The sequence below is a fragment of the Amblyomma americanum genome, chromosome 10, assembly GCF_052857255.1.
Source record: "Amblyomma americanum isolate KBUSLIRL-KWMA chromosome 10, ASM5285725v1, whole genome shotgun sequence".
Taxonomy (NCBI): domain Eukaryota; kingdom Metazoa; phylum Arthropoda; class Arachnida; order Ixodida; family Ixodidae; genus Amblyomma; species Amblyomma americanum.
Window position 1 is genome coordinate 7,605,415 of NC_135506.1, and position 141,473 is coordinate 7,746,887.

General features: G+C 45.7%; 7 protein-coding genes across 26 annotated transcripts in view; 3 read left to right on the plus strand and 4 right to left on the minus strand.

Annotated features, from left to right (window-relative positions):
• Positions 1 to 1,477: 1,477 nt before the first annotated feature.
• LOC144107516 (uncharacterized) lies at positions 1,478 to 20,583 on the minus strand. Of its 7 annotated transcripts, XM_077640553.1 has the most exons (7): positions 20,362 to 20,571; positions 17,490 to 19,093; positions 17,221 to 17,336; positions 15,500 to 15,657; positions 12,931 to 12,974; positions 5,451 to 5,534; positions 2,228 to 2,511 (listed from the first exon to the last, which is right to left on the minus strand). In XM_077640553.1, the coding sequence occupies exons 2-7, from the start codon at positions 19,083 to 19,085 to the stop codon at positions 2,374 to 2,376; spliced, it is 2,136 nt and encodes a 711-aa protein (XP_077496679.1). In that variant the 5' UTR covers positions 19,086 to 19,093; positions 20,362 to 20,571; the 3' UTR covers positions 2,228 to 2,373. The 7 variants fall into 7 exon arrangements, with proteins under 7 accessions (XP_077496676.1, XP_077496681.1, XP_077496677.1 ...); XM_077640550.1 differs by having other exon boundaries at positions 1,478 to 2,511; positions 17,221 to 19,093; positions 20,362 to 20,583; XM_077640555.1 differs by lacking the exon at positions 5,451 to 5,534 and having other exon boundaries at positions 1,478 to 2,511.
• A 3,725-nt stretch (positions 20,584 to 24,308) lies between these two features.
• On the minus strand, positions 24,309 to 34,831 carry LOC144107089 (uncharacterized). 4 transcript variants are annotated; one of them, XM_077640073.1, is made up of 5 exons: positions 29,127 to 29,248; positions 28,941 to 29,005; positions 26,256 to 26,323; positions 25,700 to 25,731; positions 24,309 to 24,534 (listed from the first exon to the last, which is right to left on the minus strand). In XM_077640073.1, the coding sequence occupies exons 2-5, from the start codon at positions 28,943 to 28,945 to the stop codon at positions 24,334 to 24,336; spliced, it is 306 nt and encodes a 101-aa protein (XP_077496199.1). In that variant the 5' UTR covers positions 28,946 to 29,005; positions 29,127 to 29,248; the 3' UTR covers positions 24,309 to 24,333. The 4 variants fall into 4 exon arrangements, with proteins under 4 accessions (XP_077496199.1, XP_077496198.1, XP_077496200.1 ...); XM_077640072.1 differs by having other exon boundaries at positions 29,080 to 29,138; XM_077640074.1 differs by lacking the exons at positions 28,941 to 29,005; positions 29,127 to 29,248 and adding an exon at positions 34,752 to 34,831.
• Positions 34,832 to 39,011: 4,180 nt separating this feature from the next.
• On the minus strand, positions 39,012 to 60,113 carry LOC144107087 (uncharacterized). The gene is made up of 8 exons (XM_077640069.1): positions 59,978 to 60,113; positions 57,688 to 59,550; positions 55,769 to 55,875; positions 52,281 to 52,321; positions 50,147 to 50,565; positions 45,147 to 45,310; positions 44,986 to 45,026; positions 39,012 to 40,841 (listed from the first exon to the last, which is right to left on the minus strand). The coding sequence occupies exons 2-8, from the start codon at positions 59,478 to 59,480 to the stop codon at positions 39,303 to 39,305; spliced, it is 4,104 nt and encodes a 1,367-aa protein (XP_077496195.1). The 5' UTR covers positions 59,481 to 59,550; positions 59,978 to 60,113; the 3' UTR covers positions 39,012 to 39,302.
• A 78-nt stretch (positions 60,114 to 60,191) lies between these two features.
• Positions 60,192 to 70,528, plus strand: LOC144107088 (uncharacterized). The gene is made up of 3 exons (XM_077640070.1): positions 60,192 to 60,412; positions 65,224 to 65,473; positions 67,385 to 70,528. The coding sequence occupies exons 1-3, from the start codon at positions 60,303 to 60,305 to the stop codon at positions 67,673 to 67,675; spliced, it is 651 nt and encodes a 216-aa protein (XP_077496196.1). The 5' UTR covers positions 60,192 to 60,302; the 3' UTR covers positions 67,676 to 70,528.
• Positions 70,529 to 71,536: 1,008 nt separating this feature from the next.
• On the plus strand, positions 71,537 to 91,485 carry LOC144107629 (transmembrane protein 121B-like). The gene is made up of 5 exons (XM_077640730.1): positions 71,537 to 71,950; positions 77,075 to 77,350; positions 78,048 to 78,201; positions 83,131 to 83,400; positions 87,095 to 91,485. The coding sequence occupies exons 1-5, from the start codon at positions 71,948 to 71,950 to the stop codon at positions 87,463 to 87,465; spliced, it is 1,074 nt and encodes a 357-aa protein (XP_077496856.1). The 5' UTR covers positions 71,537 to 71,947; the 3' UTR covers positions 87,466 to 91,485.
• A 1,426-nt stretch (positions 91,486 to 92,911) lies between these two features.
• On the plus strand, positions 92,912 to 108,988 carry Trf2 (TATA box binding protein-related factor 2). Its single transcript, XM_077640668.1, has 5 exons — positions 92,912 to 93,536; positions 98,783 to 98,865; positions 100,719 to 100,886; positions 104,912 to 105,006; positions 107,322 to 108,988. The coding sequence occupies exons 1-5, from the start codon at positions 93,219 to 93,221 to the stop codon at positions 107,582 to 107,584; spliced, it is 927 nt and encodes a 308-aa protein (XP_077496794.1). The 5' UTR covers positions 92,912 to 93,218; the 3' UTR covers positions 107,585 to 108,988.
• An 8,894-nt stretch (positions 108,989 to 117,882) lies between these two features.
• Positions 117,883 to 141,473, minus strand: part of Ptp99A (Protein tyrosine phosphatase 99A) — a 211,307-nt gene continuing 187,716 nt past the window's right edge. For 3 of the 11 annotated variants that reach the window (XM_077640137.1, XM_077640138.1, XM_077640141.1), the window contains 14 exons: positions 141,277 to 141,418; positions 139,368 to 139,479; positions 135,945 to 136,024; positions 134,010 to 134,107; positions 133,382 to 133,475; positions 132,789 to 132,868; positions 132,114 to 132,248; positions 129,556 to 130,038; positions 127,984 to 128,100; positions 126,779 to 126,949; positions 124,642 to 124,770; positions 123,308 to 123,636; positions 121,862 to 121,997; positions 117,883 to 120,264 (listed from right to left, as the gene is read on the minus strand). In XM_077640137.1, the coding sequence (XP_077496263.1) occupies positions 120,106 to 120,264; positions 121,862 to 121,997; positions 123,308 to 123,636; positions 124,642 to 124,770; positions 126,779 to 126,949; positions 127,984 to 128,100; positions 129,556 to 130,038; positions 132,114 to 132,248; positions 132,789 to 132,868; positions 133,382 to 133,475; positions 134,010 to 134,107; positions 135,945 to 136,024; positions 139,368 to 139,479; positions 141,277 to 141,418 (2,265 nt within the window). In that variant the 3' untranslated portion in view covers positions 117,883 to 120,105. Of the gene's footprint in view, positions 120,265 to 121,861; positions 121,998 to 123,307; positions 123,637 to 124,641; positions 124,771 to 126,778; positions 126,950 to 127,983; positions 128,101 to 129,555; positions 130,039 to 131,127; positions 131,164 to 132,113; positions 132,249 to 132,788; positions 132,869 to 133,381; positions 133,476 to 134,009; positions 134,108 to 135,944; positions 136,025 to 139,367; positions 139,480 to 141,276; positions 141,419 to 141,473 lie in introns of all 11 variants that reach the window. The other 8 variants (XM_077640135.1, XM_077640140.1, XM_077640134.1 and 5 more) reach the window with 5 other exon arrangements.

Here is a 141,473-nt window from a genome sequence, read left to right on the forward strand (position 1 = left end):
ACCCTTGCATGCCCCCACCTTCACGCCATTGGCGATAATAAATTAGGGGACACTCACATTACATAATGAAAATGCGACAGTATTAGTGTTTGAAGTGCGTAAAATCCTGTCCCATTTCACACTGAAATCACCATTTCCAGGCTTCACAGGCGCGAAATATATTGATAATGTAGCAGTTGAGGTCCAATTTAGACCTTGAAACATTTTAGACAGGAACTCAAAGAGTGAACTGATACCAAACATTAGCCATTTTTGCAAAATCAAAATTTTCACATTTTTTGATGATTTCAAGACCCGCGTCTCCCCTTAAAAAGGGGCATGACGCTTACAAGTATACAGCACTGCATCAGGTGCCCCGTCACGGGTCACATGACTGCTCTGATGAGAAAGCGGCGTATTTCGGCACTTGAACAAATATGCTGAACGTAAAAGCGCAAAAAACAAGGACGAGAATAAGACACACAACACGAGTGCTCACTTCCAACTGATCTTTATTACATGCAAGAAACAGATTTTTATACTCTTGATAATGCCTGCAAGGCATTACTACAGAGTAGTGAAAGATAGATGAGTCATCGAGCGTCACACTGGAATGATAAAAGATAGGACATCTCTTACCCGCCGCGGTGGCTCAGTGGTTAGGGCGCTCGACTACTGATCTGGAGTTCCCGGGTTCGAACCCGACCGCGGCGGCTGTGTTTTTATGGAGGAAAAACGATAAGGCGCCCGTGTGCTGTGCGATGTCAGTGCACGTTAAAGATACCCAGGTGGTCGAAATTATTCCGGAGCCCTCCACTACGGCACCTCTCCTTCCTTTCATCTTTCACTCCCTCCTTTATCCCTTCCCTTACAGTGTGGTTGTATGAGACAGATACTGCGCCATTTCCTTTCCCCAAAAACCAATTATTATTATTATTATTATACGACATCTCTTTTTGTGAGAGCAGAATTGAAGGAGCACTTACACTATGAGCATGACTATGTTATGAACAATAAAAAAGGGGGGCACATGAGCATTCATTGCCTAAAATGCAAAAGCAAAGGAAAAGAAGGAAAAGAGGGTTGTCATCCTCTTTTTCACAAGTGCAAAATCCTTTATGGGAACAAATGTCAAATTACGCGCGAAATTGTTGAGGCATTGGAGATAGCGCAAGCTGGGGATGACTGTGCAAGTGCTCTGTCAATTCTGCTCTCACAAAAAGAGATGTCCTATCTTTTATCATTCAAGTGTGACGCTCGATGACTCATCTTTCACAACTCTGTAGTAATGCCTTGCAGGCATTATCAAGAGTATCAAAATCTGTTTCTTGCATGTAATAAAGATCAGTTGGAAGTGAGCGCTCGTGTTGTGTGTCTTATTCTCGTCCTTGTTTTTTGCGTTTTTGCACTTTTACGTTCAGCATGGTAAACCAACTCGCCCAAACTCGGCCTTTATTGATCAAGTAGTCAGCTGTGCACTGATCGTCACAAACCAATGGCGAGTTGGATGCTTTCACTTTATTTGTGAACACACAAGCCTCGGTACATGACATAATGAAGACAGCAAACCTGACGGTTCTAAAAAAAAAAATGAAATGCACACAACACAGGAAGCACACAATCTTGAGCACACTGCAATTTCATCCATATAAAAAAAATGTAAACGTTATAGCAGTTTGTACAGTCCTGAAATGAATCTAGGAATTTCATGTAGTACGTCTTAAGCCTATAACAACACCCACGGCAGCAGACTAGGCGTTGTGTGAAAGCACTGTTGGGAATTCAAGATTACATTTTTTTCTTATTCCAGTTCCTTTTGGCACAAGGTGGAGCCAACGTTGTCAAGTAGCATGTTAGACAATGGCTTGACTGGCTGCCTGCTACGACGCCATCATAAACAAAATCTTAGCACTACGGTTCAAGAAAAAAAAAATTAACACGATTATACAGGCACATGTTTCTGAGTAAATTCACTTTAACCATACCATTAGCGACTTCATTCTGTCAGCACCACAAGCTGCAGCAAATCATGTTAATTTCATTCTCATCTGCATTCAACCCAGTGCTTTCTTGGACTTGCACAGGGACAGAAAAAAATAACCACTTGCCCCTGCACTGCTAACATAACAAATAAAATTAGGAAAAAAATAAAGCACGTCGAAGCACCTTGGAACCAGATTCTCACGGTGGTCGCAACAGGTACCAAGCCAAATATTTCCCAAGGCACAACTATCTCATCTATAGCATCTTTTTCCCCCTCCTCTCAGCCCCTATTTCTTCTCCCTTTTTTTATTTTTTTAATGCGCAAATAAATCATTATAATGCCCAAGTTCACAGGGCACCCTGCAAAGCCACATTTTTTCTCGCCAAAGCTGTGCTTCTGCTGGCGCTTTGCTACAGGACTGGACGAACAAGGCGCTCTGCTGTCTGTGTGCTTGCGTCCCGAACTGAACCCTTTGCCACTCGTTCATTTTGCTGCAGGGCATGAAGTTCTTGTGCCATTATCTTTGCCAGGCGACGAAGGACACCATCCTGCAAGCAATTTATCAATTTATTATGCACTTATTGGTTTACTGATACCATGAGTCTCTTTGGCCTGTGAAAAATAAGAAAAAAAATTTGGATACATACAATGTGCCATATATGTAAATTTACAAAATGAATTCTAGCTGTATACATTTTAGTACAAAACAGAGGCAAACAGTTTGTTGAAACGCCTCAACCACAGTTCACAAGTGCAACTAGAATTTGAGATTCAGTTTACTGCCGCAAAGTTTGAAAAAAGTATTGAACACAAATATCTCTGTGGAAGTAACCAACACTGGCAGACACACATTTTCAAGCTGGGCTGTCTGTGACTGAGCCTATAACTCAGTCTTTGAACTGTTTGACACATTCAGGCCTACTAGATTCTAGACTGCACTCGCCACTTCTACAGTACACTAGTTAACATAAACTTGCGTCTCACAGTGGCTTCAAACTGTTTTCACACCTAAAAAATCTATATGTTTATCAGGTCCTGCTAAGTTCACAGCTGCACTTGCCTACACAAAATGACAGGTGTTAAAATTTCACTAATATGGCTTTGAAACAAACTGCAATGAGACAAGGGACACAAGATACACCAGGAAACATTTAAAAAGTGTTCATACCAGCTAATTCCCTTTTGTAGCTTCACCACACTGAGCATTACCTGCCCCATTAATAAAAAGCAGCCTTATTGCAGTAAACACCAGTTGTTTCTTGTCCAAGAAAATGATGCTATTGTTATAAGCACCTTCCTTGGTTTCCACATAATTTGGTACAGAATCCCGGATGCACAACACTGTAATGTACGGCGAAAGAGTGAAGCCATCAAGCATAAAGACACAATGAGAATTTGGGAGCATGACCAAAATGATGCCCTGAGCCACCATGACCAAGCCTACAGACACTACAATAAGGCTACCATCAATCGGCTTGATGGTGCTGAGGGAGGTAAGGGCCAGCGACTGCAACCAAAAAATTTTGCCTGGCCACACCAAAAGTTTGCTGAATGCTTCAGACGTAGGCAAGAAGGCCGATTCCTGACATCGCACCCATATTAGGCCCCCTCACTTACCGTGTTTACTTCAATGCAACAAATGGCGCATCACATCAACTTACTAGCACGTCGCATTCATGTAAATGGGGTAATGTGCTAGGAAAGTGCGTCATGCATCAATGCTCCAAATGGAGGTGTATCAGAGACCAGTAAGTCAACTTTCACAATGCATGTGAACGCAATTGGATCGCATTAGGAATTATGGGAAGGAACTTTGCTGCAGGTCTGGTTGCATTTAAAAGCATGTTCCACAGACTAGGGAACACCACAGCAGTCAACAATCCAGGCAGGAAACAAAGAAAAAAAAGCGGAAATAGGATGCACTGGAAGCGCTGTTTTGCCTTCAGTATGTGTTCCGCCACAAATGTGCCAGAGATAACGCACCACAAGTAAACGCTGGTGCATTGCATAACCCGTGATGCGCTAGGAAATGAGGCACCCTACTGCCGCATTCATGTAATCCTGGCTACTGGTAAGCAAGTATGTGAAGTTACTGCTGCTGCATTTCGTTCATTCCACTGCGGCAGCAGTGGTGGTGATCTGAGCATCTGCCTCATACGCAGGAGGTGCAGGGTTCAATCCTCAGTGCCGCCAGGTATCCAGCAGCTTTCTGCCGAGTTCAAGCTTTCCTTTGGCTTGGTGCCCAGTTTCTCTGGGATCAAGTGCTTAGGAAAATAGGCCTTTTGGCCACACTTCATGCAGGCCAGACACCCGTTCTGCATGGCACTCTTTGGCCACACTGCCCCCGTGCCATTAAAATAAACTGCATTAACGACAGTTGCCGGGCCAGTTGGTACATGATCTCACCGAAAAACAGCGCGCTTACACGGGACACGAGAAAGGAGACACGCACACACTCGTGTGCCTTTCTCGTGTCCCGTGTAAGCGCGCTGTTTTTCGGTGAGATTAAAATAAAATCATCATTTTGTTAATTTATTTATTTTACTTTTGAAATTACGCCGGAGTGGCATCCCTTCTGGGAACAATACAAGCAAGCCACTCAAGACAGCAACACCCGGTTAAATAGAAACTATGAGACTTAAAGACAATGTCCCAATGAGACCTAAAGATAATGCAGTAGATGATTCTCGGAAAAGCTGCACCTGTGGTGGCTGTTGACCAGGTGACTGCAATGACGTACCTTTATCATGCTTCAGGCATGCAGATGCTGCAATTCAGGAACAATAAGACTCAACTGTTAGGCTTAACGATAAAAGAAAGCTGGCCTTGCAGCACAGCTAGGCTGCTCTCACTGCTTAGCATTAGGAACAGGCAGCAACAAAGCGAAGATCAACTTACCACTACTACAAATGCTGCTGAGTGAACATGTGGTAGAAGACCACAAGCGTTTCTGACACTTCCTCAAATAACTAAGTAGGAAGTGGAAATGTTAATCAATGAACAAGAACTGTCCCAGGAAAAAAAATCCATTTCAAGAACAAAAAAATACAGCGGTGCTGCTGAACCTGAAAAAAAAAAAAATACTTTACTTTTTTTTTCAGGTTCAGCCAGCACCATTGTAGTTTTTTGTTCTTGAAATGGATTTTTTTTCAGCAAGCAATTTGAAGCAGGAGCTCTGCACACACACTGCCAATTCATTCCTCTGAGAAAAAAAAAAGAAATTGGGGGGTTCTGTGTGCCACTCGTCAATGCTTCAACTGTTCTGTTAAGGGGCACAGATTGAAATTCCTAGATTCATTTCAGGACTGTACAAACACAAGAGTCGGCTGCAAAAAATTCAGTACAGCACACCTGACTCGAACATGTGACCAGCATGAAACCTGTCTAAAAGCAAAGCAAAACACCTACACTCCTCTATACAGGCAAACAGAACTACAAAGAGTCGACTGTTCTGCTATGAACGGCTCAAGACTGGGCAGAGGGTCACCTGTGAAGAACTGTGGCCAATCTCCTGTTTGGTGGGAGTAGCTGGCGCAGCTATGTGACCAAAGAAATGCCACACAAACCTCGTCTGCAAGGGAAGAGGACGTAGCTATGTATCCCTCTGGAGAGCCAGGAGGCATCGTCACACAGAAAAGAGTGTATGAAAGTCTTCAAAGGTTTTCTGTTAACAATCAAATTCACTAAAAGGTGCTATGAAGTAGCCCTGCATTGAAAACAGCTGAGCCTGCACCTCCCTGATGACATAGCCACTGCACAAAAACATTTCACCAAGGAGGAAACTCTTGGAAGGTAAATAAATTCTGACTAAGCAGAGAACAGAGAACAGGGTTTGTTTGCTCGTACAATATGCCCACAAATAAGCTCACGATTAAGCAGACACTTGTGTCATAGTCCCTTGCTGGCTCCTATTTCACACCTAGCTGAGGAAAGCCCTAGAAATCTTCTAGGCACATTTCATCTGCAGTACAAAGACACCTGTTCAAGCAAGTTACTCGCCCAAGACCAAATTCGTGTTTCCTTCTGCACTGGTTTCTGTGTTTGTTGGTTTGCAGCATTACGTTTCTGCGCTGTCTTTGCATGCATGACACTTGTGGAAAACCTGTTCCCCCTTCCGTTTCGACGTGGCCGACCATCTCCATCGTCGGGTGTCAGGACCGCACTGGTTGGGCTAGGGGGGAAGTGTCCCTCATGGGGGAAGCAAAAACAGCGACGGGAGCGCCATCTCGTAAGTTACGCGGAATTCTGTGGACCCGGAGAGGGTCTCTTCGGGATCTGGCCAGCGTCGTGAGCAGTTGCAGCTGCACGCTCTCGTCATCTTCCGCGGCAGGCGCACGGAGATTCATCGTGCCTTGCCGCTGGACTTCTGGTTCCAGGCAGCGAAGCGAGCGTAGCAATCGCGCGCTCTCGTCCCCTTCCCCAGCGAATGCTCGGGGATGGCTTCGCCCCAGGAATGCGGCGCGCACAGGAAAACCCGGCCGCCATTGTCGGCGCATACAAATGTTTGCCGCCAATACTTCCGAAGTCGCGTCCCTGCCCCAGCCGGTAAGTCGGAAGTCCTTCTTACGTAGCCTTCTATTTCCGAGGAATGCCTCGTTGATGTTTTGTAGCTAGCTGGCCCGCTCTGTGTATTAATTGCAAGTGTAATAAATAGCATATGAGTGTTAACGCTGTGTCGTCCCTTCCCTTTCTCCCCCGATATTTCCACAATGGCTGCCCAACGTGTGGCAAGCTCTTGGGACGAGGGACGACAGTCAGTTCAGTTCGTGGAATGCCCGCCCGGATTCTGAACAGAGTTAGGCCTGACCCGAATTCGGAGTTGCTAGCAAGGCTAAGATGCTTTCTTGACAGCGAGATGAGCGGAATAGCAGCATGAGGGAATTGCCGTACATGCTACGCTTTTGATGAGCTCTTAATCGATACACCCTTGGAAGGTGAACTTACGAGGTCCGCACATGGAGAGCGAGACCGAGCCGTCCTCGGAGAACAGCAAGCCAGAAGCGAGTGAATGCAGAAGCCTGAAGTGTGGCCCGATTTTCCTTGTACATAGTTGTAAATATTCTCTGTTCTGTCTCTCTGGCTCTGGGAGCCGGGTGCCGTAATCAGCTGATTTGCATTGCAGTCATGATTGCAGGAAAAGCACCGGGGCGCTCTGACACTGCGGGAAGCAGTGGGTGTCCTTTCACTCTGAAGTTGCTAGTATAGCAGCGAGCGAGTAGGGTCACCTTGGCAGGAACGTATCTCCGCGTGTTGTTGTGTTCTAGCTATTGTCCTCGGCCCTTTGTTGGCTCCAGCAAGTGTCAGAGCAAGTAGGCATAAGGCTCTTCGGGAGCTGCCTGTCGCTTTTGGGAGGACATAGTCGTGCCGTGGCACAAGCAAACGCAAACGGGTTTGCTTGTTTTATATGACCCTCGCTAGAACCGAGAAGTCTCGCTCAGCTATAGAAAGCTTACTTTGTTCAAATGAATTTCGTATTTTTTTATGGCTACAAAGTGAATTGAAAATTTCGCGGAACCATATACGCGCTAATGCAGTTCAAGTGAGCTAAACACCCCCATGCCAGAAAACGAACCACGAATGTGCTTCGACCGAAGAGAGCCAGCTACGTTACGTTCAAATGAACCGAGCGTTTGGGCGGTGCTGGATAGAATTGTTTGGCACTCGCATTGCTCCGCATTTTACCAAATGGTCAGTTTGCGCGGTCTCCATTAACTTTGATTCAAACATTTAGAGATCATAGGAGCGATATGCATAGTTCGAGAGAAGCTGCCCCGGCCTGCTGTCAATTGTATGGGTCCCTGCCTGCTGCATTGCGGTCGTGAGTCATCGAGCTGCGGAGTCTCCAGCGAGCAGTTTGCAGCGGCTACGAGAGCGGGCGGCCAGCCCCCCCTACCTTCCAACAAAGGCGCGTCAACGCAAACAACACCCTCCTGGTACGCTGATATTGGATGCCTGCCGCAGGACAAGGATGGGTGGCCGGTGACCTTGCTGCTCATCGGATAACCCCGGAACCCCGCCTGCACGAGCTGTCTTGCAGTCATCACCACAACGCTTGTGGCCCCTTCGTCGATGGTGTCATTGGACGAGTTCAACCGTAGGCCGACATTTAAGGAAGGAGGGATGTGGAAAACCTGTTCCCCCCCTCCGTTTTGATGCGGCCCAAGGAGGGAAGTCTCCCTCATGGGGGAAGCGGAAACAGCGATGGGAGCGACACTTCGTAGGTTACGCAGAATTCTGCGGAACCGGAGAAGGTCTCGTCGGGATCCGGCCAGCGTCGTGAGTGGTTGCAGCCGCACGCTCTCGTCATCTTCCGCGGCAAGCGCACTGAGATCCGGCTTGCCTTACTGCTGGACTTCTGGTCCCAGGCAGCGAAGCAAGCGTAGCAAACGTGCGCTCTCGTCACCTTCCCCAGCAAATGCTCGGAGATGGCTTTACCCCAAGAATGCGGCGCGCACGGGAAAACCCGGCCGCCATTGTCGACGCATACAAATGTTCGCCGCCGATACTTCCTGCCCCAGCCGGTAAGTCGGAAGTCCTTCTTACGTAGGCTTCTATTCCCGAGGAATGCCTCGTTGATGTTTTGTAGCTAGTTGGCCCGCTCTGTGTATTAATTGCAAGTGTAATAAATAGCATATGAGGTTAACGCTTTGTTGTCCCTTCCCTTTGATCCCTCGAGCACAAACCCCTCCGCGGTTAGCGAGCGGAAACGCTGCATCCGCGGTGTGGGAGTGCAGGGGCGGAAGGCCTGTGACCTGCATATTTCCACATACTGTACCTTCACTTGGAGAAACAAAAGCTTATTTTAGTCGGCTGCATTCAATTAACAAAGTTGCATTTCAGTGGTTCGTGACACTGAGGGCACCTCTTTGAAAAAGTACAAGGCACTAAGCCTCTTCCTTTTCCACTGCCGGTGTTTAGGATGCACGCCCAAACTGTCGACGTCCACCGCTCCTCATACATGCAATCTATAGCATACCCAATCTTTCACCTATAGAATGCAAAAATGCATGCAGCAGACGCCGCATTCTCTGACGTACGTGCATACAGCAGCGAAAGTCTCAGTGCAGTGTTTCTTCATCGCTTGCAAAACAAGTGCTCCTGCCACATGCAGTGCCCTTAGGTAATGTCATTGAGACCGAGCAACATGAGCCTAACAAATGCAATGGTTTTCGTCCCATGCAATTCGATAGCGCACTTCACGCATGTGACACCAGAAACGTTTCTAGTCCCCATCGCATACGTGCAAATACTTGGCTTTGCATTCAAGCGAAGAAAGTGCTGTTGCACATAGCCGGACATTATCATGAAAACAAATAAAAATACACACCTTGTTAGGCTTAGGAAAGGCCGAATTGCTAAAAATTTTGATAAAGGATGAATACTTATAGCTTGTTCTTCGTGACCTAAGGGTTACTGGACAGAGCAAAAGCCCGGCGCACCACAGCATGCCACCGAATGCATTGGACAATGCAAAAACCACTACAAATTTGCTCAAAAGCAAGCAAATGGCAAGGAGATGCCATGCTGTGGAACAAGACGAACACAGAGGTTCCCTAGGGTTTCCTTTGATGCGTGCAGAACAGCAGTAGGTTACAGAACAAAATATGTTTCTGAATTCATCTAACAACTCAAATGCACGGGCAACCAGGCCCAGGGCTTAATACACGCCTCATTACGCAGTCCTTAGACCCAGTACATTTCCATCAGAATCAGAGTTGTGCTTGATGCACTGTCTCAAAGAGCAGGATGTGTTTCTTTAATTCAGGTACTAGAGGCTGGGCCAAACCAGGACCTGATTTGTAAAAAATAATATTAAACTGCCACACAGGGACTACCACAGCAAAACATAAGAAATTCCTTCAAATCTTGGGGTGCCTTGAGGACCATGATGCTCAGAGAGTTATCTGGTGCAACTATATACCGACCTTCAGCAGATGTCTGCAGAACAATGATGGTACCCTTTTGGAATGACAAGCAGCCTGTTCCTTCTCACTGCTATGCTATATCACCATGAACTGTTTATCCCGAGACCGTGAAAACGGCCACAGAGAGCCTCAATGTGGAGAATTTGATCACTATAGTAGAACACAACTTAAAAAAAAAAAAAACAGCAGTTCGTAAAACTAAGCCATGGTTCGTGGTGTCCTGTACTACTCTGCTGGCTAATCACAACAACAAATGAAATCAGCTTATTATTGCTTGGCTATATGCAACAAGCCAGGCATCACAATTCTGGAGCTTATAATTTTCTTTCTTGTGATTAGCTTCATAAGTAACAAGGAAACTTTTAACAACTACCACTTTTTTGTTGTGGAGGAATTCTGTGCGGCAGTCCTGAATTTGGGCGGAGCTTCACAGCAGACTTATGTTGTATAAAACTATAGAACAAACTCCAAACAAGATGCAAAAGGCTTTATCGTAAAGCATGAGTCATGAGACTGGCACGGCAGTTCAATTCTGGTCTTGATATGTATCTGTCTTTTTTTTCCTTAAGCCAAGAGGTGTAAAAAACACGACACTGTGCAAGTAACAGTTGTTGCAGTGGAAAACATGTAGCAAGTGTTTGGCGACGTTCTGACAAGCGTTCATCCTAAGCCAGGTTGCACGTCTGACAAGAGGTGCATCAAGGGTCACAAGACTCAGGTCGGATAAGTACCATGACAGTTCATAATACTTTTTGAAGACTAATGTATTTTGGCATCAAGTGCAAAACAAAGCTCCATCCTTCAAACAACAGCACATACATATATCCTGCTACGACTCATCTCCCCACTCATGGTGCCAACAAACCTGACATTTTGAACGCCCGGTGAATTGAGTGACGAATGCAACGCACTCCAATGGGTACACAATGGGAGAGTTGAATGGACTGAACAAGACTCCAAGCGGCCAGACTCCTTCAAGAATCCAGAACTTTGAAGGAAGTGGCACTGCAACACATTCACAGTGTCACCATTTATCTGATGTAACACTACCAAGACGACACAGCAGTCTTTTTAATGCTGGCTACGCCGATGCTTGCATTTTGATAAATGACCTAAATGTAACTGGTTTCATCAACTATGTACAGTACCTATCACAAAGATGGTGTCATGTTGGGCTTAACGTCCCAAAGTTGCACGTGCACTATCTATAAGGGACGCCATAGCGGTAGGCTTCTCTGTAATCCCAACCTCATAGGCTCCTTTAACATGCATTAACCTTGCACAGCACACCGGCAATATTTCATTTTCATGCAGCCACCACGGCTAGTAATCTGTTGGTGACCCTGGGCTCAGCAGCCGAATGCCATAGTCATTGCACCGCCGCAGCGGATATTTACTATTAAAGGCCGATTCACACGACGGTCCGTTCGCAAGCGGCCCGCGCATCACGTGTTCATGAGCCACTAAAAACTGGCCTGCGATCCGATGACGTCAAGCGGATGCGACGGGCCAAAAGAACAGATGACGCGCTGGGTGTACCACTGTTACCAGATTATTTTAAAGTGTTTGGCAACGTTGGTCAAACTGGTTTTTCCTCACGGCCCGTGACTGCGATTGAATGGCGCAGGTGTGGCCCTTGGTCCGATTCCTCAATGGCCTGGGCCGTCTTGCTAGCCCCAGTCGATCGCTTTGTCATGGTAGCAAACGCAGTGCAGCTTGCAAAACAGCGCGCCAGCTCAACGTCACAGCGAAATGCGGCAGCCGAAATATTGGCAAGAGCGGTGGTTGCCAAAGCTAGCGGGCACATATTCGCGAGCCGCCGCTAATTCCCGTGAGGGGAGAGGCACTTGAACTACTTCCTTGGTTGTCCAGTCCGCGGGCCGACAGCACGCCTCTCGATTTGGTGACGCACAAACATGTGATATGTGGGCCGCGGGCGAATGGTCCGTCGTGTGAATCGGCCTTAAGAAGCCCACGCACTCTAGATTGGGGTTGATGGGAATTGTGATAGGACCCAGATTAGATGTATATTCAATGCAATAACCTAGACCACTACATGCCTAGTGGTACACCTGGACAGATTCTACAACTGTGCTACACTGGATTTGAGCACTCAGAGCAACGACCTCCATAGACTTTGTGTCTAAACAAGAGCTGCAAATCCAACAGCAAACAGATGCAGCCATCTGGAACCACTTCCCTGCAACAGAGGATCATGCCAACATTGTGACAGGAAGGAGGAGCACCACATCCCTCAAGTCAAATATCGTTTTTCTGTAATAAACCTGATCGGCTGACTGAACCGCCCAAGAGACAAAGACATCGTCAATGCAGCCAAAGCAGATGGAGAAAGGAAGCTAGTTCGAAATGTAGCTATAAAAGAAACGGTTGCAAGCCCTCCACAGACTTGTTTAGAAAGCCCAAAAGGCACACTTGTAGTGTGTTAGCATTATTTAAAATTGGCCTCCTCTTTGAGCAAAGCAACTGTGCTTAACATCAATGTCTGATGCAGCCAGGATGGAATGCCAAAGGTTGACTGGTCAACATAACCAGACACGTCCAATACCTCCTGCTGGCCATCATTTCACTGAACTTTAAACAGCATATGTTCCATGCCTGTGTTTTTTCCACCATATTTGTAGAGGACTAGGCAGTATGAATTCAAAACACTTGTTCCAAGTAACCCAAATCTCTGCTTAATTACAATGCCAAGCTTCATCAAAAAGCCTTAAACTGAAAGGGCTCACACATCGGCTAGTGGCAAGTGCTACAACAAGTAAAAAAAGAAGAACTGTTCAGACAGGAAACTGAGAACTGGCTTTTAATTTCCTTGTTCATCCTTCCATTGTTAAGAGAATGAAGGTGGGACGTGTATGATGCAGGCAGTCCAAATGTAAGGTATTTTGTACGATTCGTATATTGCATGCACTCGCTAGCATAACAACCCTTTTACAGCAGTAATGAGGTTCGTCAACCTACTGAGAAAGCAAGTATGCATGCAAAAGGTAATACTCGAGATCAAACGCCATGAATTGCACTTACACTTACGTCGTTGGAAAATATGCCGTTGGATCCCAGAGGATTTCCTACAGCAAAAAAGAAAAGCCAAGTGTCAAGCAATTCAGCAAAAAGCACAACTGCAAAAACCCTAGGAGACACTGACCAAATTTTTTTTGTAGCAAAGTTTTTACACATAACAAAAGAATCCCTGCCTGCCTATCGAGACTGCCAGGGCTAACAGCCCCCGGAACACATGCTACAGAGACAGGCATAAATAAAAATGCATTAAAAATTTGCACCAAATTAAACCTCTGCTCATGCTAAACATTCTGCAACAGTTGCCTGCACAAGCATGAGGGTGTGCGCTCTAAACATAGCTGCCTAGCAATGCCAGAACAAACGTTTGGCCGACACTGTCGCAGTGTGAAAAGAATTATTCTGCCCACTAACAAGCAGCTCCTACTTCGGTTGAGCTCAGCCATGGCACAAAAGCTGTGAGGTTCGTGAACCCATTTTTACATGGCCGATACATTTACTCAGATAGCGCCTTCAATAATGTAAACCTAATAATCCCGGTTACTAGTGGCAAAAGTTATGCTAAGAAAATAGAAATCTTCCTCTGCCATTTTCCCCAATTCAATGAGGAACAGGTGCCAAGCCTTCTATTTCTGCAGGGTACAGCATATATTGCTTTTACTGAATCATAGTGCAGAGTCTACCAGCATGCACAAACTACTTTTAGCAGTGTTTTTCAAGATGTGATTTTGCTCACCAAAACTGTCAGAACTAATGCAATTAGCAGTGCTGTGACATCAGAAAAAAAGGCATAGAAATCAAGTGAAACGCAAATTCAATTGTTGTGATGGGCACCCAAAGCAAAGATGAGAGTGTTGTGGTGTGGTATCTATGGGACGGCAAAATGCAGGCCAGTCGTGCCACCATTGGCTTGAGATGTCCCAGTACACTTCACCATAAAATTTAAAAGAGTATGCACACCTAATTTTGGTGGTATGTTTTCTTCTCTACAATGATGCGAGTCACACCACTATGCAGTAATCACCATGTGGTATTCACCTACGACTGCTAAATAATTTATAATCGAATTTTTTCTCCCATGCTGCTTCGGTTTCGGTTTCAACAGCCTAACGATGGCTGTGACGCCAAAGAGTGCTTTTGTGCCACGTGAGGCATGGAAAAACGTCCATAAAATTGCTGCTTCATCGTTTTAATTTACCGCAGTGATGAAGCCAGCCTTCCTCAACAGCCGGAATGACAACGAATAAGGAAGCAGCGATTATATTGCACTTTTTTCATGTATCACATGACCTGTTGGTACACGTTGACGTCACAGTCCTTATTCGGTTGTTGAAACCGAAACCGAAACAGCACGAAAAAGACATACAATTATAAATTATTTAGCGGTCGTAGGAGAATACTGGGTGGTAATCCGTGTATAATAATGCCTTATGCATCATTACAAAACAGGAAAACACACACCCAAAAATTTAGGTGTCTATACTCCTTTAAATTGAAACTGGTCAGTAGAAGAATTTCAACAAAAAAATCTGAGTGCATTCAGAAAGTCATCAACGTGCTCTACTACCAGCAATGCGATTTCTTAATATTCCAAGACAAAAAAATTAAAATCTGCATAGCATGCTTTTTAGGGAGTAAGGACATTTTTGTTTCTGCTGTTTCTTTCCAATGCTGGGCAAGACGTTAGCAAACATAGATCATAACAGGGAATTCACCTGTGTCTGGTAAAAATATTTCATCACTGAATTATCTTCTCACATGTGGTTTCAATTCAGGTTCCAGCATCTGAACAGTGGCTATGAGGCTACATGAGGCTTAACTGCAGTATTGCAATCCTGTGCCATTTTAGCTCATACCACCTTTTATGACAGCCTGCCCCAAGAGACAGAATAACATTCCAGGCATGAACAGCTATAATACTGCAGTTGTAAGCCTCATCTGAGCTCAACACTATATGTGATATCATAGCGACTCTTGGCTGAGATTACATTGAAGAAATCCAATTAGAAATTATTTACTCGATGCACGTAAATACCACAGGTCAATCGATTTTACAAATGTATGTCTTGCACGCCGTTCCAAACGAGGAAAATACACGGTGTGAAATTTGATGTCTTTATCTCTGAAGCTGGCCTGAATCAACAAACTACAGCCCTCTAATGGGCAAGGAGGCTACTTTTAGTCAAAACGGAGTACTCATCAGCTCGACAGAGTAAAAAAACTTAACAGAGGTATTGACACTGCCGCATTTTTTCGCAAGCAAACTGCAGTAACATCACGACTTTTTATTTGCTCACGGATCCCCGAGGCTAGCTACACCAGCATACAATTGCAAATAGTGATCACAGAGTTCTCTTCGATTTCCACGTCATGAGTTTAAATCGTGTGGCAGGAAAAGACAGCTGCATTTTAAAATGGAAATTTATGAGCAATAATTAAATATTTTGCTACCAAAGAAACATCAACAAAGTCAGAAAGAGGCATAAAACTGGTATTCATCAAGAAAAGAAAATTCGGGGAAGATTTCCTCGGTTCCCCTTTAAGTTTTGCAATGATAGTAAAAGTTTACACCCACCACAGACACCATTAGGCATGCCGTGGTCACCGTGAATGCTTCCCGAAGGCGATGTGGGCGATGTTTCACTCGATGTCGGTGGAATGGACAATGGACTGTGGTTGTTTCTTCGTCTCCGAGGGTTCACATCATCCGATAAGCAAAGGCCTGCCTCTTGTCTGCAAAGAAATATGTAAGAAGTAATGCCACAGTCAGCAAGAAAATCAACAATGAGAAACAGGGCAGCACTTTTCCTTCAGAACAAACGCTATTACATGAGCATGACGAACACATGCAGTAAAAAAAACCAAATGACTCCAAAACCAGCCATTTCCGGTGAAACAATGCCCTGAAATTAAACCAATCGGCGACATAGAAATTGAGGTGCCGGGTCACGGCCAGCAAACCAATGTACTCTAGTCTTAGCCAACGAACTCTCCCACATCGACAACATCGAACTCTCTCATCGACAAAAACTTTTCTCAGTACGATAGATAATTCTACTCGTACGATTATGACCCTTTGCAAGCAAACTAATCGCATACCTAAAAATCCCCAAAGAAGAGGATTACATGGGGGAGGGGTGCAACAACCTTCTTTAAGATTCTTTTGCAGTACTGTGAATAAAAAATGTGACTAGGGGACACCAGACGTCCTATCCTATGTCACAAAATAGATGAGACCATGGCCCATGCCAATAAACATAAATAATGAAAAGGTAAACAGCAAGATTCCCCTACTGCCACTGGCTGCATCAAGGTTTGCGCTGCTGCCTGCATGCTATTTGCCTATTTCCAACACATACCCCATAGCATCATACCAAGTCGGAGCATTCATCACCTCGCAGTACGTATCCAGCAACCAATCAAGTTCAATGACCTCAACTTAACCCATAATTAATCTGGCTCACATAGGGTGAGCCTCCAGCTCATTACCACCTGCACTCCTTGGTCTTGGTGAAGCAGATTTCATTTTGACAAGAAAGGAGTCTCTCCAGCGCTGCACACACGCACTATGCTCAGATACAATTCCAGAAAGCACGGGCAATTGCCCCTAATAGGAGACCGTCCAGTTAATGAAGCCGACTTACTGTCATGACATTGCAGTTCATCGCTTTACATCTGCTAGTTTTCCACCGCAGGTGGCTAGCAGGTACAAGGGATCAACCCCAACATCGTGAAAATCTCAACGGCCAGTGGGCCTCCTTTGAGAGGCACTTGCCGTTCCGTTCTTGATTTGTATTTGACCATAGTTTCTCTGAACGTAACTACACGCTTTAAGTAAACAGCTAACATTAATACAGGGACCAGAAAGGCCAGACAAACATAGTGCAGGCTGTCTAACAAGGATCCAAACAGTCACTGTATATATAGTCACAGCGGGACACCAAGCACACAACTGTCAGAAAGAAAAGCACGTGTTCTACAGGTGGGTGAGCTTTTCTGCTAAAACCGATATCGAAGGCACAATGACAGTCATCAGTTCCTGCAGCAAGCTTCTTGGCTTCTGTAACTGCCTGCATCAGTTGGTCTTCCGATTTTTAAGAATGGTGAAGCCTGTAAATTGAGATGTGCACCCACACGTTACAGTGCACAGCCAACCATCCTTCATGGCCACTTCTGATGCCATTGGCACACTCCCGATGTCTTTCATAGGTGCTACTCTGGCGAAAGACTGCAGAACCATTTTAAGGAAATCACCAAAATGCAAATAGTGGAAGCCAAGTCTGTGTTACTACTCACATTTCTCGCTGGAAGTCGTCATACGTCGGCCCTCCATGATGCACGGGCGCTTTAATCTGCAGATGCTGGCCAAACTCTTCGGGGCTCATCTGGGGAACATCATGGGGCCGCATCCCCTGCCAAACAAGATCGCAACGCACTTCCTCGCGCGATCCGTTGCTGCCCACCATGTAATCCAGGGCTACTGCATCGCCTCGACCAAGCACCTGGCATAGCTCCTTCACACATAACGAACCATCCCGGTAGAAAACTGCATTCGAAAACTCTACCTGCCTCGATCCGGATGAGCCAGGACTTGCTTGATCCTGAACCTCAATTGTACCACCATAGTCTGTGACATTCGTGACAATTCCAGTTGCTCCCCGGTAAATCACAATGGATGGCTCGACAGATTGGGGCATGTGGCCAAAGGCTTCGTCCTTGTGGAGGTCTCTAAAATGATGGTTGAAGTCCTTTGGAGATGACAACAGGTCGTGGGTCTCTACACGGAGGTGTTGCCGCAGTCCATCAACTAATGTTTGCGAAGAGGCGAGGGGCAGCCCTGAGCCTGCTCCCAGGCCATCGTCCTCCAGGTCACTGGCATTGCCAGCCGCAAGTCCATCTTGGATCAAGTCCATGATGTCCGATTCGTCGTCAGAGAGGAAAACCTCGTTGCCGCTCTCATCAGCAGAGTCCAGGACATCCTTGGTCCCCAAATCCCCAAGCCACACTGTAGTCGCCTGCCATTTGACCTTCTCGGATGGCTTTTGGCTCGGCTTGGCTTCAAAGCGCACTGGGTCATTGATAGTGAACACGTCAGGCAGACTCTTGATAGTGTCACGAGGAGGCAGCGCCACGTTGTTGAGGTGAAAGAAGGCACGGTCACGGTAGTTGGTGCCAAATTTGATGAAACCAAACTCTGGTTTGACCATCTGTATGAGCCCCTTCTCCTTGATTATTGTGCCCGGAGCTATTTCACTTCCCTCCGTCTCGCTTCCTGAATGGCACGGAGGCACATTTTGTATGTTATGTATGGTGGTCACCACCCACTTCGCCCTAGCAGTCGTGTTCTTGTTAAGGTCAGCATCGAACCGAATCTTGTCTCCAACGGCCAGAACCTCTGGCAGTGCGGGCACAGCAGTCCCAAGATACCTCTCTATCTCGGCAGCGTGAAAAAATGCGCACTCCTGTTCTTTCTCCAACTTAATAAAGCCAAACTCATCTTTCAGGGTCTCTATCGCACCAATTCTGTTCACAAGAGGCAGAAGCACAGTACTTTGGGGTGCCGGCGATGACGAATCAGACGGTGAAGCCGACGCACCTGCACCTTTGATGCGCGTCACTCGGCTAGCCCGAAACTTAGCCTCACAGTCATTTGGGCCCACCTCAGCGTCAAGAACAACGCCATCACCTAGTTGCAGACCAGACGAAAGCAGGCTAGAATGCTGTCCGTTCTCGAACGAGCGCAGACTAAAGTAGACGCTCGTGCTGATTGGATGCTGCACAGAAATGAATCCGTACGTCTTGAACATTCGGTACACTTTTCCTTTTGCCCCAGTTAGCGTAGTGGTGGTTTCATCATCGCTGTTCGCCCCCGACGATGCCCCCGCCTGTTTGTTGGCAGTCTTCGAATTTGCAACATGTACTTGATCGTGGTTACGGATGATGAAAATCTCAGGAAACTGCTCAAGCACTCTGCGGATGGAATCAACATTGCCGCCATACTTCAAGCGGATCTCAGCCGGGAGTTGAGAAAGATGGCCAGTCAGCTTCTGAATGGAGATACCCGGATGAGACTCAACCCGTTTACGAAGAAACTCCTTCAGCGTCTCACGGGATTTGCTTGTCCCGTTCACCATGGCTTGGCGAGAGGTTTGTAGCACCATTCGATAAGCTGAAAATAAAATAAATTATTGCATAAAAAAAAACAGGTCATATTGTTGGGCATTATAAGGCTCATCAATATCTCAGCTCAACTAAAATTACATGTAAAAAGAAACCATTAATATAGCACAGTTATGACGGGAGGAAACAGGCTGCTAAAGATAAGTTACCTCTCTGAAAAAGACAACCCCGTGGAGACAACTTGGTGACAGGACAGCTTTATTAATGATGGCACGTGCACAAACAAATGTTCTTACTGCAAATGTTGCAAGTACAGTAAGAGGCTCCCAACAATGCATCATAATTCTGTAGCTCCCCTCGAGTCAATTCATGCTTTTCCCAACAGCAAAAAGGTACAGATTTCAGCTTGATAATTCAATAAAAGCTGCCATCTCGATCGACCTTTTGACTGCCAAAGCATAACTTGCCGGTCAGCTCAACTACCATCCAAATTAACGAATTTCGAACTAAGCTGCAGTGGCTCTCGATACCTTTTCTTTCATCTTCAAAGAGGCTGAATTTCGCTAGTTTCGCCTGAGAAAATGCTACTATCCTTGCCAATTAACCGTTTCCGCGCTCTAATGCAGTCGAATTAACCCGCAACCCTCCACTACTGCGAGCCCACAGCGCTGCTTCTATGCTTTTACTCAAACTTAGAGACATAGAATTGCTCCGCCTTACCAGCTGATCGGCGCCTAAACGCGACGATCCAAACACACACGGCAAACGAAACCTATCCAACGATTAAACTACAAAAATAAAATCGTTTAGCGCCGATCGAACTACCAGTGCCAGCTGATATAGGAGCAGCGGCTTCTAACAACTAGAACAAAACAGCAGCTACGCAATGTACAAATAGATGACGTCAAGTCAAACTACGACTAAAAGATACCACGTGTTTCGAACACTACCTGCCCGGAAACGCCGCTCATCGCCAGTCAACACTAACGCCCGCAGGTAGCCGAACAGTTGTAATACGTACAGTTCGCTAGACGGTAAGCGATTTGAATTTCCGCGGTCCACTATACTTCGCTAAACGTAGCCCTGCTGGAATGCGCCGCCGAAAAGCAACAAGTGGCCTTTCGTTCGCCCGCTAATAAGTTGCCGCCGAAACAAAGTTCCCTTTGTCACGGACAACGCAAACAGCTGCTTGAACAACGAAACCCTGTACGCCACAGTCAGGGGCAAAGGAAAGGCATGGCACCAACGAGATACGGCGGCGCAGCCAAAGATAACGCGCTGCGCAGCGCATTCGTTCTCGGGTGGCCGAGTACTTACCCGCGCGATGGGCGTCAGCTCCTAGTCATGAAACTACCACGTGTCCTCGAGACTTTTGTTTTTATTCCTGCACACGTGGACCACGCGAATTCGACGCTCAGAGGGGCCGGCTTCTCCAACACCACAATTCGATCGCAACTTTCTACGCGGCTGCCTAGATAATCCAAAGGCCAGAGGGCCGGGCCTTGAACCCGTCGCCAGGCGGATGTGGACGCCGCCACCGCCACGCGCGTATTTCCGCCCGTGCTGATCGGTCGCTTTCGCCAGGACATTTTCGCGCGTTTTCGGTTTCGAAATTGCGCCGTCGTGCAGCTTTCTTAGCGCCGGCGCGATGTGTGACATGCTCCAGGGAGATAATGCGAGCATGCTTTTCTACTAGTTGCGATGTACTACCGTTTAATCTTAATACAGTATATGACGCGAAAAACAGTTGTCAGTCTTCGAGATTCTCCGAAGCGCAAAGTTGGACGAAGGCAACAGCACATCTGTCACAGTTTTTGGTCTCCTCGTAAAGGACGTCACGTAAGGTTGTAACGAATGGGCCACTATAAGGCGTCTCGCGTAACCCAAGGGTAGAGTTCTCGTCTTATGCTGTGGAAAAGGAATTCGGAGTAAACTGTTCAATACATCTGTAATTTTGACATTGGTGGTATTTTCCGAAAGCCTAGAGTACGTCCTTTAACTCCAATAAAAGTGCTCAAGAAACAAAAATTTGAGAGTGCTAGCAAACTTTAATTTGGCACTGATTATGTCTATAATGTCGCGCTATATAGTTGCAAACTTTAATTTGGCACTTATGTATATATAGCTGCGGTACAGCAGCTGATGAAGATTTTCGATTAATTATAACCGAATCAGGCAAGTACCCCACCTAAATGTAGTATAAAACAAAACTAACCACCAAATGCAACCTATGAGCGAAATTTTTAACAAAATCTTTTTAACGAAAACCTCTTGTTGTGTGTCAAATAATGAGCAACATGTAGCTGTGAATTTGGACCCAATTGGAACATCCTATTGAACTTTCCAAATGGCTCACTTTTTTTGGTTTGCATTGTTCAAGGCATTCCATGTGGAGTTGGAACACAGCTGTGAATTTTATAATTGGAAAGTCTAATTAGCAGCCAATTTTTTTACTAGGACACCGACCACCATGCACCTCTCTAGCTCATCTTAATGTCCAATTGGAATCTAAAGAACCAATTGTCTAGTTGGACAAGCTCCTGCCAAACTGGAACCCAGTAACTCCATATTGGTTCCACTTAATACCATTTGGAATTCCAATGGGAACAATGGACTTTTTCAGCTGGTGCTAAGCTTCCCAACAGTATAATGACTGCGTACGCTATAGTGCAAAGTTTGGTTCTAACTGCCATTAACTAGTTAACGGTCCGGTCACTATATAAGTAGCCCAGCGCATCGATGTGCTGTGCTACTTAGTGACTGCATGCACTGCACTCAACCTAATTAAGCTTTACTCCTGTATATGACTCGATGCTATAGTGCAAAGTTTGGTTGTAATTAAAATAACTCATTAATGTTACTAATGCAGGTCGCTAACTAGAACAGCGGATTTGCATTCAACCTAAGCTTTCCAAAGATATATGACTCAATGCTATAGCACATGCAGTTTGGTTTTAAGTGCAATTAACTAATTAAGCATAATTAATCCAGGTTGCTAACTAGCACAGTGCATTTACATTTGACCTAAGCCTTCCAACGATATATGACTTGATGCTATAGTGCAATAGGACAAGTTGGGCTAGTTATTGCTGCTGATCCATTCTTGTTGACAGCGCTTAAAAAACGCGGACAGAAGACAGTCAGCGCCTGTGACGTCGTCTTCCATGTTTTCTGTCTTGTGTCCGTGTTTTTTAAGCGCTGTCAACATGAACTATAGCGCAAAGTGTGGTTTTAATTGCAATTAACTAATTAATGCACATTAAGTTGGTCCCATAAGTAGTTGACATAACTGCATAATTAACCCATGGTCCAAACTCATGGTTGATCACATGACATTTACTGTGCTTAGAGACATATATATAGCTAGGCAACAGCGAAATCGACTAAGTCCCGCTTTGACCTTAATTGGCTGATATTGAAGGTCAAAGTACAAGCACGAGGCATTTTCCGAAGTTGTACCTCGGTGAGTAGAGGTAACGCCCTGAAAAATCGCCTATCAGAGAAGCAGAAGAAGACACAGCCATAATCCCCTCCCCAACAAACCGGCCAATTTTTCCACACTGTTGGTGAAAAATTTCCAAGCCGCCGTGCCAGCAGCCGGAGCAGCTGCTCCCTGCTGTCGCGGGGCTGCCAGGTGAGTGCCAGCTGCGAGGGCAGCAGACGCTGTAAAGGCGCATTTCCCACTCCCTTTCTTGGCATCTTCGATAACAAAATCAGGAAATTAAAGCTAGTGTGGCGCCTGCATCGACTGCTTACGTTCCGAATTCCGCGGCTTTGGGGGACTTGATTGGCGATATTCCGAATTTTTATGCTCCTTCACCCATTCACCTGCTTGCTTGTTTGTTATTTTGTAAGAAACGTAGGTACACACTCCGGGAGGAAGAAGGCAGTTTGCCTGACAAGGAGGCATGAAAACATGACACCTTATTCGTTACGATTTTTTTTATGTAGAGGGTGTATTCAGGTATAAGGGAATACTACTCTTGCAGTGTAGCAGGGGGACAGAGGAAAATTAGGTGGGCGGACACAACTGGCACACGACCGAGTCAGTTGGAGAGGTATTGTTCTGCAGTGGACATATAGTGCTGATGATAAATATATAGTTTGGGCACCTATGATAAAAATGAACTGTGCCCAATGGAAGAGGACAAATGAAAGAGCACTGACCTGATGATATGATTACTCTTGTTCGAAAGGCAAGCAAACACATCAGTGCACGCATAGAATAGATACGTATAAATTGTGTAGAATACATTATTCACTGGGCAAGAAATGCTTGTTGGTGGTCCTAAATATTTCACGGCACTGATTCTGTATCAGAGAGCGACAAATATAAACTGCCAAACTATGTGTACTTAAGAAATTTCCGAAAGTGAAGTTCGTCGAAATGACTATTCACTGCTTTTGGCGTTGCACTCATTTCAGAGAACTCCCTTGCCTCGATCCTTTCTTACATAAGTGGTGCTGGATTTCGCACATTACTTGTCACTGCTTATTGCCTTATTCTCTCTTTGTACCTTCCTTTCGAGCCCAGGTTAACAAGCTGTTCTAACATATCCACTGTCTACAAAATAAAAACCACAAAAAAAGACACAAAGCAGGATAAAGAAGTGACCAAAGATAGAGCTACACACAGCAGCGAGCTATGCAATTAAAATTCCACTTCCTAACCAGATTGTTATTGTTGTACCACCTTGCACAGCTATGTGCGACACAAAGTAAGTCACAGAGGCATCTGTCCTAGGCAAAAGGCAAAGTAAATGACGGCAGCACAAGTGTACCTTAGTAGATGCCATATGAGCGATGGGGCTCCCATAGTAATGCTTTAGTGCAGCCAAATATCTCCACGCAAGCCACTCTTCCTAATGTCACTTTAGCTCCCTCGATTGATCAGTTTGCAAGTTCATTTGCTGCTAGTGGCATCCCATTTGTGTGGGAAGGACTGGCAACAGTTGCCTAGTTTACCTCAGCCACTGATATCTACAAAGTCTTTCCTTGTTGTGCCAATCACTCCAACGCAGCGAAATTAGAGGATCAAATAGTCAAGGCAGACGTCACGCTACTTTTCCTATGACTTTATTATCAAGAGTGGGAGAGAGACATGCACACACCTGTGATGGCAGACAGTAACTGACCCAGCCACCAGCACGGAGGCCTGCAAACTTCAGACAAACGCTGCACATTGTTCAAAACCAGGTGTGGTGATTGCAGATCTCCCATCTGTATTAGTAGTCATGATGCAAAAGGAGATATGAGGCAGGCATGCTATAGGAATGGCATGAATTGGTTTTATTTAGTCTCGTGCAGGCTCGTGAAGAAAGTCCTCAGTTTGGAGCGCATGAAGTCACTCTCTTCCTCCCCGGCTGCAGCAGGCTGCGATCGCACCTTGGATGACTGTAGACATTCTCTCACAATTTCTCGAGTTAGTGCTCGAACAGCTGGCCTGAACCTTTCGGCGACTGTTGTTACAAGCCGACGCAGTTCCTCACCCTAAACACAATGGAACATTGCTGTTACTGAGAGACAGGAAAGGCTTCACATGAAGAGAGAGAGAGAACGTTTTCAAACTAGAAACCAACATTTAGTCATTTCATCAGATGCACTTATTTTGTCATGCACGAGACAGAAATGCAAAACTATTTTTTGATGTTTAACGTCCCGGTGTGACATATGGGCTATGAGGCTACTTATGACCACCTGGGGTTTTTTAACACGCACTGACATTGCACAGCACATGGGCATCGCTTGAGTTTCGCCTCCATCGAAATGTAGCTGCCAAGGCCGGGTTTGAACAGGTGTCCTCCAAATCAGTAGCCGAGCGCCCTAACCACTGAGCCACGTACAGCAGCGAGGCCAAGCCAGGAATGCTTATGGTGCTTTCGAATTTATACAGCTTAAGATCATGCGCCCTTCCTAAATGCATAAAAATAGAAAAATTATGCTCCCTTGAGCCACTAAGCTTACTTAGGTCAATATGCATTTAAATGAAAAGGCTGAGCTCCTTTGATTCCGACCTTCACTTTCTCATAAACTGCAGAAGGTTGCAGAATTTGAAACATTTCAATTCTGAATATAACACCCTAAACCTCTAACAAAAGCAGGACTCAAAACTCTCCAAGCTACTTTTGGCAGACTCTTTATATCTGATAAAACTGATGTTTTAAATCTGATAGTATGCCCTGCAGCAGCTTTATAAATAAGACCTTTGCCAAAACTTTGCACAACCAATGTAAGCAAGATATTAACACAATAAAGTGTAATGCAGCATGCCAGTTTGCCTGCTCTAAATGCTTTAGCTTGTCCAGTTACAAAACTTCCTGCAGCGATTCTCACAATGAGGCTATGAAGCTATAAAATTGTATAAAGCTGTAAACGAAAATGCTCGCCTGTTTGAAAATTGTGATTTTAGGCAACTCTTGTTTTTACAAGACAATGAGTGGTCAAGTAATTTCATTAATCACCAAGTCTTGCCTGTAAAAAAGAAAAAAAACAAGAAAATTCCATCGCAGTGCTATAGCTGCCTAATGAAGGCTCCTATTCATTCACAGTTTTATTTCACACAAAAAGCTGGTGGTACGTACACCTAGAATGAAATTGTGATGCAATATTAAAAGTGTGAAGGGCTATTTTAAATCAACAGCTATATTGTACTCACATTCCATGCAGTGTCACCAGCACCCCTTGGTCCTTTGAAGAAAGCAAAAAAGCAAGTAAAAATTAAAAGGTGCTTATAACTTTGGAAAATTTTGCCCTCTGTCACAATAAAATCATACGTCAGGCCCATACTATTGCAAGTGTACATGACTACTTCTAGTGTAAATACTACTACTGCATAGCATACATGAGCCGCCAACGGTCAGTGAAGCGCACCAAAATTTTTCAGAATTTACAGAAACAGAACAAAGCACTTTCCCAGCACTTCTGAACTGCAAATGGACATTTTAAGTGCTTATTTATGCTTTTTTTTTTCCTTTTGCTGTTTTCTTGTTATTGTTATTCATGTCTTGTTTCGCTTTTCGGTCTACTTTTCTAGTGCAATTATATTCGTTTTCTTGCTTTTTAACCTTTCACGCTATATGATTTATCTTGTATTTTGTACTATATACATACCTGCCGCTTTTATGTTCTGGTTTTGCTTTTTGTAACCCACTCCCCTCTACAAAGCTTCGGCGATTGAGTAATACCATACGCCTTTGAAAATTTCTGCAAACCTGGTGCAGTTGGCGAGGTGCCCAAGAGAGCTGCCACGTCGCTGTCCGAGAGATATGCATCCTCTTCGCTAAAAGAAGCAAGAGACAAGAGATGCAAATAAGGACTGTACATACCTGAGTGAATCAGCACTCATGCATCGGTGCATAAATGTTAAACCACAACTAGCTGAGTAGATTCACCACTTCTCTTATACTGGAAACCTAGGCCAGGCCAAACCAAATATTATATGACTGGTGTAGCAAAAAAGGTACATATTCCACCATGAACCAGGCATAAGGGATCCCCTCCCCCCCCCCACCCCCCCCCCCCCCCCCCCCCCAAAGCCCTGCCTCTTCTCCCCCGGGCTTTGCCCTGTACAACTGCCTCAGGCCCCTTCCAAAAAAAAAATTTCTGGCTAGGTACCTACCATAAACATAAGCACCAAGCAAGGCCAAGCAAAGCATCACATTCCCATGCACCTTACTTTCCTCAAAACTACAATGCACATTAGCACGCAGCCAGTTCTCAAACTATGTGTAACCTATGTGCCTAAAGCTTGGACACAAAATGAGTTAAACTAGGCGGCAGCACCATAGACACACAAAGGCAGCATATAGGGGAAACAGTTTAACAAAAAGGTAGCATAGGGCAAACAGTATACAGCCGGACTACTCTGTCAGCAGCTGGCAAAATAGCCCACAGACAACTTTGCCAGCAGCCTGACCTCATTGGCTGATTCCGGTCACATCACAGCACATAGCCAATGAAACAGCACTGCCAGAATCACAGAATGCTATGTAAAGACGACACACCCCCAGGTGAAACAAATATATATTTGTCCTGTTTTCTTTTTCCATTTATAGAAACAAAAATTCATTTTCAAGAAGGGGGGGGGGGGGGGGGCTATGCACGTCATGTGGCCACATTGAGGCAATCGACCAACATTGCTGACAACCTAACCCGACAGCTATTCTGCCGACTGCCGGCACAGCAGGCACTCCCAGCAGTATAAATGTAGTGCAAATGCTGGAAGGCAGTAGGGGGCCTGCCGAAACACCTCAAATTTACTTCCCAGTCAAAAAAAACTATTGGGACGAATTGGGAATTTCAATTAGATCCAAATGAACCTGACCAGGAGATCCAATATTTTCCAATTGGATTCAATGGGAAATAGCAAGTTCAACTACAATTCTAACTGGCTATTCTAATTGATTCTAAGATTCCAATTGGTCATGTAACTCAGTTGGATAATCCAAATGGGAAAATTAATGACACCAAATTTTGGAACATTACGAACCAACCGGAATTTGCAAACGATTTGGATAAATATCAAACATGTTAAGATTCCAGTTGGACATTACAATTGCTTCCAGATATTCCAAGTGGTATACCAGTAAATAAAAAAAATTGTGTCAATTAGATGAGAATTTAGGCCAGTTTAACTGGGACCAACTGAATCCAACAGGAACCAACTGTGAACTGTTCCATAAAAAAGTTAAACTGGTCAAGATGCAACAGAAAAATTTCTAATTGCAAATATATTAGAAATTTTTCAGCAGTGTATATGGAAGCAATTGCAACCTCCAACTGGAACTGCAAGAGATCCAAATGGAATGCTCGACTGGGTGTGAACTCCACTTGGTTTAAGATAGACAACTGGAAATTTTCCAACTGAAAAGTCAAGCCAATGAGTGCCTTGACTGGGACCTGCATATTGCACACAGCACAGTGTACTAATTAAGTTTTTGTAAAAATGATACAAACAGCTTTATCTGCTGCAAGTGTTAATCCTTTCCACCATCCCAAGAGTGTGAATAAAAAAATAACTCCACTCAACTAACAAAAAGCGCCTGCGTGTGTGTGGTGTGTGTGTGTGTGCGCGCGCGTGTGTGTGTGTGTGTGTGTGTGTGTGTGTGTGGTTTATGGGGGATGAACGTCCCAAAGCGACTCAGGCTATGAGAGACGCCGTAGTGAAGGGCTCCGGAGATTTCGACCACCTGAGGTCCTTTAACGTACAGTGACAGCGCACATGCAGTACACGGGCCTCTAGAATTTCGCCTCCATCGAAATTCGACCGCCGCGGCCGGGATCGAGCCCGCGTCTTTCGGGTCAGCAGCCGAGTGCCATAACCGTGCACTCAGCCACCGCGGCGGCTGCTTGCTTGGCTTCATTTCTCTAGTAGTATGGAGATTGCATGATTTCAGTAGGTAAGGTGCGTTTCCGAAGGGAACGCAAAGAACCATGGAAAATTCGTATGTCAGCCACTTCTCGTTCCAAATACCCCCCCACACACACACACACACACACACTGCCTTTTGCATTGCAATTGCCATGCATGCGTGCGTCATTTATTCACTCTATTATTTGTGCTGTGACATAGCTTACTGCGCAGCATCACCGTAAGATCGATCAACGCGTCCTGCGCAGAAATTGACAATAACAAATGGTAAGAGTGGTTGTAATTATTATGCAAGAGTATGCCGCTGGCCTGTGTATGCACGGCAATCAGTTTCACGTGCATTTGAACTAGTTTAACGGTTGGTCATTACATTATATAAATTTTTTCACCGCACTGCGAAGGCAATGAAGGGAACGTGCTGTTTAGCAGACGTTAGATTATTTTCCTCAGAGCATGTAAAAACTTCCAGTGGGCTAGCAAACTATATCCATGCGTGTATGAATCCATTCATTTTACACCACCTTACATCATTTTGGTTGCATATCATGCGAAGCACATCACGAAGTAGAGAGAGTCGATGTCGTGTTGGTCCTGCGATGATTGAATACAATCAGCAGTGTTGCAGTGCAAATAAATTAATGTAAGAAACGATATTAACACAGTACGTGACTGCCGTGATCAAAGCAAGCGAGCAAGCGGAGAAATTCGGCACCGGAAGTAGCGGTAGCAGACGACCTTCCCATGATCCTCTGCACTGAATCTGGAAACCAATGCTTAAGTGTACTAGAAGAGGGGCGTACGGTATTTATTTATTTCGCATACCCTCTCCTAGTACACTTTATCAATGCCTCCTGAAGAACATGCCTGAAGTACAGTGTACTAGAACTGTACCTGAAGCGTCTCCTCGATTTCAATGGGCCCCGAGATCGCCGGCGCATTGCGAAGACTGGCCGCTAGGGGGCGCTAAAAGATGACCCTCAATTTCGGTTTCAATGGCTGGGAGACTGTGATGCGCGGCGTCCGATCATGCTGTTTCATCATTTTTTCGGGCTTTGAGCTACAATTTTAAAAAAATGTTTTAAATGTCTCAGAGTGCAGCAAATGCTTAAGAAGTCTGAGCTGACTTCCACATAATACTGAAAAAGAATCATCAGTTTCGATTTCGAAATATGAAAGCGTGCTGAGCACGCCGTTCTATCATGCCGTTAGGACCTTTTATCTTGTGCATAATCAGTACTTTTGGTCGGTTTACAACAAAAGGAACACGTTCGAAACATCCATATTGCAACAAGTGCTTGAAGTGGCTATAAATGTCGCGAAATAAGTAATTACACTGCATGATGCATGGTTGTATAGTTGTACTGCTGCCAATGGCAAGAAATCAATAACTACTTCGGACAAGCAAAAAGGGAAAATAATCCATGAGATGGAATAAGGACAAGAGGAAGTCCGGAATTACCTGGGCTCTCAACTGCAACCAGGTGAGCAGTGGGAAAGGACTGCATGGCGCTCAATGGATGGAAGCCAGAGACGTCGCGGTAACCTGCCTGGGGAGTCGTTGGCCCGCAGGGGGCACATCCCTCATATCTAATGTTCTTAGAACTTTTCGAAGCGCGCGTCTGTTACAAGCTTGCTACGGAGCATTGCGAGAGATGTTTCGATCGGGTGAAGCAGATCTTTGAAGGCCCAGCCTACGCTGTTTCGGGAGTTTTTCCGACGAGCTTTCGACGAACGGTACCTCCTTGAATAATGTTGACAAATTTCAGATAAACCCATGCCCCTCTTCTTTATTCTTTCCGCAAGAAACACAGCTCACTAGGTTCATGTGTCATGCGCACGCGCGCAGTGACTTTGGGAGAAACACAGCAGGCCTGGCTGACCGGATTTCTCCAAATGACAAGCACGTGCGTTGATGAAATGACATGGAACAAGGGGAGTATCATGGCGAGCGACTTGTGAGTGTATATATATATATATATATATATATATATATATATATATATATATATATATATATATATATATATATATATATATATATATATATATATATATATATATATATATATATATATATAACTGCGCTTGAAGGCACAGACACGTACGTGTGCACTTACAAGGAAAAATGGCATGCGTCGGTGCGACGAAGGCGGCGGAAATCGTTTTTTACTGCAGTTTCAAGAATTTTCGAGAAATAGGTTTCTTGTTGTACATCTTCGCAACTGCGTTCTTGTTATGTCAAGTGCATGGTTTGTTAGAAATGGTTTGATTAACTTGTAGCAGATAATACGCAGTGGTGCTTCCCTGTGGCCGCTATCCTTGTTCTCACAGGTCAGGACAGGAAAACCCGGCCGCGATTTCATTCACACTAGTTGTAGAGCAAGCATGTGTCCAGTGGCCATTGAAGATGCGTTCGGTTTTTGAGCATGATATCGACGAACTTCTTGAGGCCATGTAACTCTTAGGAGCGCTGACGTCGGGTAAAAGAGTCCACCCCAGTCTTTGTGGGCAGTCAAACTGTCTAGAGTAGCATTTCCATGGCTGGAAATGCAAGCTACAAACTGTAGAATAATTTGATGTTGTGTTTGGCTGCCAGTTCTTTCTCCGAATTACCTTGAGCCGTCTTTCCCGGAGTTTTAAGTAAGCAGGAATTTCGTGGAACGAAACGCCGGGCTTATTGTTTTGCTGACTCGACATGCAAAACGGATCACAACAGCAATGCGTTTTCGCTCGCTACTCCCTCCAGCAACTGCAGTCATCGACGCGTCACTTGTCAAACGGTAATACTAAGCACACCAGACAAATAACATAAGAAACAGCGCACCAGAAGGCATACTTTTTGCTGCATCGGCAGTCACAAGAAAATTCTGTGCTGCCTACGTGTCATCTAGCTGCCAGGATTATGGATGGATACGGCTGAACCCTTTAAATCGGGCGGTGGCTCAAACCACCTAGCCATGACTTATGAAATTTTACTCTTCTCTTGATTTTAGCCACCAATAACCTTCGCTTGGTAATTACTTCTACCCGCTTAAAATCTAATTTCCCTTCACTGTCCTTAAACCCGCAATGCGTTGGATAAATCAGCCCCGCTGCTTTCCACTGTAGGGTGGAGCACTTTACAGAAAAGTATCAAGTGTTCACTCGTTTCCTCCTCCTCTCCGCACGCAACGCACAACGTGTCTATCTCGCGGTACCTGGCTCTATATGTCTTAGTCCGCAAAACTCCCGTCCTGGCCTCAAACAACAAAGAGCTTCCCCTACAATTATCATAGATATTTTATTTGGCAATTTCCGGCTTAAATATCCTGTATGTTCCCAGTGCTGATTTCTTCAGTATTCCTGTTTTCCACAGAGCCCTCTCTGTTTCTTTATTTTTCTTGACCGATAATTGCTTATTTGCCCCCCTACTGCTGTCCAGATATTTGCCTGTCAATTTTCCGGTTCGCTTTCTTCATTTCGTATCAACATGCGATCCTTATATACAGGTATCTGAAAACTTTCCTAGCCCACTGCTTTTCCCCCATTTTTCTCAATCGCTCCTCAAATGCTATCTTATTCCTAGCTTCTCTGCACTCGAACGACGCCCATCCCATATCCCCTTGTACCCCCTGATTTGGTGTATTGCCACGTGCTCCCAAAGCTCCGTTTTGTCAAGTTTTTGTGTTTTATATTAGATTAAAGAAAAAACAACTCGTTTGCTCTAGATAAAAGCACTGTGAAGCAAATAAAACAAAAATACACTACCAGAGGCTCTGGCTACTTTTTGCATCGAAGGAGTTTGCGCCTCTCTGTAAACATCCTACGACCTAGCACTCAACACTTATGGTTTCTCTCTAGTATCTGAGAGCGGCTTTGCGGAATCGATCCGATCGAGCCATTGAACTCTATAAGCGTTCGTTTCGGTCCCAAGGAAGGATGCGTTCGTTTCACATTTAGCAGACAGTGTGCATCGTCAGCTTGTGTAGGATCACCGGGCGGCGGCGCCAGATGGCGTCAAGTTCCAGTCAACAGCGCGCGCTCCTTGCTCGCCGTGTCAGTGCACGTTAAAGATCCCCAGGTGGTCGAAATTATTCCGGAGCCCTCCACTACGGCACCTCCTTCCCTTCTTCTTTCACTCCCTCCCTTGTCCCTTCCCTTACGGCGCGGTCCAACGATATATGAGACAGATACTGCGCCATTTCCTTTCCCCAAAAACCAATTATTAATATTATTATGACCAACCAGCGCGCTAGGATCCAGCGACGGGCGATGGCAGGCGGTAAGCAGTAGCGGTACGCGCTATGCTAAATGTGTCTGATACCTTGCGCAGGCTGTCACACCGTCGCAGTATCTCGAGCTCGAGTTCGGATCCATAAGGGAACGTCATTGATTACTGTTTCTGCGCTGTCGACACGACGGTGAAGAATCGCTGGGTCAGCTGGGCGTTCACATGGTTGTTGTAACCTTGCAAACGGCGCTTCCAGCCTTGGCATGAACGAGTTACAAAGAACAGGCAACCATGGAGTGCAAACTTCCACCACGTGCTCAGATAGGCTGTTTTTATTGGCCGCACTGAGTGTCGTCATTGGGAGAGTGAAATGGGAATGGGAAGCTGCGCGAAAATCGAGTTGAGGGCAGCATTGTTTGCTTGTATTTTGAAATTTCTTTTAATAACTCCCGTTCCTATGCATCGATTCTCGTCATTCTTTTTGAGTCAGCATCTGTGTGACAAAGAATCCATCTGAAGTGTAACCGGCATCCGTTCAAGCACTATTCACAGCCCCTTTAAGAACATCCGATGGGGTGATGTGAAGCCGCGTGATGACATCCGATGGGGGTGTCCTAAGACCATGTGATACCACGTGCGCCATAGCCACGTGGTCGTGTGGGTATATGTAGAACGGCTGTCGCGAGCGTGTAGCGGATCGAGCTGCCATGGACGAGCCTCAGACGCGTCCCTGCTTTTCACTGAATTCCAGGGTTAGCCAAGTTAAGCCACTGCGCTTTTTAACGCGACACCGTTAAGGAGCTCGTGTCGCAGAAAATGCGGTGTCGTCGGCCGTGAGCGAGAAATCCCTCCTCCTCCTCGCAATGTACGCCACTGCCCCAACAACAAAATTGGAAAGTAAATGGCGCAGTAACTCTCACACATATAGGTGGATACCTGAACCGGTTTTGAGGAAAGGGAATGGCATAGTAACCACGGTGTAAGAACATGGTAGTAACTGCATCGCATATATCGGTGGACACGGGAATCGCGCCGTAAGAGGTTTGACCTTTGGCTCAATTGAAGGCCAACATCAGCGCCTCCCGCTCGTCTCGTTCGGGCGCAGTTGGGCCGTGCGGGCACGCAGGAATCACGCGGTGAGCGGCGAATAACGCAGCGCACATCCAAACCGCGTTCTACACACGAAGCTTGCGACTTGCTGCCCGTTCGTTCGGCGCGGAAATGCTGGCGTTTGTGGCATCTGGTTTGTCGCGAACGATTTGCCAAGGAAATATGACCACAACTCGAGTCCCGCGCGTTTCGGCAAGGCGCCTGGCAGCGCTTCTACGTGGTTTGCCGCTCCGCGCGTCCGTTTCACCAGCAGAGCGATTTGTCTAACGGGCAAGGCGTTGCGCCGAACGGGCGACTGCGTTCCGTGGACTCCCTGGCAGTGCTGCAACACGCTGTCGCGTTCCACTCTTAAAGGCGAAGCTTAAGCGTCCTATTTTTTTTTTTCGCGGCCGACGTTCACATACCTGAAGGTGCCCATCCGGTGCGGCTGCATGCGTCCGGTCGCAAAAAAAAAAAAGCTGTACGACTCAACTCACGTGCGCCCGGTTCACAACGTCTACGATACTAAAAATGACGCAGCAACTAACAATTCGCAAGAAGTGGCACGCGTTCGAGGAGCACATTGTAGGCTTAGCGATCCATCAAATATGAGTCTGCGAAATTAGAAATAGCATAATGATAAGCCCAATAGCGGCCGCTCAAGGAAGGGCTGAATAAATTGGAGTGCGAGAGAGAACCAGCGACTGAATGTTAAGCAGCTAACCAAACAACGCACTACGCGAAGCCGAAGGAACGCAGCGGTGAACAGCGCCATTTATAGAAGCTGCAACACCTTTTCCACGACTGCCTAACTCTGCCAGGGAAAAAAGGCAAAGCAGATTACTTAATTCTTTGACACTAACTTGACACAGAGGACTGTAAAAATGCCTGAACGTTTATCGCAGCTCCTGCATCATGCGTATACGAGAGACGCCGCTTAGAGTCGCGGCTAGCTGTACCTGGGAGAACGCGCGTATTGCCACCTTAAGAGTGAAGCCATTACGTAAACGAACACAGCGGGATTTGGCAACTCATTACCTCATATCGCTGCAGAAGAAAGCGAAGGGCAGAGCCGGAATCGACGCACCACCAGCCACCAGAGCGCTGCTGCTGCTATGGTTGTCAGAAAAGAATGAAAAGGAAAGTGCACGGGCCTGCACTTACGTAAGGCAGAACGACGACGCCGATTGGTTATTTTTTAATGTGTTTCAGTTTCGGACACGACGCTGTTTCGGCTGTGTGTGCTTTTTTTGGTGGGGGGGGGGGGGGGGAGGAAATGGCGCAGTATCTGTCTCAAGGACACCTGAACCGCGCCGTAAGGGAAGGGATAGAGGTAGTGGAAGAGGCGCCCTAGTGGAGGGCTCCGGAATAATCTGAGGACCCTACCAACAGATATAGCAATAGCCACTGATGCATCGCATTATGCAATGAAAAAGCAGGTGGGAATATTTTGCTCGCATTTAGACTGGTCCTTTTCTCTGCGCCTTCCAGATTTCACCCCTATTTTTCAAGCAGAGTTTCTAGCAGTTGTACTTGCTCTACGCAAGCTAGACCCCTCTATTACAGCAGTTGCAGTAATTACTGATTCTTTATCTTTGTGTTCGTCGCTCGCTGCACAGGTTGACGGTCCCATTTTATCAACTTTCTTATCCCTACTTCCTCCGCATTTGAGCCTTGTTCATTTAGTATGGGTTCCCGGCCGCAGCAGTGTGACAGTAAATGAGATTGCTGATAATCTCGCAAAGGCTTCCCTCAGCGGCCCCGTGTTGCCAATCATCCCGGCTACAGCCTACATTACAGCATCTAGATTTCGGCGACGTGCGTTTTTAAGCACGCAAGACACATCACTTCTAACATCGGCGGATTATGAGCACCTTAAATATTATTGGAACAGGAAAATTTTTTGCTCTCGGCAGCTTGAAGTATCACTGACGAGGCTACGCTGCCGCATCCCCCCTCTAAATTTCTATTTACACAAGTCGGGTTTGGCGCTCTCTCCCCTTTGTGCATTTTGCCGTGAGCCAGAATCTATTGAACATTTTTGGCTGTATTGTCGCCGATTCAACTCACTGAGAAAAAGGTTGCTGGAGGAGCCCTTGCAGCATCTTGGCCTTAGTTTGAGCAGCCCGCTCTTGCTATCATTTGGCGCCACCACATTTGGGTTCAGCCACAGATCTGTTAGCACTGCTGTTCAAAATTTCCTGATAGAATCTCACCGACTGCCTTGCTAAGTGTTCCAACCTTTTCTTTTCTATCAATTATTACATTTTGACTAAATAATTAATATTTAATCACTCTATTATTATTCTTAAAATTTTAAAATCAAAACACTCATCCCTTTTCTGTTCATGACGAAAAATTCACCGGTGTTGCGCTCCCACGTGCTTTTCCTTTTTGTTAACTGCGTTCAGGTGAATAGCCACCCGATTCTTGGCCGATCCCCCAGTGTGGGTATGTGCCATCTTTTGATAGGCTAACAACAACAACAACAATAATTTCGACAGCCTGTGGATCTTTAACGTGCACTGACATCGCACAGCACACGGGCGCCTTAGCGTTTCGCCTTCGTCGAAATGCAGCCGCCGCGGTCGGGTTCGAACCCGGGAACTCTGGATCAGTAGCCGAGCGCCCTCACCACTGAGCCACCGCGGCGGGTACGTAGGCTTTGTGGAGAGCGCTTCCAGTGTGTGGAGGAGAGATGCCGTAGTGGCGCATCGTTCCGCGTCAGAGGAAGCAGTAATGGCTTGCTCAGGTTGTCACGGAAGAAAACTGTGAGAGAAAAACCTTGGAATTCATGGCAATACACGTGGTTGGACTTCAAGGTCATTCTCCGCCCTACGCTACAGCTGCTTCACCTAGAGTAGCGAAGCTTCTTGCTTCGAAAAATTCACTGTTTGGAACTGATTTGCACTGAGAATTCTCACATGGCGACGCTGACAACGGCGGGCTAAATATTTGGAGAAAAAATTAAGACAGTCAAGGTCGGATACAAATTAAAAATCTACACGTGAAGCTCCGCCCACATTCACGACCGCCTCACAGATTTCCTCACAAAAAAGTAGCCAGTTAAAACTTTTCTTGCTGCCGAAACAAAAACTAATCACAAGAAAAAAATTACAGGAGCTAGAATGATGATACATGGCTTGTATAATACAGCCAAAAGTTGATTTCGTTTACTATTACGATGAGCCAGCGGAGTAATACAGTACGCCGCGGACCGTGGCCCAGTGTTAGCAACTGTTTTTTAAGTTGTATCCCTGTAGACTGCATTATTTATAAAAAATAAACTTCATTATTGACCACAAGATTTTACAGGAATCTATTTTTGAAGCGAAAAGCTTCACTATGCCGAGACTGGGGTGCGCTACAATCAAGACAAGGGGACAACACCACATAAGAACACCATGAGACACTAGCGCAGTCTCAGTATGTAAGACCAACTATAACTATGCCAGCTTTCCGAGCCCTCAGCGGGGCCACAAGTTTGACCTTGAACGTAGCTAGAGGCCAAACCATAAGCATAACTTAGGTTTGACACATGACGTCAGCTACAGCACCGACACCAGCGGCTGTTACACCAACTATCTCGACTTTGACCTTGTCAAGCTGGAAGGCGTCTGCTGTAATCGCATGCAAAGGGCATCAAAGTGGTTTCTGCATAAAACGCCGATGCACTTTGATGCGTTCAGCGGGACGCTAGGTGTGATCGATGCGACGCTTGGCGTGGAGACCGCCAGTCGCTCGACCACAAACATAGCATAGCTACAGTGAACTAGTTCACTAGCAGCTTTTCGCTTTCGGCCAGGGTTAACCACCAGCAATTTTTCCCCCAGGTGAAAGTATAAATGGAGTATAGACACCCAATTTTGGTGGCATGTTTTCTTCTCTATAATGATGCGGAAAACACTACTACGCATGAATCACCATGTGACATTCGCCTCCGAGCATTAAATAATTTAGAATAGAATTTTTTCTGTCATGCTTTATTGGTTGCAACAGCCGAACGATGGCCGTGTTTTAGCATAGTAGTCGAGAAAGAACTTTCAAACCAACCGTGCAGCAGCTTCCTCCCCCTTGCATTTCGCCGCGGCCTCAATGAAAGCCAAAGGCAGAGCGCTCGTTTCTCCGATGGGCGCAGATGGCGCTACCAGTACCACTGCCTTGAAAGCTTGTTTGGCCCTGTATCGCTATTGACACCTCAGACGAAGACGATTTTCGATTAATTCTGACCGAATCAGGCAACTCATTCAAATGTAGTATAAAGCAAACAAAACTATCAGTTAAATCCAACCTGTGTGCGAAATTTGAGCCCGAACAAGCAGGCAGTTGCCGACAAATTGTTTTTAGATTTTCTCTGAGCGACGCAGCAGCCGGTCTAACCACTGCTTTGTAGTTTTAATTTATTCACACGTTTAATAAGCTAAACTACCTGCTCCAGAAGATAGAATGGCAGGAAAAGAACAAAGATGCACTTCATTACATTGAAGCTTTTGTATGCTGCACGTGATTACTTATGACGTGGCAATAATCTCTCGACTGCTGAATTTGTGACTGGTGAATAAAACCTAAGGAGAACAAAACAAACGAAATACGAAATGCAACACCCAAGCAATGGCTAAGGCACGGCTACCAGCTTCTGCCAAGCTTGTATTTCTTGCTGTCTAAGGTCTCTGCAACTTAGAAACACATTTACACTGAACATAACCACTTCATCAGCGTTGCCATCAATTTAACAGGGATGTAGCAGTACAGGAGCAACTCGGCTAGCTTGACAAATGTTCAAATAAACATGCTCTCACTTCTGACTATGCCACTGAGTATGCCGCACAGTGCATTCTAGTACAAATACACTTCTCTGAATCCAGTCCTGGTAGAACATAACTGCTTGCCTTAGATAGTCAGAAACTGAAAAAGTATTTTACTGTGTGAACTGCTAGTTTTAATGAGTTTGGGGGCAATATGCTTAGGCCTACAGATCTGGAAAATGTTTCGGATGCTTCACTGTTAACCTGTATTTGGTCACGTTAGCGTCATAAAAACATAACATTTCTTACCAGGGCTCTAATTCAGTGATCAGAACACCACCTCCAATGGACAGGTAATCAGATGCTGCACTTCCCTTGGAGGCAAGAACAATAATTCATATCATAACTGCCTTCTGTGCAAAGATCAGTCACCCCATATGCATGCTGTGCTTGCATGCATCCTCTAGAGCCATGCTAGTTCTCTCCGTCATACTGGAAGCATAGTACAAAGAGCCAGTCACAAACATAATGCAGGACCCTGCAGCTCGTCAAATTTAAAGGTCCATACTTAACTTTTTATTACTGACAGTACCAATAACTGCTCTCAAAAGCACACACGAGAAAAAAAGGAAGTTGATGCCTTAGCATGAAACGCAGAAGAAAAAAAAGGATCACACTGTGAAGCAATCTTTCACCATCCTGGACAACCAGCTACTATGAAGAGATGTTATCCGCAGGTGGCTCCACAGTTTCCAGAGTCTCAAGCAGTGCAACATCAATGGAAGCACTTTCTGGTGTATCTGAAGGCAAGGGCACTTCCTCTTGAGTGAATGGCCTCCCCGCTCTATACAGTTCCCCCCCCATAAGAGGCGTTGCCAGCAAGCTGCACCTCTGAATCCTGTGTCAGGCTTTCGGTACGCATGCTGCAGGTTTCTGGAGTGAAAGCTGTGTGTAAAGCCTGCAAAGAGTCTTCACCAGCACCAACTGCACCTGGTGCCTCCCCGAGGTGGGTGCTGGTGCCTTCACAAATTGTGTCTGATGTATCTGCACCTGGTTGTGAATAAGCACTGTTGTCTTCAACCACTGAACTCTCAGATTCCACTGGTTGTAGAACGATGGTATCTACAGGTGCTTTGTCAGCAGCATCAGGCAAGAGTGACATATTCTCAGAGGATGGTTTGTTCGATGCTCCTTCTGCCTTGAAATCAGCATCACCTGACAGAGGAGCAATGTGATAATCTGGTGCATGCACCATATCCGAGGGCTCTGTGCTGCCATTATCACGAAGGTGAGAACTGCCTTCCTCAGCCTGCACTGTACCCAACTCCTCAACAAGGTGGACGCTGGTGCCTCCTCCACACGGTGCATCCAATGCATTTGGTGGTTGAGAACAAGTGCCATCTTCTACAAGCAAGCCTTTGGCATTCACTGGTTGTGAAAGACTGGCGTCTATAGGAACCTTGTCGGGTTCTTCAGGCAAGCTTGACAGGCTCTTTTCAGTAGACTGTCTGTCTGATGCTCCTTCTGCCTCAAGAATGGTCTTGTCTATAACTAATGCAATCTCACAATTTGGTGCATGCAGTGCCTCCGAAGGCTGTGCGGTGTCCCCGTCATGATGATGCTCACCTGGACTATCACAGCTGACTTCAGTTCTGAGTGCTGCAGACAGTTCCAAGACACTGTTGTTCGCTGGCACACATGAGCCCACAGCTTGTATGACAAAAACTCCATCTCCAGCCGGTTCACTTGGAGAGACTTTGGCACATGAAGGATCTTTGCTCCTCGTTTCAAAAGATGACAGCGCTTCACTTTCTGTGCATGGCCTGTGTGACAACTCTGTCAAATGCAAAGCAGTGTCAACAGCCAGATTTTCAACACTGACAACCTGTGTATCCAGACCTTCCGTTGGCTGAGAAACGCTGACAGCCATTTGTGAAGCATTGACCGAATGCAACGTGGATTCACTTTCCAGGAAAGCAAGTGGCTGTGAGGTACTGTCAGTGACTGGTACATCAGATCCATCATCTGAATGCGGAGAAGCGTTCAACCCAGTTGGCACACTTAATGCTTCAACTGGCTGAAAAGCACCAAAGCTCATGGCACCCAGCTGCATTAGACTGGAGTTAGCTGTTGGAGGTGGCATGTGCACAGGCTCCAGCTCCTTACTTGGGCTGCTACATGGGCTGAAGAAAGGCGGTGTCTGGTCTCCACAAGAGCTCAAGGCCACAGCAGTGTCTTCTCTGTTGGTCTGTGCTTCAGCGTCACGGACCACTATGACCTTTGGACGCTCCATGAATGTCTGCATACACTTCTGCAGTTCTTCTCGCAGCTTGGCCTGGTACTCCTCGACAACTGTCCTGATGAGTCGAAGCAGAGTCTCGTCCTGAACACAGCAGAATTTTACTGTTACTAAGAAACTAGGAATACTTCACATAAAAGCAGCACATCAATCTGTGACCTATAAAACAGCTGGGTGATATATACTTGCACTCTTTCAACTTGCTTTACATAAACTGCCATTTCCAATCCACTGCATAAGTATGTAATGATTTCACTGATTCAGACTTCTTTAGATAGAAATGGAGAAACAGTTCTATTCAGCAGCATCAAACAGATTGCGATGAAATTTTCTGCATCCAAGTGGAAAAGCTACCTTAGTGACTAATCAAAGAGTGCAACTGCAATTTCAATCACAAGTGCAATGTCAACTGCGCAAGGTGTGGTGACATCACAGGAGGATTTCAGAGGCCCTCTCTGTTTCGAGAAGGCGTTGGCCAAGGACAAATGTAAGGAGCATGTGAACCCCCAAGGTATGGGGCACTCGAGCTTCAAACTGCCCATGAAAGATGGCAAGACCCTCAAGTACCGTATTTACTCTAACCAAGGCTGGCCATGATTCTAAGCCGAGACCCAAAAGTTGAAGGAAAAAAAAAGAAGCTTCCCTCATGTGTAAGCTGGCCCAAAAAATTTTCCACGAACCTGCTTCTGCTCACTCATTCCTAGTCATAGGTGACCTGCTGATCACTGTCCTGCGAACACAATCTTCTGTGCCATCAAGTGCATTAGAAATTCTGCACTTACGGTTCAAGCATGCAACCAAGCTTTCCAGGATGTCATCCCAGACTGCAGTGACACAGCTAGCTACAACTCCTAGCAACACTCGCTTGATGCGGCCTGTTAGAGTTAGCTCGCATGTTTCACTGGTCCTGTGCAATGCCTTGCTCTCCAGCCAGCTTTCTCGCTTTGGCGTGTAGCACTTCTGTGGTCACTGGAAATGCTGCTGACCTCTACAATTTCACCAACTCTGCCAGTGCCAATTCCACTTTGGGATGATGGCCCTCCTTCGGGCCTATGAAGGGCCTTCTCGTTGTGGCGAGGGCAAAAAGTTCATCACACTCCCCCCTCCAGCGGCAAATATTTTTTTCGTCCACGCAAAAGCCTAACCAGCTGGCAGGTTTGCAAATATTTTTTTCGTCCACGCCAAAGTCTAACCAGCTTGTAGGTTTGAAGACTGCTCTGCAGCAAGCATAGCTTTTCGTTTAAAGGCGGCACTATAATGACACCATCTGCTTGGTGCCATGATGTCGACACAAAAACCATGGGTGAAAAACTTTCACTGCCGTGGAATATGCCCACGCCCACATGAAGAGAAAACGAGATCAAAACGGCAGCAAATGCTTGTGTGTGCTTTTATCAGCATCAGCTATGGATAGTAATGGCTACAGTTGTGGAGAACCTGTTCCCCCTTCCATTTTGACGCGGCCCATCTTCACCACCGTGCGTCAGGACAGCACCGGCTGGGCGAGGAGGAAAGTCTCCCTCATGGGGGAAGTGAAAACAGTGACGGGAGCGCCACCTCGAAGGTTACACGAAATTCCGTGAAACCGGAGAGGGTCTCTTCGGGATCCGGCCAGCGTCACGAGCGGTTGCAGCCGCACGCTCTCGTCACCTTCCGCGGCCGACGCACGGGGATCCATCGTGTGCTGGACTTATGGTTCCAGGCAACGAAGAGAGCGCAGCAAACGTGCGCTCTCGGCACCTTCTCCAGCAAATGCTCGGGGATGGCTTTGCCCAAAGAATGCGGCACGCACGGAAAAACCCGGCCACAATCGTCGGCGCATACAAACGTTCGCCACCGATACCTCCAAAGTCGCGCCCCTGCCCCAGCCGGTAAGTCGGAAGTCCTTCTTATGTAGCCTTCTATTTCCGAGGAATGCCTCATTGATGTTTTCTAGCTAGCTGGCCCGCTCGGTGTATTAATTGCACGAGTAATAAATAGCATATGAGTGTTCACGCTTTGTCGTCCGTTCCCTTTCTTTCCTTGAGCACGAACCCCTCCGCAGTTAGTGAGCGGGAACGCTGCGTCCGCGGAGTGGGAGTGCAGGGGGGGGGGAGGCTGTCCCTCCCCATATTTCCACACCGTGCAGTCTTCTGTTGGTGTTTCGAGGGGGCACCACTTGCGTGCTACTTTTTTTCGTTTTTATGTGTTGTTGACTCGTCATCGCACTTTATGAATACGACAAAATCGCCAAATGTAAGCCAAACTAAGTTTTCATACCTAGCGTTCTTAAAAGAACTATCGGCCTAGATTCGAAATAAATATGGTACATATAAAGTAGAACCTTACTATTACATTCCTGGGTGCTGCACTTTCCTGGCTCCTACTTTTTTGTGAGCTACTCCCGTCCAGGCTTTCACAGAAACCCATGTAATGCAAGCTCAACTGTTACATCACAACTATGACAGCATTCACGAAATTCATATTGCGAAAGTCACTTTGCATAGTGGTTTACCTTGCTATCGACATTTGGCAGCCTATGTTTAGCAGGCTTAAAAACGGTGATGGCACACCAGCCAAAGCGTGACTGTAGATTCTATCAGTGCGTGGTCGCCACCATGTTATCGATGGCTTCTGGCGTGTTGCACCCACGGCGGAGGTGCAAAAACAAAAACTATATTGCGGCAAATGCCACGTAGGCAGCGCTGAACGAGATGCAGTTGGCGCGGGTGGGCTCTGAGGCATGTACTATTGGGGACAAAAGTTGTATACTCCCTGCACCGGGTGCCAGAGGAACGAAAAACTGCATCGTAGCGCCAACTACAGGCAGCATCTGGGATCGAGACAGCCAATGGGAGCCCTTTATTATCTGCAGGCATGTCGCTTGACTCGTTTCGATATTTCGTGCTTTAGATGGCGTTACGATGCAGTTTTCCGTTGCTCTGGTTCCCGCTGCGTGGAGTATACCACTTTTGTCCCCGACAGTACCTGTTATGTGCATTTGCCTTGTTGCCCAGAGCTTTAAAGCAACAATTTCTAGGTTAAAACAGACAAGGACTGAGCAGGATTAAAGCAAATGTCGCAAAAACAGCCCAGAAGTGTGCATGCATGCCTCAACATCACTAGTGCCTCCCTTTCCCCAACAGCTGCTCAGGCAGAAAGACAGCCATCACAAGGCGCTTAGGACATTCTGTGCACGTAAATGGTCGTGACAGCTAAAAACCCATGCTAATTCCAGAGAAGCTTGTTGTCCATACAAGGAAAAAACAAACAAACAAACATGGGAAATGCTTAAGCTCCGTTAAGAGTGAAACGCAATAGTGCCCACTCTTTATACCATCCAAATGAAGGCGTCACTCTGCACTGCTCCTAGAGTCCCCCGTGCCCCATGTGCAATGCAAACTTTCTACTCTGTTCTCTCAAGCTTTGCAAGGCCTCTGCTGCTGATGGCCCTGGGATTTTTCATGCACTAACGACATGACAGCCACAGCAGCCTAGACTCTTGCGATGCCAACGATGCCGGCTTTACCACCTCACGAGCTTAAGCGCCCTTTCGTTAAAAAGGTGCCAGACAACAACGTGCATTTTGTTTTATGCACGCTTCCTGGCTACTATGTCTCCTTTCTGGTATGACTTTGCCACGGTCCCATGAAAAATGTAACAGCGGGGTTCTACTGTACAAACTTGTCAAGAAGAATCCTCCAGTGAAAGAAGCCAGGATCCTCAAGTTCTAGCTCGTGAGGCTGAGGGCCCCCGTGAAAAGAATGACAGGCTAAGTTTGGATGCTGCTTCCATTAGTAACCTCACCTCACCTGTCTTACAAAAAGCAAAAATTTCACTCACACCAGCACAGCAGCTGCTAATGAGAGTGTTTCTGCATTTCGCATGCATATGAATAGGAACAAGAGGTGCTTAGTAGGGTACACTTCAAAGGGACACAGAACATTTGCTCATTACCTGTGCGGTGTACGACACTGGGGATGCAACAATGCCATTACCGTCATCCGTAGCAACAATATTCAGGTATTTAATATTAATGCCCAAAACCAAGCTACCGGCACAAAACGTGGCTGTCTTCAGCAATAGATACGACACGTCTTCAACAGTGCGGAAGTGCATAGAAGCTTTTTTTCTAAACTCTTTTTAAAACCTTCCTGGTAGCTAAAGTTCAACATTCTGATAACTATGCAAAGCCAGCGCTAAAGCTACCAGGAACAAAAAGACATATGCAGGGCAGGTCACTACTTACATCAGTGCTAGATGCAACATGGCGGGGACTGTCAGCAGACACTGCAAGGAGCAGAAGAGGCAAAAGAATTAGTGCCATCTATGAAACATTCATCTTGCAAGCAAGATGTGCAACACACGCAATGTATCAACAAAACCCTAACCAAACTGACTCAGCCTCACCTGCTGGCATTGGAGACTGTTTGATGTTGTTTGCAGCTTGCTTGCGGGACTCCTTTGGCAAAAACGTGTTCACTTCCAATTCACATGTATTGACTTCACCTACAAGTTGTTGCTGGTCTGGAGCTGCCAAATTGTTCTCTTGTAGACTCTTTTGCTGCCAGCCACTGCAACCAAAAGAATTGATAGCATAAACTGCACCAATGAAAGCCAAAACCGGACAGTAGAAAAAAAGAAAGCAAAAAATATCCAATAAATATGAGTAGCCACACAAGCTACCTCTGTAAAGTGGGGAATAAAAGCACGGACTGATTTTTTCGTGATAAACTAGACAAGCAAGAATGTTTGAATGTTGTCCCAAATCCAATGGCAATCATTGCAGTCTTTGCATTGTAGTCTGCAGCTTTGAAAAAGCTTTGCAAAATCATGTCAGCCTAGAGCTCACGCATTTTTAATTCATAAAATAGTGCTCAATTTTTATATGTTTCATTACGAAGCAATAAGCTTCTTTTACAGAACACATTTTTTATTCTGTTTAGGTGACTAGGAACACACCAAATCTCACCATAAGTCACTGCACAAAAAGAGCACATAACTATGCCAAAGTAAAACCAAAACACCTGCCCTGTTATAGCTACTAAGCTGCAAGCAGTACAGGGAACTAATAAACAGAATCAAAACCTGAAGGAATGCCAAGCATTTGAGTGGGAGCCTGCTTCTGCAGGCGCGACTCCATGTAAACTATGGTTACCTTAGCATGGCTGTAATGCCATGCTACAGCGGCTACATAACAACCACAGTCCTCCGCAGGCACAAGCGACTCCATGTAAACTTTGCTTACCTTAACATGGCTGAGATTCCATGCTACAGCGGCTACATAATGACCATAGTCCTCCATAGAGAAAGTAATGAAATATCAATCAGGAAAGGTTTGCTTTGGTTTAGGGATTCTAACATCCCAAAGTGACTCAGGCTACGATGGACGCTGCAATGGGGGGCTCCAGATAATTTCAACCACCTGGGGTTCTTTAACCAGCTCCGATATCGCACAGCACGCTGGCCTCTAGGATTTTGCCTCCATTGAAATGTGACTGCTGTGTCCGGGATCAAGCCTATGTCCTTCGGGGCAGCCAAGCGCCATAATCATCCAGCCACCACGGCGGCTGAAATCGGGAAACACGTTGACCAGGAAGACACAGCCTCTCCACTGCTATTCACGGCATGTTTACAGGATGTATTCAGAGAACTGGATTGAGAAGAGCTGGGTATACGAATTAATAGGGACGAATAGCAGAAAATGATTGAGCACCTAGACAGGCAGACAAGAACAGTGAACCTCAAAATCAATAGAGTAGACTCTCATTAATTCAAACTTCAAGGGCTGAATCAACAGAAGTGCACCTTAGTATGACCACAAAATAAATGAGATTTGTTTTAGGGATATTTAAGCATACAAATCGTTTTTTTGGATTTTTTTAAAGAAAATGCAGCGAAAAGCTTTAGCGCAACATAAAAAATTGGTGAAAGGCAGTGATATATGTTTACTCAAATGTGGTTCAAGAAAAGTTATGAATAATGCGCTGGTCTCCCAATAGACTAAAACAACATTTCTTAAGACCTCTAGAGACAGGAAAAAAGGTTTGAATTATTCTAAGGTCGAATAGTCAAATGGCTACAAAAAAATTTCAGAAACAGTTTTGCACCGCAACAAATTTAAATGATGCAAAAATAAGCAAGAGTCGTCTGCTTTTAAGAGAAAACTGCGAGGCAAAAACAATGTTTTGCAATTCCATCATGGTGAACTGCATGCCTACTGTTGGAATATCAAGCCAGAACTGCTCCAAAATAATAAGGCCTTCCACGGCCTCCTTCACAGGTGTGACGCAGTAGCAGTGCAGCCTCCTAACTAGCTGCGGTGTCCTTGTAAGGACGTTTCACCACACAATGAGCAGCTAATGATAACACGCATTATCAACGCAAAGGATCATGCGGACCGAAACAAGAGGACGGAACATTTGCGCCTGAATGGTACGACGCCTTCTAAAAAGGAAAAAAATAAAAATAAAACACCACCAAATCGACAGTTAGCGTCCAAACCAGCGAGCAGCTGGGTTTAGCTTGCCGAAACGTGGCCGCCAGCCACAATCGTCACGGGCTGGTAACGAAGCTCAGAAAACGAAACTACGCCGTTACGGGGAGACTCCAATCAATGCGACCCCCCCTTTGGACTCCGTCTGAGTTGACCAATTGGAAGGGGCTGGATTTGCAGCTCACGAGGCGCCAGAAGCCTGACGTATCCAACCTCAGTCACTGCTCTTTCGCACGCCAGGAGTGTAACAGCAAGACAAGAAGGCTGAATTCATCGAATTTAGAAGAAATCGCACTACGAATTAAGCAGCTTTAAAATGCATCGAAAACATAGCCAGCCAACTAAAATTTTGAAATCTGCTTGAATTAACTGAAGGAATGCCTTATGCGAGTTTGTCTGAATTGTCGCGAGTCTACTGTATGAAGATAAGTAAGGCAATCTTCAAGAGCCCGGGAAGGTAACAGTAGTCTAGAATAGAAAATGAAGCACTGGAAGTGGTAAGCGAATATATTTACTTAGGGCAGGAAGTGACTGAAGAACCAGACCACAAGAGTGAAGTAAGTAGAAGAATAAGGTAGAGACACTCCCAGGTGATGAATAGCAGTTTACAAATATCCCTCGAGAGAAAGGCATATAACAGGTGCATTTTGCCAGTACTCTCATAAGGAGCTCAAACTTGGAGACTAATCAAAAGCCTTGAAATTAAACTGAAAACAGTGAAGCGAGCTGTGGGAAATGGTAAATGTAGTGTTAAGAGACAGAAAGAGAGCAGAATGGGTCAAAGAACAAACACGAGTTAATGACATCCTAGACAAATATCAAGAAGGAATGGGCATGCGCAGGGCATGTTATGCAAAGACAAGATAACTGATGGTCGTTGAGGGCAACGACTGGGTTCTGAAAGGCAGGCATAGCAGGAGCCGGCGGAAGTCAGGTGGGATGTTTGTGATTAGGAAGTTTGTAGGGGTAAGGTGGTTACAGCTGGCACACAGTACGGTTAATTGGAAGGATGTGGTAGAGGCCGTAGTCCTGCATTGCACATAGCTATGCTGATAATGACGATTATGCATCCCTCTATTAGTGCTGTGTATTTTCACATTTACAGCTAGAACTTCATGAATTACAGTGCCGTAGCGCAGCGCCTCTGCTTGCACACCACAAGTCGAATTGGTTCATTCAGTAACTATTTCATTCGATTGTTAGCTACGCTATTTGTAATCAGTTTATTTTTGATAAAAGTACTCTTCACACAACACTAGCACTAAACCAATGTGACTTCATTCACGTGGATTCCTGTGGTACATGACTTTAATTCAGTAGCTAGGATGCCTTTCAAATATTTGAATCCTCACACGAAAAGCTCTCCATGATGAGAACTATGCTAGCTTTTTTAATCCACCATCACACAAGATTTAGTAGGCACTGGAAGCTTACGTCCTGAAAGATCTTTCGTAGCTGTAAAAGTGTAAGCTTAGTGGCCATCCGCCATGAAATGCAACAGTGCAAAGAAAAAGTAACTGCGACAGGGAAGGGCACAACACAAGCACAGACTTTCAGCTAAATTTTGCCTTTCATCTCTTCTGGGATTGTATGCACATGAGTAAACTCTGTTACCTTGAAAAAGTGCATACCTAAGAAATAAATTTATTTCATTGCATACGTATGTGCTTCCTGAAAAAATGAAGGCAGCTCACACATATCTGCAGCCATGGCTAGAATGACATGGACGACACTTCCATTAACACTGCTTAATGGAAACAGAAAAGTTTGCTGCCTTTATACACAAGTGAAATTTACTTGCACAAGTACCAACCACCATTAATTTTCAGTACGCAAATGTCAGAAGAGTAACTGCTGGAGTGCAGTCCATATTTATTCTATTCCATAATTATTCTGACTGTGACTGCATTTTTGTAAAGCGGTCGAGCAGTGTGTAGCAGTTGATAATATCTGAAATAGGACAGCAGTTTGTAGTGCTTAACTTAAGTGGTTGTGCTCAACTGGCCTGCAGGTCTATGCGGCTATTCTTCCACTCAAATGTGGCCTTACAAACGAACTGAAGGCTGCCCAGCGCCTCTTTGTTTATAGGGCAGTGCGCTACTTGGGAGTTTTACACAAGGGTGATGCAGCCTGTACATGTCTGTTGAAGATAAATGATTAAAAACCAAACTGAAAGCCGGCACTTGATTTCTGCCTTCCCTTCTCCTGTATGTATAATTTTTTCAGTGCTGCGCAATGCAAAGGAAAGATTACAGATGGAGAAACTGACCTCAATGCTTCTATCTCTTCTCTGCGTACTTTATTTGTGCAGCAGAAGGGTCAGAAAATTGCTATCTATTTGATGAAATGGAATATCACACCAAGCTAATATTTGCTGTTCAGCAATTAGCACTGCAGTCAGGCTTTTAAATGTTAACAGTACAATTGTCACTACTGACTATCGCAATAAAAAAATTTTGTACGCACAGATATTCTATACTTTTTGCCATTTACGAAAGCCGTTGCGCCTGTGCATGTAATTTGTGCACCCATTTTGCTTTTACATTTGCAGACTGATGATACAGAGATATGCATTTACTGCGATAGTGGCTTTATTGATGAATCTTTTCTGAACTGTTTTGGAAAGGTAAGACCAACTGCACAAATGTTTGCCACCTACGTGCTATAAATATATTTTTCCACAAATTGTTGATTGCTGGTGCACCTGTCACATCATACCTGTCAAGCTAGCTTCATTTTTCACCCCACCTCTCCCTCCTCAAAAAAAAAAAAAAGGAAGAAAGGAGGACGGAAACTGAAATGTAATGATAATTGAATTTATGGCATCTATGCATGACCAAACAACTTCAATCACACCCCGGCACCAAGTAGTGCCACAGAAAAATTGCCATTGAGACGGCCACCCACAACCTGCCTGCAAAGGTCGTCGACAGAGACTGTGACACCAGTGGAAGGCGGCGCAATGTCAAGTTCCTTGGCAAAGTCATCGGGGCTGAGGCAGTGTGCGTTGTTTGGCCTCTTGCCCTGCCAGACAATGTCGCAGCGGACAACCTCCTTGTGACCAGTGTCACCCACCATGTAGTCCAAGAAGACCTCGTCCCCTACACCAAGAACCTCTTTGAGGTCATCCATGACAATGATGCCGTCCCTGTAGAAGCAGTCGATGGAGAACTCTACATCCCGCGTTTTCTCCACCTCTTTGACTTTGACCGTAGCAAAGCAGTCGAGGACTTGCGTGATGGTACCCTTTGCATTCGGATAGACTGAAATCGAAGGTTCTGCCGAGGGAGTTGCCGTGGCTGCATGCTTCTTTCTTGATCGGACAACATCCCCCTGCCAGAAAAATTTAGAGAAAAAAAGGTCCAGTTGCTCAAGCAAGTACAAGAACGTGATAGTATTGGTAAAGCTCTTGAACAGCATTTGTTTGAGTGAATGAGTTGTAGCTGCTATTGTTTCCAACCTTGTGGAATGCTGTTTCTTATGCCACTGTTTTCATGCTTTGCATAGCTCCTCCTGTATGGGCCAAAAATGCTTGCCTACAGTATTGAAAAATAATAATATGCTACTAAGACAGCTAGCTCCCCAACTCCAGGTCTAGCTGGTCTTTGGAAAAAATTTTCATTAATGAAGTCACAATTATGCAACCTTCAGGGATCATGTATTTAGAGTTATGAAGTTTTGAAGTTGCCACTACAGAAATGGGAAGTTTGCATCCGTTTTTGGAGTGACAACTTAAAACCCTATAACTAAAGTTCTATAATAGCCAGGATAATAATTTTATCCTTAATCCATTCCTTGATGTGATGTCATGAAAAAGTAATGCCATGCATTTAAGCAAGTTTCCTAAAACCTCTATTAAGAAAATTATATAACACATTGTATAAGTACACAAGGACTTGTTTTAAAATTTAATGACATATTTAGAATCGCCACATAAAAATACACGTTCCTTAAAGATTGCATAATTGTGACTTCATCAATATTTTTTTTTTTAAAGGCCACTGTCCTCCCTTGGCTCGAAACCAGGTCAAGTGAGGAGAAAATTAAATGAACAAGAGACCAACATGTCGCGGGCCACTTCACTGTAAGAATATTCTTAAGTTTTTTCTTTATCTATTCTACTCTAAAAATCTGAAATGCCAATGAAGTGCTGAACTTGCGTTAAAAACCCACAGCCAGCAAACGTTAGTGTGTTCTACTGTTGGTACTACCAGCTCCTCATATAAAGTCACAAGTCAGCATGGGGAAAGAGTGGGCTGGCCAGCACTTAAATATCGTTTTTTAAAGGCGAAAGCCTTTAACGGCTCATACTCGCGGTGACCGTCCGTCCGGTCAGGTGACCTCGCGGTGTCCGTCCGCTACATCCTAGGTCACGTGACCTTGATCACAACCTGCCAAATGGACTGTGACCAAACTGCCCACTGTGGCGGGTGGTGTGATCCGCCGCCAAGCAATAACTGCGCATGCGCAGCGTGACATCCCCGCTCAAATTCAAATCAGTGCAATGAGTCGCAAACGGCTTTCGCCTTCCCGCAGTTAAGAGATATCCAAGTGCCTCCAATGAATTTTTTTTTTCTTGATCAGGCAGACATCAAGCAACGGATAAAACTCGGGAATGAAGCTGCTCTCCGAGGAAGCCTGTCAACCAAAGACATTGACCTACTGCAACAAACCTCCCTGCACCCATCAGCCACCTGCAATGCCAAGTTAGGAAGAGCTTATAAGGCGGCTGACCACAATGTCAGGACAAAGGCCGACGCCACTGGTTGAAAGGCCTCCTGAGGGGCATATTTCCATTTCCATTGCATTCTTGCCATAGCATTTGACTAGAGGCAGAAAGTAGAAAATTGGTCAGAGCTTCATTTTGCGCATCATTCAGGAAAAATGGAGCCAAGAGGGAGGAATTGAGCTAAAGGTATCCCCAAGCTGCCGTGCACATGCGCAAAGACAGGGACCAGGCAAAGTGGTTCTTGCAACAGCTACATGCATGAGACACAGGAAGGAGATGGCACGCTTTGGCAACAGGCACTGGGTTGACGCAGGCTTACACTTAAACTGCGCACGCCAGATTGCATTGGTGCGGTGGCCCCTGGAAGACAAAATATCAATGAGCATAACAGTACTCTACAGCATCCGAACACCTAGAACACTGTACACAGCAGAGGCAGTACAGTGCGCCGAAAATTGGAAATAAGATGGCTTCTCGGGAAAAAGGCCGGAGCAAGGTCCAATAAACTGTGCAAGGACACAGAACATGAAGGGAGGTGACAAATGCCACACACACACACACCTGCCACTTACAACAGCCACTGTGTGGGATAACATTTCTTCTAGTTTCCCTATTGTTCCTGCCGTTTTTCAGATAATTCCTGGACTGCCTGACAGTAACTTCATAGGTAAAAGTAACACTTGGAGTTGTATTCATGTATCTATATGAAAACTGGGACTCTGAAACGGTGCCTTAGACCACTCCTTTGAACTGAAGGGGAAAGGAAATAATGCTCAAATGTCTCAACAGCAAATTCTCCAAGTTTTGCTAAGAAAAACTGGAAAAGGATGGCCCTTGCCAAAGCAAAGTGCTGAATTGGGCAAGATAATGACTAATTTGCCAAGATGTCTTGTACTTTCTAAGAAAATAATCTTTAAAGTAAAAATGGTTACACTACTAATTTCCCAGTGATTAAGACTACAAATGAAAAAAAGAAAACATTCTCGTATTCTTTCCTTTGTCTTAGTGACTGTTGACTACCTTCCTATGTAAGTAGCAGTGATGACAAATTAAAACTACAGCAGAACCTCGATTATAAAACTTTGAGGGGACTGCAAAAAACCATCGTATAATCTGAAATCTCGCACAACTGATGCATTCTCACAATAAATGTACCCACTACACTGGCTGTTAAAGTTCTTTTCCCCGCAAGCTGTAACATACATCTAGGCCTTTCTGGGGTCCAGAGGCTTCGTCCGTGCGCTCCCGTCACTGCACGTTAAGTAAGTGTCACACACATGCACCTCGAAAACGATAAGTTGGACGGCGTGTAAGAAATATGGCTGCTTCAACTTTTCGAAGATGTTTTGCGATGCGCAGTGCGACCATATGCCAACGACTTGACTTTCTGTTCAAATCCACCTAGAATTGCTGTCACTCTACGGCAGCAGGCTGCAGTGTCTGTATTTGGCATTCATGTCATAAAGGGGGGGAAAAAAAAAAGTAGAGATTTAGCCCACTTGCCCAACCGCGAAGTATGTGTGCTAGCATGTTGCATTTCATTTCGTTTTTGTTTTGAGGCTAGGGTTTCAAGGTCAGGCTACAGGCAAAGATAGGCGAAATCGGTTATTGGGCACCTTAGTGGAAGCACAATAAAATTTTGGTACCGCTTAACACATCTTGAGAGGGCGCTGCAATAGTGGTGTGGTCAGGATCCATTGCACATGGATGGAAGCTGATGAAGACGACATGCAAAGCGCGCGAGAGTGGCAGTTAAACACGAGAGGTGACTGGCTATGGTGATAACATAGTGCTCGCATTCAGTGGCCAGCAAAGCTGATCTGTTCGCGCCGCGATTCGAAACCCAGGCGCAGTTATATTTAGTTTATTTCTGCAGGTCCAGCTGGCTTCAGGCACTCAAACAGAGAAAGGGCTTTTTCGAGATCGGAAGCCTTGGTGCTAGTGCACTAAAAAACAAAACCATGGTGTACATCCGTTTGCTTGTGGTGCGAAAGTGGGACTAGAGTGCCTTCACAGCCCTAGAACACATTTCCTGCATCCATGTGCGGCCCGCCGAGCGGCAGCGTGCTGCTCGCTCGGTGTCGCTAGGCCTAACAAGCTCCGCTCTGAACCTGCAGAAAATAGCGCTCTTGAACTAGCCACCACTGATCATAGAAACGTCTAATCTTGTTACTGCCTGCATAGTTTAACGCTGGAATGAACGTACAATTGATTTCCTAAATGCCTTCGTCAGCGAAGCATGCGGAGAAGCGAACCAGGAAGGAGCCGCCTCGTACCGACGGCCGTGGGTCGCACGCGCAGAATCCGAGCCGTCGGCAGAACTGTTATTACAGGCTGTCATATGCTGGATCGCATCGTTGCGCGCACGTCTCCATCTTGATTCTAATTTGGAACACCCTTGGTTGAGGCGACGTCTGCCAACAAAGTGTACTGCCAGCCTCTCATTTTGAATGGCTCCCACCGGCAGTCATATGATTGAGGCTTTTAGTGCATTATCTCTCTGAGGGATTCACCAGGCCCATGCCAATTCGTCGTAAAATGTGGATCGTCGCATGAATGATGGATGCATAATCAGGGTTCCGCAGTGTGTAGTTGGGTACGAACCTGTGTCCACAAAGAAACAAAGGAACTCAACAGCAGTGGTACTGACTCTTGCACTAGGTGGTCACTGGGATGAGAATGACTCTCACTCTTGGTTGGATTCTATTAGCAGAACTTTCCAGATTGCATCACTTTTCGTGTTTGGCGCTCTTTAGCCTCAGATGCCCTTGTGCCAAAAAATCTATCATCATCAGATTGCTCAACTGCTCAAAAATCAGAGTGAAAAGTCCCGAGAAGAAGCCGTGTAACCGTGATCTGTTCAAAACAATTCAGCCACATTAAGGAAACATCGCATCAATAAGCCATTAGCACTGCATGTTGCTACTGTACTTTTTTTTCACCGTTCAAATATAGTTTGAGGCTGCCATGATCAATATAATCAATGCTACGAAATTTCCTTTCCTTGTGTGCGGCTACAGACAGCACATCTTGCAAGGCAATTCATAACTTTCATATGAAAGGCTCGCCCCATATCACTTTTCTACCGAAGGAACACTGCCTGTAAATAAACAAGAACAAACTGCACTGCTGTAAAATTCTTTACAGTAACTACAGTGCAAGTATATAACGTAATAGCAATATGCTGTTCACTGCAGACCATAAAAAAGAAGATGACAGAAATGCACTTTTCATAAATAAAAGGCAACAACAATTCCCCCTCCCTCCCCACCCTCCTCTTCGCTAAAGTGACTTCAGCGAGTTGACATATGGTCCGAGTAGAAACCAGCGAAGATATACGGGACAGAAAACAACACCGACAGAACAAGCTATGTCATTTTGTGTCTGCCATTTGCAGGTAAACATGGTTCGAATTGACAGATATAATACAGTACAGTGCTGAAACCAGGAAATTAGTAGGCATAGGCCTAACACAGCAGCTGATTAGCCATTTGATGTGGTTCATTCAGCCCAGTCGCCCTGCCACCAGGGTGCAAAAGCCACGTCCCCAAGCCATAGGCCCACCAAGGCCAATATTAGCCCAGAGGCTAAAGCCTTCAGCATGTTAGCAATTTGGACTAGCTGGCGGTGAAACACAGTAAGGGTTACACAGTGTGGGAGGAACAAGACATATGAAGGGGACATGGCACCTTGTCTTACTCTTTGTGGCTTTTCCTCAAGCACTGTATACTTCTTACTGTCCTTTGAGCAGCAACTTCTCAGGCTGGTAACAATACTTCACGCAAAGCTCTGCAGAGGCATCTTTACCTGTGGCTGGAGCCTCTCGCTGTGGTTGATCTGAGGAAGACTTGTTCAACGGCAATTGCAGGCCGTTCTCCTGCTTTGCAGAGCGGACCAATCCAGTAGAACTGGAGCTGCGGTAACATAGTGTTAGATCATTAGCACACGTTAATACCCCAGTCAATCTTGTACAGCGTGCAGCTATAATAAGTGAAATTGAGGCACAATTGCGTGCCCTAGGGCAAGCAATGAGTGCACCCCAAGTAGGATCTAACGAGGAAGCCACTTACTCGTGTTAGGCCAGTCATGCCCCCGTGACAAATGCACTTTGAGACAATGGCCATTCACCACTCATTGGGATTTAGATATCATATTAGCACAGCCATGTGACCACTAGGTTATTTGCATGCCTTGTCAATTTTGTTAGCACAGAGGTGCTGTATACAAAAAAATCAAATCTCAGAAGTGCATTTTTCGCCTCCAAGCTGCCCTGTGCGCCATAAGAGACACTTTGCCGGAGGTCTTCAGTTCAATTTCGGCCATTTTGGGTTACTTTAAGTGCAGCCAAATCTCGGCACTCATGCATCCGAGGATTTTGCCTCCACCAAAATCCAGCCGCTCAAGTAAGGTATCGAACCAACGATCTTGTGTTCAACAGCAAAGGGCAGCACCTGTCTTTTGTTGTCCCTCCGTTTAAGGTGCACTGCATCTTTAAAGTGCCACAATCCTGAACCATCATGAAGAGGTAAAACTGCAGTGTAAATACAGATGTACAGCAGCAAGCCACGAACAAGATGATAACACATAAAGCAGTAAAATTCATGCACGAAACGCCTGAAATAGCAAGATAAGGCACCTTCGCAGTGCCGAACCTCCATTGTATTTCAGTGGAAATATACTCAGCCCACAACCCGCCTACAGTCAAAGACTGTCATATTCCAGTGATTGCAAGGCATCGTGCAAGGTACATGTCCACCTAAAATTTTCCGCAAGGACTTACCACTTTAGTCACGCAATTTCACTGTTGTATAGGCTATACCTTCCCCGAGTTTATCTGAGCAACTAGCCTCTGCAAGCAAGGCTTCCCCACAATCCTACTATGAGGGAGTTGAAAGTTGCATCATAAGTCGACCCCATGTGCTCTATCTGCGCTATGACATATTCCCTCCCTAGACATGGCAGATAGATCGCACTATTCCACTACTGGTAAACAGACGAGCAGAAGATTTAGAATGCACCCATGCTTATTGCTCCATGTAAGGGTAGTGCAATAAACCCACAACAAACAAATGAATACAGTGAAAATACAACAAAATCCACAGGCTTCAAAGATCATGAAAGAGACTGGAAAGAAAGCTAGAGTGCATGCTTTTTTTGTTCAGAAATGGAGAGCAGGCCTGCAGCCAGTAGTCACGCAAGCATGCCATCCATCAATCAGGATGATCAACCAACACAATTTTTGGTACCATTTGCATAGTGTGGATTTGCCCATGTTCCATCCCTAGCAAAAGATATGATTGGCTCTGCTGATAGGAAGTGCAAGCAGTCAAGTTTTTGCTGTCTTTCACAACATGCATGTCTGTACTACCTTGCAGACAACTTCTCAATCTACAAGTCATGCTTTCTTAGTGACCAAACCTGGCGGGGACCCGTTAAGACAAGGAATCCTAAAGCTGCCCTAAGAAGGGTGTTGAAACTGGCCGGGCAGTTCATGTTCAGAGAAGAGGGAGGGGGAGGGACAGTGTGGAAAAATGGGACAGAGAGCTGAAAGTGGTGCTCTTAGCTCGCTCTGTTCCACTTTTTGTGCTGTTTTGCCCACTCACTCTCCATACATCCTGCACCAGGAAGTACTACTAGAACTTGGCAGCACTTTGTTTCAGTTTTCTTTTTTGTTCTTTACATTGTATTTTTGAGTATCACGGTTGCTGAAAACTAATGGCACTTACGATGGCTGGTCTTGGCTGGTGGCTGATGAACTGGCACTGCATTGGGCTGGCCTCGCACTTATCTGTTTCATAAATTCTTCTGGGGACAGCTGAGCTGCATCTAATGGCTTGCGCCCTTGCCAGACAAGGCCGCAGTGGACGTATTCTTCGCCACAGGATGTGCCGACCATGTAGTCAACAGAGACAGCATCGCCTATTTGCAGAATTTTGTCTAGATTTTCAACATGCACAGATCCATCTTTATAGAAATTTGCGAATTTCAGCTGTCTGCCACCGTCAGACTCCTGCACACTGCACATTGCAGCACCCGGAAGTACCTTCGTCACAACTCCCTTTCCACTGGGAAAAATTGTGATTGACGGCTCCTCTCCGGATGCCGCTGATAGTGGACGTGCAACGCCCGTATTGTGAGGCTCGCATGAAATGGCTTCTGCCCTCACTAAGGCAAGAACACTGTTGAAAATGTGCTCACTATGGTTGACATGCAGTTTAGCAGGCCGTTCGCCCGTCCAGACAAGCGTTGCCACCCACATGTCATCGGCTTCAACAGCATCGAAGAAGACCTCCACGCCACGCTCAGAAGAGTCCTGACACAGCTCATTGAAAGATTTGACTTGTTTGCCCATGTGGTACATAGTGGTGATCACCACTTGTACGCTGACACCCTTGTCAAGCCATAACACAACACCAGTTTTTCCCGTGTACGGCACGAAAAAGCCTTTCACCCCGGACACCTTCCTTTGAGCCGGCCAGTCTAGAAGGGACTTTGCTTCACGAGGCTGATCACCATGATGTGCAGGTCTTTGTGGGAGGTCATCCCAATCAGGACACCCAATAGGATAGTCCTCAACATCCACATCAGACGATTCCTGTTCACTCTCATCATTGAGGAACCCTTGTATTTCGTCTTCATCCTCTGACATGAACACTTCGTCACCACTGTCAGCGTCTGAGTTGCAGGTACTATTCACTGGTGTAGGAGCGTGCCAGACCCTAGTGGCTTTCCATTTGACCCACTTGCTGGGTTTGTCGTCCGGCCTGGCATCAAAATTGACCTTGTCTCCGACAGTGAAAAACTCCGTCAAATTTTTGCTACCCTTGGACACTGCCTTATCCACGGTGCTGCCATGAAAAAATGCACAGTTTTTTTTCTTGGGCCCAAAGACAATAAAGCCATAGCCTGGCATTACACTGTGGATAACGCCACACTTGTTGCTCAACCTGTTGTCCTCATTTGTCAGCTCTTCCTTGGCAAGTCGAGGTTTGGAAGCAGAATTAACAGGTGGGGAGTTAATACGAATAACACGCATTGCTTTGAATGAAGCCTTGTGTCCTTCACTTTTGGTTGCGTCTAAAACGACACTGTCACCTTCAGAAAGGCCGCAGGTCAACAGATTGCTGTACTTGCCTTCTTCAAAACACTTTACGGTGAAGTAAACAGTGGTTTTGGTTGGACGCGTCACCGCAATGAACCCAAACGCATTAAAAAGGCGCAGCACGTTGCCCTGAACATCGTACAGCGCAGTTACATTACTTGCAGTGACATCACACAGCTCATCCGTTGCTGTAGGCGAACGCTTGTTTTGTGGCCGTGTAAAAACGCGGCCAGAGTTGTCAATAACGAATACCTCCGCGTGATTTTCCATGAACTTGCGAATTGCAGGTTCATTGCAGCCGTATCTTGAGCGGACTTCCGCAGGTAGTTGGGAAAGGTGCCCCGGAAGCAAAGAAACTTTGATCCCTTGATTCGCCTCGACACGCTGTTTTAAATATTCCAACATTATCTTGCTCATGGCGCCTGCGTACTCGAGACGACGGCCTCGGCGAATGCAGTCCGACAATCATGGGACGAAGTCCTAGCACCTGCAAACCGCGAAGTGAAACGGTTAACACTGATATGACAAAAAAAACGGGAAAAAAAATTTTCGGTAAGTTGCACTGAGAACCTGCTTAGGGCCTCAAATACATCTCGAACGAAAGGTGCCAGCGAAGTTCTCAAGCAGCAGCGAAACCACCATTTTCGGTTATTTGACAGCGCGTGACCGCACTCATAACAATGGCAATTGATAAAGCGGACAAACGTGCTATGCGTACAAAGCAAGCGACACGCCCGCGAGGCGCTTTTGAAACAGAGCGGAGCAGCGCCGCACGCGCACTGCAATGACAGCCGTGCTCGAAAATATACTTTCCGAAAATGTACTGTACAGGCTACCTCGTCCACTTCACACCTTCCAGATCACTGTGAGCTGTGTCAATGCCTGTTCACAAGTCAACAAACGCGCTGTTTTACCTGAGCATAGTTTCGGGTTGGCCCAAACGCTGGACGTGCAAGAGATTACTCCTTTAGACAACGTAACCGCCGGCCTTCCGGCACTCCGCAACTCCGTCCGCGCATTCGCCACATTTTGCCGCTTCCGCGCCTCCACCGCCTACCGGGGAGCGCGAGTAGACTTCCGGTTACGTTTTCGACTCTTGCGAACAAAACGAAACCGGAACATGATGATCGGTTGTTCTTGCCGATTTCCGGGCGCCGGGCCAGCCGTCGGCAGCTCAAAAAAAGGCTTAGCGATTCCTTCTCTGCGTTTTTGATTAGCGTCGGCTTCGTTTCCCCAGCGATGTCGGCGATTTTTGCTGCAGTGGTATCCTTCCTTCTGGAAATAGCCTTCCAGTACTGCATATTCCTGCCGCTTGACCTGTTAACCAAGCGCGCGATCCGAACGCACGGGTGAGAGGCGCGAATTTTTGTACGCAGGTGTTGGAGCGCTGGACTTCCTTCATTTGCGAGCCGCAGCTTTGAAGCGTTCTTTGCTGTAACGTGCCTATGTTACGACTGCTTTACGTGCTAATTTAGTTGTACGCCTGCGGGTATCTGCTACCTGCTTCGTCGATCATCGTTTTGCTGTGTGCTGTGCGCGCGAAAGGAAGAATTCGAATACGATACTCGAAATGGGTGTGCAAACGCGCTTGAAGCGGTGCACCTATTGCGGTCGTGCATTCCTATAAGCAAGGCTGCAGACCTTAGCTACGTTATACGAGTAGAATGCTGCGTGAAAACTGTTGTCATCGACATGATAACAACGTGATAACTCTCTACCTTTCGCACGCCGCTACTGCCGGCGCTATCAAACATTGATAATTGGTTTGCTTTAGTTATCGTACGCCTGTGTGGCTTATCACAAGTACTTTCGATTAGAGATTTCTCGAACTCTTTTGAGACTAGGCTTTAGTAACTGTGATCCATACTACTTGCAAGGAAAATTAAACTGCAGATTGTACTTTCCGATACGTTACCGTTCAGCAAGCAAACAGTTGGTAGGCAGAACACGTCATGTCGCATGAACATCACCACGTGGCGTTGCCTCTTTCCAGTAGCTTCGCCATTAATGCCCGAGACAATCACGAAATTGACTTGATGGCATGCTTGTGTGCAATATCATACCAAGGCAAAAATTTGCAATCTGTGCAGCTTATTGCCTGCACTGATGCATTATCCGTGCATATAGAACGAAACTCTGATCTAAATGCAAGACATGCCAGCAAACTTGAAATGCTCATTTAATTGTATTGGCAGTAAAATGTATATATATGGTTAGCATAGTCTAAGTTGTGAAATAGCACATCTCTGGCATACATGAGCCGCAAAAAGTTTTATGGTTAGGCTGGCTGGTTCATTATGCACATTTAGGTGCGAGGAATAGTATATAGCCAACAGTGACGAAATTAGGAAAATGCAGTCACTGTTTTAACACTGTACTACTGCCACTTTTGCTCAGTGCCACCCAGTCAGAAAAAAACATTGGAATTTTAAGTTAGAACCAGTTGGACATTCCAATTGGCTGCAGTTGTGTTTTTAGCCACCCAACCAATTGAACCGATTAGTCCCTAGACAGTTATTGCATCCAGAAAATATTCGCAAAGTGTACCTCACAATTAAGTTGTGCAAAATACACGGTGTGAGAAATATTTTTACAATTTAACACATGATTAGGCCCGTGTACTGTGCGATGTCAATGCATGTTAAAGAACCCCAGGAGGTTGAAATTTCCGGAGCCCTTCACTGCGGCGTCCCTCCGTAGCCTGAATTGCTTTGGGGCATTAAACCTCCCCAAAACCAAACTTGAATCTAATGTGCAAAATGGAAACTAATTTGGAGAGACTGCCTGGTGCCAATTAACATTTTTACCAGCCGCCGCGGTGGCTGAGTGGTTATGGCGCTCGGCTGCTGGCCCGAAAGACGCGGGTTCGATCCAGGCCGCGGTGGTCGAATTTCGATGGAGGCGAAATTCTAGAGGCCCGTGTGCTGTGCGATGTCAGTGCACTGTAAAAAACCCCAGGTAGTCAAAATTTCCGGACCCCTTCACTACGGCGTCTCTCATAGCCTGAGTCGATTTGGGACGTTAAACCCCCATAAACCAAACGAAACCAGCATTTTTACCAGGAAATTGAAAATTACATGCTTTTATGAAAATCAAAGCCAACAGGCACACATACATCACGCTTAAGAAGCACTATGTATTCAGGCATTAATAGCATAAGCTGAATATGTACATCTAGAGAACACACTTCCGCTCCCACTTAAACACCCAATTTATGAGATTTTCATGCGGGGGCCAGTGACGCTTACCCACAAAGTGCAGTTATTTAATTTCGGCCCCATTTATAGTGCAGATGATGAATACAATTTAGTAGGTTAAGCAGCCGATATTATAAGAGCCATCTTAGTTCTGTCTTGTTTGTCAAATATACAAATGTTCACATGGATACATTAGGTGCAGTCGGCCATCCCCACTGTATGCAGTTGGCAAGACCAGTGTGGCTCACCAGTCGGAAACTCAATTGGTCCTTCTGGAAGTCCATTTAGACTATTCATTTGGAATGCCATTCCAGTTGACACCAGTTGGAAGCTTAATTGGTCCTAATTTTTATTTATTTACTGGGCACTGCTACTTGTACTGCTTGCGGGCGGTACTGTTTTCTGCGCTAGGAAATTTGGAGATCTGGCTTATCAGCAAAGCATTCCAGAGCTTTATTGTACTTGTAGAGTATGGACTTGTTTTTAGCTCTTGTAAGTGTGATTTTAAATCTCTTGAAATCTATTCATCCTTGCCTTCAGACTTCACCTTTACACCGTCATATGACGTTTATAAGCCAGCTTTCATGCCAGCTGCCTTTTACCCTAGTTGAAGTTTACTGAGACAGTTTTGTAGAATCTGAAGAGCAGCTGTTGTATTTAATTAATGAAATTATACCTTTTATTTATCCAAAACTTCGCTAGATTCAGTGCGGTTTTCCAATTAGCAGCAAGTGACAGTTTGCATCGTTCATCACGAGTCTCTTATTAGGTGGGCATTTGTTACGATGAGCAATGTAAATTCAAATTTTTTTATGAGCAAAGGAAAGTTGCAACAATTGGTGCACTCTTGGCAGGCGCCTGAACTGTACCATGGGGGGAAGGGATAAAGGAGGTAGAGAGAAAAACGCCGTAATGAAGTGTTCCAGATGAATTTCGTCCAGGTAACCATGTGCTACCAGTCTAGTAAACGTCGCAAGTTCTGGAAATCATGCAGGAGTGATGAAAAGAGAGCATTTTAGTCTTTTGCCCCACTGGTAATATAAATTTCTGCTTTCAATGCCGTGCTTTCGGCAAGAACGTGGTGTCCAATAGTGTACTTGCAAAATTTCATTGAAGCTAACAGATTTGGCTTTCACTTAATAGCTGCATAGGTTATTGTTGCCATTTGTATTAGAGGCAAGATTTGGTTAAACAAAAAAAAAAAAGACAGATGCTGGCTGGTGCAATGGTTCACACACAGTACATGCTTTTCGAATTTGCGACAAAATGACTTAGACTTTTGATTAGCTGCACCAAGACACTGGTGCAATGTGGCCATTTTGTTGGGGGCAGCTTTTATACCTTTTTCACATCTTATGTGTATCATGGCAGAGCACAGTTTTCTCTCTTGATTCCCAAAAACTGTGCTACTCCTGTAGTTTAAATGCAGTTTGAAATCTCACAGTACTGACATCTCTGCTCTGGTTACCTTTATCAAGGATTATGTGACTATTTGAGCAACCTTCCGAGCTGGTTACTCTTTCTAAACTAGTGTGCTACTCACACCTGCCATATAAGTGTGAAGTTTCTAACTTTACATGAGTTTATTTCCAATTTTTGTATGCATCTGTATTATTCCGCATGTTCATTCAAACACTTAATGCTGCACAGGTGGCAGCTTATTGAAGGCCTGGAATCCCATAGTATTCAGCATGAAGAATGGTCACAAAAGAAAAAGTGTAAGGGGCGCTCACGTAGTGGGACATGAGTTTAAGCACCATCTATATTGTTAAGGAGAATGTAAAGAAAGAATGTGATAAACGAAGGCATTTGGGAGGTTTAGTTGTGAGTCCTTTAACTGGAACAGTGACTGTTAAGTGAAAGGATGATTGTAATTGGTCACGCTACCCATTCGTCAATTGACAAATGAAAATGGATTGTGTGATGTGACCACACTTAGTGGTGACGTCGTATCATGTGAATGACCATGAAAGCTCTGGGCTAGGTTTCTGACTATGGACCAACACTCTGTTTGCAATCATTGGGGCACTTGTGGACGCAGGAGGTGGCCGAGGGTTATTGTCTGTGCCGTCGTCTGCTAGGATGCTTTTGGTCACTTGTCATGTTTTATGACTAAGAGGCTACACTCCCTGTAAACTGGCCTTATTTAAGCTAGAAAAGATTTCAAACAGTAAAGTACAGTGTTACCAACACCAGCCATTTTTGCAAGCTAACTGAAGACGTCAAGACAGTTCTTAGAGTGAAAAGCTCTACACCTACCATGCTGAGCCTGAAGGTCATCTGGCTCTTAGATTTGACCTCTAACAGGAGGCGTGCTGCATGTGCAAAATTGTGCATGGCAGGAGCCTCGATCTCTATCTTCACCTTTGTCGCCACAGCTGCGCACTTGGCAGTCATGTCCGCCACTGCACTGGCTGCTGCTTGGCCGCTCTTCCTTGCCAGTTGTGGCAGCTGATGTGTTTCATGATTCGCTCCCGCGCTTGGCAGCCACGTACGCCGACTGCCAGTCTGGATGCTCGCTCTTGCACTTGTGGCACATGATGCATCACGTGATTTGCTGTCGCTGAAGTCTTGAAGCAATAAAGATGAACTAAAGCTAAACTGTGCTTAACTATGCTTAACAAAGCTTTTGCCCTGTATATCTTCGCTCAGCTGAGTTTAGCCACAGCCACTTTTTTGAGCTTGGATTCCTGAGGCTAGGCTTCACTGCCGTTCACTTCCAAACAGTACTCGCAGAATTCTTAACAGCCTTAATATCATCGATTCTAATCGAGCTGTGCGGGAAAAAAATTCTCAGTTTTTAAACCGAATTTCTCTAGTGATTACATTTTTTGTCGCTAAACAAACCACAACACAGCCTAGAAGATCCATTCAGTAAATTTTTACCGAGAACAAAGATTGGGTGGAGTTGTTCTTATTATTCCATTACCAAACTGATCCAAGCTACTGTTTTCATTCTGCAGGTCCTCCCTGGCTGAGCGGCTGCACATCTGGCGTTCGGAGGCACAGATCCTGGTGGTGCTGTCGACGCTGCTGTGGCTGTGGCGGCTGCGGGTGCCGTGGCTTCTGCTGCTGCTGACAGCGGGCGCCTATTGTTCAGGGTGCGGCTGGAGCCCTAGCCTGGCCCTCGAGGCAGCTGCGTCTGGCGTGTCCACCCTCTGGTTTGATAGCATGGAATGCATCGGCCAGGCCATTGATGGCGGCCTTCGCAAGGTGACAACCCCAAGCTTCCTCGGGGGACTGCTTGCCTTAGGGGACATTGGGGGACTGTGGGACGGATGGCGTGCAGGGCAGATCTGTCAGACGAAGTACGACTTGTAACAGCCCTTAGTTCTGGAGTAGTTGTTTTGCAGCGGCACCTGTTACTTTCTTCGTTCTGCGGTGTTGGCGTAACATGAAGGAATGTGAGGAGGAAAGAGGCGAGGGAGTAAGCAGCTGCAAGATGCCAAGCTGACTGGTCAGAATTCACTGAGGCTGCACGTGACATCTTGATAGTGTGTTGAGCTACCCATGCCTGTCCTGCTGGATACCCGCCTTAAAGGGGTTGGTGACATCAAATTTTTAGGCTATAAAATGCTTGTTATGGGCTTCCTTTGTGTGTAACGTCACCCACAGCCAGGTATTGGTTGTGACCAACATTTGAAATGTGTTTTAATTCAGCTCCAAGATTTCTTAAATGCTCTTTCTCGCAATAGAGATCCACCACTAGTGCGATAGTTAGGGACGTAGGAACTTGGGAACGATATCAGTGAATATTAGAGACATCACAGCACCATAAAGTCACATAATTTGAACAGCGATGCATGACATCAGCCATGAGCTGCGTCTGCGACTGGGTGGTCGGTTGTCTGATCAGCAAATATGCCGTTGCTGACACACCAGCCAGTGCCAGCATTGGCGGCTGAGTAAAACCTTTATGTTGATGAGATGACGACCTGATCAGTTGCTCTTGTCTACACCTTCTTTCTCTGTACTACGAAAAAGCTAAATGAATGACTGCTTTCTGTTGATAATCATCAGCACTTGTATTAGCATTATAAGTGTGTATGCAAGTGGAAATGGCAACCCCAGTCACGCGTAACACATACGCAATGCGAACCTTGTGATGCCACCACAACCAGACCACTGTGGCAGGTGACCTGCGACCCCTGTCACTAGGTAAAAAAAAATAACCTGGCCACGTAGTTTTGGTTTCTGAGCTTCGCCACTCGCCCGTGGCAATGGCAACTGTCGGCCCACGCATTCGCCACTAGTCCAACCTCAGCACCGTGCCGCTTTCAGACGCTGACTCACACGCCGCTCGTCAATTTGTTTTTTCCTTTTTAGAAGCAGTCTCGCCATTCCGACATCATTGTGTGTTCCCATCTCGCTTACGTCCACGATGTCTTCCAGCATGCCAAAACTTGGTGCTCGTCACGTGATTACAGGTGTTTGCATGATAGAGTCGCCTCATAAGACTACCGCATTTTCGGTAGTTTTTTGGGGAGGGGGGGGGGGGGGGGGGCATTTTATAAATCGACCTTCAAATAACCCGGGCATTTCTGTTGGCTCTTTGTATGCAAGTGGTTTCTATTAGTGAGGTTTTACTAATTAATGAGGTTTTACTAGCCATCATGTTATTTTTGTTTCCAGTCTTGTCATGTTATGGATTTCATTTTGCCTGACCACATTGCCAGTTGGATACTGTTATGCTGTTCAATTAAGTAATATACATTTCTGCGCACATCATGTTTTTTTTATACGGTGCTCAGACAGTCAAGTTTCGTTTATTTCAGTTGCAATGGCCATGCACTATTTTAAAAAAAATATGGGCGGCAATGTTTGCTTGTTTATCTTTTCTGAATTTATTTTTTGTGCTGACCAGATATTCGATATTCGATTCAATATTCGAAGCCATTTTTTTTTATATTCGTATTCGATTCGTATTCGAAAATTTCAGTATTCACTCACCCCTATTCAGAATACATCACAGGATTTTTGCTGAACGCGGGCTTAAATGCTAGCACACTAAAACAATGAGCATGTGCTTCATGAGGATGAATGTTGGAAAAAAGTTCATCAATACTGAAGGAAAAATTGCACTGAAGTGCAATAAACAATTTTGCATGTTTCCTTTGTCCGCAGGTGTTTCCGCAGCAAGGGAAGATGGAGCAGGCAGCCACGGCCATCCTGACGGGCACACGGCGAGTCACAGTTTCCGGATTCTTGGCTGCAGCCGGATTCCTGCAGCGCGTCTGGCATGCCCTGGTCCACTGGCGGCGAGAGCTGTGGGAAGCGTACTTGCACCACACAGACGCTATCAGTGTGCCTGCCGAAGCGAGGGGGGGCTCGCCTCCGCGGCTCGCTAGAAGGGCAACATTCTCCGGCGTGGTGGACCGCATGGAGGTCACCGACCGCGTTCCGCCGGAGCGGTGACAACCACTGCCTGTGGCGCGACCTCCGTGGGCAGCTTAGCGTGCCGAAGAGAGAGCACCATTCAACGACAGCATCTTTTTGCCACTGAAGCATGTGGTCTTTTCGAGGTGTGAGCCTGAGAGAGTGGGACCGATGCAACAGATGACCGGTGCATCAGCAGGTGACTGTATGAACAGGGGACCCTGTCAGCAGGGGACCGTGTCTACAGGGGACCGTGTCAACTGGGGACTGCTGTTTCTACTGTGCCAGTGGTGCCATGCTGTAGTGGCAGGCAGCCTTTTGATGTGATCTTAAGACAGTAATAGAGTCAAAGAGCTAGCTTGGCATTTGGTGTGAACTTGAGATTGTGGTGGTAAGAAAGGATTGCGTTTGTTGCAGCAGGTTCTTGTTAGATGGCAGGTGGGCCTATGGTTCAGAAACATAAAACTGCACTCTGGTGCGAGTGTTGACAGCATGTAATGCAGATATTTGCAGGTAGCTGGCCGCTGAAGCGGCTTCATATCATAACTAAAATCGTCTATTGTGTCTTTAATGGTGCGCTGATTCTGAGGAAAGCTTCATTTTTGAGTGCTGGTGCATCGTGATCTAAGCAGTTAGTTTCAGCTAGATTCACAGTGTGCAACTACATTAGTCATTTTCTTGTTTATGAGTTCGAACGCTGGCTTTTTTTTTATAGAGGATGCGTTGTTCAGTCAGCCATAATAAAGACACTGAAAAGCACTTGTGTCTTGGCACCCTTAGCATTTTTTAAGCTGATGGTGCATTGCAGTTTCATCCAAAGCACACTTCAAGTACAGCTCAATCCAGTTTTTTTTTCTCAGTAAAACACAATTGCGGCTCTGTAGACATTCGTTTGGAAGCAAAAGGAATATATATATCTAAAAGATTTGTAGTTTCAAATGAAATATTTTTTTCCTCCACTGAGATCAAACTTGTGGTGATGACGTTGTGAGAATTGCAAATCGTGGTCTCCGTGATTTCTGGTTGGAAGTGGGTGGCGGTGTACTCTAGCCTCAGAGATCGACAAAGAAAGAAGCACTTGACTTCATTACAGTTTTAATACGTAAGCACTAATCCGATGGCTACCAGCCCCGAGCAAAATCATCTGTTTTCTGTTCCCTTGTCTGTTTGCAGCTGGCCTAGCGCGAGTGCTCCATCCCGGGGCGCTGCCCGCTCATCGTTGTCTTCTACATGGCACTAATCCAGTGGTTTTGACCAGAGCAAAATCATCCCTTGCGTGTCCGTAGCTGGGCTAGCACCGCCCGCTCGTCGTCTTCTACATAGCACACATCCGTGCTTTCGTACTGATTCGAATGTCGGAAACATTCTTTGTAGTTCTTCCTCGTAAAAACAGCCTGAGGCAGCAATAGCTGCATTTAATATTTTTTTGTCTTTTCTATCTCATTTCCTTTGGTTCTTTTTCTTTGGCCCTTTTTCTGGGAAAGGAGCTGTCATTAGAATATACCAATAACCAATCAGTACAGGTCAGCTTGGAATTGTCCTCAGTGTTCCTCTTAATGGTACGTTCGAGTGACTGTTGGGTTATTTGCCCAGTTTGGACATAATGCTAATGAGTAACATGCAGGCTGTGATGTGATGCTTGTCACAAATTACATATTTGAGTTAGGAATTTCAAAAATAGTACTTTAGGCCTTTTTTTTTTTTGTTCTGAGCTCAGTTTTATGCAGTGGCAGCAGTGCAGAAAAACAACACGAGAGCTAGGGGGACAGTACAGCATAACTAATTTTTTATTGGCATGCATGTGTTGCTGTATGTTGCACACATGCTCAGAAACATGGGGAAAAAAGGATAAAACAAGTGCATGGTCGACATGTGCCACTTCGTCATACTTTCTCGAGGTGTGTTATATCATTATATGAGAGAGCCACAGATGTTTTGCTCACACATGCTGTTTTGCCCTTGTTGTGAATGAACTCAGAATTTTGTTTAGTGGAGATACTTGGTAATATTTTGTTGACACAACTTTTCAAGCTCAGTAAAATAAGCTGGCTTATAACAGCAAGTTGATTTTGTGTGAAAATTTCAATACAGCCCTTCAACTACCCAACAGATTAGACTTTCAGTTTTATACTACTATAGTGTGAGAATCTTTATATGCACATTTTAGTGAACACATACGACTTAAATGTCTGAATGCTGTGTGCATGCAAGTATGCATTATTTTCAGGATCAGTTCTTTGTAAACACAAATTAGGTTCTGGAGAAGACTGTGATCTGCTGGTGTCATATTTGATTATAATTTTTTTTACTGAATTAGCTGCCTGTCTAACATGTTAGTTCACACAATAAAGCTTACTTCTACATATTCATTGCAATAGCACAAAAACAAATCATAAAGGTACATTCTTAGTGATGGTAGTAATCATATATTGCTAAGCATAATCAGTTGGGCTAGTTGGTGGCTTGTAACACTATGATTCATGTTACTAGTGCATAAATCGTAGAATCATATATCATCATTGTCAGGCACAACAGCTGGTGAGGAAAAATTCGTGAGGTTGGTGTACTTCCAAGTATAACAAATAGCAGCATCTAGTTTAGCACAAAATTGACATAAAATTGCACTAAACTTTACTGGATAAAAGTAGTTTTGGCATCCTCATGCCATTTGAACATGTCGTATGCAGTCAGCACAAGCAAATGACTTTAAGCTCCTCTGCAAGGACCAAGCTGCATGAGCTAATGTAAAGGTCACCTAGAGTTGAGCACAAGTGATATTTTAAACTGCTCTGTGAAAGCATAAATTGTAGCAAAAGCGCAGCTGCGCTATTAACACAGTCTGTAAATGTGAACCTCAGTGTAGCGGTCTTGCCGTAAAACTGCGGGGAATGTCGGAAACCATTAGAGGAATAAAAAGAAAAATTTGCAGTGGCCCAACTTGGCTAACCTTGGAATTCAGCGAAAAGCAAGCATGCTTGCTAAGCGTCTGAGGCTCGTAAATGGCAGCTTCGCTACACGCTCGCGACAGCCGTTCTATATATACCCACATGACCACGTGGCTATGACATGGTATCACATGGTCCTACGGCACCCCCATAGGATGCCATCACATGGCTTCACATCACCCCATCGGATGTTCTTAAGGTCAAAGTTCAACTAAAGGTAAGGGGTCAAGAGTTCGACACCATAACTGTACCACATTTGGGCATACACTGTTATATTTGTTTGGACTGAAAGTCGTCCAAGGTCGTTGTGCTGCCTACCCGAAGACTGCTATACCTAGTGTAGTGAATCTTTTCGCTTCAATAAGGGAAGAAGAGTTGGACCTCCTCGTGGAATGGCGTCTTTTGGAATGCCCAGAAAAGGAGATGTACAGAAAACACCCCATTCTGACAGCGACGCGCCATGAGCAATGCGGCGATATTCGCGCTGTAGATTGCACAGTTCTGCTTGTGGCGGTGAAATTATGTTTAGGACAGCCCGATGTGTCTCGTTCCAGGGACACATACGGACATGCGGGGCACAGTGGAATGAAAAGTACGCGGTAGGCGGCGGCTAGCACAAGTGTGTTGTTTTCACGCGCTCGCGAGCCAACTGAAAAGCCTGGAAGCCGTCTTGTCGCGCTTGTAGCACCTCCTTTACTGTCAAATTGCGCCTGACATGAATCGATGACATCTGCAAAAGTACCCCTGGCACTGCATTCAAATTTCCCGCTTTCAGCCTCTGCACGAAGAGGGTTACCAGCAGCGTTGGCGTGACACTTGCTGCTAGTGAAATAGAATAATCAGGGAGAAAAAATAAACAATTTATCATGACTGGTTTAATGGCCGGAGTGAGGAGAAATGTGATTGAATTCAGCGGTCGGCTGCTGAGGTATGTAACGTTTTGGCCGTCGAAATTGCGGCGTACTGTCTCCTGTGGTTGCCGTCGACATAACGGGCCCGAGCTCCCCGAACTTGACGTCGCGACGCTGAGGAAAAGGCTTTTTCTTGTCTTTTTTTTTTTCTGTCAGCGGCGGCGCGCAGCAGCGAAGAGCCAGCGGCCTTTATTTCGCTCCTAGCACTTTCAGGCTTGTTTCTTTTGAGAGGGCACGACGGGTGATTCACATCGTCGGGTGCGCGACGGTCAAAGTCGCGACAGTGCGCCGAGCAGTAGTGCGGGGAGAAGCGACAAACCGAAGGGAGCCTTGATGGATGTGGAGTGCTCTCCGCGCTCTCTACTACCACGGTGGCAAGACACTCATCACCAGTGCGGTCAGCGTCTGTGTTTTTGACCATCATCGAAGCCGCGTAGGCGAAAACGACGATCGCTATGGTGAGTCTGAGTGCGAAGTTTTCGTGCTCTCGCAGGACCGCCCGCTTGTGCGCCAAAGGTCTGCTTGCCACTTGCGCTTTGATAATGCTTCGCCTTGAAACATCGTCGCGCGCAGCTACCACGAGGGCTAGCGCAGTTTCTTTTTCTTTCATTTCTCTTTCCATTGTGCGTGCATTACGCAACCGACGCGGGCGCATTGTTCACTGTCCGAGCCCGACGTGCTCGCCGTCCTGCTCCGATGAATCAGCCTCTCTGGGCGTCACCGTTTCGTCACTACGTAAGGCACCTGTGCAGCAGGTTTATCAGCTGACAGCGCGTGGTTGCCACCGCGCGCAGAACGCGTTGCGCCTGCTTTGGGTGTGAACGCATGCTCCTGTTGGCATCAGTAACGCTGACAAAGAACGTATTGTTCATAACCATTCTGAAGTATATCATTAATTCACGCCCCATTATTTCTTCGCGGCACAGTGTTTTTTTTCGGAGCCCTTGACGACAGTTATTGTTGCGCCAGGAGAACTGTCGACGGGGTAATTAAATTGGGCACAAATGTTTAGTTTGCCGTCTGCTTGCTGCACTTGTGCTGGTGCTTACTTTGCTTTAACTGCCATTAACGCAGTGACTCATGCAAGCTCGTGCACCTTCAGACGTATGCCGACGTAACGTGTGTGTGTCAAAACAAAAGCGCCTGTGTGGGACGCTGCGTGTGAGGCAGCAAGGCAAAGCATAACCTTTTCGTGCGCCGCTAATCATCTTGTGGCTTGTGTTCATGGTTAGGGACATGCTGAACAGAACTGTCAAACCGTTTCATCACAGTGTGTGCTAAATAGATTAGAAGCAGGTTTGTGCATTGTTGTGTTATTGCCGTCTCCGGGTGCACAAAATAAAAAAAAATTGTCTCTCAAGCTGTGCAGTGTACAGACTTGGAACAAGCTTGTCTAGAGTTGAGCGATGCTCTTCGGAGCAAACGAAGCGAAATTTTAAATGAGGTAGTGGTTTTTACAGACAATTATTGCGCTCAACTGCTGCTTCCGCATATCTATAACAATTACAAAGGCACATGCGCCGGGCCTCCAACGTAGCACATGCTCCAAGATCTTGCTTTACCTCGCTTGCGGGAGGTGCAGGGTTCGATCCCCAGCTCCGCCGGGTACCCAGCGGTGATATAGTGGGTACAAGCTTTTCCCTGGCTTTGTGCTCGGCTTCATTAAGGTGAATTTCTTGGGAAATGTGGCTTTGACCCCACTTTGAGTAGATGAAAAAACACCTTGTGCCATGGTGCTCTTTGACCACAGATGCCCTTGCACCATAAAAATTCAGCACTCTAGACAAGTGTGCTCACATCTGTACTTTTGAACATTTATAATGTGTTTTAATCTACACAGAAGGTATTTTTGTATGTCTATTTTACTGCTAAATTCATTACTACTAAAGCATATCAACGTGCTGCCAATGTGTTCATATTCTTTCTTCTTATTGCAACAGCTTTGTCTAGAGCTCCGCAGTGCTGGACTGCTGATTCAGGCTATTATAACAATCTCATTGTGGTAGCAATGTCTTGCTGATTTTGATTCGGTGTTGCTGGTAATAATGTATGTTATCTGTGGAAAAGTAGCCTGATAATAGAATAAAATACTGCATAAGCAAGATTAAGAAATTTAGTATGGATCGATGCATGTACAGTACTCACGGATTGAAATAGGACATTCGGAGCGCGTGGCCGTCGCTTCATGGAGCGCCGCCCGTAGACGCTCATGGAACCAAGGTGGTGCATTGTGGTATGGCGCGAGAGGGAGAACATCTACAAAGCAGAATTGTTCCTTACAGTAGCCAATGAGCCGGCCTGTGGTTTACCACATGCCTGCGTGGCACTGCAAGGCTAGCGCTCCGAATGTCCTATTTCAATCCGTGAGTACTGTACCTTACTGAACCAAATGCTAGAAAGTGTGTATAGTTCATTTTCGGGTGCAAAGCTTGTTGCCTCTCTTTAGGACAGTGTTCACACAACTGTAACAATTTCAAACAATTGTCCGACAGGTGGAGCTCTGCTTCGTTAACATAGTGGCCATGTTGGTATGCAGTCCTTCACACTACAGTCTAGTGTTTGTTTGCATTCACTGTCACCATTGTAGCTTAAGGCCTGCGTCTCGGGTAGGGAATTTGCTTTGAGAGATTTCCAGAAAAGATAAAAATTGCAGGTTGTTGTTTTTAACTGCCTGCAACTGTGATAAAAAACAAATGTTTTACAGTCGACTGTCGATAGCTCAACTCCAAGGGGACCGAAATTTTGTTCTAATTATGCAATGTATTGAATTAGAGTTGTTTTAATACACTTCTTAATGATAAATTCAAGTGTCAATTTATATTAATCAAAAGTTTGAGTTAGGCAAATTCAGATTAATGAAAGGCAGCTCTAATAGAAATCAAGGTTCCAAGCCTACCAAACAAATATTGTCACCATTTTCTGGCCCACCTCACTTTCTTCAGGAAGTGCAGCTTTTCCTTGGTTCATGTCTCTTGTGATTAAAGAGAGAGACGGTGTCCCTTGAATACTCACAGGAAGTGAAAACAACCAAGAAAAACATACAGGAAATGTACTTTCACCCTGTCCAATCAGCAATGCTTGGCTTGTCATTTCTCTTCTGTTTGACCTTTCTTGTCTGTGAGGAGCTGATATTATGGATACGCAGCAGCTTGCTTAGTGCCCTGCTCTGGAAATATTGCCTTAATTGCGGTGCTTTAAATGGAAGGGTACAATACACCAGACAAGACCACAGTTTGTGTCCCGCCAGTATGATAGCTGATGTTGTCATACTCTTTAACCATTTTCCAGGAATAATGGTTCGACCTATAGTGGTAGGAAAACTGCAGAAAAATCACAGTTATCCTTCACAAGCAGACTTCTGTTGAAGCTACTGCCTCTACAACATCTTGGTGTGGCCACGTGAACACCATCCACTCTTCCACAGTGCTCCTTGTGAATAATGCTACTGTAGGTATCTCACATGTCGACTGACACCTAACCCAACTGAGTGCTTTAGCTTTGGGTGCCACCTGATTTTTCTGTTCAGCAGTGCGTGAGGCATTCCTACGTGGCCCGCTGATGCATGGGGAAAACTTTCCTGCTTTAAATTTATCGAGTAAGCTTCATTAAATTGAGTTGGCACAAAGGCCTATTCACGGGAGAGAGGGAGTAGGGAGAGGGAGATCACATTAGGAGGTCAGTTCCTGCTTCACGTGCAAACTCCCTGTTTTGAAATGTGAATATTCAGGAAACAGTGACGACTCGGAGACGCATTCTTTAACAAACAAACAAGGAAAACTATTGACTTTATGGATACGCAAAGAGGCGTCAGACAGAACACCCGCCACAAACCTCTCTTCTTTGCCGTCTAAGAAGCCACTGTCTTGCCGAGAGTCCAAGGGGCCTGGCCGCTTTCAGCTGCACCCGGCCGTTTTGCTGCCCAACTCGCCTCCCGGGGCGCCGCCGTCGAAATCCGATCCCGGGCCAGACACCAGCGCTCCAAAAACGGAGTGTCCCCGCACTGCTCTGGTCCCCAATGGCACCCCGTCGCGCACACGAGCGTAGGAAACACACACACACACACACACACACACACACACACACACACACAAAACTCAAAGGAGGGCACACGGGCGACGAGAAACACAGGCACTAGTAAACGATGCTGTTCCTGGAAGACGCACTCTCCCTTCCCCAAAAAAAAGAGAGAATGCGCAACACTCCGAAAGGGAGAGCAGCGTGGGCCGGGCCCAGGCGTCGTTGCCCAGTGTAGTCAAAGCACTGAAAATAGTGCTTTGTGGTACTGAATGTAATGATTTGCACAACAATTGATAAAAGATGGAACACAGTGACAATATTTTCCTTTTCTTTGGTAAACAAAAACGCACGAAAAATGACAAATGACAGAGGTGGTTGTGCGTTCTGGTTCCACACTTATATGTATAGCTTGAGTTTTCACTTGTGGATAAACAATTGGAAGCCTGTGCTCGTGGTGTTGTTTTCGTTTCTGTGTCTCTTCTCCTGTCTTATCCACTCATTCCTACCTTTTATTGAAATGAACCAGCAAGCCTGCAAGAACGTTCCACAGTTGAACCTCATTGTAATGAAATGGTTTATAATGAAATAACGGATATAGCAAAGGATTGACAATTCCTTTTGGGAGCTCAGCCATCATGGGCTATAACGAAGCTATGGTTTCGTTTGTGTGAAGGATTGTGCATATTCGAATAAGAAAAGAAAGTAGGATGTCCTCTATTTGTTCTAGTTTTGTTACATGGCACAGGAATAGCAACAAATAAATCTGCGATCAGGCCTGTGCAGGAGACACTCAAATGTGAGTGACAGAATGGTCTTTGAACGCAGCAATGCAAAACTGAGCTGCAGTAAAACTTGAGCCTCAATATAAACTTTTATAGTTGCATAGTCTTGCCCTGGACGGCATCTCGGAGGACATAGAGCAGTATGGATAGTGTGGTGGATGGTGAGACAGCATAGATGGTTGATAGGTGGCACTGTCGCTGACATGCAGAATGGACACTCTAGTTTGTCATATGATTCAAGTGTTTGGGAGGCGGCAGCATATATTAATTGTAAAGGCTGCACGCCGACGAAGTGTTTTTCTCTCAACCAAAATGGTATCAGGGCTTTTGTTTCTGTTTCTTTCTTGCTCTATGACACTGATTAAAGCACTACCAGCCAACTTTATACTTATTTTGCTGGGTCTGGTAATTTGTTGTATAACTGTCTGTTGTAATACATGATGGAAGAAGAACCACCGAAACCTAGGAGCATGGGGGAAGTTTTTTTTTCTTTTTTAATTTTGGTGTTCATCAATGCGAAATTAATAGCGCAATTAATAATAGAGCACCAACTGAGCTACGGCGATGGCTGTGCAATCTTCTGCTTTCGGGGATATTTATATGTAGTATAACCGAACGTCAGAGTTGAATCAGAATTGAAGCTGAGTTCACCTTGTGTTTTCGAGATTACAAAACCATTGAGGGTGTTTGCAAAGACATGTTTTGATGTATTAGTGGGAACTGAGTTGGGCGATATAGAAGTTCACCCTTGTGACTAATCTCTGCTGTCCTCATGTGCTGTAGCCCTTAAATGCGGACTCCGGCGGCATGCGGAAGCTGCTCCGCGCTGCCGCGGCCCGATGCTGCTCTGCATCGCATCTGGCGGCCGTTCTGGACGTGTTGGTGCTGCTAGTGGCGGTGGTGTTCCAGGGCTCGACGCTCGACTTCTATCTCATCCAGCACAACCAGGGGTCAGTGGCCTGGTACTTCTGGTTTCTCGCTGACTTCCTCGTGCTGATCGGCATCATGTCAGCCGTCTTCCTTGCCCGGCGCCACTTCCGGCAGTCCACACCCTCTCCTGTAAGCAGGCACCCTTTTTTTTTTCTCTGATTGTGCAGGAATTTGTTCGTCATGCTGATTATGGATCTATAGTCTGAAAGCTAGGCATCCCCCTTGCACAGCTTTAGAATGAGAATAAGAATGCTTATTTTGTAAGAAATTTTAATACAGGAGCAGTAATGAAAGAAGCGTTTGGATCCTCAGACCATGGGCTAGTTATGCATTTGTTCTTAATTATTAATAATGATAGCTGACAATTTGTTTAAATTGTGCAAAGTTCAAATTAACGGGCCTGGACTAGACCGTCAGTTAAAATTAACAAGAGTATGCTGTACATAATGTGAACCACTGTATATATATATGTGTAGATATTGATATGGTAACAGGGCAAGGTTTATTATTTAGAGTGCAGATACTTTAATGAACACGAGAAGTTAGGCATTTAATTCCGTGCCTTCATTCTTACAAATGATATTTCTTGGTGCCCGTATGCATTATATACCTTCGATAAATTAAAATTCTTATTGTGGGTTTGTCTGGTTTCATATTCAGGCATGACTAATGGTGATGAATTAAATTATTGGTGCTAAGTTTAATAATGTTTCTTTGCTGTAATTAAAATGGCAAAATGGCAGGTGGTTATTGAAGGTAGAAGCATTGTCTGTGAGCTCTGGTGTCAGATTTATGAACAGTGTTGGGCACATTACGTTGTACACAGGATCAGCCGGACGATGCCACGCCAGAGCCGGAGCCTCCGCACCCGATCTTGGGGCGCTTCCCCCTCTGCTATATGTCGTGGCTCCTCTACTCCCTGCTGCTCGTGGCCAAGGTCGTCCTGCTCTTTCGGATGGACGTGGCACAAGTCCTCAAAGGTGCGTGTGTGTGTGTGTGCGTGCATGTGTGTACATGCGTGCGCGCGTGTGCGTGCGTGCGTGCACGCGTAATGTACTCATTCAATGTCGAAACTGCTCTGCCCACAGGTTGCCCATGTGGCACCCATGTGTTGAGAATCATTACACTGAGCTGCACCCTTTAACCAGTCCACATGCACCAGCTACTTGTACGTGTGACGCGTATTAGTTTTGTCTCTCTCTGTTTGCAATGGGCTGTCCGAGTTAAGGCAAGGTGCTGGAATGCTAGTTTCACCATGCGTCAACCTGTGAACCCGAAGAAGGCACTTTTATCATTTTTCATTTCAGTGGTTGCTGGCCTTGAATGTGTTCATACCTGTTGAGCATGAGGGAGATAGGCTTAAAAGTATTGAGGTGACAAAGATTAGTACCATAACTAAGTTTGACACTGAGTCTGGCTTGTTTTGTAGGCATGCAAAAAAGAAAAAAAAGCACAAAAATATCACTCCATGTGTTGTCCTCTTACGCAGACAAACAGAGCTTCCCAACAGTTAATTTCTTGGATGGCAGTGATTCTATCAGTGTGTTGGACATAAACGAGCACACACTTGTGATAGTGATAGTGAGCTTGTGATAGTGAGGCATGAATTTTAGGGGACTTCTCTGAAGGGCAAACATAGCAGTTAGGTGGGCAGATGGGATAAGGAAGTTTGAGGGATTAAGGTGGCTGCAGCTGGCACAGGACAGGGTTAATTGGAGAAACACGGGATAGGCCTTTGTCCTTCGGTGGGCATAGTTAGGCTGATGATGGTGACAGTGACTGAAGAGCAGTATACCTAGTTGAACATTTAGTAAAACGAGCTTTTGGGCAAGTTGGTTACTTTGCTTCCACATAACTGCAGCGTAAAAAATTACGAGCACGAAAAAGGGGAGAAACACATAATTTTTTACGCTGCAGTTATGTGGAAGCTAGTTGAACATGTGTGGCACCTGGGTGCTTTAGTTGAAACTTTTGGCCACTGAATTTCTCAGGCAGTGTTAAGAGAGAGACACTACTCTACTGAAGAATGGTCCAACATTGGAGACATTTGCCATGGTTACATGGTTAAAATGGTCGGCCGTTGTGAGGTCAGTTGCAAAGGGAAAATTTTGCTGGTTTCATGGTTTAATGTTTTTCTCCGAGTTTTTTTATGTTCATGAAGTGAGAACTTCTGTTGGAAATGACTCTTGTCATCCTCTGTTTCTCAGTTTTAATTTCCACCAGTGCACTTATCGTACTGGTTCACTGAGCTGAATGTCCCATTGGAAAAACGGCTCTTGTGCCTTGCCAGATAATGAAGGAGCAAACTTGTTGCTATCAATATTTTTGAAGTGACATCCAGATAGTGCATTCCTTAGCACATTCACTGTGTCGTGGGTCACCAGTGGGTCACGTTATGTATTACTGCCATGTGGTACAAACACGAAAAGAAAAGAGATGAGACTTGATCCGAAACTAGCCTTCTGCTATGGATCCGCTCAACTTTGTACCGTATAAACGCGTGTAAGGGCCGCACTTTTTTTTCCAGATTTGAGGGCCACTTTTCGGGGTGCGCTCCATATAGTGTACGCAATGTACGCAGTTTTTTTTTGTAAGGGAGAACACTTCAATCAGGGAATGAGTGGCATTTATTCTACATTCAGTCATCACTCTTGGAGTCTTCTAACTCCGAGCTGGTGCTGTGCTCTAGTGCAAGTTCATGCTACAAGAAGTCGTGCAGCGTAGCCATTGTTCCGCACTTCTATCACATAGGAGAGCAGCTCTTCTTCCAGTTTGGGGAACTTGCATGGCTTGCCTCGGAAAGCGTGCTTTTTGCAGCTTGTGCTCCTCAATACAACCTTTTGGTTGCACCATCATTGGATGCACTTCTCGGCCACGTCAAATTTCCTGCCCGCCGCATGCTTGTCGTGTTCGAGAGTAAACTCCCTGCCATGTAGTTAATCGTGCTAAAATTGCAACGCTCGGCGGCAGCGCACAAGCCACAACTACAGTGAACTATGATGCTACCACATATCCCGTGCCTTTGACAGCCACAAAAAGCTGGAGCTGGTGATACTGATACTGATGCCGATACGGATAACGGGAGCTAGCAGCGGAGGAAAAAATTAATGATGATGATGACCCGCAGCCTCCGCGGCCAGGTGGGTGGCAGCTTGAAGCTCCTGTGCGTGTGCATTTCGAAGGCTATTCCCGCATGGGTTGTGGAGAGCTTGAATCTGGCCTTTACACGGATCCTTTTTTTTTAAATATTTCCTTCGGGAAAACGGGGTGCGACCCTTACTTGCATTTATATGGTATATTAGAAGATGTGCTTTAGAATGACAAAAAATTAAATTGAAATTGCATTGAACACTGAGTGCCGATATGAAGCAGTGGGACAACTCAGCGTTTTCAGAGAGCCTGCAGAAGACACACATTCCAGATTGCTATTGCCATCTATTGTTGATTCCAATAAGCTGACTTCGTCGGAGGCTGACTGGTTAATCACGGTGCACTCAAGAAAATCTAAGGGTGGCCCACCAGGTGGCCTCAATGCATAGGGATTAGGGCCCCGAAAATGTCTGCTGCAGTGAACACTTCAATCCCAGAAAAATGTTGGAGTACTAGTTACCATATCATGGAATTGGGGGATATCGTTCCTGTGTTTCCAACCAAATTCTTCCTAAAAGGGTGCTGTTGTGGTTACTGCATTAGGTGTCACAGTGTCATCAGAAAGACCCACCATGGTGGCTCAGTGGCTTTGGCATTTGGTTGCTTACTGCAAGGTTTCGGGATCGAATCCTGGCCACAATGGCTACATTTCGATGCAGGCGAAATGCAAAAATGCCCTTGCGCTGTGCGGTATCAGCACACATTGAGGAATTCCAGGTGGTCTAAATTAATCCCGAGTCCTCCATTATGGCATCTCTCATAGCCCGTGTGTCGCTTTGGGACATTAAACCCCATGCACTAGGATGGTGCTGGAAGTGAGGGGACGCAGACACACTCATGGATTGGTGGAGTTCCTGTTTGCTAACACATTACATGCATTGCTGTCTTGTTCTGTCTTTATCTCCCTGAAAGCGTTAATGGAAACCTATCAAATTACACGTCCTGCTAGTCTGCACATCATCAACCTACTGTGCCGTGCCAGTTGAAATGTTTAAAATCTGCTTTGACACATGGTGTATGTGTGGACCACAGCAGCAGTTTGCAAGTTGAGAGGACGGCACAAAGCACTAGAAAATGTTCGGCCTTTTATAACTCGCTGTTCAGCAACAAGCGTCAACCCTCTCATCTTCCTGCCCGTCTAATCTTTTTTCGTACCTCTAGAATGTAACTGCTGAGTTGGGCAGCCAACATGTTGCATGCCATTTTCTCTCAGAAGAATCCACTTTAGCGAAAAGAAACCAGAGTTTTGCATGGTTCCATGGTGCCTGAGGCGTTGGAAATTTGGCTTATCTGTGAACGGACGAAATTAACAGGCTTCACTTTCGGAAGCTTTTTTGTGCCATGAAAAACACTGTAGCGGCAAGCCCCATCTTTATTTTGACCATTTAGGTTTCTTCGATGTCCTTAAGAGTTTGAATAGGCAAGCATTTTTGTACTGCTTCTCATCTAAATGTGGCTGGCATAGCGGAGCAGGTTCCTAATCTTCTGCTCAGCAGTAGTTGCTCATATATGGCAGCTGGTTGAGGTTCTGAAAACAAGCCTCTTTTTTTTTTTTTTGCAGCATCAGCTGTTATGACCGTATCACCCCCCCCCCCCCCCCCCCTCCCCACCCCCCCCACCCCCCCCCTGAAATCTTGTGGTTGTCAACGGCATGAAATGGTGTCATCATATAGTGACCTCACAGGACCTGTTTCCATCAGTCACATGACCTGGTCATGTGCCCTCGCTATGTGATCACATCATTTCATGCTAAACCCTCATTCGTGATCATGACTAAGGCTCCTGACATTCTGCAATGGAAAATTTCAAATTCCGCTAATTCAGTATAAAAAATTCGCAATATTTTGTGAATGCAAAACCCACAAAATTTTGCAGGAAGCATAAAACATATGAAAGAAACGGGCAGGGTTTATTTTTTGAATACATGCCTTGCAATCTCCAGACATCCATTTTTTTCCAAAATTGAAGGTGGCTGTTATAGCTCAGCATCAAGTAATGTTTCATGTTGTCTTCACTCAAAGAATGGCGCTTGTTTGATACAAGATCTCCATAACGACTGCAATGAAAGGGAGTGTTGGGTCACTTCTTTTATTACAGCCCGGAAAGGCAGAACATCGAAATCTTCACCTTGTTCATCTTGCTTAGAAAGAAACAGTGCGAGTTCTCTGTCACTGGATTTCAGTCGTCAAGCAGTTTTCAGGTATGCTTGACACTCGGCATCTGGGGCTGGTGATCCTTGACCAAGTCCAGGCATGCTTGCAAGCTCTAATCTTTTTTTTTTTTTCTGGTAAAAATCTGACCTGTAGCAGATCCTCCACTGACTATAGTTGGCTGGAACGGTTTGTGATTTTGTTATAGTCGTTCATCGTGATAATAATTTTCAAAATTTTCATGTGACTTAAAACTCCCCATATGTTGTGCCCATGCAAATACGGTAAATTAGTCATTTTCTCATCATTCTGTCATTCCTACTGATGTCTGTAACAACAGTTGTATAAAAAAAAATTAGAATTTGGCTGCCAGTGCAAAATTCTATGAAAAATGCTTAAATCCGCAATTTTTCAGGAAGTTGTTGTGGAACTGTGGGAAATTATGGGCCTTATTTGTGACCCATTACGCATAAATGACCCCCTTATATAACATGATCCCCTTGTGCCACATTACATGAATTCCCCTTCAAGTTCTTTTCTACATGCATTACATTTGCAAACTGGAAAGCAAGTGCTTGTATCAAAGAGCATGTGCACTCATGTGCGCAGATGATGACCGGTACGGGATCCAGTTTCTGAAGGCGGTGCTGGCAGTGGCGGCTGTCATCTTCCTGCTGCTCGTCGAGAGCCACAATGAGGCCGGCGCCACCTCAGAGCAGCGCACGTATCTGCACTCGCTCTGCACGGGCACCACGTTCGAGGTGCTGGACAGCGTCACCTTCCTGGGCCTGCTGTTCCCCAACGAGACGCACTTGGCACTGACGTACCCACTCGAGAATGCCGTGCTCGCACTCACTTGCATCAACTTCTTGCTGCCTAGTAAGTTGCTTAATCATCATCACCCTTTTCTTGGGACGGGGAAATTTCAGTTCACCTTCTTTTATTGAAGGAACGCTGGAGACAACTCCATCAAAATTTTGTTCTCTGTGAAAATTGCTTCTGTGGCTTTTTCATTTGTCCAGCAACAGAAGACAAATTTATTGCCAAGAAAAAAATTCTGTTAATCCAAACTTGTGACGTCACAATCTTAAAGGACTCTGTGATCATTGTTTGGAAGCGGATGACGGCCTAACCTAGCCTCGGCGACCTGCGAGCAGAAAATTGGCTTGTCACATTGCAGATCATTTGCGAAAACATCCAATAGGGGTGAGACCTGTTTATCACCTTTTGGTCCTTTCTTGTTTATATACCGTAAAAACCCGGTACAAAGTCGACTCGCATGTAATATAAAGTGCAATTTGGAGATAGCAAAAATGGAAAAAAAAAAGTTTTGATTCGCTTATCATGCGAGTAAGGCAGTCAGTTCGAAGAATCCCAGAAGTCTCGAAAGCTGAACATCCTTCGATTATTTGTGTACGCCAGCACTTTGGATATTTGGTGCCGCGCTCGTGCCTGCTCGTGTCCTGCGCAGCGAGCATGCGCAGACAATTCCGTCATACGAGCGGGCGCACAGGAGCGCACGCTTCGGAAGTGTCCGTAGGTGGTGCTTTTGTGATTGTTGTCGTTGGGCGCACTGTCTTCAGAAAAAAGCCCTTGTCAGAGATATCTTTGCACAGCAACACGTCTTCGGTACCATCGAGCACGTATGACATCCCACATTTCTTGAAATTACAACCGGTGAGCTCCTCGGGATTGCTAGACCAAGCGTCCACCATCCAACTGCACAGTGTGGCTGGAGAGGCCTGTGTCCGGCGGCAGTAACTGCAGGCTCTCCCTACCTCATCCAGACCATGTAGCAGCGCTTGATGCGGTACTGATGCTTTCTGATGCTTTCGGCAGCTACAATTACTTTCCTTTTAAAAGCAGTCATGGACTGCTTTCGCGGTCCGGTACCATGGGAGGTGCGATCATCCTGTGCGTCGCGAGGTCAGGTCAGCGTAGTGATATGGTGCCGAAATCGAAACTACCGACCTACGCCACCGTTGGATAGCACCTCCTCTCGCTCAAAGTGTGTTGGTAATGGCGCCCGATGATAGTGAAACCGGAACTGCGGACTTTGGCCAAAAATTGTTTGGATCCGCATGTATTGCGAGGTCGAAATTTGACGTGCTAAAATGGAAAAGAGCCTCGTATTATACATGGGTTTTTATGGTAAGCTACGTCTTCAGGGCAAGTAACATCCTTGTTATGAGAACACTTTAATCTATCATTACAGGCCAACTTCAATTTGTCCTCACTGTCCATTTAACTCGCTCACGTGAGCTCACTCATTTTTGACATTCCCTATATAGGGTTTATATGAGAACAAAAAATTTGCACGTTTTTCTTATGCTGGCACCACGGATCGCCATAGAGAATGTGTTGGCTTGGCGAAGACTACTTGCAAGAGACGTGGTAGCAGACGCAGTGCTGCCACTGGATGGTTCTTGATTGCACTGTTGCCGAACCTTCGTACGGTGCTCTAGAATCTGCATTATAAATAATGAAGATATTTGCAAGTGCAGGTTTGCTTTGCCGATTACCATGTCACTTCGTTTGTTGCACCCAAGGTGCCCAGGTTGCTGTAACTGAGAACGGTAACGAGCTGTGTGGCAGCGGTGAACCACGATTCGTGATAGCCACAGTTAAGTTCAGTGTTTGTGGTTATATCTTGCTGCAGGTGGATTGCCTGTTGGACGCAGGTGTCAGTGTCATCACAAGCAACAGCATAGTAAGGTCGAGCTCATTTTGCAAGAGTAGACAATAACGAATAAACTATATTCACCACTGCAAACTATAGCTATCACTGAATCTCTAGTTACACAGTTGCAACTGTCCTGTGAGTTTTATTTTTTTGTGTGCTGATGTCACTTGAGAATTGTAAATGCTGTCTGTTGTTTTGTTTCTTTAGAGTGTGTGCTAACTACATAACTAAAGCTTTGACAATTGCTGCTGGGTAAGTAGTGATTGCAGTGATGATAATGGTGTGTGTGTGTTAATTACGTATCAAGGTTCATTATTAATATTATTACTTGGAATTGCAACACAGAAACGTGCACAGGAGATGGCAATAGGAACAGGCTGCCAGTGGCCACCCGAAGAATTACCAGGCCTGCCTGTCCCAGGAGGGGGAGGGAAGCGAGATATAGAAGCAGTGAGGACGAGCGAAAGGAAGTGATATGCCACAACACGTGTTACAAGACAAACAAAGGAAAGAAAAAAGGCACTTATGACGAACATAAAGGACCAAGGCATGCAGAACAAAAGGTTGTTGGGTTTGAATTGGGGAGATAAGTACGTTCTCCCCGCTCAATCGCGGCTGACACGGTTCAAAGCCGCCCGGACCCCACCCCGTGATCGCGTACGCTACCGAGCGCTCGCCGACCACGGAGGGCATTGCTCTGGGGGAACAAAGGAACGACACATTGGCTGACACAAACAGGCATTTATTGCTACAGAAACAATAACGCCAGCTAGCAACAAGGTACGCTAATGAATCGAGGTCGTCCGACTCACCAGCAAGGTTCCAAGCGAATGTTCGCCCGCGCTAGGGCAAGGGATATAAACTCCGCAGGCCGGACGGGACGAGTACGGGAGCCTGTCTCCCCGTCGCTTCTTCGCCCCGCCGGCGAAGAGCGGAGCCCTGAGCGACGCATCCGCTCAGGCTGATTATCCCAGCCGAAGAGATCCCATCTCCCGCGGGCGGACTTCAGCAGTCTCCCGCACAGCGACGCTGGCGCCCTCTCTTGCCAGTTAATGTAACTGACAAGGGAACGCGTTCATCCTGGGGTGAGACTGCTGCTGCACGGTGCCTCGCGGGAAAGCAAACTCAGGGGCTGCAGGGCAGGTCCCCACAAGGTGTATGGTACGCAGAGCACCAATCATAGTACACAGGTGGTAGGGACAAAAATTGGCATGTAGCTGCGGTGGCTCAATGGTTATGGCGCTTGGCTGCTGACCCGAAGAATGCGGGTTCGATCCTGGCCATGGTGGTGGCATGTCGATGGAGGCTAAATTCCAGATGCCCGTGTGCTGTGTGATTGAAGAACACATTAAAGAGCACCAGTTGGTTGAAATTTCCAGAGCCCTTCACTACGGCGTCTCTCATAGCCTGAGTTGCTTTGGGACGTTAAACCCCCATAAACCAAACCAAACCAAAAAAAGCCATGCAGCATCAAGCCTGGTACACAAAGATCTTAGCACACAGATACAAAGATTTTATTGCACAGGTTTACTAAGTACTAAGATACTGGCATCAAAAGTTTGCGAGTCATACAAGTCACTGAAAAACCTGTCTCTTTGGAGCCTGGGCACACAGCCTGAAAATGACACACTCTGCAGTGTCCCCAAAATAAAATGCAGGCTGCAAGTTTCGATCTCAAGTCGCATGCAGTGGGTTGCACAAAATTCACCTGTTTCACAGCTCGCATGCCCCATAAACTTTAGTGCATGGGTTCCAAGGTGTACTAGTGGATGGCAGAATGGTTTAATTGACTGCCTTAACCACTCGCCTTTAGAAAGCTAAAAAATCCAAGGGACGCTTGTGTGGACAAGTAAAAATATCTATTTTTATTTTTTCTCTTCACTTGCGCAGCCCTTGCCCTGTTCAAGTTGAGCCAGTGCGAGTTTGGCCAGCTGCCACGCCCTCTGGGACTCAAGCTCCTCTACAAGCTGCTGCACATGTGCCTCATCAACGTGCCCTACCTGTCCATCCGCATCTACCTCTGGAGCTTTTTTGGCCACGACGTCTCGCTCTTCCTCATCAAGAACCTCCTTGGCATCTACTCGGCACTGCGCACCCTCATCCCCGAAACGCAACTGTACTTTTTTCTGCTCTCCAACCGCCGCCGAAGCCACACGTGCATCGCTGCCGACCCCATCGAGCTCAAGGTTATCTGTGAAAAGGACGATCGCCACGGCGATGACGATGGCCTGCCAAGCCCCTCAGTCGGAAATGTGCTCTAGTGGCCATGCAGGGGGATTTCAGGAAGGCCTCAAGAACTCTTCACGTGCTGCTAGAGTTGCTGCCATTGCATAGCGGTCTTGATGGATGCCTACACAGAGGCCTTGAGAACTTTGCATGGGCCGCTGGAGTGGTTTTCGTTGTCAAATGGCCTTGGCAAAGGCCTTCAAAGAGGCCTTGAGAACTTTGCGATTTGCATATGCTGTTAAAGTGGCTGTCATTGTCTAGTGGCCTTGGCAAAGGCCTTCGCAGAGGCATCGAGGAGTTTGTGTGGGCTGCTATAGTCACTGTTATCGGCTAGCAGCCTCAGTGAAGGCCTTCATGGAGGCTTTGAGAACTTTGCGTGAGCTGCTAGAGTAGGCTGTCATCATCTAGCGATCTTGTTGAAGGCCTTCAAAGATGCCGTGAGAGCTTTGTGTGTGCTGCTAGATTTGCCGTCATTACGACCTTAGGGCACTCTGAGATGAGCGGACTCATTGTGAGTGCATTGCAACTTTTTTTTGTGTCTTTGTTGTGAACAATGTGGCACCACCTGTCAAATTGTGAGTGCTCTGGCCAGGAGCACATTTTTATCTCGTTTACGGCTTTCCATCTAGCACTGTGGTGTTCCGCCAGTTCTTGCCAACTTAGTCAGTGACTGAAGGTCACCTTTGACAAAACAAATAGAATATGCTGGCCATGATGGGTCACAACCCTATGATCTAGCTTTGCATTGCCAGCCAAGAGCATCAAACACACCACTGTAAGTTGGAAAGAACCAGTGATGCATTTTTAGGGGAGAATCTGCCCTGATCGTAAAGCAGTGACGTCCCGTGGAATTTTTTTCCAAAAGCTATTCAAAGTCCTGGCACTCGGATGTGGTAGTGCTTGCCACAAGCTGTTTCTCATCGTTCTCTGGCTTGAAGCATGCCCTTTCTATGCCCGTCTCCTCAATCTGTATGTAACTGCCATGCTTTACTGGAAAAAAAAAAAACTAAAAAAGTGGATCAGTGGTGAAGTAGCCTTGAGAGCTCTCCATTTATCTCTATTCCATGAAAGCATTGCAAAAGTATTTCTTGGCAGCTGTAGACTATATGTCCTCTCAAAGGTGGCGCATTTTAAAGCATCACAGCACCCAGCTATCACCGCATGACATTATTGTTTTTTGTTCTTTTTCTGAAAGTATGCGTCTTCAACTTGTGCCGTGTGTATGAGAGTTAGGTGTGAATCTCCACTGGTTTCTACTTGAGCTTAAAACTTTTGATGAGGGCAAGGGGGAGTGGGAAGGCTGTTAATAGCAGTGCTGAAACATACAGAGTTTGCCGTTTATAAATCTGCATTGGAGTAGCTGGCTTTATGGATCTTCATGAACGTTGCGCACCATTGAGGCTACCAAGCCGGGACAGTGTGGGAATTCGAGACCAGTAATGGATTATTCATTCCCATTAGCCTGTTGACTGCATGCTTCCAACAGCAGTGTGCACTCTTTGTTGCAATATTACCAATTTGCCAAATTGAATGAGCTTTGAATAACATGCTCAATCTACAGCACCACTACTGAATATGCTTTTGAAGTTTCCGACGTCCCGTTTGTGATGAGACTTGCAAGAATGCACATTGCATTGCATTCAGGCCAAGTCGTTGTACAGACTTGTCGCTTCTGGCAAACTATACCTCTATGTAGTTATGCTTATTTGAAGTTTGTTAAAACATTTATGTAAAAGATAGGCAAGAGTGCATATTTTCCTTTTCATAGTACCATTTCTTAAAATTTTTCCGGCAGTGAGTATTATTCGAAACCTGGGCTAAACTTAAAAATTGAGTCATTCTATCAAACCAACGACTAATTATTCCTGTCGTAGACGATTTCAAGAAGACATTTCGAGCATAGGCACTTGACTACTGTTTATCTGCATCCTACTTCAACTGCATTTGTTCAGTTGTTATTTGCAGTGAAAGGATCTCTCGCTTTGCGTAATGCCTTATTATTTGGATGCGAGTTGCTGAATGTTCTCGGCGTTCGGTATGTTTTCATATGAGGGACATATTGGGAAAGACATTGGCATGTAACTTACGTTACTTAGAACTTTTCGCCTAATTGACGCACCATTTTGTAAGGTTACTCTACATGCTTCTATGTGGGAGCAGTCAAAAATATTGGAGCAGGACTTAATATAATGTTTTTAAGATTTTTGCTGCTTGGCTACCTGTCTGAAGCTGCTTTTTTACATCCTGTCCTGTTTGAACAAGAATTGATATGTGTTTTGTGCACTTTTAGGAGATGCCAGTATTTTAAAACGGTTGTCACACCTATCTTTGGTGGCGCCTAGTAAGAACGATCTGCGTTCTAACCTTTGTATTTACTGCCTTGTCCCAAATGGCAGATGCATTCCAGTTGCATGCCTGCAACCAGTTTTCTGCAGTTGCACCAGTGAAGAGAGACTGCAGGGTTGACCCCCTCACAGCGGTTTGCAGTAAGATACTCAGCTTACACGAGCTTTAAAAGTGGAGCAAACCGTCTTGTCCTCTCAAGCTCACAGGGCATGGTGAATAACTGGCCTGTCACTTGTCCTGTGGCTGTCATCTTGCACATTGCTGTGAGTACGCACATGATGTTAAGCCTGATCAAAAACTTGCCACATGTTGTGTCTGTTGAAATGGGAGGCATTGCGTACTGTACAGGAACTTTTTTTTTCATTTCTATAGCTGCTTACTTTTGACACCCACACAGAGCCTCTGGAACAAAGCTGATTATGAAGGCCCCTAGACGTGGAAAGGTTTGTGAGACTGAAGTGAGAGTAGTCTGCCGTTTCTTGGGGCCCTGTCTAATGTAAAGGATGTTAAGTGTTGGGTTCCATTTGGCCCTCTGCATTTCTGTGAACTAACCCATTGCTTCTTTTGCATGTGTTGGGGAAAGGAATAAGTGGCAGTTTCAAATCTGAGACCATCTTCAAAGGTTGTTTTAATTAGATGGGCGTATGACACAAGACTTGCCTTGCGATAATGAGTTGCTCGGATAAGTTTTAGGTGTACTGTGTCCTCCCACCTGAACCCTCCTTTTTATGTGTGCTTCATTGCTGATGGTCGCACACACTAGGGTTAGCCCCGTGCTAAAATAGCTCTGCACTTTCAGCCAACACCATAGCATATGAAACGCAAATTGTTTAGAGACTTTTGGATAGAGCACTGATCAATAGAAGAACGATCCTGCAGGTTGGCCCACTTTGTGAATGTGCAACTTGCAGTGACATGCATCTTCTGAGTGGTGTCTTGAGATCTGCCGTGTTGATAAATCGGCCCCACACTTTGCACCGCACAAAAGTGCATCATTGAGTATGTGTAGAAAAGTTGTACCTGATATAGAAGAGATTTCGCTCATTGATGTGTAGAGAGAGAGTTGAGCAATGCTGTTTATAGGGCTCATTTAATGGTAACCAGTTGTCTTTCTGGCCTGTGGCTTACTTAAGTGTGGCCATTTTGTGAAAATGGCTTGAGGGCTCTTGCAGCAGAGTAGCTGTGTTGGATACGCACTCTTAAGGTTTTTTTTAGTGTACATACTTATTCACCGTTGTGTTTATATATTGCTCATTGACTCGTGCCACTAACTTTTAACGTGCTCGTATGTACGCTCAGGGGTTCTGCACTTTTTCTTGTGTGCTATTTAAAATGTGTCCACGTAAGATAAGTGACGCAAAATCTAGCGATGGAATGAACTTGACTCAGAAGGTGGTCTATTGCATTTGCTTTTTGACTTGCTTGTTTGTCAGCATCTGCGAGTACAGCTACCTTCAGTCTACTAACATTGCTGATCCATGCAGTAATTATGCCCAAATGTTCGAGCATCTGAGCTGTGCGGGGTTTTTTTTTCTTTCTGCTGCCTGTTAATTGTTACGAGGGCGTTATTAGCGGTCTGTTTTATTCCAGTGCGGAATGAGGGAATATGCCAAACCTAGATGCCAAAGAAAAAGTAAGAGTACGTATTGCGACGTTCATTGCTCATGTTATTCCACTGTTCCGCGTTTAATAAAGTTACGAATCGTCGGTTCCCGCGTCTGTCGTTCATTCGGTATCGCGAAGAAAGTGATCTCGTGGAAAAGTAAGCCGTTTATAACGGTCCGACTATTCTGTGCGTCCCAACATTGTGTTACTTTAGTAACATTGGTGTGTCCTGCATACTGTCAAATAAATGGTTAGTCGAAGTCTGCGGCCTTTAATATATGAAGCTATTATTTACCCTTGACCCTCTACCAGATTACCCATGCGTACTGTGTGTATGTCGTCCTTGCTGTTGATCAATAGCTGGAGGTCTCATATTTAGTGCAAGAACCGTTTCGTTTTTGAAATTTCGAATAACTTAGTTTGCTGTTAATCCGCGAGGGGGACATGTCGCATGGGCGGGCGGCGGCGAGCATAGAATACAGGAGTTCGTGCTAAAGGTAGTGAATGAGTACAAGTATCTTGGGGTGTGGATAAATAACAGTGTTGAGTATCTGACAGAGCATGAAAAATATATAATGAATAAAGCTAGTAGGAATGCAGCTGTCATGAAAAATAGGGCACTGTGGAATTACAATAGGTATGAGGTGGTAAGAGGGATCTGGAAAGGGGTGATGGTCCCTAGCCTGACCTTCGGGAATGCGGTCCTGTGTATGAGGCCAGATGTTCAAGCAAGGCTGGAAATTAGGCAACGGGGAGTAGGGAGGTTAGCTTTGGGAGCACATGGCAATACACCAAATCAGGGGGTACAGGGTGATATGGGATGGGCGTCTTTCGAGAGCAGAGAGGCTAGCAGTAAGATAGCATTTGAGGAACGATTGAGAAGGATGGAGGAAAAGCGGTGGGCTAGGAAAGTTTTCAGATACCTGTATATAAAGAATGTTGACACGAAATGGAGAAAGCGAACTAGAAAATTGACAAGCAAATATCTGGACAGCAGTAAGGGGGCAAATCAGCAATTATCGGTTAAGAAAAAGGTTAAAGGAACAGAGAGAGCTTTGTGGAAAACTGGGATGCTGACGAAATCGGCACTAGAAACATACCGGACCTTTAAACAGGAAATTGTCAAAGAAAATATCTATGATAATTGTAGGGGAAGTTCTTTGTTGTTTGAGGCCAGGACTGGAGTTTTGCGGACTAAGACGTATAGAGTCAGGTACCAGGAGATAGACACTTTGTGCATTGCGTGCGGAGAGGAGGAGGAAACGGCTGAACACTTGATACTTTTCTGTAAAGGGCTTCACCCTACAGTGGAAGGCAGCGGGGCTGACTTACCCAAGGCATTGGGGTTTAGGGATAGTGAAGGGAAAGTGGATTTTAAGAGGTTAGAAGTAACCAAGCGAAGGTTAGCTGATTGGTGGCTAAAAGCAAGACAGGAGTAAAATTTCACAAGACATGGCTAGGTGGCTTGAGCCACCGCCCGATGTAAAGGGTTCAGCCGTATCCATCCATCCATCCATCCAATACCCAATCAGAACGCGCCTCGAGCACACCGCTAGCAGACGCGTAGTGAGAATTAGAAGAGTTACTGTGTGTGTGTGCCCTTTCACGCGTTTTTGGGTGGTGTTTGCGCGCCGAAAATGCGTCGCGACGCTTTTTGAGGCCCGCAATTTTGTGGATTGTGCGGCGGCGTGGCTTAATTTTGGAAAAAGCACTGCTTCGGAAGCCATTCTTCCGCGTTTGGGCTAGGCCTACCATAGGCCTAGCGCCCAAACGACAGGTCTGCACTGTGACGGTCGCCGGGGCAAAGTAGTTGTGTGCGAGCGGCGGTGCGCCCGTGATGGCTACGCTGAGCCAGGGGAGCAACTTCGCGTTCCATCAGTTTTCGAGGGACGTGGTTAGACCCGAAACAGAAAACGCGTGCCCCGGGGAGCCGCTGCCGCCGCCGCAACAACCGCAGCCTCCGCCGGCGGGACAGGATGTCGCCGCGGCTGCCGAGGTGATGGAGCAACCGGCCACCGACGGCGACTCAGAACCGCAGCCCGTGATCGACATTGTGATAAACAACGTGGTGTGCAGTTTCAGCGTGCGCTGCCACCTCAACTTGCGCCAAATCGCTTTGACTGCGACCAACGTCGAGTATCGGCGCGAGAACGGCGTAAGTCACCCCCATTTTTTCTTAGGTTTTTTTTTTTTCGTTTCTCCCGCCCGCTTCTTTGTCCCGGGCTCTGACGAACGAGAGCGTGATGTGTGCATGAAACTCAACGGATTCATGCTCGTTCGAGTCGACGGCGAAACGCTGACTCGCCGTCACGCGATTCGCTTGCACCGTTCCGGGCGCTGTTTTTTTGTGGCGGTCCTTTGTCTGCAGCGTACCGACGAGCTGCAAAATAGCGAAAAGAACAACCTTGAATCCGATCCGCACGTCGCGTGTCTTTCTTGGCCCTCGCTTTCGAAACGGGAGTCCCAGCGTCGAGAAGGCGGCAATGACGACTGGGCATTGTTTCACGATCAGCGCCATCAACTGTGTACCGTAGGCTTTTTCATTTTCTTTTGAACGGCGGCCTCCCTTCCCCCACCGCCTCCCACACAGTTCCCCGCTGTCTTCCTCTTTAGTGCACGTCGCCTAATTTGCTGCGATTGCCCGAGACCCCAGCAGCGCGCGCATCCATCCTGTTTTATTTATTCGCTGCGGTCGCGCACGGCGCTTTCCTAGCTACTTTCTTTTTCGCACACCCGCCCATCATCCCTCCGTTCTAAAAATACTGACTTTAGTCCAACCCATTTCTTTGCGGTAGTAGGTGCAGCTTGCTCCGAACACGAAAAGTAAACTGTTGGGATGGGGCGATTGCGCGCGAGAACATTAGTGATGGTCAGGCAAGCCACGGCGTGCTACTTCGTTTATATCTTTAATTTTTTTTGCGCGTCTGCAACAGTGTTGAACGTACGGTGGCGGTGTTGAACGTAGTGCGGTGCATATAGAGGCGGGTCTCTTTTTCTCCGTGCTCTCGTGTTTTGTGTGCACGCGCTGCCCCGTTTATTTTTTTTTATTTTTTTCGACTGAGTGGCGACTCGCGTCAAGGTCTGAGCGAGAAAGCGGACCACCCGTAGTACACACACACACACATGCCTCCACGCTCAAGAGAGTCCGAAGAGCAGGAGGCCGAAGCGAGCTGTGACGAAACGCGAGAGTTCAGGTTTACGTAATGTCGCTGCTGTGCTGCGGTTTCTGCGGACAGTTTGGTAATCTTGCGCAGCAGGGTTTTCTGATCCACGACGTTCCAGAACTGGCGGCGGAGTCGGTCGGAAGGGTTTGGAGCTGGCGTGTCCGTTGCATTCTTCTTTTTGTCGGCAGCGGAGCTTCGCTGCGACCAATGTGCACGTTTTCGAAGCAGGTACGAGTTCAGGGAAATATACAGTGTCTACCGCGTAGTACCGTGACCTCCCAGGTCGTGTTTCGACTGGGCGCTCACCGCGTCCCGTGCTGCGACTGCGATGAACGTTCGCGAAGCCCCCACCACTGGCTGCTCCCAATGCAGCAGCCCTTGCTGATGCTTTCGTTTTGCCAGCATTGGTTGTCCTGTTTCGGACATCGTCTGCTTCCACATTGGGCTTACGGGGCGTTTTGTTGCTGGTCGTCCGAAAACCGTGCACGCCTTCTTAACCGCCGGCCGTGTTGCTTTGTTCTTGACCGGAAGGAGGAGCGTGTGGGGTGGAGGCTAGAAGTGGTAGGGGGGGGGGGGGGGGGGGGGGGCTGATAGAGGGAGAGACTCGCAAGCGGCCGAGAACACGACCGGCGCCGCCGAGTTGCGCAACGGTTTGTGTGGAGGTGTTTCTCTACTTCCAGAAAGGAGGCAGTGGTGGTGGCCCTGCCGACGCAACTCTCCGAGGGGTGGGGGAGGGAAAGGAGGATGTGTCGACGGTGTGATTCACGGAGGGTTGAACCGGCGCGAAGGTTCGCTAGCGGCACCCCGTCGGTACGATGACCCCGAACTTCGGGGAGTCCGCCCGCCCGTCCGTCCCCTGGTTCCGGAGACGACCTGGCGATCCGCGGAGAGTGAGGGTGTTGTGCGTGCCGCGGACGCAACGCTCGGCGTGATACCTTTTTTTTTCGCTGTCGTGATGATAAGCGACCCGTTAGCTGGCGAGGTTCGCGCATGATCAGAAAGGAGTCGCCTTCGTCGTGCCCGATGACTTGCTCGGCCGCTGGCTCTCTATTTCTCACGCCCCTGGCGGTGACAAACTTGTATAAGTGGTGCTCCATCCACGTTAAAGGGAAAGCAGCCTTTGCTGTAAACATTGTAACCTACCACTGACTCGCAGGAAAAAAAACTCTCTTGGATGCATGCGTATGGCAACAGTGGGGTTGTTGTTGTTTCCCTCACAAAATGGCACATACCCACAAGGGGGATTGGCCATAACCAGACGATGACTATATAAATTGCAGATTGCGTATGGCAGGCGTGGGATGATCTAACAAAAATTGTGTAACTGTTTCCGTAGCAGAGGAGGTTAGGGCGGCCTAACAAACTGAAAATTAGGTAAGGAAATCAGTTTTAAAAAAAAGAGATTGAGAGAGAGAGAGTAGGAATTGCAAAAAGTAGTTACCCAAATACGAAAGCTTATGATGGCATGGGCAGTACGAAAGCTTATGAAGGTAGACGTTTTGATTCTAGGAGATAATTTTGAACGGCAGAGCAAACATTCCTACTGGTATGGCGAAGCATAGAAGCGCCAAGGGACAGAACAACTGCAGAAGACAGACGCAAATTTAGACTGCATTGCGACCTCTAATAGTCGCCTCCGGATCGATGAGTAGCGACGACAAAAGAGAAGAAAGTGCTCTATTGTTTGCGGCTCAACACAATACGGACACAATGGGGAGATCGCCAGACCAGGCCTGTAGGAGGCAGTGGTGGTGGGGTTGTATTGGCAAATGACTTGAGACCTACCAGGTTGACTGGCGTTCATCTTGGCTATCATAGAAGTGTTGAGGAACGGGCTGTCATTAAATCCCAGTTCATTTGTACACTACACACTTGTGACTTTATAATGAGGCATTCTGCTGCAGTGTTGGAGAAAATTGCTCAAGAAATCGCATAGCATTGACTGGGACCACTTCATTTTCTATTTTTTCTAGGGTTGTGGTAGGTTTGTCCTGCTTTGCCCAAAATATCAGCTCTGCTATCTATCAGTGCAGGGACAGATAAGCACCCATTGCGTTTTATCTTTGTGGGTCACTCTTGGTGATCAGACCACTTAAGTGACCTGCTGTGGTCAAATATGGTTTACTGTTTGAAGTTGTTATGGCTGTCGCAGGGCCAGGAGGGAAAATTTCATCCTTTGCATGGGGACAGATATGTGTTGGCCGCCGCTGTGGCTGAGTGGTTATAGCGCTTGGCTGCTGGTCCGAAAGATGTGGGTTCGATTCCGGCCGTGGCGGTCGAATTTTGATGGAGGCGAAATTCTATAGGCCTGTGTACTGCGCGATGTCAGTACACGTTAAAGAACCCCAGGTGGTCGAAATTTCGGGAGCCTTTCACTACGGCGCCTCCTGTAGCCTGAGTCTCTTTGGGACGTTAAACCCCCATAAACCAGATATGTGTTGACTCAAACTTTGGCTTTTCCTGTTTTCACTAGTTGTTTGGCTAGACTGCGGCTAAAGCAATGAATTAAATGTAGTGCATTGTTGTCTCTGGCATCTGTTTCCCCTCCTGTGTGCTGCTGCCTTGGCGCCTTTGCAATTTCTCCTCTTGCAGGCTTTTTACTTGATAGCCTGACAAAGAAGACATGTTCACGTTTTAGAGGCGGGATAAAACATGAAGGTTATGTGCAGGAATGAGGATCAAATGTACATGGCTGCATGTATAATATTTGGAATAGCAATAACTTTAGAGAGTAATACCAGTGCCAGATGTGCGTGAGAAACGGCAGTAAATGCTTAATACCATAAATATTAGTGCCATTATTTTTGGAGGTGGTGTTGCACATCCAGGTTTTGTCATAGTAGGTGCTTCACGAACATGGCCTGCAAGCCAGTGAGATATTTTATGTGGTAGTAAACAGAGCTGACTAGCACAAAGTGTCATCAATGTTGTCCTTATGCAATATTTAATTTTACCTTGAGGGAATTAAAGCTTTTGTTGCTTGGCAAGCTGAAAAAGTTGCTATAAACTTGCGTGTGAGCATGCAAGCAGAAAGAGCCAGTCAGAAATGCCAGTAAAAATGGCGTTTTAGCAGTGAAAATGTTATACCCCTGTCACACGGGCACCTCAAAGGCCTTTAAAAATCAGGTCCTTATATCCAAAGGCGTAAGGAGTGCAGCTACACGGCACAAATGTTGCGCCTTTGCCGCTAAGGGCCTTAAAGGCGAAGGCGCCCGTCGGAGACCTTTGGAGCCCAAAGGCGCAGCTTATGAGAACCTGCGATCGCAGTGCCACTCAACATCAAAAAGTAAAAGCAATAAAAAAATAGATACAGCCAACAATGTTTGAAAACATCTTTTTTTAAATACTAAAGGTATGTCTGGCTTTGCTTTTTCTACAGGTGTTTATATTTTATGCCCATATTTAAAGACAGTGAAAGTGTTGCAGCAACACCGAGTGCCCCTGGTGGCCAGGGCAATACACAAAACCTGCTGTTGCAGTTCTTTTAAGGAAGCAGTTAGAATGAAAAAATTGTCTGAGCTCAACGAAGGAACAGAATACACCACTTTAATTTTAAAACACTCACTTCAGCCGCCTCAAGCACAGCAGCAGGTGCTAAGCCTGAACAGCAGTTTCACCTTTGGGCTGCACCGTGTAGCAGCGTCACTGCTCCTCTAAGCTTTCGCTTCTTCGGTGAAAAAAGGTGCCTTTGCTGGAAAGGCCTTCGAGGAATGCCGTGTGACAGGGGTATTAGTAGAAGTGCCTCAGCTTTTTAGCTTCGAATAAACATTTGTTACTTGAGAAGAGGTTGTTTCGAGCAAGGATGTATGTTTTTGTGCATGAGGAATACAGACGAGAGAACACATTTCTCGGGTGAATGAGTTGTGGCGATCGCAGTTGATCACAAATGGTGATATGGCTCATGGCATTAAACTTGTGCATGTGGCACTGCGTGAATGGCATTAAATCTGTCGTGTGGCATGTTATATTTGGTTTGGAGCGTGCAAGTACATATTGAGGGAATACACGGGTAAATTCTATGTCATAGCCTTATGTGCGTGCATTTTGCACCCCATTGTGAATTGTGCCTCTGACTTTTGTGTCTCCGCAGTGCCCCTTTCAGGCAACAAACTGACAAACCCAGTTGTTTGGATTAAGAAACTTTGACAAATGCTAGTGGGTTTTTTTGGTTGTGACTCGTGTTCCGTTTAATGTAGCATGATTAAGTTATAGGGGATTGTGTCTTCCATTGCTGCAGATGCTGACAATGAAAATTAGGACACCTTACACCACGGCCAGCATGTGGTCTTCAGGGAAAGTCACGTGCACTGGAGCCACCAGGTGGGTGTCCATCGTGGCATAATTCTTTTTTTGACAGCTTGCAGTTTCATTTAATTTATTGAAGATTTAAGGCCTCATAAGGGGATATTCCTAATGCTGGTTCTCGGATAAATGTGTACATTGTGCCTGTTTCAGCAGCTGCAACTTATAAAGGGTCACCACAGCCACCTATTGCTCCTAGTTCAAAAAAAAAAAAGAAAAGGAAAGGGCCCACAGAAATGGGTAGCAGTGGTGTTTGGTCGGGAAGGCTAAGCTTTGGAAATGTGTGAAAGGTGATGGCAGTTATTGAATTATTGAAAAATGCTTTGCGGGGTCTTTTCTGCCAAGTGATTGAAAGCTACTTTGTGAAATGTGCTTTTGATTGCTGTTTTGAACGCCTAGGTTCCCCTGTCATGGATTTCCGATGTGAAACTGCCCATTAGATGGGTATCTCATCCAGCTAAAGTGCGACTCAGTTTCTCAGTTTCGGGGCATAGTGAAACAAAGCATTTGGAGGGCACATGCAGTGTTGCAGCTTTTTTCTTGCCAAAGAACATGAAATGCCAATAAAAGCGGTAATTGATGTTGACAGCCATCTGTCGACGAAACTTGCTTGCCCATCCTTTGACAAGATTCTGGCCTGTTGTGCTTGAGATGCGTTAATTTGACCCTTGTGGGCCTGCAGATATTTTTTAAATATGTAAAGGGCAGTCAATTGTAGCTATGTATTGTTGTTGGAAACAACCATTTGCAACAACAAAAAAAATCCTGCAGCAGTTCTCGCAGGTGTGAGTAAGAACACAATCTTGAAATCCGAAAGCAGGCCGCAGCTGCTGTTTCGATGGAGGAGCAACGTAAAAACACCCATGCGCTAAGATCGGTGCACATTAATCCTTGAATGCCCAGTGTCACGAATTCACGATGTACTGTTTTCAGGCTATATGTCGATTGCTACATGGATCTTGCATACAGTTTGATGCCAGAATGTGTGGTGTCACTGCTGCTTGAAATAAATAGGGGGGCGAATGTTCGAATTTCAGCCAGTGTCTAGGAATTCCTTGTCTGTCATTTTTGGACAGATGTTGGGGGCAAAAAAAAAGGACTTTTTTTGGGTAAAAAAATCACAGGGTGGTTACGAGTGGTCATGCGAATGAACGTTGATAGTGCTGTTTTCACAGGCATGGCCTGTATTTTGTCACTCAAAGGCAGGCAGCCGGAAGTAATGCAGACTTGCCGAGGACAGCAGGATATTATACGTTGGGTTTCGGTGGGTTTCGAACCAACCACCTCCCTCAGCTGAGGCAGGCGCCCAAGCGACTGGGCCACCCGTCACTTCCCACACTTTCTCTTTCTTCCCCCTCTTCATTATCTCCCCCAAAGCGGAAAGTGAGATTTCCCTCTCCACTTTGCCATGTGCCAAACAATGCAGGTGACGCTGTGGGTGCCAATGACAGCGTTGCGAAGCTGACGAACGAGCTAACAGGAGCTAGTGCTCTTAAACTCATTTACTGTACCTAGGCCTTTGAGGTTGTTCAAGGCCTTCGATTTAGTCTTTCACACAACTAGCCTGCACAAAGTGGACCAAGTGCTAACTTTCGCTTATTAGCGACATATCAATTTCTAAAATTTTTGCTGCGCCAACAGCTTCAATATTGGCTTTTGATTGTGGATTGGCTGGCTTAATATGGAGGCAGCAATTTTTTTTCTTTGAATCCTTCATAATTTGGGCATTAAAGGGTTAAGAACCCTGGTTGTGGCGCAGAATTTACCCAGAGCACTGCCTCGCGACCTAGGCATAGCTGTTGTCAGTAACAATACTTTTTTGCTTTTTTTCATGGAGTGTTCACTGTTTTCCTTCTTTTGGGTTGCTGCAGTGAGGAGACTGCCAAGACGGCGGCGCGTCGTTACGCACGCATTCTCCAGAAGCTGGGCTTCAGGGTCAAGTTCATGAACTACCGGGTGGTGAACGTCCTAGGCACCTGCACCATGCCGTTTGCCATCAAACTCATTCCATTCTCTCAACAAAACCGGCACATTGCCAGGCAAGGGGCCCTTTTGTTAACTTTTTTTTTCATTTACTATACTGGCATTAGACGTGGTGTTGGGGTCAAATGTTAGTTGAAAGGTAATAAACGAAACTGGGCACAAAATGACACAATCTTGGAGCATGCCACAATGTAGAAAGGGAAGCCATACTGGGAGCGTGCCCACCGCCATCTGCAGTAGGAAGGCCTTATATTTTCCCTTATTTGCTTGGCTTTGTCTTATTTGATTCGATAAATAAGCTACTCTCCATTGGGGGCAGCAAGATCAGCCAAGGTTCTGGGTCTTTTTAATAATGGTATTGCAGCCAGTAATTAGTCTATCCTGACCATTACTTCATTTTTATTTTATTTGTGCTTTATTTATTATACAAAAAATGGATGGGGCCAAAGATGGCAAGAGGCACATTTGAAGAATTTATGAGCAACGTGCCAGCACCTACAAGGTAGCAGTCTAGTTATGGTTATTGGGTGTGGTTGTTTCCTGTTCATTTGCAGCGTATGCACGTTAAGGCTTTTGATTTCTCTATATTTCTCTATTTGGTCTTGTGAACCGACAAGGTGTAGAGCATAAGGCATAGTTACCTTTTCTTAATTGATTCTGGAGCTTGCTTCTTGGTCTTCAAGGACCCTTGCCTCTATGCTTTGTGATGTGATAATTCTTAACTAATAAATCTTAAAACCTTAATTTGATTTGGAGCTCCAAACAGAACTGCTGCTAGTCTTATTGATTGCAATTTCATGTTGCTATTGAAACGGTTAGTTCTCAGTTCTGCATCATCCTCAGATGCTGTGTGGACTGTGTGCATTGAAGAAAAAAGAAAGGTCGGCAGTAATTTTAATATGTTCATAAGTACTTGCCTTCAGTGCATCATGTTGTTCTGGATGCTTTCGGGCATTTTGCCTTCTCAGTGAAGGTTGGAAAATGGCAGCGTTACAGTTGAACGTTGCAGACCAGAGCCGGCGATGAACCGCAACAGTTTTAGTAGCACCTTTCGTGGGTGCTTTGTTCATAGTAGACCAGGTAAACTGTATTAAAAAAAAGCAGTTCTAAGCTATCCAGTGTTGTGGTTGTACCTGTTACTTGTTTGTCGGTAACAGCAGCTGGTTTGTTGAGAAAACATTTTAGTGTCCTTGCTATTTTTGTTTTAGTTTCTTGTTTTGTTACTGCCTCACTGGCATGTATGAACATTGGTTTAATTCAACAGATTTTGGCAGACATTCTAATTGCAAGATCTGAAGACCCATCATTTCTTATTGCAAGTGTACATTCGGGATGCTTACTAGCAGATTAATCTGATAATCTCTTTGAATGTGTTCCAGTACACTCCGTTGCACACTTGGCTTGCAATATCGTGAAAAGTGTGCATGTAATGCGCTCGCAAAGGCGTGGCACTCCGCTGCCACATATCATACTTTTTGAAGCCTCACTGAGGGTTTTGATGAAAACACAGTGGTACAAAACTTCATGCTTGGCATTTCAAATCATAGACAAGGCTGTCAAGCGTTATTAGACCGTCTGATAATAAAGTCCGTGTCACACTGCGGAAACACAACTGGGATATCAACCAAACACATTCTCTAGCGAACTGTCAACATGTTGCCTAACCAACTTGTTCCACAACTTTTTTTCACACTGCACGACCGGCAGAGAAAAAAGACAGGTTGCTGTAGTGTTGCCTCGGTATGCATGACAGCTTTTGGGAACCAGAACAATAAACAAACGGCATTCGTGGACCCGGTTTGCCCTGATCACTGGCCAGACGAATTCCCTGGAGACACTGCACCAATCAAACCAAGCACTTTGCAGCGATTGATCGCTTTTGTGCCTTTCATGCTTGGAAACGTTTGTAAAGTGCAAAAACGAGGGATTCCTTTCGTCGCAATGCTGTCTGCCATGGTACAGCTTCTTTTAGGGGGTGCATGCAAACGGGCAGGCTGCCGTGGCCACCGTCAGCTCGCAGATGCGGCCTCCGTGGGGAAGCACATTTCCTGTGATCCCCGTCGCATTCTTGTGAGCAAGCGTACACTCCTGATGTACACAACTTTGTGCGGAACCAAATGGAATGTCTTGTGCGTTATGTAGAGACTGCTTAGTCCACGAGCTCCAGCAGTTTCTTGACGGGGTTGTGCGTGAGAACCACTAGTGCGGATGAGGATTCATAGCGCACAGAATACACGGAACACAGCACAAGCGCTTACTTCCGAACCCTGACCCTTATAAGTTATATCGCTAGTGCGGGATCCAGCAGATGAGTGTGCCAGTTGCTCGCGTGAACGTGTTGCCGTCGTTCTCGTGCCGCCAGGAAAGTGACCTAGTCGCGTTGATTGAAGGCGCTTCCTATGTGACATAACACCCAAAATGTCATCGGCGTGATCTGAAAGAATCTTCGTTTCAAGATATCGCTAGTTGGGACCGGATTTCACAGGTGAGCGTCCTACTATTTTTGAACTGAGATGAATAAGAAAGCAGTGCTGCATTCTTTTTTTCGAAATAGCAGTCAGAATAATTTTACTGGGTTCCCATTTCACTGCAAGAATGTAAATCTGCCGAGATTGTGGCGTGATGTGTACTTATGGTGATAAGTATTACTTCAATAGGGCAGAAAACCGGCCGGGGTGGTAATGCACTGTGTGACAGCAGCACAAAATACGAAATGCTTAGAAGTAGGCACAGGGCACAGAAAGTAGACTCATTTAGCCTGCGTTTAATTCTCTGGCATGAAGTTTTCTAAAGTGCCTTGCTCAGATGCCCTTTGCAGCCAGTCCATCATCCATTTGGAGCGCGGTTTCCTCTGCGGTGGTGGCTCGTCCCGAGTCAGAATCGATGGCATGGTATAGCAGCCGCGCACGGTGATAGTTCGTCCGATGTCCTGCAAAACCGCCCGTAGCTACGGCAGCGCAAGGTGTCTACAGTTTCCACGGCTGTGCACATGCAGCAATCACGCACGGAGGAGAGCGTGCGAGCAAGAGCGGAGAAACGGCGGGGAATGCGACGGAGCTGGTTTTTCTGGTGCGACAGAGTTTCTGAACAAGTGGTGCGCATGTGGCCAACACATGCTAGCGGGCGGCGGCGACAAGTTTCCCATTTGTACATGCTGACTCAGTGTGACAGGATCGCCAACTTGCCTAAACCACTGTTTTGTCAGATGAGTTGGCTGTTTCCGCAGTGACTCAGCCTTAAGTTTCAGTGATGATGAACAATTTTTTGGGTGTGTATGAAACCTGAGCATATAGTCCGCACATGTCACTTTTTCCGTATATTGCCACATACAATTCGTACCCCCCTTTTTTTTTTAACGAAACTCGCCATCCGAAACAGGGCACTCGACCTATTTGTGGAATCCAAGGTAGTTTCGGCTGAGCCGCTCATAGTATGCGCCCTATGCCGATGTTTGTTGCCGTTAGGTTTGCATGAACCTCTCTATGTTAAAAAAATACCAAAAGAAATTGTTTATTCGTATGCAAATAGATTTTGCTAATGAAAATTCAAACTTATTCCATTCGAATTCATTACCATTACATGTCTGTTGCTTTGAGCTGTGTGTGCGCTGCTATGCCATACATTGGGAAACTGTATAACACAGAATGAAATATATTCACATACCCCTTCCACCTTTAGATAGCCATGGCACCAGGAGCATTGACTTTTATCTGGAGGCAATTGCTTTTTTTGGCCAGTGAGGGGGTGCGTGTTGGTGGGTTGACTTAAACGTGGCAATATACAGTATCTCTTGGTCTTGCTGAGCAATGGAATGAAAGCGTGGTAAGCGATGAAGCGAAGTGCAGGACATGGGCAGTTGTGGTACTTGAGCTTTGCCATAACGAAAAATCCTTGTCTGTGCTTTGTGCATAAGATGAACTAGGTACTTTTCAGGTGCTGACGTAGCCAGTGCAAAGTGGCGCGCTAGCTTTGGCAGCGGAGCATGCGCCATGTGTGGAACAGAGTATACAGACTGTGCATGTGTTTAGCTGCCATGGGAGATGCTCCCCCAGTGAGCGTGCGCTTGTTGTGCCCTCTGCAGCTATGAGCCGGAGCTCCACCCGGGTGTCACGTACAAGATCAAAGATCTGAAGGCCACCCTGAAAATCTTCTCCACTGGTAGCATCACAGTCACAGGTGGGGTGGCATTTGAATTGTCTATGCATGCGTGTCGTGGTTTGTCTGTGCTGATTACCACCATTTTATGTGCATTTGCGATGTAAACCATTCCTGAGATAAGCCGGCCATGGACACTTGCAAGCTGCTGGCATGAAGCCTGCAGCTGAGCCCATCCATGTTCAACACAGAAACTCCCGTCTATTGGTTGTGTGGAATCCGTGCCTAAAATTTGGGATTCCATCTGTTGTGCACCTAGAACATCATCAGATGCGGTTAGCTACTCCAGTGCTGCACAAGGAGTGTACTTCGCTGTCATTTGTGGTTTAGGTAACTTGAAATGTGAGTGGTTGATGGCTCTCACCTGCTACATAGCTTTTGTCATTGTAAGTGCTGCTATCCCATGACTATGCTGCGCTGCGAGCAGTCAAAGTGTTATAAATGGCTTAAAGAGAATTGAATGGGCCAAGTGGCTGAAAACCTGCTTTGCCCTCCCCAATTGACACTTCGCATACATGGCAACAGGTTTTATGTCAACAGACAACGCTAGTCCTATTCTAAGGTTCTGCCCTCCAGTGAGGACAACATTGTGGTTTTAATGCTCTTTTTTGATTGCGGCAAAGGTTAAAATGCAGGTTCATAAAAAGCACTGCATCATTGCCCCAGTTCAAGTGTGGAGGAGGATGCAGCAGGTGACTTGTGATCTCATGGATAAGGCCCCTAACTTTATGTGGTGGAAAATTCTAAATTCTGCGGATGCAGAGTGAAGAATTCGTGGACTTCTGCGGGAAGCATGAGACAAATGAAACATGCAAGTTTATTTTTTGCGCACACGCCTTGCACGCTGCAGATTCCCCTTCTAAAATAGGGTGGCTGCTCTAACTCAGTATCAGGTAATTTTTTCCTGTTATCTATGCTTAAAGTGTGGCACTTGTTTGATACTAGATCTCCATAATGACCGAATTTATCCCTTCATGTCAACAAGTTGATTGTGATATGCACATATCTGAGAGCAATGGAAGCCAAGAAAGACAGGACGTTGAAATCTTCACTTTGTTCGTTTGCTTAGAAAGAATCGGTGTGAGGTCTCTCTCACCATATTTCAGTTCTCGAGCAGTTTTCAGGTACACTTGCCACTCAGCAGCTAGGACTGGAAATTTTTTACTAATTCCAGGCATGCTTGCAACCTCCAACTTTTTATTTGATAGAAACCTGACCTGTAGTGGATCCTTCTTTGGCTATGGTTGGCGTGAACAGTTTGGGATTTTGGTATAATCGTAATGATATTTCTTTTAAATTTTCCTGAGATGTCGAACTCCCCCTTGTGTTATATTTGGGCAAATCAGGTAAATTGGTCATTCTCCTATTGTTTTGTTGTTCCTACTGATGTCCATAACAACAGTTGTATAAAAAAATTGGAACATGGTCACCAACACAAAATTCCGCGAGAAATGTTTAAAGCCGCGATTTTTCATGGAATTGCGGGAAACAGGGGGCTACCCATGGAGATGTCTTTCGGACCGGGGTGGTGTGCTCTGTTGGCAGCAGCTGCATGCACTGTGCAGATGTGCCCCCCCCCCCCCCCCCCCCCCCCCCCTCCCGGCAGTCATTATTTCAATGTTGTTCCCAGACATGGCACCCAAGGGCCTACCATTGTATATGCAGATTTCAGGGCCATACTTACAGATCGAATGTTGATTTTGCCGGCTTTAGCGGTTGCATTTCTATGGAGGCGAAATGGTAGAGACCCGTGTACTGTGCAATGTCAGTGTACGTTAAAGAAAGAACTCCAGATGGTCGAAATTTTCGGAGCCCTTCACAATGGCATCCCTCATAGCCCAAGTTACTTTGGGACAGACTGGAGTAGAGGCTGGCTCAAATAAGGACCCAGAAAGCTGATTGCACTTATGTGTACATCAACGCATGTTTCATGGTGTGTGCTTATCATTTGTAATGCAAGCGTGTGGCCATCATTGCATTTTTTAGAGGGGATTCTTGCGAATGTTTGTGTAGCGGTTGCCTTCTCATAATTAGTACTACCATTTGAGGCTTTTCATAAAGCTTTACAGTGCTTTGGTTGTGCTTGGCCACTTATCATTTGTTGACTAGCTTACATTTACAGATAGATCTCATGGTCAGGTTGCTGCCTCCATATTGCTACTCTGTCTGGGGTGGCTGCAGTTGGGCTGTGCTTTCTTCTTTGTTTTCTTTTCTGTTTTTGTCAGTTCTCAAAACTAGCTGTTGCTTGAAAATATAGTACCATTGCCCAGGTTTGACTCAATCTACTTTGAGTCGATAAGCTCCTTGCAATTTGGCCCACCTTCTGATTATTGCAGCTCCCAGTGTTGCCAACGTCCAGCAAGCTATTGAGCAGATCTTCCCCCTCGTCTACGAGTTTCGCAAGGTGCGAGGACCTGAGGACATGCCCCGCACCGCAGCGCGGTCTCAACGTGGCTCTAACCGTGCTGCGACGCGGCGGGATGGTCACAAGTTCCCCGCTGCTGACGAGGACGAGTTTGACTCTCTTGACGACGAGGAGGATGACTTGGCTGACGAGGACTTGATGGACTACCCCGATTCTGACGAGAGCTGGGACTGAGGGAGTGGGTGGGAGAGAGATGCAGAGAGCGTGGCCTTTTCTTGTCACTACTTTACTTTGCTCCCGTTACTGCTGCTGCTGCTGCTCCCCTATCATCGACACCGCCGACGGCGACACTCCGACACATTGTCGCCTTAGAAACAGCGTCGCGACGGAGCAGGCCGCCACCCTGCACGTGTTGCCGACGATTTTCGAGCGTGTGCGTCGCTGACCGTTGCAGCTCTCTAGTCGTCGCAGACATGTGGAAAAAGGTGATGGTGACCGAGCCGCATGTTCTTTGTTTTTTTTTTTTTTATCTAGGTGAGGAGGTTGGGGTTTGTACTGAGATGAACCACGTTGGATGGAGGCATGTGCCTCTCTCTCTGGGCGGTGGGGTTTTGTTGTGTGTGCAAGTGGTACGGAAGTGTAGAAGGCGACCGTTGGCCTGTCCTTCTGGGCCAGCGTTTCTCATACCAGGAAAAACGGAAAAGACAAAGAAGAGTGCTTGCATCTAGAAATGGCGAAGATACCATCTGTGACTGTGTGCATAGCTGCAACTCCCCCGCAGAGCGCACTCTTCTTGGCCTTCGCCCCTCCCCGTTCCAACACGTCCCTGTCTCCTTGTGAATGTGTGCGTGTTTGTGTTACCTAGTTGCGCGACGTTTCCTATTATTAAGACTGTGTACTTGACCACGTTGCAGCCGCTGTGCTCAGGGCTGTCGTGGTCGCTTGACTGTTTCTTTTTCCTCGTGGTCATGGCATTAGGAGGAGGCGATGTGTTTTTTCTCATTGCGTGCAGTTCTGGGGCAATCCCATTCTCGGAGGATGAGGAGGAGGAGGCGGCGGAAGAGAGGCGCGTTATCAGTAGCGTCGGAACAAAGTGTCAGTGAGGACAGGTGTTCATATTTCTGCAGATGTGTGTGTTTTGCGAGGATCCACTAGTTTTTCCCAAAGCACCCAACCAAAGTGTCACCAGAGACCTCTGCAAGCTGGCCGCTTGTAGGCTATGACATCTTGTCTTGAGACCATGGCGAAGTGGTTCATTGTGACGTGTTGCTGGCAGGTAGAGAGCAATAATAATTTCAGTCATGGCACTAAGGGTTTTCATTATTCGTAGGCCAACCTTGGGAGGAGATGACTCAGAAGAGGTGTTCATTTTCTGCGTGGGTTATGTCATCGCGTCCAGGACCCCTTTGCAGACTCCTTTCGAGCGAGCAAAGTGAAACTGCTATCTGCATTTTATAGATGCGGGTGTTTCGCCGAGACAGGCACAGAAAGCTTAATTTTTATAGCAGATGCCATCTTTTGCTTGTGGGTTGCACCAGTGCAGCGGATGTGCTTGTGTTGGTTGCTTGGATGTAGTGCAACTTTTTTTTTTTTTGAATGTCGACCGTGAAATAAAGCTTTTTTTTACCATGCACTCAAGCTGCCGCAAAAGCTGTCCACTCATTTCCTTGAAAGGCCATGCACTGTGTGCAGTTACCCTTGTACACAGATGTCTATTGTAAACATGGCAGTACGTTCTTGCATCAGTTGCTTCTTCCTCAGTCTGAGTTTTATTTTTTGAAATGCAAGAACTCCTATGTGCTGAGCTATGTTAGTGCTCGTTAGAGAGCTCTTTGTGGTGGAAATTAATCCTCTTGTGGTGGAAATTAATCCAGAGCCCTCCACTTGAACATTGAACCTCGCACACTATATTATACCATATCACACCAGAACTTTCTCGAGGCAGACTTGCTTAGCGAGAGGTGCTCTGCAGTACTCCCTTTACTATCCTATAGAAAAGAAGGGTAAAAAAAAATGAATGAAGGACTACTATCTGTTTGCAAGATGCCGGAGAAAAGAAAATCATACTGCAATATTTCCCTAATAATGATTGTCTGGGTTTCCCACTTTGGAAGCGAGGTCTGTTTGCAAATCAAGTTTTATTACCCACAATATGCTCTATGTACAGCTATAGCACTGCTAAATATACCAGCAAAGGAAGTTTCCTGTACTGTCGGCATCAAATGAGACAAAAACAACTGTTGAAGCATGAACAGGGAAATGAGATCTTGGTTGAGGGAGGAATGTTAGTGCAGTTGATCTTCACTTTGAATGCACAAAGACAGCTGCTTAAAATTAAAAGGAGCCATGCCTGTATCCTTTCCAGCAGCAAGTTTTTTTGTTTTCAGTTGCCCTATTTGTATGTTGTTTGAGGCTGATGGTGCGTTGCAGGTTTGGCGAATTGTCACAATCCACCTTGGCAATTTGTTCTGCAGAGGCTGAAAGAGTTGCGTTTTTACTGAAGGAGCCAGTAGTTTGAATAGATGTGTTGGATTAGCAGATTGGTTGAGTTTTCTGTTATTTATTGTGATCACATCACTCGTCTCTTACGGTGAAGAGAGCACCCTACCCATGCTGAGGGGCACGCTTTAGATAAGCCCTGGAAGTTCTTTGATTCTGAAGCAGACATGCAGCGAGCTGTGGTTGAGGAAAAAAGATTTAACATATTTCTCTCTAATTTGTGGCTAACTTTAGATAGCAGTGGCATTTTTGCTTTAGGGCTCTGGTACTCGTGGCTCCTAGGTGATGGACCCTGCGAGTTCTGTTGCAGGCTACGACTTGAAGTGGCACCGTGAAATATTTGTTTTGGTAAAATCTGGTAGCTGGGTCATTTACAACTGTTTGGCAGTTTTTCAGCAGCATTAGACACTTCCACTGCTGAGAAATTGGAGTTCGCTTGTATATATTTATATCTTTTTCGAATTTGATGCCAGTGATGACATCTTGCTTCCGTAGTAATTTATTGTTTTTGCCTTTGTTGTGCACAAAAAAAAAACATACTGGCAGCTGCGATTAAAAAATTTCCTTAATGTTTTGGCATGCGATCCTTTTTTTTTCTACTGTGCAACAAAAGATCTCATCTGATGTTACTGAAATTCACTTGTGAAACAGCATGTGGTTGCAATGCGTAGTTCGTTCATTCTATGTGAAGGGAACCTCTGTCATTTAGGTTGTGGTAATCTGTCTGAGCCAGCTTGTATTTGCCCTCAGCCAAGCTTCACTCGTCAACTTTTTCACGTGTAGAGCAAGTGATTGCTTCCACTCCGCAATTACAGAATTGGTTACCGGATTCTCAGTATTGTGGCCTTAAATGCAGCATAGCTGGTGTTATGAGGTGTTGGTTTTGGAGAAGCTACCGTATGTACATTCAAAAGCTTCACTACTAGGCTGCAATGTCCATGTGAATGGAATGATGTGATAGCTCTTATGATAGTGGAATAACTTCAGTGTCGGGCTTGTGTGCTCCTTTTAGTCGGTTATATCTGCAAAAGATCAAAGAAATGGGATGAATGCACAAGCAGTTCATACGAGAAGTCATTTATTTCATCTTTCTTGGTATCCTTTATTAAGGAGTCCCAGAAGCTTGCATTCAATGCTAATGAAGACAAATTTATTGCTTTACAAGTGTGCATTGTGCAGAGAGCATAAAAGCTACAAAATTTAATACTGAGCTTTCCAATCTATGCCAATCGAGCTGTCAATTTGGAATGAGGAGAACATTCAAGATTCTGAAATCTAGATCTAAAGGTGCACTTCCGTTAAGTGAACAAGGGCCATCTGATCTACACGCCCTGCTGAAGCTAGCTGCCTCCACCACTGGGGAGGGGGGGTTTGGTAGCAGCCAGTTTACCCATAATGCATTACATTGGTGGGTGGGCAAGGAAGACTCGTGGGTATATGCTGAAGGAGGTAAAGAGTACCCAATGCATCATGCAATAGGCGGGATTTTTACAGGATCGCTTGCCCTGTTGTGACACCTCGACTCGCCTTCGGGCGCCTCACGCGAAATTCTGCAAGTAGGCTTTCCCGCATAGCGTAGTTGACCAAAACAAGATGGCGGTGGTCACTCTCAGAGAGTTAAGGTGACAGAATGAATGACATGGGTGTGGGCATTAATTAGATAACATATTACGGAAGGATAAAAAAAATAACCGCGCTTTCGCGTTGCAGTTGTTAGAAGCGGGTCGTCCCCCATCTTGTTTGCAGCACGTGTGGTATGTGGGGAAGCCCACTTGCGGAATTGCGCACAAGGTCAAGCCTAGTGGCATCGGAATGCGATCGGTCCACGTGATAAACGATGGAGAAGAAAGAAAACAAGGACTTTATATTGTTTTCCTGGAACTTTAAACTCTTTATTCAGATAATTTGTCCAGATATTGCGCTTTTGCCACAATCAAATTTACGAAAGTCGGCGCGGTATAAGATCGCTGCGAGTATTCGGGAATTTTCGAATATTCAGAAATTCACGAATATCATTTCTCGAATATGAATTTGAACCGAATACGAAGCATATTTGATTCGTATTAGAAATTTCGAATATTCGCACACCTCTACTATTGACACAATACTTCGAGGCTACTTGTTCAGATTCGATATAGCACACACGACTTTGTAACGTTCCATTCACCGATTGGTTTTACTGATGTGGCTCCTAGGCTTGACCACATTTCAGTTTTGGTCGATACCAGTGCAGTTGTGAACATGCGAAATATTAGTCGCAGAATGTAACTATATTTTAAAGCAAGCTTTGAAATAAATTGGGCTTAGCTCCAGAAGCTCTGGAGGTCTTATTAAAAAATTAGCTTCTAAATTTAACTCCTATTCTAATGTCTCGGTAACAGCTTCAGTCCAGGGCTCGCAAGCTGCTTAAAACCCATGGTGATTTTGTGAATGCGCTGCCCTGGCATGAACGGCATAACCACCCATGTTGGTTGCTGTAATAGTGTTTGGTGGGCTCTTTGACATGCCACAATTTTTTCAGATCCCCGATTCTGTGGGCACTTCTATTGAGCCAAGTAGAGTTTCAGTGACTTTTCAATCTTAAATGCCGCAAAACCAGACGATGCCAGATTTCAAAGAAAGCTTGAAGGCTTGTAAAAGGTGGCCAACATGGAGAGGGGTTTGCAGCTCTTCCTGCAGGGTGACCAGAGAAGACGATGTAAAGGGTGGTTGGTGATTTTCGTAATATGTAATCTGTATATCATTGCCTGATAACTGTGAATAATAGATACGCAATAATTTTTCTGCAGAAAAGAAAAATTTCAGTTTCTTCCTTCTGAGGCTTGTCAAAGTTGTCTGAAAGTTAATTTTTTGTTAACTTGGGAGGGCGTCTCTACAACCACAAAGCACAGAAAAAAAGCTGGAGAGCAAATAAATAAAAAGAAACCGCCTCTGATATTTTTATATTCTGTCCAGGTATTGTATGTTATATGAATATTCATAAGCTTTAGAAGAATGTTGCATGTAGCCCGATACCTGCAACCACAAAGCACAGAAAAAAACTGGAAGGGAAATAAAAAGAAACCGCTTGTGATATTTTATATTCTGTCCAGGTATTGTACGTTATATGAATATTCATAAGCTTTAAAAGAATGTTTCATGTAGCCTGATACCTACAACCACAAAGCATAGAAAAAAGCTGAAAGGCAAATAAAAAGAGACCACTTGTGATATTTTATATTCTGTCCAGGTATTGCTTGTTATATGAATATTCATAAGCTTTGGTTTATGTTTGCTTATGTTTTGCTTATAAGAATGTTGCATGTAGCCTGATACAACTTAAGTCTGCTGTGGGCCTCTGCCCACATTCATGACTGCCGCACAGATTTCCTGCACGACAAAACTTGGTCCATTGTTAAAACTTTTGTTACCTAAACCGATGAAACTATAGGCTCAAGAATTCTGACACCCCTGGCTTGGTTAACACAGTCGAACATCAAAAAGCTGATTTCGTTTACTGTTGTGGCCCCAGACCATGGCCCGTTTTTACCAACTGCTATTTTTTCTTAAGTTGTATCCTACTATAGTGGCAGCCTACGGGCGCGGGCTGCCGCTCATTGCTGCTGCTGATTATCATCAACCAGTGGTGGTGTGCCTAGCAGCCGCTCTTGTCTCCAGACCAAACTTGGGCGGAATCAAAGCTGTCATCTGCAACTTGAAAGTTGCTCCTTTCCAGCAGCAAAACTGTACTGTCAGTTTACCGCCCTTCAAGCTTGTGCATGTGTGCTAGAGAATGATAGCATAGTTGCTGCTCCCACCTTTTGGGTGCTTTTAATCTCAAGACCAGCAAGCCATGCAGTTCCTACACCCGCACCACCAAACCTGTGCAGTGGCGTCAGGGCAGACAGCTACTGCTTTTTTTTAACCTGATCACAGAATTTCACAGTGACAGCTGCCACATTTCCTATATATGCAGTGTCGTTGAAGTTGTAACACATGACAACATGCCATGCTGAGTGGTCATGATGAAGTGATGTAACGACAAGTCGACAACACGCCACGCCGATTGGCCAAAATGCCAATCACTGATTGGTCCAAACATGACGACACTCATGACTTAAAAGGAGGAGAAACATTTATTTGGAACAATGAGATTATTGATCTCGTTCGAGTGGCCGAGTGGGTGGCTTCCGTATTCCAGGACTCCGTTGGCCACGGCTGCTCGACGAGCGCTTAGCACTTCTTGTCCTGCCAGGGTATCGCCAGGCAACTGTACCTCCATGTACCATGTGCCAGGCATTGGGGTTTTGGGGTTTGCACCAGCTCTCCCACAAAATGTGGAAGAGTGTGCGATGTGTATTGGTGCACAAGGTGCAGATGGCACGATATGTTAGCCGGTACGTTTTGCTGCATCTTTGTATGCTTGGGAATGTATTTGTATGAATAAGTCTGAGAGCTACGGCGTCTTCAGTGCTGAGCTTCCCGCACTACCTCCACCCGCCGCAGTGACTTTGGCATTCAGCTGCTGGTTCCAAGGTTGTGGGATTGAATCCCAGCTGCAGCGGCCACATTTTGATAGAGGCAAAATGTAAAAGAGACCGTGTGCCGTGCGACGTCAGTGCATGTTAGAGAACCCCAGGTGCACGTCTAAAATAATTTGGAGTCCTCCTTTACAGCGGGTCTCAAAACCCATGTCATTTCAGGGGCTTAAACCCCACAATTTACATAATTTTTCCCACTCCTTCCCTTTCCCGCATCTGTCAAGCCGATGGATGAATACATACCCACTCCCCATCCCAAGCTCCACACCTCATGACTGGTTAATTTACTTCTGAAATTCGCACCACCGGAAGTGTAAATGCCTGGTAGTATTTTTTTTTTGCTGGTGCAATTCAGCTGTCGAAGCCGCTCATTGCCTTCTCCCTTCCTGCAGCGCTTACCGGTTTGATTATTGTTGTCAATCGGTGAACATTTACATGCGCCGGACAAACATTACTAATGGCACGTGTTCGAATAAAAAAATCCCTTTCTTTCAAGAATCCAATTCTCGTCAGCCAAGTTGCCATGAACCATACTTGAGCACAGCTGGGTCTGTATTCAGAATTTGGTCACAAAACCCCATGACAGAGTTCATGTCACTGTGCTTTGGCTCACACAGTGAACGAGTACTGTAACGGTTTCTTGAAACACCATGCAGTACCTTCTTGGTGTACAATGAAGAAACCCTAATGCTCCAACTGGTTTCAGTTTGTCATAGTGTATGGAACTGCACTGTAAAACAAATGGAACCTGGTGCACAGCCAGCATGAACCTGGACTCCTGAGTTACCCTTTATAATTGTTTTGTGTTACCTTTATCCAATGTTTATAGATTAACTTTGACCTGGGCCTTGTCAAGCTGATATGACAGCTTTTAGCCTAGTGACCCATCAGAAGCTCCTGAAAAATAAAGGAACTCTCTCTCGGCTCTCCTGTACACATGCCTCACTCATGCTTGGGTCTTATATTGCCCTGCAGCATCTGCTACATAATATAAAGGGTTCTCCAAGGAATGAGCCTTTGCAGTTGAGTTTGTGCACAAGTGCATGCAAGGCTGCCATTACCAATTTTATTGAAACGTTTAAATGTTCCCACTGTGGTGGCTCGGTCGTGGGACTGATTCCAGCCATGGCTGCCACACAGGCAAATGCAAGGATGCCTGTGTATTCCGATGTTTCAGAGCATGCTAGAGGTTGTACTGCAGCAGTGGCCTAGTGGTGTGAGCATCCGCCCTTACATGTGGGAGGTGTGGGTTTCGATCACCACTTCTGCCGAGTACGACTGGTTATACAATGGGTACAAGCTTACCGCTGGCCTGCTGCCGTTACCTGGGGGTGGAGTGCTTGGAAAATGGGTCTCCGACACTACCCTGTGTAAAAGAAAAATAGCTTGTGCCAAGGCGCTTTTGGCTACAGCTGCCACTAAAATTCAACATCATCATCGTAAAGGGTGGTTGAAATAAATCAGAAATTGTCTGCTAAATGCCTCGGAGCTCATAGTGTTGCTTTCGCAGGGTAAAATTCTATTAGCTAATTTACCAAAAAGCTGCATGTGTTATGGGACGGGCCAGCTTAGAAATTTTGAAAAGAGTCCCCAGAGAAGCATTCTTCACCATGATAATAGGACCTTTTCCTGTCAAAAACCATATCTTAAAATGTCGGTCTTGTGCAGTGCTTACCATCAAGCCATGAAAGGTCACACTGGTTTATCCATATTTGGTCTTTGTTTTATTTTGAGCAGTCAATACATATCACATATATTGATTTCTTTGTATATAGATTTATGTAATAGCGTAAAGTAGACATTAGAGAAGACTTCTTGGTGAAGAAGTGAAAATTTCTAATTTATCGAATCTATTGCAACAGGGGGAAACAAATCCAGACAACTGAAATGCGGAACAAAAAGAGAGTGGTGACATCCGCAAAAAAAAAAAAAATGCAAGACACGACTTAGGAAATCGTGAGGATAATTAATTCCACCGAGAAATGAAACAAGCATGATGACAAGCACAACTTGACATGTTCGGCAAAAACCTATGGTATTCATTACGCACACAATGCAGCTATGTGTATAACACACTAATTATAATAATTAACATTCAATATATATATGTACATGTGAGATATAAGCCAGTTGGTACAATCAGACCTCACGAAAGAACTCCACACTCAATTCGAGAAGTATGAAGTTTACAAATAACAGTGGCTTCTAGGCTCACAATGGCTCAACACAGAAGAACAATACTAAACAAACACGTTTTGTAGCTGTCTTTTCAATGTTTGATGTCTCTGTGCGTATTACAGAAGATAAATAACATGTAAATCATTTCACCAGATGACAAGGAACATACACATACAAAACGGGACACAAGGAGTCAACACTGAAAAGCAACTCTAAGGATACCCCTCAATAAACAACGTGAACTGAAAATTAGGATGACATAAACTGCACAGAAATCTTGAAGCAAGAAGAATTACCTGGAAGCTAAGTTAACTGAGGGAAACATTTTTTTTTGCTAGATGGAAACGTGATAGATAGCCATGACAGTTGGTCCTGTAGTTTATAGTGTTACTTCCAATGAACCTGCGAGAGGACTTCAGCATTCAGAGTGTAGGAATGTAAGAATACTGGTTTGCAGACCATTGTCGGTGAGCTTATTAAACACTCTACACCACATCCTATGAGAAATTGATGACCGCTAGTTGTATGTAACGAAGCTATCTTTGGAGTCTGTGAATGAACCAACTGTTAAGTAGGGCAGTATTATGTCCAAGGTCAGAGATGGCTACCAGGGCCATTTAAGAAAACGTGCCGCAGTGAAGCCCAATTCCAGGAGCGCTGAAATTACTGACGCCGCACTTTAAAAAACTACGGAATTCCAAGTTATGCGCAGGCTTAGTAGATGTGTATATATATCTGAACACTAAGTCAACAAACTCGAAGCTCTCTCGTCCAAGGGGTTACTTATGCGCTACTAACAAAGTTTATATGCGTATATGTATATTGAACAACAACACCTTGGCATACTGGTTACTTATTTGGCGCGTGTCTGTCTTTGGGAAACAACAGCATGTCACAAAAACAACACACAACCATTACCCGGGAAACACTAAACATTCTGGCAACATTACCAGCAGTGGAAAACACTGCTGGTAACACTGCAACAACGTTTAGGCGCTGCCCCGAGCTTCGACAGCAATGCCAAGGTGCTGCACTACAAGGCAGCACTGCTAATGCTATCCTGCTGAGAAAGCGTTTTGTGTCGTTTGTGGGCCGCTTGTAAAAAAATGAGCATGCTGAAGATTAAGGACCGGGGCTCGGAGGGAAAAGGTGCATTCTGTCTGCTCGCATGGCGACAGAAGGCAGATTGAGAAGGGGAATTCCTGTTAAGCAAAAGATGCGGATACAAAAAGAGCACAATGCGCTCCCGAAAGACAAAACAGCTGCACCATCGAGTATTTCCACGGCCCCGTGCGTGCCGAAATCAGTGGTGGGAACAGAGACGATGTGTGTTAGTGATGGGGTAAACAACGACACTGAGAAAGCTGGGGCAGAACGCAAAGACAAGCTGGAAGCAGGGGTGGCAAACTAAACACTGACAACACAAAGCGCACGCCTATGTGCGCGCGGCAGGATGAAGAGTCTGAAAATCCATAAGTGAGAAATGTGGAGGAGAGCAAAAACACAAGACTCTGAGAGAGCACGAAGATGATGTCAGACTAGAAATTGTTGCTGCTAGGTCAGGGTGTCGTTCTTTGAACGCTGGGAGAGTTGGGTGGGGTGATCGACATCGAGGCGGTGTTTTATAGAACCTTTCCGTCGAGCTGCACTCCAGTGCGTGTGTTGCGCAACTTGGCACGTCCCTATGGACATTGTCATTTCGGCAACGTGCCCCTTTGCGCTGTTTGTCGCACGCAAGCCATTCTTCTTCCGCGGCCTCATAGCCCCATGCCCTCCGCTATTGGCTCTTCTTCTCCCATTTGATCGCACCACTTTGTCTTCGTCGTTGTTTCGACTGCTTTGTCCATCCATGCTGTGTCATCATCAGAGGCACGGAAGTTAAAAAACACACCTCCGGTTCCACTGAAAAGGCCTCGACAGCCATTCGGAACTGTCCTTCCTTCATTCAATCCCTAGCAAAGTAATGGCAAAAAAAAAAAAGAAACTACACAAATAATAATAGTAAAAAAAACACCCAGAAATGGGTTTTCATTCTCTGAAAGCACCTCGCCTGATGGAGAAAGGCACAGTCAGGTATAAATAAAGCAGGAGGCGATGGACAAACTAAGATGCAAAAAAAAAATTCAGCGGAGAAATAAAACGGCAGTGCTAATGAAGTGGTTCTATGCAAATGTGCAGAGCCACGCTTCTCTGTGCTCACCGACTTTTTGGCTTCCCAATTCATCACTTCACCAGGGAGAAGAAAAGCGATCCACTCCTTCTAAGACTAAAGGCGCCGTGACATATAACGCCTGGCAGTGACTGTCCTGTGCGCCCTGCATTCGCCCGCTGTGACGTGCCTTCACATGCCACGAGCAAATTCATACAGAAAAACAAAATAAAAAGTGAGCCACCTCTTTTCAAAGCAGGCTGGCCACTACGAAGCACTGAAACAATAAGGCAACGAAGGATGTCTCGGACAAGTGACTCGGCAGACCGAAACTGACGAGATAAAAAAAAAGCAGCAAAGAAACAAAAGCATCAGCACACTCTGGGGATGCAGGGGATGACACATGACGCGCAATAATAATGTACAAATTAATGTCTACTATCTTACACCATTTACAACATAACGCCAGCACAAGGTTGAGAAAGCGCTGCAGCCACACGCAATGCTGCTGTAGTTTGTCGTCTACGCTTCCTGCATGTTCCTGCACCCCTTGTAAGATCCACACGTTCACCTAATGGTGTATGAAGTAAGGTGCTGCCTAACAACTCAATTTTTAAGTTTTCCAACGTGGCATTCCAAGGGAGGCTTGAAGAGAAAATAAAAAGCCTTAGCTAAGTGAAAATTCATAATTACGAGGTATTTAACGTTCTTAGATCATTTTATCTTCATTGCTCTTACAGAGTGAAGGAAGACAACCTTTGAGGTTGAATGGCAGCAGCACTTGCTTACGTGCTCTATCTTTGACTGATGAAGTACATTGCTTTACTGTTGCAGAAGCAATTGTGCGGCACACATGCAACACAACAGATACCCGAGGAAAAACCCTCTTGGAAAAAAAGGCAGCTCCTTAATTTCTGGAGGGCAGATTAGCCAGCTGCACAGATAAGCCAAAATCATCTGAATTACTTCTGCTAGACACGCAATAGCGATTTCAAATGAACAAGACACGCAGGTCTGGTATCCCTTCTTCCTCCCTCAAGATATTAGGCTTGGTGCAAGCATTATGATTATGTTGAACAGTGCTTTTTTTGTGGGAAGTGGATCAACCATTCAAACACGCTTGCCCGCATACGCTAGTTACGCATCACAAAGCCTGCTTTCTGCGGCGTTCACGTGCCCCCAGTTCCTGGCTTTTTCTTTTCAGTCGTCAAACAGAAAAGGAAAGAGCCACGAGTCATTGCAACCAAAGGGCGAAACGAACTTGTGTGCGCAAGCGGCAGCAGCCTGGGGTGAGTAGGGGTGGGTGACCAGAAGCAGCAGTGGTGGTGGCGGTGGTGGTGGTCGTGGCGCAGCAGCGACCGGTGAAAGAGGAGGAAGTTCCTCGTCGTTGGCTGTACTCGGCCTTTTCATCAGTCGGGGCTCTCAATCTTCCCGGCGACTTCCTCAATCTTGACCGCATGCCCGTTGCTGGTGAGCTGGCCATTGGTGGCGTTGGCGATGGGTGCCGCCGGGCCGTTGCTCACAGCCAGCAGGCTCTCTAGTCCACGGTAAAGGAATAGGAAGTCGTCCTGTTTTTGGCGAGAAAGAAAAAGAAAACAGAACTGCAATGAGATACTGAGATACATCAACTGACAAGAGATGGTGCAAAATGGATCATTGTTAGATGTAACGCAGGCACTATGCTAATTTCAGCAAAATTACTCCGACAAGGATGGGTCCATGGTGTATAAAGTATAGACAAGATGGAATTTTTAGTTTTAGAGCACAGCTCTTTTTTTCTTTATTCGAGACGTTTGCCATTAGTCATAATGAGACCGGGAGAGAAAGAAGAAAAAGTGTAAACAAGCGTCGCTCAGCTCTAGAGCGTACGTTCGTGGGTTAAGTGTTGGCAGCGTAACCGGCAGAGCAAATGAGGAGCATAGCGGAGGATGAAAGAGAACAAACGGGAAGCGCACCAGAGGATGAAAGTACAGTGACAGCGAAGAGAGCACGTGAAGGAAAGAGGACAAGGCGAGTACAGCGGCAACGACCCACTAAGAGATGGCGCTAGGGAGTGCATGCTGTTGTCCATCCACTCGAGGCGAGGCTTAGCGGTGGCGGATCGTTATGCACGCTGCCCGAGCAGAAACCCAGAGTCGCTTATGTTCAGTACTGCATATTCTTTATGTGGTCATGTACAGTTCAGGCACCACAGCGTTATTACTCGAAAATTGCATTACTGAGAAGTGTAATCATTGGCCAATTTTTTTTCTGGGTGGTGGTGGTGGTAAACTTCGTTCAATAAATAGCTTTGCGCCCCCCGAACTGGGAGGAGCCCTTAGTTGAGGGCTCCTACGGCCTTAGCTGTTTGCTGCACCCGCTGAACCAGCTCTCTCTGGCCCTCTAGCATGGCCTCCCACTGCTCAAGTTGTGGGTTCGGGATTTTCAGGGCGGCCTGCATGCTTACAATTTCACCAGCGCTGCGACTAGGAACAAGAACAGAGAAGGAAGACAAGGACAAGCGCTTGTTCCTAGTCGCAGCGCTGGTGAAATTGTGAATATGTACCAACTAGCTCAAACCACCATTTTCCTGCATGCTTTGGTAAGCCCATGTAGTTTGATACAGTGTCAGGTGTTCCTTGCATAGCGGGGATATGTTTGAGCATAATTTGGGCTGTATGAGGTGCAAGGGGCTAATGTGTGGGTATGTGTTTGTCTGTAGCTGCCTCCAAGCTACGCTTCCTCCCACATCAGCTTCTTGTGTGATGGGGGTTAGATGTGTCGCTTTAGCTTGTGGTAGGTAAGGATGTCACTGTACTGTTGCAGGACCAATTGCAGGGCCACTGAGTCTTCTGTCAGGGCCCGGTTGGCAAGGCCTTGGGCTATGGCATGCACATTCAGATTTTCACTTACAGTCTCATGGCCTAGCGTCCGGATGAGCACAGTTTCAGAAAGTTCGGGAGCAGTACTCAAAAAACACGGACTGCAGCTTTCAATTTCAAAGCTGAAACTTTCAGTTTTGTCTGACTATGCCTAAAAGCAGAGGACATAAGAATCCTGATGGATCAGTTCTATGGCAAAGTGAACTAAGAAGGAGGCACAGTTAACGTCGTGTGCTATTCTGTGCTCGACAATCTGGTTGGTGCTTCGCGCCTCCCATGAGCGAGTACGTGTGAGGGTGCATACCTGAGATTTCCATATTCCAGGCCTCCTCATGTGATACAGCTTTGCATACAGGTACACATCCACGCATTTTTCACTCTCCATCTGCTTGTACAGTGCCGAGAGACAGCAGAAGGTGGCCGCCTCTGTGCCTCCACACCTGCGCACGGGAACAAGACAAGCGTGTTGCAGGAGTTAGCAACTCACTACGACGACTGGTACCATGCACGACTTGAGCATTTTACCATGGGCCACAGTCAACGGTAGCTTGAAGTCACCTGGGGCCATATTATGATAACAAATCAAATACGAATAACGTACTTTCACTTCCAAATTGAATACGAATAGTGCAGCTAAAAACCGAACTGAATACGAATCGAATAATGATAGGGCCAAATCGAATATGAATCGGACGTTAGTACTAATATTCGCTACTTGTGTGAATATTTGTATGAAATGAGCAGCTGTGCGAAACACAGTGCCAGTGGTTGTACCGGTCTATGGTGGTGTAAGTTTAAAACTTATGAAGTTAGAGCTATAGCTGCTGAAAGAGGCAACACCAATATCCATTGCTGGGTCGCAACACAAAGTTTCTATATTAACTCTAAGACCGTCAAGTTATGGTACAGGAAAATTACCCTTTGCTTGGTTTGGTCAAAGACCGTTTTCCCAAGCATTTTACTCCAGAAAAGCCGAGCACCAGGCCAGAGGAAGCCTTGTACCCATTAGACAACCGGTGGGTACCCAGTGGCACTAGAACCACACAGCAGGAAAATTATTTGCGCACTTCTACATCCGAATTAAACGGGAAGATAAGTTCGTCTGCACTGATAGGGTGCTGCGTTCTGACCACAAAGAGACGACTCGTAAAAAACGGAGCATCCATAACCTAGGAAAGAACAAAAAATGAAATGCAGGTGTTCCCATCACTGGCTAATTTGTGATTTCGCAAGTAAAATGCATGTGTGGACACCAATTTCAGGGTGTGGATCCCAGAGGCTAGGCTACACCACCACTCACATGAGAATGATGGCAACCCGTCGTTTTCGCTAAACACGTCACGAGTTTGGTTTGGCTGGTGGGAAGATTTTTAAAATCCGATTTTCTCAGCAATAAATGTGTCTTTTGCTGCCGGAAACGCAGCCAGAAAGAGCCAGAAAATCAATATTTACTGAGGACAATAGTTGGGTGGAGTTGATCTCAAGAGTACCTTTAAACCGAAGCGAGACTCGCAGTGTCCGATTTAGCGAGCGCCTGATGCTGTAGTCTTACACAGGCATTGGCCAAGAGCATGTGGCCTGTCCGAATTATCCAGATTTCCAGATTAACGGGGCTGGAAATCGAAGGCTCCATTTTCAGCCGAAGTAGCCTTTGCCATTTAAACAGACACTCCATCCATACAGGCAAACTTCAATTTGTCCTTTTCCGTGCCCCTTTGGTGCAAAGTGGAGATGTAAAAAGCGCACGCACTTGTCCACGACGACGACGGGTCCGTTCTGGTCCTCGGCGTGTCGTGCGGCCACCGTGCGGATGAGGTCGAACAGGGTGGCCATTGGGGTGCAGGCCTGGGGCCAGCCCGGGCACTGGATCACACGGCAGGACAGCTCGTAGTCGTCTTGCGTCGACTGCAAGATGAAGTCCCGGCTCACCAGGCCCGGACCGCCGCCGCTGGTGGGCTTCTCGTCGGCTGGCGCCGTGTCCGTGGACGCCGTTGTGGCCGTCTCGTCGGACGTCGGCTTCACCTTGAAGCTCCCATAGTCCTGCTCCTCGTCTGTATCGGGCCAGAACTGCGGGTACTCCTGCACCGTTGGGAAATGGACGGGCAAGGGGGCCTGAGTAATGTGACCGCCAGTTTCACCATGACAGCGCTGCTGCGGACATACCCCTTTCAACATGTGCAAAAGATGTGAAGGTCAAAAGTCAGAGGAAAGCAATACAAACGTAACTTCGCATACAGAAGATACGGGGAAGCTCCGTTTTCAGTGGAAGTAGCCTTTGTCATTTAGGCAGGGAATCTATCCGTGCAGGCCAAATTCAATTTGTTCTTCTCTGTGCCCCCTTAGTGGCTGCACCAGCCAGTGCTCCAACAGCGAAGACATGCTACGGCATGTGCCAAAGTACTAGCTCTGGCAACAAAGCACACATCTTGCCTCATGCAGATGGACTGTTTTTTTCTTTTCGTTGTTTTGCGTCTCTAGTAAATTTGCAGTGCATTGGTACTTGCTATGGACAGACTTCTATCTGCGAAGAGCGGTAGAAGCCAGGGGCCCAGAGTTCAAATTAACTGCTGTGGATACCAACATGTTTGAATTATTGGGAGTTTTCCTACAAGGTAAATGTAAATTCAATATAACATTCGTAGAGGCCAAAAATCTTCAAAACAAGCAGCACACACAATGCCTGCACATAAAGGGCGGGTCTTGTTCATTTTTCTGAAAGTGATGCAAAAAATGATATCACAAATATGTATAGCCTTGACGTGGATTATGAAGCGTTTTTTTTAGCCTACACTTATAGCACTCTCAAGCTGTCCTTCTAGTCGAAGATTTGTCTTTCCAATGAGGTTTAGCCTTTCAAAGTATGCAAGGTTTTCGCACTCATAGATGAACCTTGGTTATGGCAGCATTTGTGCACAATTTGCTTTTTGTAAGTGACACATATGCCAATAAACACTGCAACTGCGACAGGGGCAGACTTTCCCAGCTCATGCTAAGAATACAAGGGGTGATGTTTGAGTGAGAGAGAAAATCCAGGCATGAAACAGAAATGGCAGTTGCCATTGCTGGAAGATGTGTTGCACTGACCTTCTCGTCGACGACCGAGAGGACCACAACAGTCTGTGAGTTATGGTCCCAGACCATCTGCCAGAAGTCGGCCATGGTCGTCATTAATGGATGCTGTGTCACTATGTACTCCTTCAGCCTGTTGTAGCCCTGCAAGTTTCGTTGGGGTGCAGAGAAAAAGAAAAAAAAGCAGCTTAAGGCTTGTGAAAGCACCAAAATGCTTAAACACTTGACGGCCATAAAAACTCGCCGACAGCTGGTTTCAGCATCTTGCACCTCAAGGACAAAAGTTTATGCTTTCACTAATGACAGTACCGACATTGATAGGGGAGGGGGGGCTTTTAGCTCTGTAAGCAGATGTTTCTTACTTCGCAAAAAAATATGAAACATGCAAAAATAATGGTAGCAAAAGCAGCATTTTCTTAGTGGTGAGTCTGCCTTTTCACACACCCTTACATACATCGCTTACATACATTGGCACCACACAATGTTAAGTCCCTGTATAGTCAACTCCCAACATAGGATTTTGCAATGAGCTACTCTCCTCCTAACATATTTTATGACATTTCTCAGATTCAGAAAAGTTAATTGTGAAAACCAGGAAAAGGAAATCTCTCCCTGCCTTCAGACCTATGCGGCCAATTCTAGCGACAACTTCAGCAGACCAGCTATTTTTGGTTAAACATATAAACTAAGCATTATATAATATTTGCAACATAAGACAAAGCATAAAAAATGCATATTATACATTTTACAGAAAACATCAATCACAAGTACAATGAAAGAGAGAAACACTTTAATGAAAAACAAGAGAATTTAGTTGGCGATTAAAAATCGCTGGCATGCCACATTGTGCAGGGACAAAAATTATTGTGGGACCATAAAAAGAACGAAAAATGAAGTGTCCCAGCCCATGCCACTAAGTATAATGGGCTAACATTGCACAGGGAAGGGAATTTAGGAGATGAAGACAGAATGAGAGTGGAGCGGAAAAGGTAACAAAAAATAAAAAGGGGAGACGAAAAAATGTGGCCATTAAATGCGTACTAAGGTGCATCGGTGTGTAATGATGCAACATATGAAATGACAAAGTGCATAGTCCAACAAATGGGCCGACAAAGTTCATTGCGTGAAGAATGCATGAGGGTAACATGCAAGGCGAAATTACAGCTTGCCGAGATATCCAATGTACAAATACAGCAGAACCAGAATACACTGCGTACAGCACACCCTCAATGTTACGAACACGGTTTACATCAATTTCAAGATGATACAAATTCGTAATATCCCCTGACTGGAGTGCACTGTGCCTAGTGTACAGAATTTCATATGTTCCGCACACTCTTCTGCGCCAAAACAGATGATATGAAAGCACGAGCCACGACCACACCCTCGAATACTAAGTGCTGTCCGTTGCCGATGCCAAGATCCCGAGTCGAGCAGTACGCACCACGAGCACTGAGCAGGGGCGCACAGCCCAAGCATTGCCAACTCTGTGATCGCTGGTCACGTTGTAAGCACGGGGAGCAGTGAGCAGCGGCGCGCAGCCTACATGTCGCCAGCGTCACGATCGCCATTTGCGTACGCACGACAAGTAGCGAGCTTCGGCTGTGCGGCCATCAATAAATCTCATCAGCCGTAAACTGACCTGCGTGAATTCATTGCCCATGCTTTTGCACACGGACTTCGTTCATTTCAGATGATACGAATTTTTTTGTGACCTCGTGAAATTCGTTTGATTGAGATCCTATACATTTACACGACTTAGTACACAAGAAGCACAGAATGAGAATAGGGCAACACTAGCGCTGAACTTTGAACCAGTTCAGTGCTAATGCCATCTCAATTTCAGCTTCTTTGCATGCCATGTCCATTTGCATTTGAGCTTAAAACACCAACCAGCCTGCCCATCAGTATTAACTATGGTTACAGACTCAATACAAAAAGTACACTAGACATAAGCTAGCCCGAAGCAAAAGAATGCAATTTAGCCTCTGTCAGAAGTTTATTTCCATGAAGGAATTCTGGTTAGCAGTGGACTGAAAACCAAGCAACAGCAGGTGAGAGGCATTTTCGGATCTCGACTTATAGGGCGAGCCCTTTGTGAGAAAGCAAAGGTTTTTGTCAATAGGCACAACAGTCAGCACTGGTGGCGCACCTGCAGGAAAGTGGCGTTGATGTAGTCCGAGCCGTCGGTGCCCGGCTTGGGGGTGATGTGCACCCGGTGTGACTCGATAGGGATTAAATTCAGCGACCGGTTCTTGGCCTTGTTACAGGGCTTCACAGCTGACACCACATTGAAGTCTTTCGCTTTGAACACTGTCACCAGCTGCACACAAACATAGAAGGAGGGTAAAGAGCAAATCTAACGACGTCCTAATTCATTTAGCCATTCAGTTGATTGTAGTGTTTGAATATAGATAACCAATTAGGCTACTATCTAAACAACCTGAATATGGTACCTTTAAGTATTCACCGGAAAGGGCACTCATCAATGAAACAAAAGACAAGTGAAATAGATGTTAGAGGGTGCATCGTTATTTAGACATTTTGCCACAGACGAGTTTCGAAGTCTTACTACACAAACCATTGCATCAAATATGGTGTACCAAAATTGCATTCCTACACCTTACCACACTTACTAGGGCTTATCTGAACTGCAGATGGCAATAAATGCAGCTGCTCAAATACCACACAAGAAATAAGAAAGCTGAAATATCTACAAGCATTCTAACCTATTCGGCCGCACTGATAATGCACACTAGTTGTGTAGTTGGTGCATCGTTTGTATTTCTCACTGTTCGCTCTGAAAAGCTGCCATAAACATTGTGCAATTAGAGCATAGCATTCTGATGATACCTAAAAAAGAAACTGAGGACAAAATGAAGATGGCCTAGGGCAGTTGGCGACTGCTTCCAAATGACAAAGACCTTACTTTTATGAAAAAGTGCTCCTACTGGTTAGAAAAGAGCAAAAATAGAAAAGCTCGTGTCGCCACCAGCAGCCGTTTCCACATGCAAGCTGTGGTGACGTAAGGCAAGAATATTCTGTTGAGTGCAGGACACGCAACGAAGGAAAGTGCACCTGAATATTACGCTAACTTTTTCATCACTAGGGCTAGTGCACATTTATCGTACAAGGAAGACGAGAAAAAAATACGGAGAATAAGCAAAGCAAAGCCGCAACACTCAATGTTGCCACAAACGGTTCAATGCCACAAGTGTGGAGTGGTAGGAAGAATGAAATGAACAATGAAAGTGTCTTTCGCTGCCGAATAGATGTCTCGAGAGTCATGACAAAATCGGTTACTGGATTTTGCCCAGGAACATTAAAAACCCGACGGAGTTGTTCCGGAGAGCGCACCTTAAACTGTTTCTCGAGCAGTGACCAGGACTTGTCTGTGTTGTCTCCACTCCCCGTGTTCCCCACCTGCGCTGTCTGCAAGCTCTGCACGTAGCGAGACAGCTGTGAGACCCCAACCTGCAAAGACATAAATAATAATGATCAATTCTTCTTTCATGTGCAATATCAAGAATGACAGGTATGCAAGGCAGACTGCTGAGCCAGCTGACAGACACTAGATAGGAGATTAGATGGTGCACAATAAACAACACGCAAGTATGGAGCCGAAACGCAGCCTCTATAGAATCGGTGGTCATCTTGCCATGGTGAAACCTCGCTACAATGAAACTCACGGGACCCATGAAAAATTTCACTGCAGCAGTAACTTTGTTGTCATAAAATCAGCCCAGACGAGTGGAAAATTATGCTAGATAATTTAGAAATAACATTTATTTCCATGACCCGGTAAGCTTTGGCACTTTTCCCATCTCGGCACGATTTTCGCCGTTACCCATTGCATTGCGATCTCGTCTCGCAGACATCGCTGACTGATCTCTTGAGCCCTACCGGGATCATTCTAGCTTCAAAGTCTTCGTACTTCCACATGAACGCATTGCTACAGATATATGCAAATGCTTTTCCGTCAACGTACCGTACAGCTGGACGCATGGCTGAATGTACTGCTGCACGAGTTGTTGACGAGTGCATGTGACCAAACAAAGCCCGATGGGAAGGCAAACATGCCATGAGAAGGTGGAGACAGTGAAAAAGATGAGGAAGGGCAGGCACCGTGTCCGCAGCAAGCATTCCACCGGCGTCCATTTTCGTAATGAGGTTTTAGGGAGTTGGGATCAGCCTTCAAGCTGGAGGTCTCTTACTGTTTTCACTTTGCAACTTTCCGATAAGTTCAGGGAAAAAAGAATGCTAGTTAGCACAGGAGATAAAAGAATCAGGGCCACGAAGCGTTTTGTTTCATGTTTACGGCCCTCGTTTCGCAATGCCATGCCATGTTTATTTGCTCACGACCATGGCGCAGGCTGCCACTCACTTTGCTGTGTCCTTTTTGCCCTTTAGGAAGAATAGTCACAACTCGGACAAGATCCCCGAACCATAACTAGTACTGAAGTTAGCGCTGTGCAGGAGTTGTCGCAAAAATTTCACCACGCACGTTTATGTGTGGCGCATGGTGCTGTCACTGAAAGACGATCCATGAAAAACATCAGCAGTGCACTTGCAGAAGTGCATACTAACATTGGTGGCCATTTTTAATGCATCAAAACAGGCTATTAAACACTCCAAGCATCTTTGGATGTGCAAAAATAAACAAATTGGCGGCCTTATGTTACTTACGTCGTAGAATATACTGTATATATATAGCGCACTTTTTGCAAAAATTTTGTTGAAGCGGAATCACACTTCAAAAATAGCTAGTTGTGCGGAAAAGTAACTGCATTACTTTACATGGTTTGCAGATGGCAAGGTGCAAATACTTCATCGTAGCGGGGTTTGACTGTATTTAGTACGAAATGGAATGACTAAACACTTTTGGTGCGCATTTAAAGCAAAACACGAAGCAAGGCAGTGGAGAGTCACCTCTGTGTCTCCACTCTCGATGGCCTCGAGCAGAGCGTCGTGGATGAAGACGTACTGCTCCTCCGTCTGGACAAGGTAGTTGCGCTGCTGGCGGATGTGCCGCAGGAAGCCGTACGCATTGACGCTCTGCCGATGCCGCATCTGCTTGAGCATGGCATCCAGAACGATGTAGGTGCCCGTCCTTCCTACACCAGCACTGCAGTGCACGATCATGGGTCCTGCAGTGGGAGGGTTGGCAGCAGAAGACTTGGCCACAAAGCTGAGGACTGGCAGAGGATGGTCTGGTACCCCATGGTCTGGCCAGTTGGTGTAGTGATACTGGTACACCGTCCGCTCAGACGCCTGCTTCTTCTTCACCTTGAGGTTCTTGATGGCAAAGGTTCGGACGGTGTATGTCGCCATGACAACCTCCTGGACCAGCTTCACTTGGATTATGCCATAGGTCTCAGTACCTTCCTTTGGCCAGTACATATCACACTTACGCTGAAAGCACCACGAAGAAGTCAGCATTAGAGCACACTCCGGCTGAAACTCGGCCAACTCTTTATGTAGTGGACATGTGAACACGTTTACTTGAGCCAACAGCGGTGTTTTAAACGAAGTCAGATGAGTAAAATAAAGAAATAAAATCTAGTATCAGCAATGTAAACATGCAGAACACCTTCAAAAATGACAAAGTGCTACAAGGAAATGCTTCATATTTCTTGATGGTAAAACAGTTAGGACAACGGTGTTAACTCTAAAGAATTCAAAAGCTAGATACTGAATGTGCACAACAAGGTAGTCAGTTAGTGCTAGATGAGGGACCTGCTAGTAAGGGTTATTACAACTTCTAAGAGGCTTGTTTCAATGAAGGAGAAATAGACAGAGAGAAAAAAGAGCAACCCAGTCAAAAGACCCTGTAAGTCAGGGTCTGCTTCAGAAACTGTTCTCATCAGCAAACTGACATGCCAACTGTGATTCCACATTATGCACAATTATCATGTCATGAGGGCAATTACACTAAAAAACTAGTTGCAGCTCACTACACAGAAAGGAGTGACCAAGTCTGGACAGACCAATGACTGCTCAAAGAGTAATCGCACCTGCCACATGCATCAACATGTTTTCGCTAGCTTGTTTCTACGGAATGTAGCTGAACAGAGTAATTGTGAGCAATAAGTTCAGACTCGGGTAGGACCTTTTCACAGGTGCAGTGTGTTTGAGAATGCCCTTGCACATTTGCACCTATGTAGCGTGTAGGTAGTAAAGTTTAAAGTTGGCATTTCACAGCAACACAGCCCGAGACATCTCCCAAACTTAAAAAAGATAAAACGCTACCGCCGAAAACCATTGCAAAATCACAAAAGGCAAAACAGTTATTAAGATTGTTAGTGTCAAACATCCGTTTTTCTTTTCTACCTTGTTGTTTAGGCTGCCGAAATGGAATACATAGACGCAAACCAGGAGAAGAAATAAGTGAGTTAGTGAGCCAAGCAGTGATGTGAGCTGCCCCAATGTAGGCAGAGCAAAAGAGTTTTCAGAGAGGGAGCGGCAGTGTACAGACACACACATTCCTCATGCAATACTCACAAGGTCATCCAACTCTGCCGAAACGCTACGAGCACGCTGTTTTCGTCCCCCGACCGAAAACAGAAAAGGAAGCCGTAAGGAGGAAACAGAAAAAAGAAGAATGCAAGACAGAGTAATGAAAGATAGAGAGAGAGAGAGAGAGCAGGAAGAAGGCATCACAAAAAGAAGACAAGGCAAGAACAAAAGAGGAGGACACAGCAAGAAAAGCAATTGAAAAACTGAGCAAGGTGTCTTTCTTCTCCTATTTTGTGGCAGATGCAACATAACAAAGGTGTTCAGCAGGTGCAAAGTAAACTTAAGGATGCACACATAAATAAAAAAAATGCTAATCAACTAAAAACGACAACAGCATACCGCCCTCCCCCGGATGAAAACTTAAAGTAGTTCAGGCCACTTGTGCTGCTAGAGAACGCCATAGTGCAAATAGCTGCCAGACATTATTTTTCCCAGTGAAAGTAATTTCACTACTACAAACATTGAGCTAAGGCAGCAATGAGCATGGCTGTTAAATAACGTATAATAAGGGGCAAGGTTCAGAACAGAACTTGATTAAGCTAAACCCACAGATGCAGCAGTTGCATAACCTCTGAACACAGAGGCTGAAGTGAACACAAAATACCCCCCATGAAATACAGAAACAGTCCTCAGCCTACCAAAAGATGTTGCACACATTTCTCGACTAGAGGGCGTGCTTGTGTGACCTTATAATGGCCACTGAACAAACGGCTGGCACAGATTCAAGCCTCACCATCCAGTTTTGAAGCAACGTGCTAAAAAACAGGTGCTGCAAGTTCCGAGTTTAATGCTCCATTATACTTCCAAGGAAGTGACATAATGCCACAATGGAGCACTAATGCTTGATTTTGTAGTAACTGGTGAAGGTCGCAAAAGAGGCCGCAAACTATAACAGCTTGCCCCGGTTTGCAAGCAGGTAGTCAGCAGCAGGTAAGAAAAAGTCATTAGTCATGGTGAGAAGCTGCGCTTACCCGTCCTCTTTCCACCAGGTTTGTGATCATGATGATGATGCAGACCCTCTGCTCCCAGATCATGCGCCAATAGTCGTCAAAAGTCGAGGGCAGGGGGCCCTGGGTGCCAATGTAGGCCCTAGGTTTGTTGTAGCCCTGCACGCACAAAGGCAAAAGGAAGCAAAAACAAAGATAAGATGACAAGAAAAAAGCTTCATTAGATGCAGAGCACTCTGAAAAAATGCTTACATGCAAACCACTGACTTTTCATCACAAAGCAATGCACTAATTACTACTGACAGGTGCCAGAGAAGACCATGGCCAGACCACAGCATATCCAACAGTTTTTTTTTTTAACACTAACTCCATTATATACGCCCATGAACCGAACCCATAACCACCTTATGATGCAAAAATATTCAAAAGGAAACCATACAGCTGCATGATAGTGGTTGCTATGCATTACACAAACAATGCCTTGAAGGCATTCTGCATGTGATGCAGGTGCACCGAGGAAATGAAGAGCATTATTAAGCTGTCATAACTTCTTTTATAGCATCCATGACAAATTAAAATTTGATACGGAGGATACCTTCAACCTCACGAGCATAAACATCACGCACATAAAAAAGAAAACGCAGTGAAGATTTCACTGCACTTAGTCTAATGCCAAGGCATTTTCTTTCCAATACTCACATCAATATAGTTAGCGTTGATGTAATCGGCTGATTTCTTCTGGCCAGGGGTAGGCTTCAGTATAACCCGTGTGTGGTCATCTGCAAGGATGAGGAGTAAACAGTGCACAGACGTAATTACCACACTGCTAGTAGCCAAAGTGACCAGCACAGGTAAGAAGAGGCCACTACTGTCCACGGCTAACTTGCCAGTTGCAACTTACGTTACATTTTGCTAGCGGCTGATGAAAGTTGGCTATAATAAAGTGAGGGGAAAAAAAAAGGAAAAGGCAGAGGCTGTAAGGAAGGCTGTGATGTAAACAAACAAGATTTCAGCAGACTGGTGACTACCGAGATATAACATGCCCACAGCCAGAGAAGCCATACACAGACACGTCCTCGCTGGCTTTCTGCCAGAAACTAAATATGTTCAGAGAGTCTCTTATCTTTCGACCAGCTCGACAGCAAACTGAACTTTTGAACCGGAACAATGGAATCTCCCCGTACGAAGAGTGCACGGCAAGTGACCACGAGATAACAGGGAAGCAATACGGAAGTTGAGACATGATGGCATGCCCAAATGAATGCATAAGATAACAGTGCTTTAAAGCTTACACGCCACGATGTTGACATATCGGTTCTTCCCCTTGTTCTCCGCCATCTGGGAATAGTCTGAAGACAGATCCAAATCCGTAGCCTGCTGGAGAGACTGCAATAGGAGCAGAGAAAATCGTCACTAAAGTGAACGGAACCGCTCTTGCAGTGTAACTACAAGAAGGCGAAATATGTTGCACAGAGATGACAGCAATGCACAACTGCTTGCAATTGGTGGCACAACTGAGCTCATAGAGTTCTCCCTTTAAGTGAAATTCTGTTTTTCTAAGTTTTGTTTCCTTCTCACACTTAATCCAGCTTTTGCAAAATCTTGAACTTTTCATATCTATTCCATTCCAGCACAATTTTCTTTTTTCCAGCTCAGTACTGCGCACTGCACAATTACTTTTTGCGTGGATTATTCTGCTCCCTCACTGACACGTATAACAGTAAGCGAGAACTAGATGCGGCTTCCCGCTTGACTAGAGTTAGCATTTGGTTCAATGATTTATTCTAACTTCATTTGTGCACTTGCTCAGAACAAACGTTTAATCTTGAAGAATGCTACAGGATGTTTCCCAGAGCCACTTCACTGGACATAAAGCTGGTGGGGTATAAAAAATAAGCACGTGTAGAGAAGGGGACTTACCTCGTACTCCCTCGAGAACCCGATATCTCCATCGGCATGTAGGTCGGCCACGTGTTTCGCCCATTGGCTCACGTGCACAGAAGCATACTCCGAGTCGTCTGAAACAAATGCAAAACAAAACGGTTATTGGCCATGTTTTCCTTTCAGGCTCTGCAGCCCTTTTATGTGAACAACAGCTGTCCAGCACTCATTCTTTGAAGCTCACAGAATAGAGGCTGCTACCTTTCAAAGCGATAGCTCAATACAGCGAGAGCAGTTTTGCCAGAAAACAGAATGTGCTAGAGTGTGAGCGAATGTTTATTTACTGAACTATAAGCCATGTACAGAACGTGCTTCCACGTTCCCACTCTTCTTTCGCATGGTATAATGAAAATGGAAAGGTTTGCTGTCCTTGTGCACAACTGAACGAGCGGCATTTACCTGCAGAAGTAGTAAACGCCTATTACTTTTTGCTAGGTAAAGTGTCATGAGAGTTCAACTGCCAAAGCACGGTCCGTTTTTTTGTCCACGACTGTACATGATCAACATGCAGCAAGTCTTGCTGCGACTGGGTGGGAATAGATACTCTATGATGGTGCTCCATCTTTCTTTCTTAGAAGATACTCAGTAAAAAACAGCAAATTTGAAGAAGTTGATGACAGCTTTCCAGATTAATAAGAACCTTATAGCTACTGCAAAAATTCTCCCTTATACTGAAAACAGTGTGGCCTGCATAATTAGCAAAGGCCAGCAATGGCTTACAGTTACGTATATGATAAAACTAGCACCGTACAGTCGAACCCACTTATAACGACTGCAGATATAACGAACGCTTGCTTACTACGAAGCTTATTAAGGCGCTGCCATCAAAATATACACTCAGGCAATGGCAAGATACAACGAACTTTGGCCACACCACTCGATTAAAGCGAACGATTAGACGCTGAAAACTCCCCCACAGTCGAAAAACTCGTAGTTCCAGCAAGCACCAAACTGCAGGCAACTGCTGGCCAAGCAAATGGTGATGGCGCACAACGTCAGCCATTCCGTGCATGCGTGCAGACTAAGCAAAACCTCGAACTTAGGAGAAGCGTGGTGGGTGCAAGGCAGGGGCAGCATTCAACTGCGCATGGTCGGAGATCAACCAACAGGAGAGATTTGAGAAGTCTGAATGCCCTGCTGGCTCTGCTGGTCAAATGGTATCTGTCGCCTGCCTAGTCAGCTCTTCACATTCTGTGCTGCTATTGCGTGCAGACAGCGTGCAGGGAGCAGACAATGCAGATGATACGCTCTGTGCGCACGTGCACAGAGCTTCATTGCTACATGGGCCCACGAACAACAGATGATGCAGTTGGAACCCAAGTGATTGGATGCATGCGGATTTGTGGCAACGCGCTGTTGATGCACAGCTGGTCAGATGTCTTCGTTGGTGCTGATGTTGACGTCACAGAGACATGCTCTAACGAAACCAAAGTACATGAAGTACAAGCACTTCCCAACCACCAGGAATGCAATTAAGAAAGCGGACCTGCCACCAGAACTGCAATTAGCTACAGAGTGTCTCTAAAGCAGATTGGTAGCAAATGCCTCGGCACGGGAGCATGATTGTGCCTGAGAGCTTGAAAAGCGCTGCAATGGGCTCTGATACGAAGAAATAGATGCACATAACTAATTTTTTAAAGAAATAAATGCCACTTTTGTCGGATTTAGTACTTTTTGCAGTAATATGTGAAGTCAGTTTACTACAATCTTCGGATACAAAGAACACTATCTGCGTAACTGTCAGGTTTGTTATAAGTGGACTCGACTGTAAATACATATACGATCTTACAAGCTATGAATAACTATAAAATCTCCTTGATTTAACTAGCACTGCATCTGTGCTACATTTAGAAAGGCTAAATAATAAATGCAGCTGTTAACATGCATGTCAGGCCACATGTCAGCCAAACTCACCAAAGGTTTCAGAAAGTTGCGGCGAAGCTCTGTTTCCTGGAGGGTCGTCCAAGTAATAGTAAGCGGCCTGAAAGTATTTCCTGCAACAAAATCATTGACAGCATCGTGACGAACTGCACCAATAAAAGCTGACTAACAGGGACTGTGCTTCACCAAGGCATGGGGTTAACAAAGTCAAACATTTGCCTCTGTTCACTGTCATCAGAACTTAGATCCTGAGGTTTGTAGAAGTGAAAGGAACGAAGCAACATTTGTCTAACAGCCAAAACGGGGAACTCAGAGAATTAGTATCTGCACTGTCCAGATGCATAGATGAATCCAAGTCAAATCATAAACTATGACATGTTTATTGCTTTATGCCATTGTTTTTTATGCAAGGAACTACCTGTTACACCAGGCTACTCATGTCTTAATGTACCTAAAAATGGCTGAAAAACTACAACCTTCACTTAAGGTTCGTTACCAGAGTTCCATACTGAGCATTGTCAAAATGCAGCTCAAAATGTCCAGCAACTTAAGGAATACCTTGCTGTTCCCAGCCGTAGCTGCTAAAAGCGACAGCTTTCTTAGAACACAGAATTAAATAGAACTTGCCATTCACACTTCCTGAGATGCATTAACACTAGACACCTCTCTTAGAAGCCATACCTCTGCAAACACCCACCCCTCATACACACAATGAACAGAACCTGACGACCTGAGCAGCCTGGGCAGGTCTCCGACGCAGGCCCTGCAGAACAAGCACATGTGGCCGTCTTGAAGCCATGCGGCATGCACTGCTCTAGTTGCAAAGTGTCAACCTCTGTGAGTGCGCCGATCCACCGCAGGATCGTTTCATTTCGCAGCTCCCAGGGTGCTCTCTCCACTGTCCTTATCTTTAAACCACTCTGTCCTATCACCCTATCGTTATCAAGAAAATGCCCTCACGCACGCGGTGCGCCGTGAGATAGTGCAACTGCAGAAAGGGCACAGGGAACAACCTGAGGTGCGAAAGTGCTGCCACAGCAAGAAGCCGTGAACGGCTGCCGCGACTGTAAAAGGTGGCGATAAAAGAAAGGCAAGACACTTCGTCGATGCCTAACAGGTGTGTGCGAGAGGTCTGCGGAGATCTCTTTGATGGCTAAAACAAGGACAGAAAGAAAAGAAGAAAAAAATAATGCACACATAATGCGCTTCTGTCATGTACACACACAGGGTGATAAGATTATGGGACAAATGTTTTGTAAGGTCTTTTCGGGAGCAGCAACAGCAAAGGAGGTGAAGTCAAAAGTTCAAACTCTCGCAGCATGACTGCAAATCCCAAAATGACACATAACTTTATGACGGTTAGTCTACTAAGTTATTGGCCGATCACAATGAGCTGACAATGTTAAGAAAGCTCGCCCAAGCTTGGAAGCGGTAATTTTTTTTTCCTCAAGTAGCACGATATTATAGCCATGAAACATCACGCAGCCTTGCAAGAGTATTAATGGGGAGACTGTCAGCTGCCAAGGCTATAAAAGACAGTGATAAAGCAGGGCACTTTAAATACTAGGCAGTTGTAAGGGTGTTATGAAGACCTCACACTGAATGGACAAAGCATGGAATAAATAAAACAAACCTATTGCTGCCTGTCACGTAGGCAGGGAAGGACATTGGTAAGGTTGTCTTTTTTTGGGGGGGGAGGGAGGAGGGGTGAATAGGTGTTGCCATGCGGCAGATTTCAATTATCACTGAGTAGTGAGTATGCAATCCTGCAGATAGTATTGACGCAAGTGCTATTTTTAACTGAAAGCTTGTCCTGGGAAAGCTATTCAAATAATTCACTGTTTAGCACAATCTATAAAAAGCAACGGCACCGCGATGATGGCCAACAATACACACTTCATTTCAGAAGCATTCCTTTTCTTCAGGCGAACAGCTGCCACAGATCAGTGACTGTCTTTGTCGTGTTCACAGCTACTATCATTGCAGCACTTGTGGGGCACTTTGCCTCAGTTGTCGCAAATCGCGTTAGGAAGCAGAAACAAGCGAAACTCAGCTGCACGCTCTGCAACAAGAACAATGTCGGTTTATCTACAACTGAACACCAGACAGTCTGCGGAACTGTCATTCCGACTATCAGATAAATTTTTTCTTTAACTGCTTACTGCAGTTAGCAATTTTGCAATTAAATAAGAAATTTTTTTCTTTATTTGTTTTGAATTCTTATATTTTGTTTTCTTCAAGGTTTAGTGCATGCGAGGCTGCTCTGAAGGGCCCATGAGATTCCAATGGCTACTCGCAAGCTTCCACTGAGTCTATCCCCGTTGAGTTCACTGGTCACTGAAAACCGTTGCATAGAACCGGCTGATACCTACTGAGTTCGATGTCCTTGACTCAGTGAGCATTCAAAATGCTTGCATGACAGGACAATGAAGAACCATTAAAATGAAAATTCTGCCACTGCTAGGCTTAGTAATCCTACTTTCGTGGTGCCACCAGACAACCATGACACCCATCCAAGTCTTTTAAAGCCTATACGTGTCACTAGGTATTGAATAGTACAAAGGAAAGATTTTGGAAACGACAGCCCAGCACTCAAGATGGCAGCATTTGGAATGCTGCTGATAAAGAATTCGTACTCATTTCTCTCCTGTGGCTCCGAGCATGTTTTTCAGGTTTTTTTGATAGACGGCTAAGTAGAGAGCACAGCACAGGTAGGGGCTATTGCATTCCATACTGTATTTGAAATTCAGAGTGAAAAAAAATCTCATTCATACTGCTGAATTTACTCATTTTTAACTATAAATGCAAAGCCTTCTTAGTAATAAAACCATGAAAACTTTGCCCCTTTCACAGTTCCTCATGGTTGCGAAACTAGGACGAGGACATCATGCGACAGCCTAGACTCCCCAGCAATGTCCATATTAATGTGACAGCATTAAGGGTCCCGTTCAGTGGAAAACCGAGCACAGTCCATCAGCGTTGCATCGAGAAACTCTGGATTGCTCGAAAAGGTGGCTACATCACACGTGGAGCGGCAGAATTGAAAAGTGATTAAAACATTACAAAACTGGTGACTAGAATGCCGCAACATGACTGAAACGCCATTGGAACATGTATGTATATCAATTAAATTAATTGTGCTGCAAAGAAAATTGGACTAACCAGTCAGGAATCGAACCCCTAATCATTGAGTTGTGAGTGAAACTTTTCCCAAATTTTTTACAGCTTAAGCAGTATGTAAGAGGTTTAACATCCTGAAGAGACACATGAGCTATAAGGGCATTGAAATGCGGCTGCCGCGGCTGTGATTTGATCCCGCAACTCTACGTATCACTACCCCCGCTGAACCACCACAGCGGGTACGGATTAAACATGGCTACAGAAATCTGTTTGCTGGGCTAAAATGAAACTGAATTCTGGGGAGAAAGCATAGCATAACTGTGAGCTGCTACTTACTTCCACAGAACGAAGGAGATGATGGCCAGAAACAGCGCAAACGACACGCACACCACGCCGGCCACCACGGCAGCACTCAGGCTGGGATCGGAATAGGCACCATCGTTGAAGGCTGCGACACCACCAGAAAAGCCGTGTCACAGAGAAAACGTGTAGAAGGAAAATGAGAATAACAAAAGAAGAAGCGGAAGGGAGGGGAGAAGGGCTAGAGCAGCTGCGACTGGTGTTACTGCCACACAACGTTCAGCGAGAGCGCAGAAAGCCAAGGTGCCTTCGTCGCTCAACCGACGCTTTTTTACGCATGCTCAACTCTCACTTGCGAAGCCATTCCGGTCATGCTTGCTCCGGAGACGGCTTAGCGACTCTCTCGCTGCATTCAGCAAGGGGCTCAGCCAAGCAAGTACTTGCAGCATTAACAATTCACAAATGCGGGGCGTCATCAATTCGTTTTACATGAATGCAAAGGTGCCCATAGCTAGGCTTCAAGTGCTGTCAGATGGCATGTGGTGCAATGTAGAATATATAAATGCCAGTTTAATTTCAAATGCTCATTGCTTGTTATGTTATAACATCGCCATGAGCTTTCAGGTGAGACATCACAAGATTGAAGGGGATACAAACAGTAGCTGAGTTTCTGTCAGTACTCTGATGCATGCTGCGCAAGACTTTGTGCTAATGTTATAATAACCCACAAGCCAACTAGCTCAATTAATCCTGTTTCATTGCACTAGGTGGGCTGATACCCATAAAACCCTACTGCTTGTTAACAGAGAACTTTTCTGACTTGTTGTAAGCCAATCTTTAGCTTCTCGAGGCCTCCAATACCAACCAGCTGAAAGAGGCTGCATGCAGTACTTCCTTAAAAAAAACCACGACAGACAAAAATGAACGGGAGGTCGCTGAGAGAAAGACTGAGCACTTGAATCTGAAAGCAGAGGTATGCAGCAGCAAGCAGTATAACTTGCTTGTAGCAGCAAGCATACAACCACTGCATGACCTTAGACAAGAGAATGCATCATACAAGCACGACAGCAGCAGTATAGAGAAAAGACAACTATAAATAACAGTGAAAGAGTTTTGGCATGTGCCTGTGCAGTTTGTGGGCAAGGCATGCATGCCAGTTTCTTTGAAGCTTGTTCTCAACATTAAGGTGAAGAAAAAAAACAACAAATGTATTAACAATCAATAACCAATTTAGACAGGCAGTAAAAGGTATGCCCTTCTTTCCCTTTCTTTTGCAGAAACTATTGGAAGTACTTCTGGGTTCTTGTGCTTAGCTCTAAAAGCTTAGTGCATTCACCCAACATTTGTTAAGGCTGGCTGAATACAAATGAAGCTTGTATGAAAGAGTTAACAGAGACGTCATTCACAAAGCTAGAAGAGCCAAATTTTTCTATTCGTAGTTCTAACAGAATGCAAAATGCTGAGAACAAGCTTGGCTGCCACTAGAATATGAGCCAAAGCAAGAGTAAGTCTGCTGGCTTTCTCGCGTCTGTCACAGCAGTGGGCCTGCAACAGAGCACAAAAGGCATGCATTAGCAAAATATGCAGAGACAGGGACAGACATTCCATAAAAAATAAATAAACACAAAATTAAGGTGCAAGGCCACCAAGCAGAGCAGAAAGCGAGAAGACCATTGAAAAAAAACTTTCAACCCGAGCAAAATCTGCAACAACAGAGGACATGCACGGCATGCATACATTGAAGGTCAAGAGGAAGAGCATGTGAGGCGAGTGCTTCTCAACAAGCAGCAACCACATCAATAACGGGAAGAAGCAGAAGAGGGTGCAGAGGTAAAGGAGAAAAGAGAGAGAGAGAAAAAAACGCAACCGTTGGCGATGGAGAGAGAGAGAGGTGGTGAGAAGAGAGAGACGAACGTGTAGAGCCCGGCGTGTGGCGTCAACTTACTCTGACACTTACTCTGGAGGAGCACCTTCCGGGAATCAGAAAACTGCCCTTTGAACACGGTAGTCTGGTCAATGATACTCCGCGTCGCCCCCTGCACCTTCACTTCGTAGAGCGTGTTGGCCGTCAGGTTGGGTATGAACATCTGCGCACAAGGGGGGAACGCAGAAGCGAGGTTTATGGACAAAACTGCTGGTGCA

What these genes read in the sequence shown, in the direction of transcription:
- LOC144107516 (XM_077640550.1), bottom strand. Translation starts at nt 19,085, where the DNA reads ATGGTGCTACAAACCTCTCGCCAAGCCATGGTGAACGGGACAAGCAAA. An exon ending in GACGACTTCCAGCGAGAAAT is followed by an intron (nt 15,658 to 17,220) that starts GTGAGTAGTAAC and finishes ATTTCTTTGCAG; the next exon opens with ACAAGAGGCAGGCCTTTGCT. An exon ending in TATTTTCCAACGACGTAAGT is followed by an intron (nt 5,535 to 12,930) that starts GTAAGTGCAATT and finishes CTTCCCTTGCAG; the next exon opens with ACGAGGTTTGTGTGGCATTT.
- LOC144107089 (XM_077640071.1), bottom strand. Translation starts at nt 29,352, where the DNA reads ATGCGCCGGCGATCTCGGGGCCCATTGAAATCGAGGAGACGCTTCAG. An exon ending in AAATCGAGGAGACGCTTCAG is followed by an intron (nt 26,324 to 29,305) that starts GTACAGTTCTAG and finishes TGCTTCTTTTAG; the next exon opens with CGAAGAGGATGCATATCTCT. An exon ending in CTGGTGACACTGCATGGAAT is followed by an intron (nt 24,535 to 25,699) that starts GTGAGTACAATA and finishes CATTGTGTTTAG; the next exon opens with GGTGAGGAACTGCGTCGGCT.
- LOC144107087 (XM_077640069.1), bottom strand. Translation starts at nt 59,480, where the DNA reads ATGAGCAAGATAATGTTGGAATATTTAAAACAGCGTGTCGAGGCGAAT. An exon ending in GCGAGAGGCTCCAGCCACAG is followed by an intron (nt 52,322 to 55,768) that starts GTAAAGATGCCT and finishes TTTGTCTTCCAG; the next exon opens with GGGCCACCGCACCAATGCAA. An exon ending in TCTGTCGACGACCTTTGCAG is followed by an intron (nt 45,311 to 50,146) that starts GCAGGTTGTGGG and finishes TTTTGGTTGCAG; the next exon opens with TGGCTGGCAGCAAAAGAGTC.
- LOC144107088 (XM_077640070.1), top strand. Translation starts at nt 60,303, where the DNA reads ATGTCGGCGATTTTTGCTGCAGTGGTATCCTTCCTTCTGGAAATAGCC. An exon ending in CGCGCGATCCGAACGCACGG is followed by an intron (nt 60,413 to 65,223) that starts GTGAGAGGCGCG and finishes TTCATTCTGCAG; the next exon opens with GTCCTCCCTGGCTGAGCGGC. An exon ending in TTGATGGCGGCCTTCGCAAG is followed by an intron (nt 65,474 to 67,384) that starts GTGACAACCCCA and finishes CTTTGTCCGCAG; the next exon opens with GTGTTTCCGCAGCAAGGGAA.
- LOC144107629 (XM_077640730.1), top strand. An exon ending in GGCAGTCCACACCCTCTCCT is followed by an intron (nt 77,351 to 78,047) that starts GTAAGCAGGCAC and finishes CGTTGTACACAG; the next exon opens with GATCAGCCGGACGATGCCAC. An exon ending in CGTGGCACAAGTCCTCAAAG is followed by an intron (nt 78,202 to 83,130) that starts GTGCGTGTGTGT and finishes TCATGTGCGCAG; the next exon opens with ATGATGACCGGTACGGGATC.
- Trf2 (XM_077640668.1), top strand. Translation starts at nt 93,219, where the DNA reads ATGGCTACGCTGAGCCAGGGGAGCAACTTCGCGTTCCATCAGTTTTCG. An exon ending in CAAAACCGGCACATTGCCAG is followed by an intron (nt 100,887 to 104,911) that starts GCAAGGGGCCCT and finishes TGCCCTCTGCAG; the next exon opens with CTATGAGCCGGAGCTCCACC. An exon ending in TGGTAGCATCACAGTCACAG is followed by an intron (nt 105,007 to 107,321) that starts GTGGGGTGGCAT and finishes TGATTATTGCAG; the next exon opens with CTCCCAGTGTTGCCAACGTC.